This window comes from Pelodiscus sinensis, unplaced genomic scaffold (assembly GCF_049634645.1).
Source record: "Pelodiscus sinensis isolate JC-2024 unplaced genomic scaffold, ASM4963464v1 ctg171, whole genome shotgun sequence".
In the NCBI taxonomy this organism is placed as follows: domain Eukaryota; kingdom Metazoa; phylum Chordata; order Testudines; family Trionychidae; genus Pelodiscus; species Pelodiscus sinensis.
In genome coordinates this window covers 44,199-173,682 of record NW_027465970.1, presented here as the reverse complement: position 1 = coordinate 173,682, position 129,484 = coordinate 44,199, and the positions used below count along the sequence as shown (strand labels likewise).

The following is a 129,484-nucleotide window of genomic DNA, read 5'->3' as shown; positions in this document are numbered from 1 at the left end:
TGCCCCCCCCCCCCCCCCCCCCGACTCTGTCCGTGTCCAGAACTGAATGCCGGCTCCTGATTGTCCAAACGCAATTCTTGTGTCTGCCCCCAAGAATTGAGTGTGGACGTCGTGAGCCGGGGTTTCCTATCGACGCCTGGCGGAGACCGGGGGACCCCCCCAATGCCCCCCAGAGCCTGGCTGGGGGGCCCCCCACAGCACTCCACACAGCCTGGGTAGGGGGTCCCCACACAACCTCCCTCATCCATCAACCCCATGACCTTTGCCCTTTCACCCTTCCCATTAGCTGCATGGAGACCAGGGGTGGCCTTTGTAGGGATTCCCTGCGCCCCACCTTCACCCTGTGAAACCTGATTGGCCGGGATGTGGGGGGGTTTGCACACAGGTGATGCACCTGATTGGCGGACAGGTGGCAGGAAATGTAGACAAAACCCTCTGATTGGTTAATGGGGAAGGTCACAAAACTAATTGGTTACCAGCCCCCCTGTTCTGATTGGACAAGAGGCGGGGGGGTGGGCACTATGGCTCTGGCATGATCTGATTGGCTGCAGGGGTCCAGGCAGCACTCCTTGATTGGCTGACAGGCGGGGGTGCCGAAGGCTCCGGTTTTAGGGCCCCCCAAAGCACCAAGGGACCATTTCCAGGGGGCGGGGCTTGACAGGGGAACCAAGGGGCAGAGGGAGGGGAGGGGAACTCTGGGCTGGGGGGCAGAGACGGGGAGGGGGAGTCCAGGGGGGACAATGGGGGCGGATTGAGAATCCCAGGGCTCCCCTGCCTGTGTGCGGTGTGAGCCCCCCATCCCCCTACAGCTCCCCCCCCATCCTGTGTGCAGTGTGAGCCCCCCCATCCTGTGTGCGGTGTGAGCCGCCCCATCCCCCTACAGCTCCCCCCCCGTCCTGTGTGTGGTGTGAGCCCCCCGCTCCTGTGTGCGGTGTGAGCCGCCCCATCCCCCTACAGCTCCCCCCCCCGTTCCTGTGTGCGGTGTGAGCCGCCCCATCCCCCTACAGCTCCCCCCTCCCCACTCCTGTGTGCGGTGTGAGCCCCCCCATCCTGTGTGCGATGTGAGCCCCCCCATCCCCCTACAGCTCCCCCCCCATCCTGTGTGCGGTGTGAGCCCCCCCATCCTGTGTGCGGTGTGAGCCCCCCCATCCCCCTACAGCTCCCCCCCCATCCTGTGTGCGGTGTGAGCCCCCCCATCCCCCTACAGCTCCCCCCTCCCCACTCCTGTGTGCGGTGTGAGCCCCCCCATCCCCCTACAGCTCCCCCCCCATCCTGTGTGCGGTGTGAGCCCCCCCATCCTGTGTGCGGTGTGAGCCCCCCATCCCCCTACAACTCCCCCCCCATCCTGTGTGCGGTGTGAGCCGCCCCATCCCCCTACAGCTCCCCCCCCATCCTGTGTGCGGTGTGAGCCCCCCCATCCCCCTACAGCTCCCCCCTCCCCACTCCTGTGTGCGGTGTGAGCCCCCCCATCCCCCTACAGCTCCCCCCCCATCCTGTGTGCGGTGTGAGCCCCCCCATCCTGTGTGCGGTGTGAGCCCCCCATCCCCCTACAGCTCCCCCCCCATCCTGTGTGCGGTGTGAGCCGCCCCATCCCCCTACAGCTCCCCCCCCATCCTGTGTGCGGTGTGAGCCCCCCCATCCCCCTACAGCTCCCCCCCCATCCTGTGTGCGGTGTGAGCCCCCCCATCCTGTGTGCGGTGTGAGCCCCCCCATCCCCCTACAGCTCCCCCCTCCCCACTCCTGTGTGCGGTGTGAGCCCCCCATCCCCCTACAGCTCCCCCCTCCCCGCTCCTGTGTGCGGTGTGAGCCCCCCCATCCCGCTACAGCTCCCCCCTCCCCACTCCTGTGTGCGGTGTGAGCCCCCCATCCCCCTACAGCTCCCCCCTCCCCGCTCCTGTGTGCGGTGTGAGCCCCCCCATCCCCCTACAGCTCCCCCCTCCCCACTCCTGTGTGCGGTGTGAGCCCCCCCATCCCCCTACAGCTCCCCCCCATCCTGTGTGCGGTGTGAGCCCCCCCATCCCCCTACAGCTCCCCCCTCCCTGCTCCTGTGTGCGGTGTGAGCCCCCCCATCCCCCTACAGCTCCCCCCCCATCCTGTGTGCGGTGTGAGCCCCCCCATCCCCCTACAGCTCCCCCCTCCCCACTCCTGTGTGCGGTGTGAGCCCCCCCATCCCCCTACAGCTCCCCCCTCCCCACTCCTGTGTGCGGTGTGAGCCCCCCCATCCTGTGTGCGGTGTGAGCCCCCCCATCCCCCTACAGCTCCCCCCTCCCCACTCCTGTGTGCGGTGTGAGCCCCCCCATCCCCCTACAGCTCCCCCCCCATCCTGTGTGCGGTGTGAGCCCCCCCATCCCCCTACAGCTCCCCCCTCCCCACTCCTGTGTGCGGTGTGAGCCCCCCCATCCTGTGTGCGGTGTGAGCCCCCCCATCCCCCTACAGCTCCCCCCTCCCTGCTCCTGTGTGCGGTGTGAGCCCCCCCATCCCCCTACAGCTCCCCCCTCCCCACTCCTGTGTGCGGTGTGAGCCCCCCCATCCCCCTACAGCTCCCCCCTCCCCACTCCTGTGTGCGGTGTGAGCCCCCCCATCCCCCTACAGCTCCCCCCTCCCCGCTCCTGTGTGCGGTGTGAGCCCCCCCATCCCGCTACAGCTCCCCCCTCCCCGCTCCTGTGTGCGGTGTGAGCCCCCCCATCCCCCTACAGCTCCCCCCTCCCCGCTCCTGTGTGCGGTGTGAGCCCCCCCATCCCCCTACAGCTCCCCCCTCCCCACTCCTGTGTGCGGTGTGAGCCCCCCCATCCCCCTACAGCTCCCCCCCCATCCTGTGTGCGGTGTGAGCCCCCCCATCCCCCTACAGCTCCCCCCTCCCTGCTCCTGTGTGCGGTGTGAGCCCCCCCATCCCCCTACAGCTCCCCCCCCATCCTGTGTGCGGTGTGAGCCCCCCCATCCCCCTACAGCTCCCCCCTCCCCACTCCTGTGTGCGGTGTGAGCCCCCCCATCCCCCTACAGCTCCCCCCTCCCCACTCCTGTGTGCGGTGTGAGCCCCCCCATCCCCCTACAGCTCCCCCCCCATCCTGTGTGCGGTGTGAGCCCCCCCATCCCCCTACAGCTCCCCCCTCCCCACTCCTGTGTGCGGTGTGAGCCCCCCCATCCTGTGTGCGGTGTGAGCCCCCCCATCCCCCTACAGCTCCCCCCTCCCTGCTCCTGTGTGCGGTGTGAGCCCCCCCATCCCCCTACAGCTCCCCCCTCCCCACTCCTGTGTGCGGTGTGAGCCCCCCCATCCCCCTACAGCTCCCCCCTCCCCACTCCTGTGTGCGGTGTGAGCCGCCCCATCCCCCTACAGCTCCCCCCCCATCCTGTGTGCGGTGTGAGCCCCCCCATCCCCCTACAGCTCCCCCCTCCCCACTCCTGTGTGCGGTGTGAGCCCCCCCATCCCGCTACAGCTCCCCCCTCCCCGCTCCTGTGTGCGGTGTGAGCCCCCCCATCCCGCTACAGCTCCCCCCTCCCCACTCCTGTGTGCGGTGTGAGCCGCCCCATCCCCCTACAGCTCCCCCCTCCCCACTCCTGTGTGCGGTGTGAGCCCCCCCATCCCCCTACAGCTCCCCCCTCCCCACTCCTGTGTGCGGTGTGAGCCCCCCATCCCGGTACAGCTCCCCCCTCCCCGCTCCTGTGTGCGGTGTGAGCCCCCCCATCCGCCTACAGCTCCCCCCTCCCCGCTCCTGTGTGCGGTGTGAGCCCCCCATCCCGCTACAGCTCCCCCCTCCCTGCTCCTGTGTGCGGTGTGAGCCCCCCCATCCCCCTACAGCTCCCCCCCCATCCTGTGTGCGGTGTGAGCCCCCCCATCCCCCTACAGCTCCCCCCCCATTCTGTGTGCGGTGTGAGCCCCCCCATCCCCCTACAGCTCCCCCCTCCCCACTCCTGTGTGCGGTGTGAGCCCCCCCATCCCCCTACAGCTCCCCACTCCCCACTCCTGAGTGCGGTGTGAGCCCCCCATCCCCCTACAGCTCCCCCCTCCCCGCTCCTGTGTGCGGTGTGAGCCCCCCCATCCTGTGTGCGGTGTGAGCCCCCCCATCCCACTACAGCTCCCCCCCCATCCTGTGTGCGGTGTGAGCCCCCCCATCCCGCTACAGCTCCCCCCTCCCCACTCCTGAGTGCGGTGTGAGCCCCCCCATCCTGTGTGCGGTGTGAGCCCCCCCATCCCCCTACAGCTCCCCCCTCCCCACTCCTGTGTGCGGTGTGAGCCCCCCCATCCCCCTACAGCTCCCCCCTCCCCACTCCTGAGTGCGGTGTGAGCCCCCCCATCCTGTGTGTGGTTTGAGCCCCCCCATCCTGTGTGCGGTGTGAGCCCCCCCATCCCCCTACAGCTCCCCCCTCCCCGCTCCTGTGCGCGGTGTGAGCCCCCCCATCCCCCTACAGCTCCCCCCTCCCCACTCCTGTGTGCGGTGTGAGCCCCCCCATCCCCCTACAGCTCCCCCCTCCCCACTCCTGAGTGCGGTGTGAGCCCCCCCATCCCCCTACAGCTCCCCCCTCCCCACTCCTGAGTGCGGTGTGAGCCCCCCCATCCCCCTACAGCTCCCCCCTCCCCACTCCTGTGTGCGGTGTGAGCCCCCCCATCCCCCTACAGCTCCCCCCTCCCCACTCCTGAGTGCGGTGTGAGCCCCCCCATCCCCCTACAGCTCCCCCCTCCCCACTCCTGTGTGCGGTGTGAGCCCCCCCATCCCCCTACAGCTCCCCCCTCCCCACTCCTGTGTGCGGTGTGAGCCCCCCCATCCCCCTACAGCTCCCCCCTCCCCACTCCTGTGTGCGGTGTGAGCCCCCCCATCCCCCTACAGCTCCCCCCTCCCCACTCCTGAGTGCGGTGTGAGCCCCCCCATCCCCCTACAGCTCCCCCCTCCCCACTCCTGTGTGCGGTGTGAGCCCCCCCATCCTGTGTGTGGTTTGAGCCCCCCCATCCCACTACAGCTTCCTCCTCCCCGCTCCTGCCCCATAATCCTCTGGGCCCTTTCACTGGGGACAATGGGCGGGGGCGAGGGGAGGGGGGCAGCCTGTGTGGTCCCAGCCCCATTCAAACTCCAGCACAGACTCCCAGCCCCCCTCCTTTTCTTAGCTGGGCCTGGGCCCACCCCCGGCCCACCAAGCCCCCCCCCAACTCACCCACCCCAGCCCAGCCTCTCTCCCCAAGGGGCGAACAGAGCGCTGAGACCCAGTTACTGGGCACTGGGAAGGGGCCCTGGCAGGCTCCCCCCAGCTCTGCGCACCACAGACAGCCCCCTGCTCCCCCCAGCTCTGCGCCCCACAGACAGCCCCCTGCTCCCCCCAGCTCTGCGCCCCACAGACAGCCCCCTGCTCCCCCAGCTCTGCGCCCCACAGACAGCCCCCTGCTCCCCCAGCTCTGTGCCCCACAGACAGCCCTCTGCGCCCCACAGACAGCCCCCTGCTCCCCCCAGCTCTGCGCCCCACAGACAGCCCCCTGCTCCCCCCAGCTCTGCGCCCCACAGACAGCCCCCTGCTCCCCCAGCTCTGTGCCCCACAGACAGCCCTCTGCGCCCCACAGACAGCCCCCTGCTCCCCCCAGCTCTGCGCCCCACAGACAGCCCCCTGCTCCCCCAGCTCTGCGCCCCACAGACAGCCCCCTGCTCCCCCAGCTCTGCGCCCCACAGACAGCCCCCTGCTCCCCCCAGCTCTGCGCCCCACAGACAGCCCTCTGCGCCCCACAGACAGCCCCCTGCTCCCCCAGCTCTGCGCCCCACAGACAGCCCCCTGCTCCGGGCTCCCCCAGCTCTGCGCCCCACAGACAGCCCCCTGCTCCCCCCAGCTCTGCGCCCCACAGACAGCCCCCTGCTCCCCCCAGCTCTGCGCCCCACAGACAGCCCCCTGCTCCCCCAGCTCTGCGCCCCACAGACAGCCCCCTGCTCCCCCCAGCTCTGTGCCCCACAGACAGCCCCCTGCTCCCCCAGCTCTGCGCCCCACAGACAGCCCCCTGCTCCCCCCAGCTCTGCGCCCCACAGACAGCCCCCTGCTCCCCCAGCTCTGCGCCCCACAGACAGCCCTCTGCGCCCCACAGACAGCCCCCTGCTCCTCCCAGCTCTGCGCCCCACAGACAGCCCCCTGCTCCCCCCAGCTCTGCGCCCCACAGACAGCCCCCTGCTCCCCCAGCTCTGTGCCCCACAGACAGCCCCCTGCTCCCCCCAGCTCTGCGCCCCACAGACAGCCCCCTGCTCCGGGCTCCCCCAGCTCTGCGCCCCACAGACAGCCCTCTGCGCCCCACAGACAGCCCCCTGCTCCCCCCAGCTCTGCGCCCCACAGACAGCCCCCTGCTCCCCCAGCTCTGAGCCCCACAGACAGCCCCCTGCTCCCCCCAGCTCTGCGCCCCACAGACAGCCCCCTGCTCCCCCAGCTCTGCGCCCCACAGACAGCCCTCTGCGCCCCACAGACAGCCCCCTGCTCCCCCCAGCTCTGCGCCCCACAGACAGCCCCCTGCTCCCCCAGCTCTGCGCCCCACAGACAGCCCTCTGCGCCCCACAGACAGCCCCCTGCTCCCCCCAGCTCTGCGCCCCACAGACAGCCCCCTGCTCCCCCCAGCTCTGCGCCCCACAGACAGCCCTCTGCGCCCCACAGACAGCCCCCTGCTCCCCCAGCTCTGCGCCCCACAGACAGCCCTCTGCTCCCCCAGCTCTGCGCCCCACAGACAGCCCTCTGCGCCCCACAGACAGCCCCCTGCTCCCCCAGCTCTGCGCCCCACAGACAGCCCCCTGCTCCCCCAGCTCTGCGCCTCACAGACAGCCCCCTGCTCCCCCCAGCTCTGTGACCCACAGACAGCCCTCTGCGCCCCACAGACAGCCCCCTGCTCCCCCAGCTCTGCGCCCCACAGACAGCCCCCTGCTCCCCCCAGCTCTGCGACCCACAGACAGCCCCCTGCTCCCCCAGCTCTGCGCCCCACAGACAGCCCTCTGCGCCCCACAGACAGCCCCCTGCTCCCCCAGCTCTGCGCCCCACAGACAGCCCCCTGCTCCCCCAGCTCTGCGCCCCACAGACAGCCCTCTGCGCCCCACAGACAGCCCCCTGCTCCCCCAGCTCTGCGCCCCACAGACAGCCCCCTGCTCCCCCCAGCTCTGCGCCCCACAGACAGCCCCCTGCTCCGGGCTCCCCCAGCTCTGCGCCCCACAGACAGCCCCCTGCTCCCCCCAGCTCTGCGCCCCACAGACAGCTCCCTGCTCCCCCCAGCTCTGTGACCCACAGACAGCCCCCTGCTCCCCCCAGCTCTGCGCCCCACAGACAGCCCCCTGCTCCCCCCAGCTCTGCGCCCCACAGACAGCCCCCTGCTCCGGGCTCCCCCAGCTCTGCGCCCCACAGACAGCCCCCTGCTCCCCCCAGCTCTGCGACCCACAGACAGCCCCCTGCTCCTCCCAGCTCTGCGACCCACAGACAGCCCCCTGCTCCGGGCTCCCCCAGCTCTGCGCCCCACAGACAGGCCCCTGCTCCCCCCAGCTCTGCGACCCACAGACAGCCTCCTGCTCCCCTGCTCCGGGCTCCCCCAGCTCTGCGCCCCACAGACAGGCCCCTGCTCCGGGCTCCCCCAGCTCTGCGCCCCACAGACAGCCTCCTGCTCCCCCCAGCTCTGCGACCCACAGACAGCCTCCTGCTCCCCCCAGCTCTGCGCCCCACAGACAGCCTCCTGCTCCCCTGCTCCCAGCTTCCCCCAGCTCTGCGACCCACAGACAGCCCCCTGCTCCCCCCAGCTCTGCGACCCACAGACAGCCTCCTGCTCCCCTGCTCCCAGCTTCCCCCAGCTCTGCGCCCCTCAGACAGCCCCCTGCTCCCCCCAGCTCTGCGACCCACAGACAGCCCCCTGCTCCCCTGCTCCCAGCTTCCCCCAGCTCTGCGACCCACAGACAGCCCCCTGCTCCCCTGCTCCCAGCTTCCCCCAGCTCTGCGACCCACAGACAGCCCCCTGCTCCCCCCAGCTCTGCGACCCACAGACAGCCTCCTGCTCCCCTGCTCCCAGCTTCCCCCAGCTCTGCGACCCACAGACAGCCCCCTGCTCCGGGCTCCCCCAGCTCTGCGCCCCACAGACAGCCCCCTGCTCCCCCCAGCTCTGCGACCCACAGACAGCCCCCTGCTCCGGGCTCCCCCAGCTCTGCGCCCCACAGACAGCCCCCTGCTCCCCCCAGCTCTGCGCCCCACAGACAGCCTCCTGCTCCCCCCAGCTCTGCGACCCACAGACAGCCTCCTGCTCCCAGCTTCCCCCAGCTCTGCGCCCCACAGACAGCCCCCTGCTCCCCCCAGCTCTGCGACCCACAGACAGCCTCCTGCTCCCCTGCTCCCAGCTTCCCCCAGCTCTGCGCCCCACAGACAGCCCCCTGCTCCCCCCAGCTCTGCGACCCACAGACAGCCTCCTGCTCCCCTGCTCCCAGCTTCCCCCAGCTCTGCGACCCACAGACATCCTCCTGCTCCCCTGCTCCCAGCTTCCCCCAGCTCTGCGACCCACAGACAGCCCCCTGCTCCCCCCAGCTCTGCGACCCACAGACAGGCCCCTGCTCCGGGCTCCCCCCAGCTCTGTGCCCCACAGACAGCCCCCTGCTCCAGGCTCCCCCCAGCTCTGCCAGGTCCCCTCCGACCCAATACATGCCCCCCCCCCCCCCGGCTCTGAAGTTCTGGGATGACCTGCTGGAGATGTGGGGCAGTAGCAGGGAAATCACACTTGGAGGTTTTGGGGGGAGGTTCCTGCAGCTACAGGCAGCAGGCTCTGGGGTCTCTCTTTGGGGACCCCGGTCTAGGGCATTAATTCCCTTGGGGAGCGAGGCTCCGGGCTCTCCCCAGGGGAAGCAAGGGGGGCCTATGGGGCACCTAAACCCCTTCTAGGGTCTCTGTTGGGACCTGGAGCTCCCTGTGAGTGGACTGGGGGGGTCACATTAAGGGGCTGGGGGTCCCTATGGGGAGGCCAGGGGGTCACATTAAGGGGCTGGGGGAGTTGGGGGTCCCTGTGGGGGGGTCGGGGGTCACATTAGACTCATAGACTTTAAGGTCAGAAGGGACCATTATGATCATCTAGTCTGACCCCCTGCACAGTGCAGGCCACAGAATCTCGCCCACCCCTCTTAGAATAATCCTCTCACCTATGTCTCAGATATTGAAGCCTTCCAATACTTTGAAGGCCCCAACATGCAGAGAGTCCTTCAGCTGTGATCTGTGCCCAATGCTACAGAGGAAGGCGAAAAACCTCCAGGGCCTCTGCCAATCCACCCTGGAGGAAAATTCCTTCCTGACCCCAAATATGGCGATCAGCTAAACCCTGAGCATGTGGGCAAGACTCACCAGCCAGACACCCAGAAAGTTCCCTATAGCAACTCCTATCATCCCTCCATTGACCTATTTCCAACTGGAAATGAATGGTCAATTAGTTACCAAGATCATGTTATTTCATCCAACCATCCCCTTATCATAGAATCAGAACTGGAAGAGACCTCAGAAGGTCGTCAAGTCCAGCCCTCCGCTCTAGGCAGGACCAATCCCATCTAAATCAACCCGGCCAGGGCTTTGTCAAGCCGAGACTTAAACACCTCTAGGGATGGAGACTCCACTACTTCCCTAGGTAACCCATTCCAATGCTTCACTACCCTCCTAGTAAAATAGTTTTTCCTAATATCCAATCTGGACCTCTCCCACCACAACTTGAGACCATTGCTCCTTGTTCTGCCATCTGTCACTACTGAGAACAGCCTCTCTCCATCCTCTTTGGAACCTCCCTTCAGGAAGTTGAAGGCTGCTATCAAGTCCCCCCTCACTCTTCGCTTCTGCAGACTAAACAGACCCAAGTCCCTCAGCCTCTCCTCGTAGGTCATATGCTCCAGACCCCTAATCATTTTGGTTGCCCTCCGCTGGACCCTCTCCAATGCGTCCGCATCCTTTTTGTAGTGGGGGGCCCAGAACTGGACACAGTACTCCAGATGTGGCCTCACCAAAGCCGAATAAAGGGGGATAATGACATCTCTGGATCTGCTGGCAATGCTCCTCTTAATGCATCCTAATATGCCATTAGCCTTCTTGGCTACAAGGGCACACTGTTGACTCATATCTAGCTTCTCATCCACTGTAACCCCCAGGTCCTTTTCTGCAGAACTACTACTTAACTGGTTGGTCCCCAGCCTGTAACTATGCTTGGGATTCTTCCGTCCCAAGTGCAGGACTCTACACTTGTCTTTGTTGAATCTCATGAGATTTCTAGTGGCCCAATCCTCCAATTTGTCTAAGTCACTCTGGACCCTATCTCTGCCCTTAAGCGTATCTACCTCTCCCCCCAGCTTAGTGTCATCTGCAAACTTGCTGAGGGTGCAATCTATCCCCTCATCCAGGTCATTAATAAAGATATTGAACAAAACCGGTCCTAGAACCGAACCTTGGGGCACTCCACTAGAAACCGACCGCCATCCTGACATCGAACCGTTGATCACTACCCGCTGGGCCCGGCCTTCTAGCCATCTTTCTATCCATCTTACCGTCCATTTATCCAATCCGCATTCCCTTAACTTGCTGGCAAGAATATCGTGGGAGACCGTATCAAAAGCCTTGCTAAAGTCAAGGTACACAACATCCACTGACTTTCCCATGTCCACTGAGCCAGTTACCTCATCATAGAAGCCAATCAGATTGGTCAAGCACGACTTGCCCTTTGTGAATCCATGCTGACTATTCCTGATCACTTTCCTCTCATTCAAGTGTCTCAAAATGGATTCCTTTAGGATCCCTTCCATGATTTTTCCAGGAACCGAGGTAAGACTGACCGGCCTATAGTTCCCTGGATCGTCCTTCTTCCCTTTTTTGAAGATGGGCACTACATTTGCCCTTTTCCAATCATCCGGGATTTCGCCCGATCTCCACGACTTTTCAAAGATAATGGCCAAAGGCAATGACATTTGCCAACTCCTTCAGTACCCTTGGGTGCATTAAGTCTGGACCATGGATTTGTGTACGTTTAGTTTTTCTAAATAGTTCCTAACCTGTTCTTTACCCACCAAGGGCTGTCCATCTTCTTCCCATCTTGCGTCGCTTAGCACAGAAGTCCAGGAGCCGACCTTGTCCGTGAATACAGAGGCAAAGAAAGCATTGAGCACTTCAGCTTTCCCTACATCCTCTGTCACTAGGTTACCTCCTTCATCCATTAGGGACTGCACACCCTCTCTGATCACCTTCTTTTTGTTGACATGCCTGTAGAAACCTTTCTTGTTATCCTTCACATCCTTAGCCAGTCGCAACTCCATTGCGCTTTCGCCTTCCTGATAACCCCCCGGCATTCTCGAACTATACATTTAAGCTCCTCCCTAGTCATTTGTCCAAGTTTCCACTTTCTGTAAGCTTCCTTTTTGTGCTTAAGTACACCAAGGATTTCCCCTGTAAGCCAATCCGGTCTCCTACCATGTTTGCCTCTCTTGCTACGTGTCGGGATGGTTTCTTTTTGTGCCTTCAATAAGGCTTCTTTAAAATACTGCCAGCTGTCCTGGACTCCTTTCCCCTTCATGTTAACATCCCAGGGGATTCTGCCCATCAGATCTCTGAGGGAGTCAAAATCTGCTTTTTGAAGTCCAAGGTGTGTATTTTACTACTCTCTTTCCTTCCTTTGGTCAGGATCCTGAAATCTACCAGCTCATGATCACTGCTTCCCAGGTTGTCACCCACCTCTACGTCCCCTATTAGTTCCTCCCTGTTTGTGAGGAGAAGGTCAAGCTGTGCACGGCCCCTGGTCGGATCCTTCAGCACTTGTACCAAGAAGTTATCCCCAACATTCTCCAAAAACTTCCTGGATTGCCTGTGTACTGCCGTATTGGTTTCCCAACAGATGTCAGGGTGATTAAAGTCCCCCATGAGAACCAGGGCCTGCGATCTGGAAGCTTCGCTCAGTTGTTCGAAGAAAGCCTCATCTACCTCATCCACCTGGTTCGGTGGCCTGTAGCAGACACCAACCACAACATCACTGCTGTTTGCTCCTTTAAACCTGACCCATAGACTTTCAACAAGTTTTTCTCCCTCTTTATACTGGAGTTCAGAGCAATCATAGTGCTCTCTACATATAGTGCAACTCCTCCTCCTTTTCTCCCCTGCTATTCTTCCTGAACAGTCTATACCCTTCCATGACAGCGCTCCAGTCATGCGAGTCATCCCACCAAGTCTCTGTTATCCCAATTAAATCATATTTCTTGGCCTGGGCCAGGGCCTCCAGTTCTTCCTGCTTGTTGCCCAGGCTTCTCGCATTAGTGTACAAACACTTCAGGTAACCAGTTGATTGCACTATCTTCTCCATTCGAAACTGGGGTCCTCCTTTCTCGCTCCTTGCTCTATGCATTTCTTCCCGGTATCTGACTTTCCCACTCCCCTCAGGGTTTTGGTCACCGTCCCCCGACGAACCTAGTTTAAAGCCCTCCTGACTTTAGGGGGCTGGGGGAGTTGGGGGTCCCTGTGGGGGGGTCGGGGGTCACATTAGGGGGCTGGGGAGTTGGGGGTCCCTGTGGGGGGGTCGGGGGTCACATTAGGGGGCTGGGGAGTTGGGGGGTCCCTGTGGGGGGGGTCGGGGGGTCACATTAGGGGCTGGGGGAGTTGGGGGTCCTGTGGGGGGTCGGGGGGTCACATTAGGGGCTGGGGGAGTTGGGGGTCCCTGTGGGGGGTCGGGGGGTCACATTAGGGGCTGGGGGAGTTGGGGGTCCCTGTGGGGGGGTCGGGGGTCACATTAGGGGGCTGGGGGAGTTGGGGGTCCCTGTGGGGGGGTCGGGGGTCACATTAGGGGGCTGGGGGAGTTGGGGGTCCCTGTGGGGGGGTCGGGGGGTCACATTAGGGGGCTGGGGGAGTTGGGGGTCCCTGTGGGGGGTCGGGGGGTCACATTAGGGGGCTGGGGAGTTGGGGGTCCCTGTGGGGGGGTCGGGGGTCACATTAGGGGGCTGGGGGAGTTGGGGGTCCCTGTGGGGGGGTCGGGGGTCACAGGGGGCTGGGGGAGTTGGGGGTCCCTGTGGGGGGGTCTCTGTCGGGGGGTTCCCCAGGATCCCCGCCCCCCCGTTCCGATTCAGAGGAGGGGGCGTGGCCGTGCAGATGACATCACTGGCTTGGGGCGGGGGGGGTGCCTGACGTCACGGGGAAGGAGGGGAGGAAGTGACGTAGATAGAGGCCCCGCCTCCCCGAAAGTGAAGGAGGAAAAAAAAAACCTTGTTTGTGTCTCGGACCCGGAGAGTCGGTGAGAGGGGGGGGGGAGACTGGGGGCGGGGTGGGGGGGGGCTGCAGGGGGGGAGACCTGGGGCGGGGTGGGGGGGGAGCTGCAGGGGGGGAGACCTGGGGGCGGGGTGGGGGGGGAGCTGCAGGGGGGGAGACCTGGGGGCGGGGTGGGGGGGGGGAGCTGCAGGGGGGGAGACCTGGGGCGGGGTGGGGGGGGGGGCTGCAGCGGGGGAGACCTGGGGGCGGGCGTGGGTGGGGGGGGGGCTGCAGCGGGGGGAGACCTGGGGGCGGGGCGTGGGGGGGGGCTGCAGCGGGGGGAGACCTGGGGGCGGGGCGTGGGGGGGGGGCTGCAGCGGGGGGAGACCTGGGGGCGGGGTGTGGGGGGGGGGCTGCAGCGGGGGGAGACCTGGGGGCGGGGTGTGGGGGGGGGGCTGCAGCGGGGGGAGACTTGGGGGCGGGGTGTGTGGGGGGGGGGCTGCCAGCGGGGGGAGACTTGTGGGGCGGGGTTGTGCGGGGGGGCGCTGCAGCGGGGGGAGACCTTGGGGGCGGGGTGTGGGGGGGGGGCTGCAGCGGGGGGAGACCTGGGGGCGGGGTGTGGGGGGGGGGGCTGCAGCAGGGGGGGAGACCTGGGGGCGGGGTGTGGGGGTGGGGGGGGCTGCAGCGGGGGTGAGACTTGGGGGCGGGGTGTGCGGGGGGGCGCTGCAGCGGGGGGGAGACTTGGGGGCGGGGTGTGTGGGGGGGGCGCTGCAGCGGGGGGACTTGGGGGCAGGGGTGTGGGGGGCTGCAGCTGGGGGAGACCTGAGGCTGGGGGGGGATCCAGACAGGGCTCCAGGGGCTGCCCCGGGGGGCTCCCTGGCTACCCCCATTTCTGGCCGCTGCCCATTCATCTGGCTCACCCCCTTCAGCTTCCCCTAGATCAGCGCCTGGCCCCCCCGCTGCCATGGCGACCCCAGCCAATGGCCCAGAGCGCCAGCAAGACCTGGGAGCTGAGTCTGTACGAGCTGCACCGCACCCCCCAGGTGAGAGACGTGGGGCGACAACGGGCTTGTGGGCAGGGGCCTTGGATGGGCCCCTTGCTTTGATTTGGTGGGGGGGGGGGCACCAGACTGGGGCGGGGGCTGGTGTTGGAGGCAGACACCAGGATGGGAGGGGGACACTGGGCTGAGGCCGGGGGGGGGCTGGCCTGGGAGGGGGACACTGGGGGGCTGGCCTGGAGGTGCCCTGGCTCTCACCCCCCCGGCAGGAGGCCATCATGGACAGCACGGAGATCGCGGTGTCCCCGCGCAGCCTGCACAGCGAGCTGATGTGCCCCATCTGCCTGGACATGCTGAAGAACACCATGACCACCAAGGAGTGTCTGCACCGCTTCTGCGCCGACTGCATCGTCACCGCCCCTGCGCAGCGGGTACCGGGCAAGGGGGGGGCAGGTAGTGGGGTTGGAAGGGCTCCAGGGACTCTGCGGGGACGGGGGGGCCTGCGGGGACGGGGTGGCGGAGACGGGGGGGGCCTGCAGGGATGGGGCGGCGGAGACGGGGGGGCCTGCGGGGACGGGCCGGCGGGGACGGGGGGGCCTGCGGGGACGGGCCGACGGGGACGGGGGGGCCTGCTGGGGACGGGGCGGCGGGGACGGGGGGGCCTGCGGGGACGGGGGGACCTGCGGGGACGGGGCGGCGGAGACGGGGGGGGCCTGCAGGGACGGGACGGGGGGCCTGCGGGGACGGGACGGCGGAGACGGGGGGGGCCTGCGGGGACGGGGGGGGCCTGCGGGGACGGGGGCGGCGGAGACGGGGGGGCCTGCAGGGACGGGCGGCGGGGACGGGGGGGCCTGCGGGGACGGGCCGGCGGGGACGGGGGGGCCTGCGGGGACGGGGCGGCGGGGACGGGGGGGCCTGCGGGGACGGGGCGGCGGGGACGGGGGGGCCTGCAGGGACGGGCAGCGGAGACGGGGGGGCCTGCGGGGATGGGCTGGCGGAGACGGGGGGGCCTGCGGGGACGGGGCGGCGGAGATGGGGGGGGCCTGCGGGGACGGGGGGGCCTGCGGGGACGGGGCGGCGGAGACGGGGGGGCCTGCGGGGACGGGGCGGCGGAGACGGGGGGGCCTGCGGGGACGGGGGGGCCTGCGGGGACAGGCCGGCGGGGACGGGGGGGCCTGCGGGGACGGGGCGGGCGGGGACGGGGGGGCCTGCGGGGACGGGCCGCGGCGGGGGACGGGGGGGCCTGCGGGGACGGGGCGGCGGAGACGGGGGGGCCTGCGGGGACGGGGGGGCCTGCGGGGACGGGGGGGTGGCAGGGACGGGGGCCTGCGGGGACGGGGCGGCAGGGACGGGGGCCTGCGGGGACAGGGCTGGAGCAGGGTCAGACGGGTTGTGGGCTCCGCAGGGCGCATTGGGGGGTTCTGTGGGGTGGGGAGCTGGGGGAAGGTCGGGTAGGCCAGGGGGTGGGGTGGCCCAGCCAGGGTGTGACCCTCCCCGCCCCCCGTGCAGGAACAAGGAGTGCCCCACCTGCCGGAAGAAGCTGGTCTCCAAGCGCTCGCTCCGCCCCGACCCCAATTTCGACGCCCTCATCTCCAAGATCTACCCGAGCCGGGACGAGTACGAGGCCCACCAGGACCGGGTGCTGGCCAAGCTCAGCCGCCTGCACAACCAGCAGGCCCTGAGCAGCAGCATCGAGGAGGGGCTCCGCATGCAGGCCATGCACAGGTGAGGGGGAGGGGCCTCCGCATGCAGGCCATGCGCAGGCGAGGGGGAGGGGCTCCGCGTGCAGGCCATGCGCAGGTGAGGGGGAGGGGCTCCGCATGCAGGCCATGCACAGGTGAGGGGGAGGGGCTCCGCATGCAGGCCATGCACAGGTGAGGGGGAGGGGCTCCGCGTGCGGGCCATGCACAGGTGAGGGGGAGGGGCTCCGCATGCAGGCCATGCACAGGCGAGGGGGAGGGGCTCCGCGTGCGGCCCATGCGCAGGCGAGGGGGAGGGGCTCCGCGTGCAGCCATGCGCAGGTGAGGGGGAGGGGCTCCGCATGCAGGCCATGCACAGGTGAGGGGGAGGGGCTCCGCATGCAGGCCATGCACAGGTGAGGGGGAGGGGCTCCGCGTGCGGGCCATGCACAGGTGAGGGGGAGGGGCTCCGCATGCGGGCCATGCACAGGCGAGGGGGAGGGGCTCCGCATGCAGGCCATGCACAGGTGAGGGGGAGGGGCTCCGCGTGCAGGCCATGCGCAGGTGAGGGGGAGGGGGCTCCGCATGCAGGCCATGCACAGGTGAGGGGGAGGGGCTCCGCATGCAGGCCATGCACAGGTGAGGGGGAGGGGGCTCCGCGTGCGGGCCATGCACAGGTGAGGGGGAGGGGCTCCGCATGCGGGCCATGCACAGGCGAGGGGGAGGGGCTCCGCATGCAGGCCATGCACAGGCGAGGGGGAGGGGCTCCGCGTGCGGGCCATGCACAGGCGAGGGGGGAGGGGCTCCGCGTGCGGGCCATGCACAGGCGAGGGGGAGGGGCTCCGCGTGCGGGCCATGCACAGGCGAGGGGGGAGGGGCTCCGCGTGCGGGCCATGCGCAGGCGAGGGGGAGGGGCTCCGCGTGCGGGCCATGCGCAGGTGAGGGGGGAGGGGCTCCGCGTGCGGGCCATGCGCAGGCGAGGGGGAGGGGCTCCGCATGCAGGCCATGCACAGGCGAGGGGGAGGGGCCTCCGCATGCAGGCCATGCACAGGTGAGGGGGAGGGGCTCCGCATGCAGGCCATGCACAGGCGAGGGGGAGGGGGCTCCGCATGCAGGCCATGCACAGGCGAGGGGGGAGGGGCTCCGCATGCAGGCCATGCACAGGCGAGGGGGAGGGGCTCCGCATGCAGGCCATGCACAGGCGAGGGGGAGGGGCTCCGCATGCAGGCCATGCACAGGCGAGGGGGAGGGGCTCCGCATGCAGGGCCATGCACAGGCTGAGGGGGAGGGGCCTCCGCATGCGGGCCATGCACAGGTGAGGGGGAGGGGCTCCGCGTGCGGGCCATGCACAGGTGAGGGGGAGGGGCTCCGCGTGCAGGCCATGCGCAGGTGAGGGGGAGGGGCTCCGCGTGCGGGCCATGCGCAGGTGAGGGGGAGGGGCTCCGCGTGCGGGCCATGCGCAGGCGAGGGGGAGGGGCTCCGCGTGCGGGCCATGCGCAGGCGAGGGGGAGGGGCTCCGCGTGCGGGCCATGCGCAGGCGAGAGAGGGGAGGGGCTCCGCGTGCGGGCCATTGCGCAGGCGAGGGGGAGGGGCTCCGCGTGCGGGCCATGCGCAGTAGCGAGGAGGGGAGGGGCTCCGCGTGCGGGCCATGCGCAGGCGAGGGGGAGGGGCTCCGCTGTGCGGGCCATGCGCAGGCGAGGGGGAGGGGGCTCCGCGGTGCGGGCCATGCGCAGGCGAGGGGGAGGGGGCTCCGCGTGCGGGCCATGCGCAGGGCGAGGGGGGAGGGCTCCGCGTGCGGGCCATGCGCAGGCGAGGGGGAGGGGCTCCGCGTGCGGGCCATGCGCAGGCGAGGGGGAGGGGGCTCCGCGTGCGGGCCATGCGCAGGCGAGGGGGAGGGGCTCCGCGTGCGGGGCCCCGCGCAGGCGAGGGGGAGGGGCTCCGCGTGCGGGCCCGCGCAGGCGAGGGGGGAGGGCTCCGCGTTGCGGGCCCCGCGCAGGCGAGGGGGAGGGGCTCCGCGTGCGGGCCCCGCGCAGGCGAGGGGGGAGGGGCTCCGCGTGCGGGCCCCGCGCAGGCGAGGGGGAGGGGGCTCCGCGTGCGGGCCCCGCGCAGGCGAGGGGGAGGGGGCTCCGCGTGCGGGGCCCCCGCGCAGGCGAGGGGGAGGGGGCTCCGCGTGCGGGCCCCGCGAGGGGGAGGGGGCTCCGCGTGCGGGCCCCGCGCAGGCGAGGGGGAGGGGCTCCGCGTGCGGGCCCCGCACAGGCGAGTGCTGGGTCCCAGGCTGACTTTGTGGCTGCTGGGAGCTGGGAAATGCCTGGGGGTCTCCCTGGTGCTTTGTGCAGGGGAACCAGGGTGTCACTTTGCTGCCTCTAGTGTAACTGTGGGCCCCCCCCCTCCTGCCAGCGCCCTCCCCCCTCCCCGTGCTGGCGGTGGACGTGGGATAACTAGACACGGTCTCGCAGGATCTTCTCACTAAACTAGGGAAATGCAACCTAGACGGGGCCTCTGTCAGGTGGGTGCAGAGCTGGCGGGAGAACCGTTCTCAGACACTCGTTATTCACGGTTCACAATCCTGCTGCAAGGGCAGAGCAAGGGGGCTCCCAGGGTCTGTTCTGGGCCCGGCTCTGTTCAGTATCTTCACCAGCGATTTCGCTATCGGCACAGCGAGGACACGTGTTAAGTTTGCAGCTGATCCAAGCTGGGAGGGTTGCGGGGGCTTCGGAGGACGGGTCAGAATTCGAACTGATCTGAACAAGCTGGAGAAACGGTCTGAGGCAGTAGGTTGAAGTTGAATAAGGACCAATGCGAAGTGCTCCGTGGAGGAAGGAACAATCCGTCACACACAGAATGGGAAGCGACGGCCAAGGAGGGAGAACTGCAGGACGAGATCGAGGGCTCAGAGTGGACCACTAGCTAAATAGGAGCCAACAGTGCGATGCATGAACGGTCGTGTTGTGAGCCAGACACAAGGGTACGTCTCAACTACATGGATCCGTCGACGGAGCCGTGCAGATTTGTTTGTTCGGCAAAGGGAAATGAAGCCGCAATTTAAATAATCGCGACTTCATTTAAATTTAAATGGCTGCCGTGTTCTGCCCGATCAGCTGCTTGTCGGCAGATCGGCGCAGTCTGGACGCTCCCCTGTTGACCTGAAAGCCCTTTATCGACCTCCCCGGTAAACCTCATCCCACGAGGCATAATGGGGAGGTCGATAAAGGGCTCTCGGGTCGGCGGGAGCGTCCAGACTAGCTGATCAGCTGTTTGTCGGCTCAGTGCAGCAGCCATTTAAATTGAAATGAAGCTGCGATTATTTAAATCACAGGTTCACTTCCCTCTGCCGATCAGCCTCATCTACACGGCTCCATCGACGGAGCCCTGTAGTTTAGACACGCGCAAGGAGTCGTCTGCCGCTCTGCTCTGCACTGGGTAGGTCCTATTGGCGTGTGAGGGGAGGCTGAAGGAATCGGGCTTGTTTAGTTTGGAAAGGAGAAGACTGAGGGGGACATGAGAGCAGTGTCACAAGGAGGCAGGAGAAAAATGGTTCTCCCTGGCCTCTGAGGATAGAACAAGAAGCAATGGGCCTAAACTGCAGCCAGGGAGATTGAGGTTGGACACTGGGGCTGTGTCTAGACTGGCACGTTTTTCTGCAAAATCATCTGATTTTATAGAAAAACTTGCAGCTGTCTGCACTGGCCGCTTGAATTCCGGAAAAGCAACCGACGAGCTCATGGAAAATCGTCAGAGCTTTTCCGGAAATACTGTGCTGCTCCTGTTTGCGCAAAAAGTCTTTTTCCGAAAGACTGTGCGCAAAAGGGCCGGTGTAGACAGCACAGGACTGTTTTCCGCAAAAAAGCCCCTCTCGTGAAAATGGCGATCGGGGCTTTTTTGCGGAAAACCACGTCTAGATTGGCCACGGACGCTTTTCCGCAAAAAGCACTTTTGTCCTGCCAATCTAGACGCGCTTTCTCCAAAAATGCTTTTAACGGAAAACTTTTCCATTAAAAGCATTTCCGGAAAATCCTGCCAGTGTCGACGCAGCCCAGGGGTATGTCTAGACTACATGCCTCTGCCAGCAGACATACCGACATGGTCAGTAAAGCTGGGATTTAAATATCCCCTGCTTATTTAAAATAGAAATGGCCGCCACGTCGTGCCCGCTCCGCTGATCGTGGGTGCAGCGCGCGAGTGAAGACGCGGATCGGTCGGCAGGGAAAGCCTTTGTCGCCTGCTCCTGTAAACCTCGTTCCATGTGTCGGTCTGTCTAGTTCACATGGCTCTGTCTAGAGCCGACACACGTCCTGCCTGTCGGGGTCAGACACTGGAATGAATTGCCCGGGGGGTGTGGAATCCCCATCCCTGGAGATGTTGAGGAGCAGGCTGGACACACCCCGGTCAGGGGTTTTCTTGGTGCTGGGTCCTGCCAGGAGGGCAGGTGTCTGGACTTGGTGCCGCTCGAGGTCCCTGCCCGTCTTAGTGCCCTAGGATTCTAGGATAACCCCCTTCCCCTGGCTTAACCCCCCCTTTTCCTCCCCCCACCAGGGCACAGCGGGTGCGGAAGCTGCACCAGGAGTCAGACAACACCACGTTCAGCGGGGGGGAAGACAACTGCGACAGCCGGTCCCACCTGAGCAACGCCTCCGCCCCCAGCCACCCCGAGGCCGGCCCCAGCCGCAAGCGCTCGCGGGCCTCCGACGACTCGGGCCCCGAGCCCGACCCGGAGACCTCGCACGACGGGGGCGGCCGCGGGACCCCCGAGCCGGGCGCCGAGCCGGGCAGCAGCGAGATCGAGCTGGTCTTCCGCCCCCACCCCGTGCTGGTGGAGAAGGGGGAGTATTCCCAGACCAGGTGAGAGCAGCCCCTGCCCTCTGCGGCCCCCTCCACCCCCAGAGACCCCCTGCGCCCCCAGACAACCCCCTGCCCTCTGCGGCCCCTCCCTTCCTGCGCCCCCAGACAACCCCCTGCCCTCTGCGGCCCCCTCCACCCCCAGAGACCCCCCCTGCGCCCCCAGACAACCCCCTGCCCTCCGCGGCCTCTCCGTTCCTGCGCCCCCAGACAACCCCCTGCCCTCTGCGGCCCCTCCACCCCCAGAGACCCCCTGCGCCCCCCAGACAACCCCCTGCCCTCCGCGGCCTCTCCGTTCCTGCGCCCCCAGACAACCCCCTGCCCTCTGCGGCCCCTCCCTTCCTGCGCCCCCAGACAACCCCCTGCCCTCCGCGGCCCCTCCACCCCCAGAGACCCCCTGCGCCCCCAGACAACCCCCTGCCCTCCGCGGCCCCTCCACCCCCAGAGACCCCCTGCGCCCCCAGACAACCCCCTGCCCTCTGCGGCCCCTCCACCCCCAGAGACCCCCTGCGCCCACAGACAACCCCCTGTCCTCCGCGGCCCCTCCACCCCCAGAGACCCCCTGCGCCCCCAGACAACCCCCTGCCCTCTGCGGCCCCTCCACCCCCAGAGACCCCCTGCGCCTCCAGACAACCCCCTGCCCTCCGCGGCCTCTCCACCCCCAGAGACCCCCTGCGCCTCCAGACAACCCCCTGCCCTCTGCGGCCCCTCCACCCCCAGAGACCCTCTGCGCCCCCAGACAACCCCCTGCCCTCCGCGGCCCCTCCACCCCCAGAGACCCCCTGCGCCTCCAGACAACCCCCTGCCCTCTGCGGCCCCTCCCTTCCTGCGCCCCCAGACAACCCCCTGCCCTCCGCGGCCCCTCCACCCCCAGAGACGCCCTGCGCCCCCAGACAACCCCCTGCCCTCTGCGGCCCCTCCACCCCCAGAGACCCCCTGCGCCCCCAGACAACCCCCTGCCCTCTGCGGCCCCTCCACCCCCAGAGACCCCCTGCGCCCCCAGACAACCCCCTGCCCTCTGCGGCCCCTCCACCCCCAGAGACCCCCTGCGCCCCCAGACAACCCCCTGCCCTCCGCGGCCCCTCCACCCCCAGAGACCCCCTGCGCCCCCAGACAACCCCCTGCCCTCCGCGGCCCCTCCCTTCCTGCGCCCCCAGACAACCCCCTGCCCTCCGCGGCCCCTCCCTTCCTGCGCCCCCAGACAACCCCCTGCCCTCCGCGGCCCCTCCCTTCCTGCGCCCCCAGACAACCCCCTGCCCTCCGCGGCCCCTCCCTTCCTGCGCCCCCAGACAACCCCCTGCCCTCCGCGGCCCCTCCACCCCCAGAGACCCCCTGCGCCTCCAGACAACCCCCTGCCCTCCGCGGCCCCTCCCTTCCTGCGCCCCCAGACAACCCCCTGCCCTCCGCGGCCCCTCCCTTCCTGCGCCCCCAGACAACCCCCTGCCCTCTGCGGCCCCTCCACCCCCAGAGACCCCCTGCGCCCCCAGACAACCCCCTGCCCTCCGCGGCCCCTCCACCCCCAGAGACCCCCTGCGCCCCCAGACAACCCCCTGCACTCTGCGGCCCCTCCACCCCCAGAGACCCCCCTGCGCCCACAGACAACCCCCTGTCCTCCGCGGCCCCTCCACCCCCAGAGACCCCCTGCGCCTCCAGACAACCCCCTGCCCTCTGCGGCCCCTCCCTTCCTGCGCCCCCAGACAACCCCCTGCCCTCCGCGGCCCCTCCCTTCCTGCGCCCCTAGACAACCCCCTGCCCTCTGCGGCCCCTTCACCCCCAGAGACCCCCTGCGCCCCCAGACAACCCCCTGCCCTCCGCGGCCCCTCCCTTCCTGCGCCTCCAGACAACCCCCTGCCCTCCGCGGCCCCTCCCTTCCTGCGCCTCCAGACAACCCCCTGCCCTCCGCGGCCCCTCCCTTCCTGCGCCTCCAGACAACCCCCTGCCCTCCGCGGCCCCTCCACCCCCAGAGACCCCCCCTGCGCCCCCAGACAACCCCCTGCCCTCCGCGGCCCCTCCACCCCCAGAGACCCCCTGCGCCCCCAGACAACCCCCTGCCCTCCGCGGCCTCTCCACCCCCAGAGACCTCCTGCGCCCCCAGACAACCCCCTGCCCTCCGCGGCCCCTCCCTGCGCCCCCAGACAACCCCCTGCCCTCCGCGGCCCCTCCACTCCCAGAGACCCCCTGCGCCCCCAGACAACCCCCTGCCCTCCGCGGCCCCTCCCTTCCTGCGCTTCCAGACAACCCCCTGCCCTCCGCGGCCCCTCCACCCCCAGAGACCCCCTGCGCCCCCAGACAACCCCCTGCCCTCCACGGCCCCTCCACCCCCAGAGACCCCCTGCGCCCCCAGACAACCCCCTGCCCTCCGTGGCCTCTCCACCCCCAGAGACCCCCCCTGCGCCCCCAGACAACCCCCTGCGCCCCCAGACAACCCCCTGCCCTCCGCGGCCCCTCCGTTCCTGCACCTCCCCCCTGCCGTCCGTGGCCCCTCTGTTGCTGCACCTCCTCCCTGCCATCCGCGGCCCCAGACAACCCCCTGCCCTCCGCAGCCCCTCCCTTCCTGCGCCCCCAGACAACCCCCTGCCCTCCGCGGCCCCTCCCTTCCTGCGCCCCCAGACAACCCCCTGCCCTCCGCGGCCCCTCCCTTCCTGCGCCCCCAGACAACCCCCTGCCCTCCGCGGCCCCTCCCTTCCTGCGCCCCCAGACAACCCCCTGCCCTCCGCGGCCCCTCCCTTCCTCCGCCCCCAGACAACCCCCTGCCCTCTGCGGCCCCTCCGTTCCTGCACCTCCCCCCTGCCGTCCGTGGCCCCTCTGTTGCTTCCTCCCTGCCATCCGCGGCCCCAGACAACCCCCTGCCCTCCGCGGCCCCTCCCTTCCCTGCGCCCCCAGACAACCCCCTGCCCTCCGCGGCCCCTCCCTTCCTGCGCCCCCAGACAACCCCCTGCCCTCCGCGGCCCCTCCCTTCCTGCGCCCCCAGACAACCCCCTGCCCTCCGCGGCCCCTCCCTTCCTGCGCCCCCAGACAACCCCCTGCCCTCCGCGGCCCCTCCCTTCCTGCGCCCCCAGACAACCCCCTGCCCTCCGCGGCCCCTCCCTTCCTGCACCCCCAGACAACCCCCTGCCCTCTGCGGCCCCTCTGTTCCTGCATCACCCTCTGCGCCTCCAAACAAGCCCCTTGCGCCTCCGTGGACCCTCCATTCCTCTAGCTCCCCCAGACCAGCCCCCCTGCACCTCCATGAGCCCTTCATTCCTCCATCTCCCCTGCACCGAAACCAGCCCCCCCAAGCCTCTGTGAACCCTCCGAACCCCGCTGTCGTGTGTCCCCTAGAGCTCTGCCCCCCCCCCCACCCATTGCTTCCCTTCCCCGGCCTCTGCAGGGCCATGTCCCCTCCCCTTGCCTGATGGGGGGGCCCCCCAGTGTGAAAACCCAGCCCCACCCCCCTCACCCTGCCCCGTGCCCGCAGGTACGTGAAGACGACAGCCAACGCCACGGTGGATCACCTCTCCAAGTACCTGGCCCTGCGCATCGCGCTGGAAGAGACGCCAGCCCCGGGCCCCGAGGCCCCCGGCCTGGAGGACGTGAGTGAGAAGCAATACACGATCTACATCACCACGGCCGGGGGGCCCTTCACGGTATGGGGCCGGGATGCCGCGCCGGGCGGGGGGGACAGACTGGGATGGCCCCAGGGCGGCGCTAGGGGGTGGGGGCAGTGGGGGCTCTCCCCTCCCACTCGGGGTTGCCCCAGGGCGGCGCTAGGGGGCGGGGCAGTGGGGGCTCTCCCCTCCCACTCGGGGCTGCCCCAGGGCGGCGCTAGGGGGCGGGGGCAGTGGGGGCTCTCCCCTCCCACTCGGGGCTGCCCCAGGGCGGCGCTAGGGGGCGGGGCAGTGGGGGCTGCCCCAGGGCGGCGCCAGGGGGCGGAGGCAGTGGGGGCCCTCCCCTCCCACTCGGGGGCTGCCCCAGGGGCGGCGCTAGGGGGCGGGGGGCAGTGGGGGCCCTCCCCTCCCACTCGGGGCTGCCCCAGGGCGGCGCTAGGGGGCGGGGGCAGTGGGGGCCCTCCCCTCCCACTCGGGGCTGCCCCAGGGCGGCGCTAGGGGGCGGGGCAGTGGGGGCTGCCCCAGGGCGGCGCTAGGGGGCAGGGGCAGTGGGGGCTCTCCCCTCCCACTCGGGGCTGCCTCAGGGCGGCGCTAGGGGGCGGGGCAGTGGGGGCTGCCCCAGGGCGGCGCTAGGGGGCGGGGCAGTGGGGGCTGCCCCAGGGCGGCGCTAGGGGGCGGGGCAGTGGGGGCTGCCCCAGGGCGGCGCTAGGGGGCGGGGCAGTGGGGGCTCTCCCCTCCCACTCGGGGCTGCCCCAGGGCGGCGCTAGGGGGTGGGGCAGTGGGGGCTGCCCCAGGGCGGCGCTAGGGGGCGGGGCAGTGGGGGCTCTCCCCTCCCACTCGGGGCTGCCCCAGGGCGGCGCTAGGGGGCGGGGCAGTGGGGGCTCTCCCCTCCCACTCGGGGCTGCCTCAGGGCGGCGCTAGGGAGCGGGGCAGTGGGGCTCTCCCCTCCCACTCGGGGCTGCCCCAGGGCGGCGCTAGGGGGCGGGGCAGTGGGGGCTGCCCAGGGCGGTGCTAGGGGGCGGGGCAGTGGGGGCTCTCCCCTCCCACTCGGGGCTGCCTCAGGGCGGCGCTAGGGGGCGGGGCAGTGGGGGCTGCCCCAGGGCGGTGCTAGGGGGCGGGGCAGTGGGGGCTGCCTCAGGGCGGTGCTAGGGGGTGGGGCAGTGGGGGCTCTCCCCTCCCACTCGGGGCTGCCTCAGGGCGGCGCTAGGGGGCGGGGCAGTGGGGGCTGCCCCAGGGCGGCGCTAGGGGGCGGGGGCAGTGGGGGCCCTCCCCTCCCACTCGGGGCTGCCCCAGGGCGGCGCTAGGGGGCGGGGCAGTGGGGGCTGCCCCAGGGCGGCGCTAGGGGGCAGGGGCAGTGGGGGCCCTCCCCTCCCACTCGGGGCTGCCCCAGGGCGGCGCTAGGGGGCGGGGGGCAGTGGGGGCTCTCCCCTCCCACTCGGGGCTGCCCCAGGGCGGCGCTAGGGGGCAGGGCAGTGGGGGCTGCCCCAGGGCGGCGCTAGGGGGCGGGGCAGTGGGGGCTCTCCCCTCCCACTCGGGGCTGCCCCAGGGCGGCGCTAGGGGGTGGGGCAGTGGGGGCTGCCCCAGGGCGGCGCTAGGGGGTGGGGCAGTGGGGGCTGCCCCAGGGCGGCGCTAGGGGGCGGGGGCAGTGGGGGCTCTCCCCTCCCACTCGGGGCTGCGCCCAGGGCGGCGCTAGGGGGCGGGGCAGTGGGGGCTGCCCCATGGCGAGGCAGGCCCCCCCACTACGGCGGTCTGTCTCTCCCCGCAGACCCTGAATGGCTCCCTGACGCTAGAGCTGGTGAACGAGAAGTTCTGGAAGGCCAGCAAGCCCCTGGAGCTGTACTACGCCCCCACCAAGGAGCAGAAGTAGGGGGGCTCCGCTGGCTGGGACTGCAGGAGGCCACCCCCCCGCCCTGGAGACGGGCCCCACGGCTGGAGGCTGGAGCCAGCCGGGCCCCTCCTCTGCGATGGAAGCGCCCCCCCACAGGGCGTGCGCCTGCCAGGACAGACACTGGGGGGGCCCCCCCGACTCTGCTCTGGGCCCCACCCCGGGCTGGGGGTCCCGGCTGCTGCGGGGTCTGCGACGCGCATTAAGGCATTTGGGTCTCTTTGCAGTATCGGCTTCTGAGTGTCTTGGGGGTGGGGCCCCCGTCTTCCACAGCTGGGCTGGGGCCCCCAGAGCCAGAACCCGGGGGTGGGGCCCCCGTCTTCCCACAGCTGGGCTGGGGCCCCCAGAGCCAGAACCCGGGGGGTGGGGCCCCCGTCTTCCCACAGCTGGGCTGGGGCCCCAGAGCCAGAACCGAGGGGTGGGGCCCCCCGTCTTCCCACAGCTGGGCTGGGGCCCCCAGAGCCAGAACCCGGGGGTGGGGCCCCCCGTCTTCCCACAGCTGGGCTGGGGCCCCCAGAGCCAGAACCCGGGGGTGGGGCCCCCGTCTTCCCACAGCTGGGCTGGGGCCCCCAGAGCCAGAACCCGGGGGTGGGGCCCCGTCTTCCCACAGCTGGGCTGGCTGCCCCCAGAGCCAGAACCCGGGGGTGGGGCCCCCGTCTTCCCACAGCTGGGCTGGGGCCCCCGTCTTCCCCACAGCTGGGCTGGCTGCCCCCAGAGCCAGAACCCGGGGGGTGGGGCCCCCGTCTTCCCACAGCTGGGCTGGGGCCCCCAGAGCCAGAACCCGGGGGGTGGGGCCCCCGTCTTCCCACAGCTGGGCTGGGGCCCCCAGAGCCAGAACCGAGGGGTGGGGCCCCCGTCTTCCCACAGCTGGGCTGGGGCCCCCAGAGCCAGAACCCGGGGGTGGGGCCCCCGTCTTCCCACAGCTGGGCTGGGGCCCCCAGAGCCAGAACCCGGGGGTGGGGCCCCGTCTTCCCACAGCTGGGCTGGCTGCCCCCAGAGCCAGAACCCGGGGGTGGGGCCCCCGTCTTCCCACAGCTGGGCTGGGGCCCCCGTCTTCCCACAGCTGGGCTGGCTGCCCCCAGAGCCAGAACCCGGGGGGTGGGGCCCCCGTCTTCCCACAGCTGGGCTGGGGCCCCCAGAGCCAGAACCCGGGGGGTGGGGCCCCCGTCTTCCCACAGCTGGGCTGGGGCCCCCAGAGCCAGAACCGAGGGGTGGGGCCCCCGTCTTCCCACAGCTGGGCTGGGGCCCCCAGAGCCAGAACCCGGGGGGTGGGGCCCCCGTCTTCCCACAGCTGGGCTGGGGCCCCCAGAGCCAGAACCGAGGGGTGGGGCCCCCGTCTTCCCACAGCTGGGCTGGGGCCCCCAGAGCCAGAACCCGGGGGGTGGGGCCCCCGTCTTCCCACAGCTGGGCTGGGGCCCCCAGAGCCAGAACCCGGGGGTGGGGCCCCCGTCTTCCCACAGCTGGGCTGGGGCCCCCAGAGCCAGAACCGAGGGGTGGGGCCCCCGTCTTCCCACAGCTGGGCTGGGGCCCCCAGAGCCAGAACCGAGGGGTGGGGCCCCCGTCTTCCCACAGCTGGGCTGGGGCCCCCAGAGCCAGAACCGAGGGGTGGGGCCCCCGTCTTCCCACAGCTGGGCTGGGGCCCCCAGAGCCAGAACCCGGGGGGTGGGGCCCCGTCTTCCCACAGCTGGGCTGGGGCCCCCAGAGCCAGAACCCGGGGGGTGGGGCCCCCGTCTTCCCACAGCTGGGCTGGGGCCCCCAGAGCCAGAACTCGGGGGTGGGGCCCCCATCTTCCCACAGCTGGGCTGGGGCCCCCATCTTCCCACAGCTGGGCTGGCTGCCCCCAGAGCCAGAACCCGGGGGTGGGGCCCCCGTCTTCCCACAGCTGGGCTGGGGCCCCCGTCTTCCCACAGCTGGGCTGGGGCCCCCAGAGCCAGAACGTGGGGGTGGGGCCCCCGTCTTCCCACAGCTGGGCTGGCTGCCCCCAGAGCCAGAACCCGGGGGTGGGGCCCCCGTCTTCCCACAGCTGGGCTGGCTGCCCCCAGAGCCAGAACCCGGGGGGTGGGGCCCCGTCTTCCCACAGCTGGGCTGGGGCCCCCGTCTTCCCACAGCTGGGCTGGGGCCCCCAGAGCCAGAACGTGGGGGTGGGGCCCCCGTCTTCCCACAGCTGGGCTGGCTGCCCCCAGAGCCAGAACCCGGGGGTGGGGCCCCCGTCTTCCCACAGCTGGGCTGGCTGCCCCCAGAGCCAGAACCCGGGGGGTGGGGCCCCGTCTTCCCACAGCTGGGCTGGGGCCCCCGTCTTCCCACAGCTGGGCTGGGGCCCCCAGAGCCAGAACGTGGGGGTGGGGCCCCCGTCTTCCCACAGCTGGGCTGGCTGCCCCCAGAGCCAGAACCCGGGGGTGGGGCCCCCGTCTTCCCACAGCTGGGCTGGCTGCCCCCAGAGCCAGAACTCGGGGGTGGGGCCCCCGTCTTCCCACAGCTGGGCTGGCTGCCCCCAGAGCCAGAACCCGGGGGTGGGACCCCCGTCTTCCCACAGCTGGGCTGGCTGCCCCCAGAGCCAGAACCCGGGGCTGGGGCCCCCGTCTTCCCACAGCTGGGCTGGGGCCCCCAGAGCCAGAACCCGGGGGGTGGGGCCCCCGTCTTCCCACAGCTGGGCTGGCTGCCCCCAGAGCCAGAACCCGGGGGGTGGGGCCCCGTCTTCCCACAGCTGGGCTGGCTGCCCCCAGAGCCAGAACCCGGGGGGTGGGGCCCCGTCTTCCCACAGCTGGGCTGGGGCCCCCAGAGCCAGAACCCGGGGGGTGGGGCCCCCGTCTTCCCACAGCTGGGCTGGCTGCCCCCAGAGCCAGAACCCGGGGGGTGGGGCCCCGTCTTCCCACAGCTGGGCTGGGGCCCCCAGAGCCAGAACCCGGGGGGTGGGGCCCCCGTCTTCCCACAGCTGGGCTGGGGCCCCCGTCTTCCCACAGCTGGGCTGGCTGCCCCCAGAGCCAGAACCCGGGGGTGGGGCCCCCGTCTTCCCACAGCTGGGCTGGCTGCCCCCAGAGCCAGAACCCAGGTGTCCTGCCCCCCCCCCCCTCCCTGAGCAGGGAGAGAACCCAGCTCTATGTCCCCCCACCACTGCCACCGCCACACTGGGCGAGTACCCAGGCTAGGGGCTCCCCCTGGGTTGGGGGCAGGGCACGAGGCCGGGCGGGAGGCAGGGGACTTGCCCCCGGTGCTGGGGCCTCCCTGCTGCTCCCCCAAACACGGGGGGCCCACACAGAGCTGGGGCGCAGCAGCAGTTTATTGTCACTGAACAAAGCCAGACGCACAAACAGCCCCCGGGGTGGAGAGAAAGAACCCAACCCCCCCCCCCCCCCATCGGGGGAGCCAGCGCAGCGGGGGGGGGGGGGGGGGGGCGTCCTCGCAGCCTGAACCACCCCAGCGTGTGGGACTGATCCCAGGGTTCCAGCAGTGCCGGGGGGGGGGGGGGGGGGACCCAAGGAGCTTCCATGCCCCATTGCAGGTAGGGGGATGGGGGGGCAGTGCTGACCCCCCAGCACCCGCTGTATTGGCCTCCCCGTCCATACCAGGGAAGGGGGCCACAGGCTGGTGCAGGTGCCCCAGTGGCGATAGGGGGACAGATACTGGGGGGTCCACGCCAGCCGATCGGGGTGGGACAGGCCGGGCAGACCCCCAGTGTCTCTGGGGGGGGACGGGTGGGTGCAGGTGCCCCAGTGGCGATAGGGGGACAGATACTGGGGGGTCCACGCCAGCCGATGGGGGTGGGACAGGCCGGGCAGACCCCCAGTGTCTCGGGGGGGGGGGGACGGGTGGGTGCAGGTGCCCCAGTGGCGATAGGGGGACAGATACTGGGGGGTCCACGCCAGCCGATGGGGGTGGGACAGGCCGGGCAGACCCCCAGTGTCTCGGGGGGGGACGGACGGGTGGGTGCAGGTGCCCCAGTGGCGATAGGGGGACAGATACTGGGGGGTCCACGCCAGCCGATGGGGGTGGGACAGGCCGGGCAGACCCCCAGTGTCTCTGGGGGGGGGACGGGCGGGCGCAGAGCCCCCAGCCTAGAAGTTGGGCTTGTGTTTCTTCAGCTCCACCATGAGGTGGTGGATGTTGATGAGCTCGGCGCGGGCGGGCAGGGCTCGCAGGGCGGGCTGGGCCAGCACCTTGTGGAAGCGGTGGTAGTACTGGATCAGCTGGGTCAGCGCCCCCTGCGGGCAGAGAGGGCGGTCAGGGGGCTGGACTCCCCTCCCCTGCACGCCAGCCCCTGGCTCCCCAGGCAGCCCCCCTCCTCCCCCCCCCCAATTCCAGGCTGGGCAGCTGCCAGGCCAGTCCCTGGGGAGCTGCTGGGATGTAAGGAAGGGCCCAGCCCCTCCCTCGCTGGGGCCCGGAGCAACTTGCATTCAGTCAGGCATGAGGCCGGGCCAGGCGCCGTGCTCTCGGTAACGGCCGGGGGGTGGGGACGTGCTGGGCTCCAGGCTGCCCCAGGGCTGGAGGAGCGAAAGGCCCGGCTCCCTGCTCTCGGTAACGGCCGGGGGATGGGGACGTGCTGGGCTCCGGGCTGCCCCAGGGCCGGAGGAGCGAAAGGCCCGGCTCCCTGCTCTCGGTAACGGCCGGGGGGAACGTGCTGGGCTCCAGGCTGCCCCAGGGCCGGAGGAGCGAAAGGCCCAGCTCCCTGCTCTCGGTAACGGCCGGGGGATGGGGACGTGCTGGGCTCCGGGCTGCCCCAGGGCCGGAGGAGCGAAAGGCCCGGCTCCCTGCTCTCGGTAACGGCCGGGGGGGAACGTGCTGGGCTCCGGGCTGCCTCAGGGCCGGAGGAGCGAAAGGCCCAGCTCCCTGCTCTCGGTAACGGCCGGGGGGGACGTGCTGGGCTCCGGGCTGCCCCAGGGCTGGAGGAGCGAAAGGCCCAGCTCCCTGCTCTCAGTAACGGCCGGGGGGGACGTGCTGGGCTCCAGGCTGCCCCAGGGCCGGAGGAGCGAAAGGCCCGGCTCCCTGCTCTCGGTAACGGCCGGGGGGGACGTGCTGGGCTCCAGGCTGCCTCAGGGGCCGGAGGAGCGAAAGGCCCAGCTCCCTGCTCTCGGTAACGGCCGGGGGGAACGTGCTGGGCTCCGGGCTGCCCCAGGGCTGGAGGAGCGAAAGGCCCAGCTCCCTGCTCTTGGTAACGGCCGGGGGGGTGGGGACGTGCTGGGCTCCGGGCTGCCCCAGGGCTGGAGGAGCGAAAAGCCCAGCTCCCTGCTCTCGGTAACGGCCGGGGGGGACGTGCTGGGCTCCAGGCTGCCCCAGGGCCGGAGGAGCGAAAGGCCCAGCTCCCTGCTCTCGGTAACGGCCGGGGGGGGTGGGGACGTGCTGGGCTCCAGGCTGCCCCAGGGCTGGAGGAGCGAAAGGCCCGGCTCCCTGCTCTCGGTAACGGCCGGGGGATGGGGACGTGCTGGGCTCCGGGCTGCCCCAGGGCTGGAGGAGCGAAAGGCCCAGCTCCCTGCTCTCGGTAACGGCCGGGGGGGACGTGCTGGGCTCCGGGCTGCCCCAGGGCCGGAGGAGCGAAAGGCCCAGCTCCCTGCTCTCGGTAACGGCCGGGGGGAACGTGCTGGGCTCCAGGCTGCCCCAGGGCTGGAGGAGCGAAAGGCCCAGCTCCCTGCTCTCGGTAACGGCCGGGGGGGACGTGCTGGGCTCCGGGCTGCCCCAGGGCTGGAGGAGCGAAAGGCCCAGCTCCCTGCTCTTGGTAACGGCCGGGGGGGTGGGGACGTGCTGGGCTCCGGGCTGCCCCAGGGCTGGAGGAGCGAAAAGCCCAGCTCCCTGCTCTCGGTAACGGCCGGGGGGGACGTGCTGGGCTCCAGGCTGCCCCAGGGCTGGAGGAGCGAAAGGCCCAGCTCCCTGCTCTCAGTAACGGCCGGGGGGGACGTGCTGGGCTCCAGGCTGCCCCAGGGCCGGAGGAGCGAAAGGCCCAGCTCCCTGCTCTCAGTAACGGCCGGGGGGGGACGTGCTGGGCTCCAGGCTGCCCCAGGGCGGAGGAGCGAAAGGCCCAGCTCCCTGCTCTCAGTAACGGCCGGGGGGGACGTGCTGGGCTCCAGGCTGCCCCAGGGCCGGAGGAGCGAAAGGCCCAGCTCCCTGCTCTCGGTAACGGCCGGGGGGAACGTGCTGGGCTCCGGGCTGCCCCAGGGCTGGAGGAGCGAAAGGCCCAGCTCCCTGCTCTTGGTAACAGCCGGGGGGAACGTGCTGGGCTTCGGGCTGCCCCAGGGCTGGAGGAGCGAAAGGCCCAGCTCCCTGCTCTCGGTAACGGCCGGGGGGAACGTGCTGGGCTCCAGGCTGCTCCAGGGCCGGAGGAGCGAAAGGCCCAGCTCCCTGCTCTCGGTAACGGCCGGGGGGGACGTGCTGGGCTCCAGGCTGCCCCAGGGCTGGAGGAGCGAAAGGCCCAGCTCCCTGCTCTCGGTAACGGCCGGGGGGGAACGTGCTGGGCTCCGGGCTGCCCCAGGGCTGGAGGAGCGAAAGGCCCAGCTCCCTGCTCTCGGTAACGGCCGGGGGGGAACGTGCTGGGCTCCAGGCTGCTCCAGGGCCGGAGGAGCGAAAGGCCCAGCTCCCTGCTCTCGGTAACGGCCGGGGGGGACGTGCTGGGCTCCAGGCTGCCCCAGGGCCGGAGGAGCGAAAGGCCCAGCTCCCTGCTCTCGGTAACGGCCGGGGGGGACGTGCTGGGCTCCGGGCTGCCCCAGGGCTGGAGGAGCGAAAGGCCCGGCTCCCTGCTCTCGGTAACGGCCGGGGGGAACGTGCTGGGCTTCGGGCTGCCCCAGGGCTGGAAGAGCGAAAGGCCCGGCTCCCTGCTCTCGGTAACGGCCGGGGGGAACGTGCTGGGCTCCGGGCTGCCCCAGGGCTGGAGGAGCGAAAGGCCCAGCTCCCTGCTCTCGGTAACGGCCGGGGGGGACGTGCTGGGCTCCAGGCTGCCTCAGGGCCGGAGGAGCGAAAGGCCCGGCTCCCTGCTCTCGGTAACGGCCGGGGGGTGGGGACGTGCTGGGCTCCAGGCTGCCCCAGGGCCGGAGGAGCGAAAGGCCCAGCTCCCTGCTCTCGGTAACGGCCAGGGGGTGGGGACGTGCTGGGCTCCAGGCTGCCCCAGGGCCGGAGGAGCGAAAGGCCCGGCTCCCTGCTCTCGGTAACGGCCGGGGGGGTGGGGACGTGCTGGGCTCCAGGCTGCCCCAGGGCTGGAGGAGCGAAAGGCCCAGCTCCCTGCTCTCGGTAACGGCCGGGGGGGTGGGGACGTGCTGGGCTCCAGGCTGCCCCAGGGCCGGAGGAGCGAAAGGCCCAGCTCCCTGCTCTCGGTAACGGCCGGGGGGGACGTGCTGGGCTCCAGGCTGCCCCAGGGCCGGAGGAGCGAAAGGCCCGGCTCCCTGCTCTCAGTAACGGCCGGGGGGAACGTGCTGGGCTCCAGGCTGCCCCAGGGCCGGAGGAGCGAAAGGCCCGGCTCCCTGCTCTCGGGGTGGGGACGTGCTGGGCTCCAGGCTGCCCCAGGGCCGGAGGAGCGAAAGGCCCAGCTCCGTGCTCTTGGTAACAGCCGGGGGGGACATGCTGGGCTCCAGGCTGCCCCAGGGCCGGAGAAGCGACCCCGGGCCCCGTCTGTGGGGAGGCTGCAGCCAGGCCGGGATCCAGGGCCTGAGGGCAAAAGGGCCCTGGAGGTCTGCACACACCCCGGTGCTGGCTGCAGCGCGTGGCCCGGCCGGGGTCCAGGGCCTGAGGGAAAAGGGCCCTGGAGGTCTGCACACACCCCGGTGCTGGCTGCAGCGCGTGGCCCGGCCGGGGTCCAGGGCCTGAGGGAAAAGGGCCCTGGAGGTCTGCACGCACCCCGGTGCTGGCTGCAGCGCGTGGCCCGGCCGGGGTCCAGGGCCCGAGGGAAAAGGGCCCTGGAGGTCTGCACGCACCCCGGTGCTGGCTGCAGCGCGTGGGCCCTGGAGGTCTGCACGCACCCCGGTGCTGGCTGCAGCGCGTGGGCCCTGGAGGTCTGCACGCACCCCGGTGCTGGCTGCAGCGCGTGGCCCGGCCGGGCCCCTCTCACCTGGATGATGCTGGTCCCGGTTTTGAAGTTGCTGAAGGATCTCATGACGTCCTGGCTCAGCGCCTCCACCGCGGCCTTCCAGGTGGCCGAGAAGCCGCGCACCAGCTGGGTCACCCGGGCTGAGGAGAGACAGGTCAGAGCCCCCTGGAGCCACCCCCAGCGGAGGGCCCCTCCTACCCCATAGCTGGGGGGGCAGGAACGGGGCCTCCATCTCCCTCCTGCTCTAGTGGGGGGCAGGGGCGCCGGGTCTCACCCTCCTCCCCGCGCAGCCGCTCCAGCTGCCCCTTCTCAATCAGCGACTCCGACTCCTTGACGAAGGCGACCATCCCCCCGAAGGGCGGCGACAGGATCTCCTCGATGAACTCCTGGGGGGGAGAGTCAGGGTGGCTCCCCTGCGTGTCCCCTGCCCCCCGGGGCCCCCCCACAGGGCTTCCGGCTTGCCCTGCCCTCAGGGCCCCCCCCACAGGGCTTCCGGCTTGCCCTGCCCCCCGGGCCCCCCCCACAGGGCTTCCGGCTTGCCCTGCCCCCCGGGGTCCCCTGACTCATTCTTGGATTCCAGACCTGAAGGGACAATTGTGACCCCACGTCAGCGGGGGCTCAGCAGATGCCCCCCTGCGCCCCCCGCCTAGGAACTCACCTGGGTGCGCGCTGAGAGCAGCTGCTGGAATCCCTCCACCTCCTTGCTCTCCTCCACCGCCCGCTCCTGGGGAGGCAACCGGCAGCCGGGCTGGTCGGCCCCAACCCTGGGCAGGCAGGGAACGGGGCAGGGGCCTGTCCCCTCTAAGGGCGGCAGCTCCCACCAGCCCCAGGGCAGACACTGGCTGGGGACGGGGACGGGGCCTGTCAGCCCCCACCAGCCCCAGGGCAGACACTGGCTGGGGACGGGGACGGGGCCTGTCAGCTCCCACCAGCCCCAGGGCAGACACTGGCTGGGGACGGGGACGGGGCCTGTCAGCTCCCACCAGCCCCAGGGCAGACACTGGCTGGGGACGGGGACGGGGCCTGTCAGCTCCCACCAGCCCCAGGGCAGACACTGGCTGGGGACGGGGACGGGGCCTGTCAGCTCCCACCAGCCCCAGGGCAGACACTGGCTGGGGACGGGGACGGGGCCTGTCAGCTCCCACCAGCCCCAGGGCAGACACTGGCTGGGGACGGGGACGGGGCCTGTCAGCTCCCACCAGCCCCAGGGCAGACACTGGCTGGGGACGGGGACGGGGCCTGTCAGCTCCCACCAGCCCCAGGGCAGACACTGGCTGGGGACGGGGACGGGGCCTGTCAGCTCCCACCAGCCCCAGGGCAGACACTGGCTGGGGACGGGGACGGGGCCTGTCAGCTCCCACCAGCCCCAGGGCAGACACTGGCTGGGGACGGGGCCTGTCAGCTCCCACCAGCCCCAGGGCAGACACTGGCTGGGGACGGGGCCTGTCAGCTCCCACCAGCCCCAGGGCAGACACTGGCTGGGGACGGGGACGGGGCCTGTCAGCTCCCACCAGCCCCAGGGCAGACACTGGCTGGGGACGGGGACGGGGCCTGTCAGCTCCCACCAGCCCCAGGGCAGACACTGGCTGGGGACGGGGCCTGTCAGCTCCCACCAGCCCCAGGGCAGACACTGGCTGGGGACGGGGACGGGGCCTGTCGGCTCCCACCAGCCCCAGGGCAGACACTGGCTGGGGACGGGGCCTGTCAGCTCCCACCAGCCCCAGGGCAGACACTGGCTGGGGACGGGGACGGGACCTGTCAGCTCCCACCAGCCCCAGGGCAGACACTGGCTGGGGACGGGGACGGGGCCTGTCAGCTCCCACCAGCCCCAGGGCAGACACTGGCTGGGGACGGGGACGGGGCCTGTCGGCTCCCACCAGCCCCAGGGCAGACACTGGCTGGGGACGGGGCCTGTCAGCTCCCACCAGCCCCAGGGCAGACACTGGCTGGGGACGGGGACGGGGCCTGTCAGCTCCCACCAGCCCCAGGGCAGACACTGGCTGGGGACGGGGCCTGTCAGCTCCCACCAGCCACAGGGCAGACACTGGCTGGGGACGGGGACGGGGCCTGTCAGCTCCCACCAGCCCCAGGGCAGACACTGGCTGGGGACGGGGACGGGGCCTGTCAGCTCCAACCGAGCCCCAGGGCAGACACTGGCTGGGGACGGGGACGGGGCCTGTCAGCTCCCACCAGCCCCAGGGCAGACACTGGCTGGGGACGGGGCCTGTCAGCTCCCACCAGCCCCAGGGCAGACACTGGCTCAGGGGACGGGGCCTGTCAGCTCCCACCAGCCCCAGGGCAGACACTGGCTGGGGACGGGGACGGGGCCTGTCAGCTCCCACCAGCCCCAGGGCAGACACTGGCTGGGGACGGGGACGGGGCCTGTCAGCTCCCACCAGCCCTAGGGCAGACACTGGCTGGGGACAGGGACGGGGCCTGTCAGCTCCCACCAGCCCCAGGGCAGACACTGGCTGGGGACGGGGACGGGGCCTGTCAGCTCCCACCAGCCCCAGGGCAGACACTGGCTGGGGACGGGGACGGGGCCTGTCAGCTCCCACCAGCCCCAGGGCAGACACTGGCTGGGGACGGGGACGGGGCCTGTCAGCTCCCACCAGCCCCAGGGCAGACACTGGCTGGGGACGGGGACGGGGCCTGTCAGCTCCCACCAGCCCCAGGGCAGACACTGGCTGGGGACGGGGACGGGGCCTGTCAGCTCCCACCAGCCCCAGGGCAGACACTGGCTGGGGACGGGGACGGGGCCTGTCAGCTCCCACCAGCCCCAGGGCAGACACTGGCTGGGGACGGGGACGGGGCCTGTCAGCCCCCACCAGCCCCAGGGCAGACACTGGCTGGGGACAGGGACGGGGCCTGTCAGCTCCCACCAGCCCCAGGGCAGACACTGGCTGGGGACGGGGACGGGGCCTGTCAGCTCCCTCCAGCCCCAGGGCAGACACTGGCTCAGGGGACGGGGCCTGTCAGCTCCCACCAGCCCCAGGGCAGACACTGGCTGGGGACGGGGACGGGGCCTGTCAGCTCCCTCCAGCCCCAGGGCAGACACTGGCTGGGGACGGGGACGGGGCCTGTCAGCTCCCACCAGCCCCAGGGCAGACACTGGCTGGGGACAGGGACGGGGCCTGTCAGCTCCCTCCAGCCCCAGGGCAGACACTGGCTGGGGACGGGGCCTGTCAGCTCCCTCCAGCCCCAGGGCAGACACTGGCTGGGGACGGGGACGGGGCCTGTCAGCTCCCACCAGCCCCAGGGCAGACACTGGCTGGGGACGGGGACGGGGATGGGGACGGGGCCTGTCAGCTCCCACCAGCCCCAGGGCAGACACTGGCTCAGGGTGACGGGGACGGGGCCTGTCAGCTCCCACCAGCCCCAGGGCAGACACTGGCTGGGGACAGGGCCTGTCAGCTCCCACCAGCCCCAGGGCAGACACTGGCCGGGGACGGGGACGGGGCCTGTCAGCTCCCACCAGCCCCAGGGCAGACACTGGACGGGGACGGGGACGGGGCCTGTCAGCTCCCACCAGCCCCAGGGCAGACACTGGCCGGGGACGGGGACGGGGCCTGTCAGCTCCCACCAGCCCCAGGGCAGACACTGGCCGGGGACGGGGACGGGGCCTGTCAGCTCCCACCAGCCCCAGGGCAGACACTGGCTGGGGACGGGGACGGGGCCTGTCAGCCCCCACCAGCCTCAGGGCAGACACTGGCTGGGGACGGGGACGGGGCCTGTCAGCTCCCACCAGCCCCAGGGCAGACACTGGCTGGGGACGGGGCCTGTCAGCTCCCACCAGCCCCAGGGCAGACACTGGCTCAGGGGACGGGGCCTGTCAGCTCCCACCAGCCCCAGGGCAGACACTGGCTGGGGACGGGGACGGGGCCTGTCAGCTCCCACCAGCCCCAGGGCAGACACTGGCTGGGGACGGGGACGGGGCCTGTCAGCTCCCACCAGCCCTAGGGCAGACACTGGCTGGGGACAGGGACGGGGCCTGTCAGCTCCCACCAGCCCCAGGGCAGACACTGGCTGGGGACGGGGACGGGGCCTGTCAGCTCCCACCAGCCCCAGGGCAGACACTGGCTGGGGACGGGGACGGGGCCTGTCAGCTCCCACCAGCCCCAGGGCAGACACTGGCTGGGGACGGGGACGGGGCCTGTCAGCTCCCACCAGCCCCAGGGCAGACACTGGCTGGGGACGGGGACGGGGCCTGTCAGCTCCCACCAGCCCCAGGGCAGACACTGGCTGGGGACGGGGACGGGGCCTGTCAGCTCCCACCAGCCCCAGGGCAGACACTGGCTGGGGACGGGGACGGGGCCTGTCAGCTCCCACCAGCCCCAGGGCAGACACTGGCTGGGGACGGGGACGGGGCCTGTCAGCCCCCACCAGCCCCAGGGCAGACACTGGCTGGGGACAGGGACGGGGCCTGTCAGCTCCCACCAGCCCCAGGGCAGACACTGGCTGGGGACGGGGACGGGGCCTGTCAGCTCCCTCCAGCCCCAGGGCAGACACTGGCTCAGGGGACGGGGCCTGTCAGCTCCCACCAGCCCCAGGGCAGACACTGGCTGGGGACGGGGACGGGGCCTGTCAGCTCCCTCCAGCCCCAGGGCAGACACTGGCTGGGGACGGGGACGGGGCCTGTCAGCTCCCACCAGCCCCAGGGCAGACACTGGCTGGGGACAGGGACGGGGCCTGTCAGCTCCCTCCAGCCCCAGGGCAGACACTGGCTGGGGACGGGGCCTGTCAGCTCCCTCCAGCCCCAGGGCAGACACTGGCTGGGGACGGGGACGGGGCCTGTCAGCTCCCACCAGCCCCAGGGCAGACACTGGCTGGGGACGGGGACGGGGATGGGGACGGGGCCTGTCAGCTCCCACCAGCCCCAGGGCAGACACTGGCTCAGGGTGACGGGGACGGGGCCTGTCAGCTCCCACCAGCCCCAGGGCAGACACTGGCTGGGGACAGGGCCTGTCAGCTCCCACCAGCCCCAGGGCAGACACTGGCCGGGGACGGGGACGGGGCCTGTCAGCTCCCACCAGCCCCAGGGCAGACACTGGACGGGGACGGGGACGGGGCCTGTCAGCTCCCACCAGCCCCAGGGCAGACACTGGCCGGGGACGGGGACGGGGCCTGTCAGCTCCCACCAGCCCCAGGGCAGACACTGGCCGGGGACGGGGACGGGGCCTGTCAGCTCCCACCAGCCCCAGGGCAGACACTGGCTGGGGACGGGGACGGGGCCTGTCAGCCCCCACCAGCCTCAGGGCAGACACTGGCTGGGGACGGGGCCTGTCAGCTCCCACCAGCCCCAGGGCAGACACTGGCTGGGGACGGGGACGGGGCCTGTCAGCTCCCACCAGCCCCAGGGCAGACACTGGCTGGGGACGGGGCCTGTCAGCTCCCACCAGCCCCAGGGCAGACATTGGCTGGGGACGGGGCCTGTCAGCTCCCACCAACCCCAGGGCAGACACTGGCTGGGGACGGGGACGGGGCCTGTCAGCTCCCACCAGCCCCAGGGCAGACACTGGCTGGGGACGGGGACGGGGCCTGTCAGCTCCCACCAGCCCCAGGGCAGACACTGGCTGGGGACGGGGACGGGGCCTGTCAGCTCCCACCAGCCCCAGGGCAGACACTGGCTCAGGGGACGGGGCCTGTCAGCTCCCACCAGCCCCAGGGCAGACACTGGCTGGGGACGGGGACGGGGCCTGTCAGCTCCCACCAGCCCCAGAGCAGACACTGGCTGGGGACGGGGACGGGGCCTGTCAGCTCCCACCAGCCCCAGAGCAGACACTGGCTGGGGACGGGGACGGGGACGGGGCCTGTCGGCTCCCACCGAGCCCCAGGGCAGACACTGGCTGGGGACGGGGCCTGTCAGCTCCCACCGAGCCCCAGGGCAGACACTGGCTGGGGACGGGGACGGGGCCTGTCAGCTCCCACCAGCCCCAGGGCAGACACTGGCTGGGGACGGGGACGGGGCCTGTCAGCTCCCACCAGCCCCAGGGCAGACACTGGCTGGGGACGGGGCCTGTCAGCTCCCACCAGCCCCAGGGCAGACACTGGCTGGGGACGGGGACGGGGCCTGTCAGCTCCCACCAGCCCCAGGGCAGACACTGGCTGGGGACGGGGACGGGGCCTGTCAGCTCCCTCCAGCCCCAGGGCAGACACTGGCTGGGGACGGGGACGGGGCCTGTCAGCTCCCACCAGCCCCAGGGCAGACACTGGCTGGGGACGGGGACGGGGCCTGTCGGCTCCCACCAGCCCCAGGGCAGACACTGGCTGGGGACGGGGCCTGTCAGCTCCCACCAGCCCCAGGGCAGACACTGGCTGGGGACGGGGACGGGGCCTGTCAGCTCCCACCAGCCCCAGGGCAGACACTGGCTGGGGACGGGGACGGGGCCTGTCAGCTCCCACCAGCCCCAGGGCAGACACTGGCTGGGGACGGGGACGGGGCCTGTCGGCTCCCACCAGCCCCAGGGCAGACACTGGCTGGGGACGGGGCCTGTCAGCTCCCACCAGCCCCAGGGCAGACACTGGCTGGGGACGGGGACGGGGCCTGTCAGCTCCCACCAGCCCCAGGGCAGACACTGGCTGGGGACGGGGCCTGTCAGCTCCCACCAGCCACAGGGCAGACACTGGCTGGGGACGGGGACGGGGCCTGTCAGCTCCCACCAGCCCCAGGGCAGACACTGGCTGGGGACGGGGACGGGGCCTGTCAGCTCCAACCGAGCCCCAGGGCAGACACTGGCTGGGGACGGGGACGGGGCCTGTCAGCTCCCACCAGCCCCAGGGCAGACACTGGCTGGGGACGGGGCCTGTCAGCTCCCACCAGCCCCAGGGCAGACACTGGCTCAGGGGACGGGGCCTGTCAGCTCCCACCAGCCCCAGGGCAGACACTGGCTGGGGACGGGGACGGGGCCTGTCAGCTCCCACCAGCCCCAGGGCAGACACTGGCTGGGGACGGGGACGGGGCCTGTCAGCTCCCACCAGCCCCAGGGCAGACACTGGCTGGGGACGGGGACGGGGCCTGTCAGCTCCCACCAGCCCCAGGGCAGACACTGGCTGGGGACGGGGACGGGGCCTGTCAGCTCCCACCAGCCCCAGGGCAGACACTGGCTGGGGACGGGGACGGGGCCTGTCAGCTCCCACCAGCCCCAGAGCAGACACTGGCTGGGGACGGGGACGGGGCCTGTCAGCTCCCACCAGCCCCAGAGCAGACACTGGCTGGGGACGGGGACGGGGACGGGGCCTGTCGGCTCCCACCGAGCCCCAGGGCAGACACTGGCTGGGGACGGGGCCTGTCAGCTCCCACCGAGCCCCAGGGCAGACACTGGCTGGGGACGGGGCCTGTCAGCTCCCACCAGCCCCAGGGCAGACACTGGCTGGGGACGGGGCCTGTCAGCTCCCACCGAGCCCCAGGGCAGACACTGGCTGGGGACGGGGACGGGGCCTGTCAGCTCCCACCAGCCCCAGGGCAGACACTGGCTGGGGACGGGGCCTGTCAGCTCCCACCGAGCCCCAGGGCAGACACTGGCTGGGGACGGGGACGGGGCCTGTCAGCTCCCACCAGCCCCAGGGCAGACACTGGCTGGGGACGGGGACGGGGCCTGTCAGCTCCCACCAGCCCCAGGGCAGACACTGGCTGGGGACGGGGACGGGGCCTGTCAGCTCCCACCAGCCCCAGGGCAGACACTGGCTCAGGGGACGGGGCCTGTCAGCTCCCACCAGCCCCAGGGCAGACACTGGCTCAGGGGACGGGGCCTGTCAGCTCCCACCAGCCCCAGGGCAGACACTGGCTGGGGACGGGGACGGGGCCTGTCAGCTCCCACCAGCCCCAGGGCAGACACTGGCTGGGGACGGGGACGGGGCCTGTCAGCTCCCACCAGCCCCAGGGCAGACACTGGCTGGGGACGGGGACGGGGCCTGTCAGCCCCCACCAGCCCCAGGGCAGACACTGGCTGGGGACAGGGACGGGGCCTGTCAGCTCCCACCAGCCCCAGGGCAGACACTGGCTGGGGACGGGGACGGGGCCTGTCAGCTCCCTCCAGCCCCAGGGCAGACACTGGCTCAGGGGACGGGGCCTGTCAGCTCCCACCAGCCCCAGGGCAGACACTGGCTGGGGACGGGGACGGGGCCTGTCAGTTCCCTCCAGCCCCAGGGCAGACACTGGCTGGGGACGGGGACGGGGCCTGTCAGCTCCCACCAGCCCCAGGGCAGACACTGGCTGGGGACAGGGACGGGGCCTGTCAGCTCCCTCCAGCCCCAGGGCAGACACTGGCTGGGGACGGGGCCTGTCAGCTCCCTCCAGCCCCAGGGCAGACACTGGCTGGGGACGGGGACGGGGCCTGTCAGCTCCCACCAGCCCCAGGGCAGACACTTGCTGGGGACGGGGACGGGGATGGGGACGGGGCCTGTCAGCTCCCACCAGCCCCAGGGCAGACACTGGCTCAGGGTGACGGGGACGGGGCCTGTCAGCTCCCACCAGCCCCAGGGCAGACACTGGCTGGGGACAGGGCCTGTCAGCTCCCACCAGCCCCAGGGCAGACACTGGCCGGGGACGGGGACGGGGCCTGTCAGCTCCCACCAGCCCCAGGGCAGACACTGGACGGGGACGGGGCCTGTCAGCTCCCACCAGCCCCAGGGCAGACACTGGCCGGGGACGGGGACGGGGCCTGTCAGCTCCCACCAGCCCCAGGGCAGACACTGGCCGGGGACGGGGACGGGGCCTGTCAGCTCCCACCAGCCCCAGGGCAGACACTGGCTGGGGACGGGGACGGGGCCTGTCAGCCCCCACCAGCCTCAGGGCAGACACTGGCTGGGGACGGGGCCTGTCAGCTCCCACCAGCCCCAGGGCAGACACTGGCTGGGGACGGGGACGGGGCCTGTCAGCTCCCACCAGCCCCAGGGCAGACACTGGCTGGGGACGGGGCCTGTCAGCTCCCACCAGCCCCAGGGCAGACATTGGCTGTGGACGGGGCCTGTCAGCTCCCACCAGCCCCAGGGCAGACACTGGCTGGGGACGGGGACGGGGCCTGTCAGCTCCCACCAGCCCCAGGGCAGACACTGGCTGGGGACGGGGACGGGGCCTGTCAGCTCCCACCAGCCCCAGGGCAGACACTGGCTGGGGACGGGGACGGGGCCTGTCAGCTCCCACCAGCCCCAGGGCAGACACTGGCTGGGGACGGGGACGGGGCCTGTCAGCTCCCACCAGCCCCAGAGCAGACACTGGCTGGGGACGGGGACGGGGACGGGGCCTGTCGGCTCCCACCGAGCCCCAGGGCAGACACTGGCTGGGGACGGGGCCTGTCAGCTCCCACCGAGCCCCAGGGCAGACACTGGCTGGGGACGGGGCCTGTCAGCTCCCACCAGCCCCAGGGCAGACACTGGCTGGGGACGGGGCCTGTCAGCTCCCACCGAGCCCCAGGGCAGACACTGGCTGGGGACGGGGACGGGGCCTGTCAGCTCCCACCAGCCCCAGGGCAGACACTGGCTGGGGACGGGGCCTGTCAGCTCCCACCGAGCCCCAGGGCAGACACTGGCTGGGGACGGGGACGGGGCCTGTCAGCTCCCACCAGCCCCAGGGCAGACACTGGCTGGGGACGGGGACGGGGCCTGTCAGCTCCCACCAGCCCCAGGGCAGACACTGGCTGGGGACGGGGACGGGGCCTGTCAGCTCCCACCAGCCCCAGGGCAGACACTGGCTCAGGGGACGGGGCCTGTCAGCTCCCACCAGCCCCAGGGCAGACACTGGCTGGGGACGGGGACGGGGCCTGTCAGCTCCCACCAGCCCCAGGGCAGACACTGGCTGGGGACGGGGACGGGGCCTGTCAGCTCCCACCAGCCCCAGGGCAGACACTGGCTGGGGACGGGGACGGGGCCTGTCAGCTCCCACCAGCCCCAGGGCAGACACTGGCTGGGGACGGGGACGGGGCCTGTCAGCTCCCACCAGCCCCAGGGCAGACACTGGCTGGGGACGGGGACGGGGCCTGTCAGCCCCCACCAGCCCCAGGGCAGACACTGGCTGGGGACGGGGCCTGTCAGCTCCCACCAGCCCCAGGGCAGACACTGGCTGGGGACGGGGACGGGGCCTGTCAGCTCCCACCAGCCCCAGGGCAGACACTGGCTCAGGGGACGGGGCCTGTCAGCTCCCACCAGCCCCAGGGCAGACACTGGCTGGGGACGGGGCCTGTCAGCTCCCACCAGCCCCAGGGCAGACATTGGCTGGGGACGGGGCCTGTCAGCTCCCACCAGCCCCAGGGCAGACACTGGCTGGGGACGGGGACGGGGCCTGTCAGCTCCCACCAGCCCCAGGGCAGACACTGGCTGGGGACGGGGACGGGGCCTGTCAGCTCCCACCAGCCCCAGGGCAGACACTGGCTGGGGACGGGGACGGGGCCTGTCAGCTCCCACCAGCCCCAGGGCAGACACTGGCTGGGGACGGGGACGGGGCCTGTCAGCTCCCACCAGCCCCAGAGCAGACACTGGCTGGGGACGGGGACGGGGACGGGGCCTGTCGGCTCCCACCGAGCCCCAGGGCAGACACTGGCTGGGGACGGGGCCTGTCAGCTCCCACCGAGCCCCAGGGCAGACACTGGCTGGGGACGGGGCCTGTCAGCTCCCACCAGCCCCAGGGCAGACACTGGCTGGGGACGGGGCCTGTCAGCTCCCACCGAGCCCCAGGGCAGACACTGGCTGGGGACGGGGACGGGGCCTGTCAGCTCCCACCAGCCCCAGGGCAGACACTGGCTGGGGACGGGGCCTGTCAGCTCCCACCGAGCCCCAGGGCAGACACTGGCTGGGGACGGGGACGGGGCCTGTCAGCTCCCACCAGCCCCAGGGCAGACACTGGCTGGGGACGGGGACGGGGCCTGTCAGCTCCCACCAGCCCCAGGGCAGACACTGGCTGGGGACGGGGACGGGGCCTGTCAGCTCCCACCAGCCCCAGGGCAGACACTGGCTCAGGGGACGGGGCCTGTCAGCTCCCACCAGCCCCAGGGCAGACACTGGCTGGGGACGGGGACGGGGCCTGTCAGCTCCCACCAGCCCCAGGGCAGACACTGGCTGGGGACGGGGCCTGTCAGCTCCCACCAGCCCCAGGGCAGACACTGGCTGGGGACGGGGACGGGGCCTGTCAGCTCCCACCAGCCCCAGGGCAGACACTGGCTGGGGACGGGGACGGGGCCTGTCAGCTCCCACCAGCCCCAGGGCAGACACTGGCTGGGGACGGGGACGGGGCCTGTCAGCCCCCACCAGCCCCAGGGCAGACACTGGCTGGGGACGGGGACGGGGCCTGTCAGCTCCCACCAGCCCCAGGGCAGACACTGGCTGGGGACGGGGACGGGGCCTGTCAGCTCCCACCAGCCCCAGGGCAGACACTGGCTCAGGGGACGGGGCCTGTCAGCTCCCACCAGCCCCAGGGCAGACACTGGCTGGGGACGGGGACGGGGCCTGTCAGCTCCCACCAGCCCCAGGGCAGACACTGGCCGGGGACGGGGACGGGGCCTGTCAGCTCCCACCAGCCCCAGGGCAGACACTGGCTGGGGACGGGGACGGGGCCTGTCAGCTCCCACCAGCCCCAGGGCAGACACTGGCTGGGGACGGGGCCTGTCAGCTCCCACCAGCCCCAGGGCAGACACTGGCTGGGGACGGGGACGGGGCCTGTCAGCCCCCACCAGCCCCAGGGCAGACACTGGCTGGGGACAGGGACGGGGCCTGTCAGCTCCCACCAGCCCCAGGGCAGACACTGGCTGGGGACGGGGACGGGGCCTGTCAGCTCCCACCAGCCCCAGGGCAGACACTGGCTGGGGACGGGGACGGGGCCTGTCAGCTCCCACCAGCCCCAGGGCAGACACTGGCTGGGGACGGGGACGGGGCCTGTCAGCTCCCACCAGCCCCAGGGCAGACACTGGCTGGGGACGGGGACGGGGCCTGTCAGCTCCCACCAGCCCCAGGGCAGACACTGGCTGGGGACGGGGACGGGGCCTGTCAGCTCCCACCAGCCCCAGGGCAGACACTGGCTGGGGACGGGGACGGGGCCTGTCAGCTCCCACCAGCCCCAGGGCAGACACTGGCTGGGGACGGGGACGGGGCCTGTCAGCTCCCACCAGCCCCAGGGCAGACACTGGCTGGGGACGGGGACGGGGCCTGTCAGCTCCCACCAGCCCCAGGGCAGACACTGGCTGGGGACAGGGACGGGGCCTGTCAGCTCCCACCAGCCCCAGGGCAGACACTGGCTGGGGACGGGGACGGGGCCTGTCAGCCCCCACCAGCCCCAGGGCAGACACTGGCTGGGGACAGGGACGGGGCCTGTCAGCTCCCACCAGCCCCAGGGCAGACACTGGCCGGGGACGGGGACGGGGCCTGTCAGCTCCCACCAGCCCCAGGGCAGACACTGGCCGGGGACAGGGACGGGGCCTGTCAGCTCCCACCAGCCCCAGGGCAGACACTGGCTGTGGACAGGGACGGGGCCTGTCAGCTCCCACCAGCCCCAGGGCAGACACTGGCTGGGGACGGGGACGGGGCCTGTCAGCTCCCACCAGCCCCAGGGCAGACACTGGCTGGGGACGGGGACGGGGCCTGTCAGCTCCCACCAGCCCCAGGGCAGACACTGGCTCAGGGGACGGGGCCTGTCAGCTCCCACCAGCCCCAGGGCAGACACTGGCTGGGGACGGGGACGGGGCCTGTCAGCTCCCACCAGCCCCAGGGCAGACACTGGCTGGGGACGGGGACGGGGCCTGTCAGCTCCCACCAGCCCCAGGGCAGACACTGGCTGGGGACGGGGACGGGGCCTGTCAGCTCCCACCAGCCCCAGGGCAGACACTGGCTGGGGACGGGGCCTGTCAGCTCCCACCAGCCCCAGGGCAGACACTGGCTGGGGACGGGGACGGGGCCTGTCAGCTCCCACCAGCCCCAGGGCAGACACTGGCTGGGGACGGGGACGGGGCCTGTCAGCTCCCACCAGCCCCAGGGCAGACACTGGCTGGGGACGGGGACGGGGCCTGTCAGCCCCCACCAGCCCCAGGGCAGACACTGGCTGGGGACGGGGCCTGTCAGCTCCCACCAGCCCCAGGGCAGACACTGGCTGGGGACGGGGCCTGTCAGCTCCCACCAGCCCCAGGGCAGACACTGGCCGGGGACGGGGACGGGGACGGGGCCTGTCAGCTCCCACCAGCCCCAGGGCAGACACTGGCTGGGGACGGGGCCTGTCAGCCCCCACCAGCCCCAGGGCAGACACTGGCTGGGGACGGGGACGGGGCCTGTCAGCTCCCACCAGCCCCAGGGCAGACACTGGCTGGGGACGGGGACGGGGCCTGTCAGCTCCCACCAGCCCCAGGGCAGACACTGGCTGGGGACGGGGCCTGTCAGCTCCCACCAGCCCCAGGGCAGACACTGGCTGGGGATGGGGATGGGGCCTGTCAGCTCCCACCAGCCCCAGGGCAGACACTGGCTGGGGACGGGGACGGGGCCTGTCAGCTCCCACCGGCCCCAGGGCAGACACTGGCTGGGGACGGGGACGGGGCCTGTCAGCTCCCACCAGCCCCAGGGCAGGCACTGGCTGGGGACGGGGCCTGTCGGCTCCCACCAGCCCCAGGGCAGACACTGGCTGGGGACGGGGCCTGTCAGCTCCCACCAGCCCCAGGGCAGACACTGGCTGGGGACGGGGACGGGGCCTGTCAGCTCCCACCAGCCCCAGGGCAGACACTGGCTGGGGACGGGGACGGGGCCTGTCAGCTCCCACCAGCCCCAGGGCAGACACTGGCTGGGGACGGGGCCTGTCAGCTCCCACCAGCCCCAGGGCAGACACTGGCCGGGGACGGGGACGGGGCCTGTCAGCTCCCACCAGCCCCAGGGCAGACACTGGCCGGGGACGGGGACGGGGCCTGTCAGCTCCCACCAGCCCCAGGGCAGACACTGGCCGGGGACGGGGACGGGGCCTGTCAGCTCCCACCAGCCCCAGGGCAGACACTGGCCGGGGACGGGGACGGGGCCTGTCAGCTCCCACCAGCCCCAGGGCAGACACTGGCTGGGGACGGGGACGGGGCCTGTCAGCTCCCACCAGCCCCAGGGCAGACACTGGCTGGGGACGGGGACGGGGCCTGTCAGCCCCCACCAGCCTCAGGGCAGACACTGGCTGGGGACGGGGCCTGTCAGCTCCCACCAGCCCCAGGGCAGACACTGGCTGGGGACGGGGACAGGGCCTGTCAGCTCCCACCAGCCCCAGGGCAGACACTGGCTGGGGACGGGGACGGGGCCTGTCAGCTCCCACCAGCCCCAGGGCAGACACTGGCTGGGGACGGGGACGGGGCCTGTCAGCTCCCACCAGCCCCAGGGCAGACACTGGCTGGGGACGGGGACGGGGCCTGTCAGCTCCCACCAGCCCCAGGGCAGACACTGGCTCAGGGGACGGGGCCTGTCAGCTCCCACCAGCCCCAGGGCAGACACTGGCTGGGGACGGGGACGGGGCCTGTCAGCTCCCACCAGCCCCAGGGCAGACACTGGCTGGGGACGGGGACGGGGCCTGTCAGCTCCCACCAGCCCCAGGGCAGACACTGGCTGGGGACGGGGACGGGGCCTGTCAGCTCCCACCAGCCCCAGGGCAGACACTGGCTGGGGACGGGGCCTGTCAGCTCCCACCAGCCCCAGGGCAGACACTGGCTGGGGACAGGGACGGGGCCTGTCAGCTCCCACCAGCCCCAGGGCAGACACTGGCTGGGGACGGGGACGGGGCCTGTCAGCCCCCACCAGCCCCAGGGCAGACACTGGCTGGGGACGGGGACGGGGACGGGGCCTGTCAGCTCCCACCAGCCCCAGGGCAGACACTGGCTGGGGACGGGGACGGGGCCTGTCAGCTCCCACCAGCCCCAGGGCAGACACTGGCTCAGGGTGACGGGGACGGGGCCTGTCAGCTCCCGGGGCCCCAGCTCTCATCCGGCCCCAGGGCAGTGAAGGGGACTTGGGACCCAGCCCCATGGCAGAGACCTCCAGGGGCCACTGCTCCCATTCGGACCAGGGCAGGGTCTGGCTGGGGGGGCCGGGACACGGGGGGGGTTACCATGAGGACGCCCAGCATCATGTCGTAGTTGTTGATGAGGAAGACGAGCTGCTCCTTGCGGGAGGAGAACTCGGCCGCCACCCGCAGCACGAAGTTCTCCACCTCCACCTAGGGCAGAGCCGGGCTGAAGGGCTGGGGCGTGCGGCCCCCCGGCCCAGGGACCCCAGGATCCTCTGAGCTGGGACCCTGCCCCCGGGACCCACAGGCCTCCGGCCGCACAGAGCCCCTAGCGCCCCCCTCGCGTGTCTCTCCCGTGCCTGCAGGGTTCCCCCACTCTGCCCCCCACTCCTCACTCTGCCCTCCACTCCTCACTCTGCCTCCCCCGTACCCACAGGCCTCCGGCCGCACAGAGCCCCTAGCGCCCCCCTCGCGTGTCTCTCCCGTGCCTGCAGGGTTCCCCCACTCTGCCCCCCACTCCTCACTCTGCCCCCCACTCCTCACTCTGCCTCCCCCGTACCCACAGGCCTCCGGCCGCACAGAGCCCCTAGCACCCCCCTCGCGTGTCCCTCCCGTGCCTGCCGGGCCCCCCACTCATGGCACTCTGCCCCCCCCGGGACCCACAGGCCTCCGGCCGCACAGAGCCCCTAGTACCCCCCCTCGCGTGTCCCTCCCGTGCCTGCCGGGCCCCCCACTCACGGCACTCTGCCCCCCCCGGGACCCACAGGCCTCCGGCCGCACAGAGCCCCTAGTACCCCCCCTCGCGTGTCCCTCCCGTGCCTGCCGGGCCCCCCACTCACGGCACTCTGCCCCCCCCGGGACCCACAGGCCTCCGGCCGCACAGAGCCCCTAGCGCCCCCCTCGCGTGTCCCTCCCGTGCCTGCTGGGCCCCCACTCGCGGCACTCTGCCCCCCCCGGGACCCACAGGCCTCCGGCCGCACAGAGCCCCTAGTACCCCCCCTCGCGTGTCTCTCCCGTGCCTGCCGGGCCCCCCACTCACGGCACTCTGCCCCCCCCGGGACCCACAGGCCTCCGGCCGCACAGAGCCCCTAGTACCCCCCCTCGCGTGTCCCTCCCGTGCCTGCCGGGCCCCCCACTCACGGCACTCTGCCCCCCCCGGGACCCACAGGCCTCCGGCCGCACAGAGCCCCTAGTACCCCCCCTCGCGTGTCCCTCCCGTGCCTGCCGGGCCCCCCACTCACGGCACTCTGCCCCCCCCGGGACCCACAGGCCTCCGGCCGCACAGAGCCCCTAGCGCCCCCCTCGCGTGTCCCTCCCGTGCCTGCTGGGCCCCCACTCGCGGCACTCTGCCCCCCCGGTACCTGCAGGGCCCCCCACTCTGACCCCCATCCTCTGCACCCCACCCCCCACCCCATACCTGCAGTGCCCCTCCCACTCAAACCCCTGCACTCTGCCCCCTCCCCCCACAGTCCGACCCCCACCCTCTGCCCCCTGCCTGCACAGCCCCTCCCACTCTGACCCCTGCACTCTGCCCCCCCACTACCCCACTCCGACCCCCACTCTCTGCACTCTGCCCCCCCCCGCCCCGTACCTGCAGGGACCCCCCCCACTCCTACCCCCACCTCTGCAGGGTTGGGCCCCCCGCCCCGTACCTGCAGCTGCCCCAGCAGCGCGTGGGTCCGCTCGTTGGGGAAGGTCTGGTTGATGCTGACGATGGCCGAGGAGAACTCTGCGTAGCGCCGCGTGATCTGGGGGCGCGGGGGGGGAGTGAGGGCACCACAGGGTTTCCAAGGACCCCCAAATGCTCCCGAATCCTGGGGGACCCCCATCCTGGCGCCCAGCCCCTGTCCCGGGGCGAACCCCCCCACCCCTCCCCCATGCCCAGCCCCTCCCTGGCGCCCAGCCCCTGTCCCGGGGCGAACCCCCCACCCCTCCCCCATGCCCAGCCCCTCCCTGGCGCCCAGCCCCTGTCCCGGAGCGAACCCCCCCACCCCTCCCCCATGCCCAGCCCCTCCCTGGCGCCCAGCCCGTGTCCCGGGGCGAACCCCCCCCACCCCTCCCCCATGCCCAGCCCCTCCCTGGCGCCCAGCCCCTGTCCCGGGGGCGAACCCCCCCCACCCCTCCCCCATGCCCAGCCCCTCCCTGGCGCCCAGCCCCTGTCCCGGGGCGAACCCCCCCCACCCCTCCCCCATGCCCAGCCCCTCCCTGGCGCCCAGCCCCTGTCCCGGGGCGAACCCCCCACCCCTCCCCCATGCCCAGCCCCTCCCTGGCGCCCAGCCCCTGTCCCGGGGGCGAACCCCCCCACTCCTCCCCTCCCTCCTACGTAGTGGGGGCGGGTGTCCAAGAAGCCCAGCTTCTGGGGGTCCGTGCTCTGGATGCTCTGGATGTTCAGCTCCAGGATGTACTCGAAGCGCGGCCACAGGATCTCCAGCAGCGTGTCCCAGTACCTGGGGGGAGCCGGACGCTGGGTTCTCTCCCGCCTCGGCCGGGCGGGGGCCGGGGCAGTGGGGCCTGGTGGTCGGAGAAGCAGGGAGCCGGACAAGCAGGACCCGGCAGTCAGAGCTGGGGGGGGGCAGGCAGTGGGGCCTGGCTGTAAGCAGGGAAGAGGGCCAGGCAGGGGGGCGGGGGGGCAGGCAGTAGGACCCAGTGATTGAAGTTGGAGTGGAGGCCAGGCAGTGGGGCCCAGCAGTCAGCAGGGAAGGGGGCTGGGCAGGGGCCCACACTCACTTATCGAGGGAGGGCACGCAGCGCTGGGCGGTGAGGCTGGGGGGGGGGGGAGTAGGTGAGGGCAGCATGGGAGGTGGAGAGGGTGGAGTGGTGGGGGCGGTCAGGGTCGAGCGGGGGGGCGGTGAGGGTGCAGTGGGGGGGCGGTGAGGCTGGAGGGGGCGGTGAGGGCACAGTGGGGGGGCGGAGCCCACACTCACTTGTCGAGGGCAGGCACGCGGCACTGGGCGGTCAGGGTCGAGTGGGGGAGGTACAGTGGGGGGGCGGTGAGGCTGGAGGGGGCGGTGAGGGCGCAGTGGGGGGGCGGTGAGGCTGGAGGGGGCGGTGAGGGCGCAGTGGGGGGGCGGTGAGGGCGCAGTGGGGGGGCGGTGAGGCTGGAGGGGGCGGTGAGGGCGCAGTGGGGGGGCGGTGAGGCTGGAGGGGGCGGTGAGGGCGCAGTGGGGGGGCGGTGAGGGCGCAGTGGGGGGGCGGGGCCCACACTCACTTGTCGAGGGCGGGCACGCGGCGCTGGGCGGTCAGGGTGCGGAAGCGCAGCACGATGTGGATGCAGAGGAAGACGGCGATGCTGTCGTAGCAATCGCTCACGTAGGCGTCCATGTGTTTCTGGGGGGTGGGATCAGACGGGGTAACCCCCCAGCGACCGCAGCCTCTAAGCCCCGCCCCGCAGCCGCCCCCCGCTTGCCCCTGCCCCGCCCCTGCCCCCGCCCCCACCTCGTAGCCGCCCCCCGCTCGCCCCCGCCTCGTAGCTGCCCCCCGCCCCGCAGCCGCCCCCCGCCTCGTAGCCGCCCCCCACTCGCCCCCGCCCCACAGCCGCCCTCCGCTCGCCCCCACCTCGTAGCCGCCCCCCGCTCGCCCCCGCCCTGCAGCCGCCCCCGCCCGGCTCACCAGGAACATGGCCAGCGTCTTGCCCATGACGGCGTTGAAGAGGTCCTGGGCGCTGGGCCCGGTCACCAGGAAGAAGTCGCAGAGGAAGAGGAACTCCCGGCAGCTGTTGTCCAGCAGCGCGTACTGCTGGCTGCGGAACAGCGACTCGAAGGGGTACTGCCGGGGGGCGGGGGGGGTGAGCTGGGGGTCACCCACCCTGCCCCCCGCCCCCTCTGGCTGCGGGACAGCGACTCAAAGGGGTACTGCCGGGGGGGGGTGAGCTGGGGGTCACCCACCCTGCCCCCCGCCCCCTCTGGCTGCGGGACAGCGACTCAAAGGGGTACTGCCGGGGGGCGGGGGGGTGAGCTGGGGGTCACCCACCCTGCCCCCCGCCCCCTCTGGCTGCGGGACAGCAACTCAAAGGGGTACTGCCGGGGGGGGGGTGAGCTGGGGGTCACCCACCCTGCCCCCCGCCCCCTCTGGCTGCGGGACAGCGACTCGAAGGGGTACTGCCGGGGGGGGGGTGAGCTGGGGGTCACCCACCCTGCCCCCCGCCCCCTCTGGCTGCGGGACAGCGACTCAAAGGGGTACTGCCGGGGGGGGGGGGGGAGCTGGGGGTCACCCACCCTGCCCCCCGCCCCCTCTGGCTGTGGGACAGCAACTCAAAGGGGTACTGCCGGGGGGGGGGTGAGCTGGGGGTCACCCACCCTGCCCCCCGCCCCCTCTGGCTGTGGGACAGCGACTCAAAGGGGTACTGCCGGGGGGGGGGTGAGCTGGGGGGTCACCCACCCTGCCCCCCGCCCCCTCTGGCTGCGGGACAGCGACTCGAAGGGGTACTGCCGGGGGGGGGGTGAGCTGGGGGTCACCCACCCTGCCCCCCGCCCCCTCTGGCTGCAGAACAGCGACTCAAAGGGGTACTGCCGGGGGGGGGGTGAGCTGGGGGTCACCCACCCTGCCCCCCGCCCCCTCTGGCTGCAGAACAGCGACTCAAAGGGGTACTGCCGGGGGGGTGTGAGCTGGGGGTCACCCACCCTGCCCCCCGCCCCCTCTGGCTGCGGGACAGCGACTCAAAGGGGTACTGCCGGGGGGGGGTGAGCTGGGGGTCACCCACCCTGCCCCCCGCCCCCTCTGGCTGCGGGACAGCGACTCAAAGGGGTACTGCCGGGGGGGGTGAGCTGGGGGTCACCCACCCTGCCCCCCGCCCCCTCTGGCTGCAGGACAGCGACTCGAAGGGGTACTGCCGGGGGGGGTGAGCTGGGGGTCACCCACCCTGCCCCCCGCCCCCTCTGGCTGCGGGACAGCGACTCAAAGGGGTACTGCCGGGGGGGACATTCCCAGCGCCTCCCACCAGCTTCCCCAGTGACCCCCCCCCCCCACACACACACTGCCCCAAGCGGTCACAGCCTCCAGCCCCTCCCCAATCAGGCCAATCCTCCTGCGCCCCCCACTCCGGCCTGACCCCAGCCAGGGTCTCCCCCCCTCGCTCACGCGGACGTCGCTCTTCTGGGCGGCGTGGGGCACAATGATGGGCCCCTCCAGCTCAGCCCCCCCAATCACGCTGCCCCGGTTCCCCAGCGTGAAGATCGTGTTGCGGTTCTTCAGCGACGGCTTCGAGAAAAACCGTTGGGGGGGTGTCAAGGAAAAAGTGGGGAGATGCTGCCCCCCCAACAAACCCCCCTCCAACCTCGCCCTCTGCGCCTTCCCAGCCAGCCCCCCACAGCCCCTCCCAAACAGCCCCCCCTCCAACCTCGCCCTCTGCGCCTTCCCAGCCAGCCCCCCACAGCCCCTCCCAAACAGCCCCCCCCAACCTCGCCCTCTGCGCCTTCCCAGCCAGCCCCCCACAGCCCCTCCCAAACAGCCCCCCCTCCAACCTCGCCCTCTGCGCCTTCCCAGCCAGCCCCCCACAGCCCCTCCCAAACAGCCCCCCCCAACCTCGCCCTCTGCGCCTTCCCAGCCAGCCCCCCACAGCCCCTCCCAAACAGCCCCCCCTCCAACCTCGCCCTCTGCGCCTTCCCAGCCAGCCCCCCACAGCCCCTCCCAAACAGCCCCCCCAACCTCGCCCTCTGCGCCTTCCCAGCCAGCCCCCCACAGCCCCTCCCAAACAGCCCCCCCCAACCTCGCCCTCTGCGCCTTCCCAGCCAGCCCCCCACAGCCCCTCCCAAACAGCCCCCCCTCCAACCTCGCCCTCTGCGCCTTCCCAGCCAGCCCCCCACAGCCCCTCCCAAACAGCCCCCCCAACCTCGCCCTCTGCACCTTCCCAGCCAGCCCCCCACGGCCCCTCCCAAACAGCCCCCCCCAACCTCGCCCTCTGCGCCTTCCCAGCCAGCCCCCCACAGCCCCTCCCAAACAGCCCCCCCAACCTCGCCCTCTGCGCCTTCCCAGCCAGCCCCCCACAGCCCCTCCCAAACAGCCCCCCCCAACCTCGCCCTCTGCGCCTTCCCAGCCAGCCCCCCACGGCCCCTCCCAAACAGCCCCCCCTCCAACCTCGCCCTCTGCGCCTTCCCAGCCAGCCCCCCACAGCCCCTCCCAAACAGCCCCCCCAACCTCGCCCTCTGCACCTTCCCAGCCAGCCCCCCACAGCCCCTCCCAAACAGCCCCCCCTCCAACCTCGCCCTCTGCGCCTTCCCAGCCAGCCCCCCACAGCCCCTCCCAAACAGCCCCCCCAACCTCGCCCTCTGCGCCTTCCCAGCCAGCCCCCCACAGCCCCTCCCAAACAGCCCCCCCAACCTCGCCCTCTGCGCCTTCCCAGCCAGCCCCCCACAGCCCCTCCCAAACAGCCCCCCCTCCAACCTCGCCCTCTGCGCCTTCCCAGCCAGCCCCCCACAACCCCTCCCTCTCCCAGACAATCCCCCACTGCCAGCCCCCCACAGCCCCTCCCTCTCCCAGACAATCCCCCACTGCCAGCCCCCCACAGCCCCAGGAGGCAGGCCAGGCCCAGGGCAGGGTATCTTTCTTGCCCGTGTCCTCCACTCCCATCAGGTCGTCCTTCTCCGCCACCTCCTCGTACTGCCAGACAGACAGATGGGGGTGTCAATGGGGGATCCCCAGTCCTGCCCCCCGGTACTGCCAGGCAGACAGACAGAGTCCCCCATTGGCACCCCAGCATTCACCAGGGGAGGGGGCCAGAGCAGGTGGGTGGGAATCCCCCTGGCTGCTCTCACCTGGATCTTCATGAGGCGGCTGGTGTAGGATTTGAAGTAGGACAGGTAGATCTTGCTCATGGTCTCCACGTACTGCTCCCGCAGCTCCTGCGCCACCGTCCGCTCGTTCCCCAGCAGGAACTGGTAGAAGAACCTGCCACAGAGCGTCAGCCGGGGACCTGCCTGGGGACCTGCCCGCCAATGGGACTGCCCGCCAGCCGGGGACCGGCCTGGGGACCTGCCTGGGGACCTGCCTGGGGACCTGCCCGCGGAACCGCCCGCCAGCCGGGGACCGGCCTGGGGACCTGCCAATGGGACTGCCCGCCAGCCGGGGACCGGCCTGGGGACCTGCCAATGGAACCGCCCGCCAGCCGGGGGCCTGCCTGGGGACCTGCCAATGGAACCGCCCGCCAGCCGGGGACCGGCCTGGGGACCTGCCAATGGAACCGCCCGCCAGCCGGGGGCCTGCCTGGGGACCTGCCAATGGAACCGCCCGCCAGCCGGGGGCCTGCCTGGGGACCTGCCCGCGGAACCGCCCGCCAGCCGGGGACCGGCCTGGGGACCTGCCAATGGAACCGCCCGCCAGCCGGGGACCGGCCTGGGGACCTGCCAATGGAACCGCCCGCCAGCCGGGGACCGGCCTGGGGACCTGCCAATGGAACCGCCCGCCAGCCGGGGACCGGCCTGGGGACCTGCCAATGGAACCGCCCGCCAGCCGGGGGCCTGCCTGGGGACCTGCCAATGGAACCGCCCGCCAGCCGGGGACCTGCCTGGGGACCTGCCAATGGAACCGCCCGCCAGCCAGGGGACCGGCCTGGGGACCTGCCAATGGAACCGCCCGCCAGCCGGGGACCGGCCTGGGGACCTGCCAATGGAACCGCCCGCCAGCCGGGGACCGGCCTGGGGACCTGCCAATGGAACCGCCCGCCAGCCGGGGGCCTGCCTGGGGACCTGCCAATGGAACCGCCCGCCAGCCGGGGACCTGCCTGGGGACCTGCCAATGGAACCGCCCGCCAGCCAGGGGACCGGCCTGGGGACCTGCCAATGGAACCGCCCGCCAGCCGGGGACCTGCCTGGGGACCTGCCAATGGAACCGCCCGCCAGCCGGGGACCGGCCTGGGGACCTGCCTGGGAACCTGCCTGGGGACCTGCCCGCCAGCCGGGGACCGGCCTGGGGACCTGCCTGGGGACCTGCCCGCGGAACCGCCCGCCAGCCGGGGACCTGCCTGGGGACCTGCCTGCCAATGGGACTGCCCGCCAGCCAGGGGACCGGCCTGGGGACCTGCCTGGGGACCTGCCAATGGAACCGCCCGCCAGCCGGGGACCTGCCTGGGGACCTGCCTGCCAATGGGACTGCCCGCCAGCCGGGGACCGGCCTGGGGACCTGCCTGGGGACCGGCCTGGGGACCTGCCAATGGAACCGCCCGCCAGCCAGGGGACCGGCCTGGGGACCTGCCAATGGAACCGCCCGCCAGCCGGGGACCTGCCTGGGGACCTGCCAATGGAACCGCCCGCCAGCCGGGGACCTGCCTGGGGACCTGCCTGGGAACCTGCCTGGGGACCTGCCAATGGAACCGCCCGCCAGCCGGGGACCGGCCTGGGGACCTGCCTGGGAACCTGCCTGGGGACCTGCCAATGGAACCGCCCGCCAGCCGGGGACCTGCCTGGGGACCTGCCAATGGAACCGCCCGCCAGCCGGGGACCTGCCTGGGGACCTGCCAATGGAACCGCCCGCCAGCCGGGGACCGGCCTGGGGACCTGCCTGGGAACCTGCCTGGGGACCTGCCAATGGAACCGCCCGCCAGCCGGGGACCTGCCTGGGGACCTGCCAATGGAACCGCCCGCCAGCCGGGGACCTGCCTGGGGACCTGCCTGGGAACCTGCCTGGGGACCTGCCCGCCTGCCTAGGGACCTGCCGGGGGACCTGCCTGGGGACCTGCCCGCCTGCCTAGGGACCTGCCGGGGGACCTGCCTGGGGACCTGCCCGCCAGCCGGGGACCTGCCGGGGGACCTGCCTGGGGACCTGCCCGCCTGCCTAGGGACCTGCCGGGGGACCTGCCTGGGGACCTGCCCGCCTGCCTAGGGACCTGCCGGGGGACCTGCCGGGGGACCTGCCCGCCAGCCGGGGACCTGCCTGGGGACCTGCCTGGGGACCTGCCAATGGAACCGCCCGCCTGCCGAGGGACCTGCCTGGGGACCTGCCTGGGGACCTGCCCGCCTGCCAGGGAGCAAGAGGCAAGCCTCCCGTTGGTTAACATGACACGGAACAAGGCGTTCTGTGAGATTCCCGGGTACCTCCCAATCCCTCCATATTGCAGCAAGGCATTCTGGGGGATACTTGTCTATCTAGGGTTGCCAATGGTTTCAACAAACATAGCAGACACACTTGACACTACATCACAATCTGCGTGACTTCGAATGTAGAAAATACCCACGTTCTAGTTTCTCTTTTTTTTTTTAATTTTGTTTCCCGAACAGAAAGCTCAAATACTGGACAGTCCGGTTCCAAACTGGACACCTGGCAACCCTATGTCTATCCCCCCAGTCATCCTGTACTGGAGCAAGGCGTTCTGGGGGATCCCTGTCCCCCCCCAGCTGACCTGTACTTAAGCAGGGCGTTCTCGGGGATCCCTGTCTCCCCCCCAGCTGACCTGTACTTAAGCAGGGCGTTCTGGGGGATCCCTGTCCCCCCTCCCCAGCTGACCTGTACTTAAGCAGGGCGTTCTGGGGGATCCCTGTCCTCCCCCAGCTGACCTGTACTTAAGCAGGGCGTTCTGGGGGATCCCTGTCTCCCCCCCAGCTGACCTGTACTTAAGCAGGGCGTTCTGGGGGATCCCTGTCCCCCCCAGCTGACCTGTACTTAAGCAGGGCGTTCTGGGGGATCCCTGTCCCCCCCCCAGCTGACCTGTACTTAAGCAGGGCGTTCTGGGGGATCCCTGTCTCCCCCCCAGCTGACCTGTACTTAAGCAGGGCGTTCTGGGGGATCTGGTAATTGGTCATGGGCTTGCGGAAGGAGTAGATTTTCTGCAGGACGAACTCCCGGATCTTGGTCACAGCCTGCAAGGGTGGAGGGGAGCACAAGGGGGGGGGGGGGGGGTCACAGACCAGAGGGTGGGCAGAGCTCAGTGACCCCCTCCCCCTGGCTGCCCACAACATGCATGTGAGCGCAGACCCTCCCAGCCTCACCTTGACCTTGAGCCGGTCCAGCACGTGGTGCACGTCGGCGCAGGCCATGGTCTCGCGGAAGGCCTGCTCCTTCACATAGTTGATCTTGTTGTTGAGTTCGTGCAGCTGCTCCAGGAACTCCTGCTCCGTCACTGGAGCCTCCAGGATGGTGCTGGAGGGGGGCAGGGAGACGGGCACCCCAGGGTCACACCTCCCCAGCCTGAGTGCTCTGCCCAGAGACACCCCCTCCACGGTTGTGGCCAGCTCTCCAGACCCCCCACATCTGGCCTTCCCCAAGGTGTCCAATCCATGACTCCCATTTCCCCAATAGCTGCAGCTGGCCCCAGCCTGTCCCTTCAAGGAGCCCTCCTCCCACCTGACCAAGCAGCCAGCCCCCAGCCCTGCCCCCACCTGAGCACGACCAACCCCAGCTCCTGCCCCACCTGACCACAGCAGCCGGCTCCCAGCCCCTGCCCCCACCTGAGCATGGTGGCCGGCACCACCAGCTCGTCCACCAGCTGGCTGAGCTGGCTGCGCACAGCCTGGCGGTTCTTGAGCCGCAGGTTCATGGCCACTGACTGCTCCTGCAGCGTCTGGATCTCGCAGCTGATGCTGCTCAGGTCGCACTGGAAGGAGCTCAGCATCTGTTCCATGCGCTGGGGGCGGGAGCGGAGCCGTCAGACTCGCAGCCCCCTCCTCCCAGCAAGGGGGCACAGGGGCCAAGGCTGCAGACGGTGATCGGGGGGGCTGGGGCGAGTCGGGGGGGCATCAGGATGTTGTTGGGGGACCCTGGGGCGGGGGGCTCACCTCTGGAATGGCATCACAGACCTGGGGATGGGGGGATACCTAGGAGCAGGGGGGCTCACCTCCAGGATGGCATCACAGACCTGGGGATGGGGGGATACCTAGGAGCAGGGGGGCTCACCTCCAGGATGGCGTCACAGGCCGAGACCTGGGGGCGGGGCTTCCCAAGAGGAAAGGGGGAACCCGGGGGCGGGGGGCTCACCTCCAGGATGGCGTCACAGGCTGTGATCTGGTTGTGCAGGGAAGTGATGTTCTTGCTTTCCTTGATGTCTGCAGGACACACGGGCGGCTAAGGAAATGGGGGTGCAGGCAGCAGGAAGGCTCTGGGGAGGGGGCTGCCCTTGGACACCCCTCTGCACTGACACGGAGAGAGACACCCCAGCCAATACAGCGGTACAGCTGGAAGTGCGGATGTGGAATCTCTGGGAGAGGTTTGACCCTGGGACTCGCCCCGGCCCGCGCCAGGGTGTTATGAAGTATGGCTATGTGCACACGAGGGCTGCGCGCACATGGGGACTGCGATGCGGGAGGTCACACCCCTGCCCTCCATCATTCCTGCACGTAAACCAGGCCCTGTTTTCTGCCTGGTGCAAGGACCTTCCCCGACATTGGGTCCTCCCTGCCCGGTGCCCGGAGAGCGGGGGGGCAGGATACAGTCCTTGATGGAGGCATGTTCGATGTGTCGCAGCTCGAGCTCCACCTGCTTGGAGTACTGCCGCAGGTCCACGCCCTGGGGAGAGAGGGGTCAGTCACCAGCTGGGGCAGGGCAGCTGGGCCCTGGCCCGGGGGTGGAGGGGGGACTTACAGTCTTCAGCGCCTCCTGAACCAGGGAGTCCTCCAGGTTGGCTTGGATGTGAACTGCGGGAGGGCAGACTGGGTCAGTACCCACAACAGTGCTCCCCAAAACCTGCCTCCCCATAGTGCCCCACCTCCCTGCATTCCCCCACCCTCCTCCAATCCCCTCATAGGCCCAAACTACTCCTGGTGTCCCCCACCTCACGGCTTCCCCCCCACCTCTCAGTGCTCTTCCAACCTCCCCTGTTCCCTCTCAGATCCCCACCTCATGCCTCCCCCCCGCACTTCCACAGATCACTTGCCTGCCCCCCATTGGCTGCGTACGCTCCCTGCCCCAGCACTTACTGTCCACTTCATCCAGGATGAACTCATCAGAGGTGAGGTCCAGGTCCCCCAAGTTCAGCTGCAGCGACTGCTCCTCGCCACACCCCTAGGGAGAGCAGGTCAGGCTGTTACGTAGGGGGCCGGGGGGACTGCGGGGGCATGGGCAGGCACAGCGCAGGCCAGAGGCTGCAATACAGGGCTCCGAGTTACGGGGTGTGGGCTAGGGGTCACACGGTACATCACACCGTCTCTAGGGAGTTGGGGGCCCGGCCAGGCCAGCAGCTCCGCCCCTTGCAGGGGAGCGGCAGGAGCCAGGCTTGGCGCTGCCTCGGCCCCCAGCTCACCGCCGGGTGGGCTGCGCCTGGGAGGGGGCGCGGGACAGTCGCACTCACCAGGGGCCACGGGGGGGGGAGCCGGCAGCCCCCCCCGGGTGAGTCTGCCAGTCCCCGCGTCAGGGCTGGGGGAGCACAGGGAGGGGGGCCAGTGCAAGGGGTGGGGTCAAAGGTCAGGGCACCAGGGGGGTCAGAGGTTACTAGGTCAGGGGTCACACAACAGGGAGGGGAGAGCAGAGTGGGGATGGAGGGGTCATGCTGGGGTCAGGGCGCACCTAGGTCTGGAGGTCACGGGGTCGGGGGTCAAAGTTCACAGAAAAGCGCCCGCAGGCGGGGGGAGCAGTTTGGAGCCCGGGGGGGCGGTTCCCCCCCGGGCCAATTTTGCATGGACCGGAAGTGGGTGCCGGGGGACCGGAAGTCGGGCGGGGGGGCACCTCACCAAGCCCTCCTCGTCTTCCATCTCGGCGGCCCGCAGCCCCAACTCCTCGTCGGGCCCCAGCGCCGTCATCGTCCCCCCCTCCTCACGCTTCCTTCGCTACCGCCGCTTCCGGGTCTCCAAGGGCTCACTTCCGGCCGCACGCCTTGAAAAACTACAACTCCCATGATGCACCGGATGGGGCGGGGTCGTACCGGAAATGGGGTAGCAAAGCCCCCCCCCAGGGCACGGAAGCGGGTGATTACTTATGAAAATCCCCCCTGGAGTTAAAGGGAGTCAGCCCCAGGGGAACGGAGGGACATAACCCCCTAGGAACCATGTGTCATGGGTCAGGTTTCATACCCGGACGGGACTGATTGTTGCACAGCGTGGAAGGGGCTAATTTACTGGCACTCCGTGTGAGGCTGACCGGAAGGACTACGGGGAGGACACGGAAGTCTGGTTTTCTGCCGGAAGCTGTCTTGCCCTGACCGGAAGCTTATCTGCCTCTAGTGGGCGGGAGCTTGTATAAGAGGCTGCACGTCACTTCCGCTCCCTCTTCCGGCTGGGGCGAGACTGGAGCGCGAAGTCTCCGCCATGGTGAGTGCGGGGGGGCTGGGGGAATCTCGGTTCATCCGCCCCGGGGAGGGGCCCCGGCAGGCCGGGGGGGGGCTCGTCCGTGAGGGTGGGGCCGGGGCTCTGTGGGGCGCCCCCCATTTCCCGCGGGGGGGCCGGGGCGGGGGCGCCAGTCGGGGTCCATCCGCCCCGCGAGCGCGCCCCGGGAAGGGCGGGGAGGCCCGAATTGGGGACTCCCGGGGGGCCGGGCCGGGGGCAGTGGATGGGCCCAGCGGGGCAGAGCCTGGTGCCTGCTGGCTCGTCTGGGGGGTGGGGGGGCTGAGGTTTGTCCGTTCTGCTTGCTGGAGGGGCTATGGGGCTCCAGGGGGGCTGGCTGCTGCCGGAGCCGCTTAGAGAGGAGTGGGGTAGGTCTGGGGCCGGGCCATGCACGTGGGGGTGTCAGGGGTAGGTCTGGGGCCGGGCCATGTACGTGGGGGTGTCAGGGGTAGGGGTAGGTCTGGGGCCGGGCCATGCACGTGGGGATGTCGGGGGTAGGTCTGGGGCCGGGCCATGCACGTGGGGGTGTCAGGGGTAGGTCTGGGGCCGGGCCATGCACGTGGGGGTGTCGGGGGTAGGTCTGGGGCCGGGCCATGCACGTGGGGGTGTCAGGGGTAGGTCTGGGGCCGGGCCATGCACGTGGGGGTGTCAGGGGTAGGTCTGGGGCCGGGCCATGCACGTGGGGGTGTCAGGGGTAGGTCTGGGGCCGGGCCATGCACGTGGGGGTGTCAGGGGTAGGTCTGGGGCCGGGCCATGCATGTTGGGATATGGGGGGGCTAGGTCTGGGGCTGGGCCATGTACGTGGGGGTGTCAGGGGTAGGTCTGGGGCTGGGCCATGCACATGGGGGTGTCAGGGGTAGGTCTGGGGCCGGGCCATGCATGTTGGGATATGGGGGGGCTAGGTCTGGGGCTGGGCCATGTACGTGGGGGTGTCAGGGGTGGTTATGGGGCTGGGCCATGCATGTTGGGATATGGGGGGGCTAGGTCTGGGGCTGGGTCATGTACGTGGGGGTAGGTCTGGGACCGGGCTATGCTCGTGGGGATATGGGGGGGTAGGTCTGGGGCCTGGCCCCCTTGTCCGTCCCCATGCACGTGGGGGTATCAGGGGTAGGTCTGGGGCCGGGCTATGCTCGTGGGGATATGGAGGGGTAGGCCTGGGGCCGGGCTATGCTCGTGGGGATATGGAGGGGTAGGCCTGGGGCCGGGCTATGCTCGTGGGGATATGGAGGGGTAGGTCTGGGGCCGGGTTATGCTCGTGGGGATATGGAGGGGTAGGTCTGGGGCTGGGCTAGGCAGGGGGGAGTATGGGGGCTGTGTAGGCCTGGGTTAGGGCAGGTGAGGCTGTGAGGGGGCATTAGGTCTGGGATTGGGCCATGCAGGTGGAGGCATGGGGCTAGGCTGGGTGGGCCTGGGTTCGGGCGAGTGGGGAGGTTGCTGGGGAGGCGGGCCTGGGGCCAGGCAGCAGGACATATTGGGGGGTGCTGTCGGTAGCACCGGGAGGTCTGGGGTTTGTGTGCAGCCTGCCCCCACTGGGAAGGTCGGCCGGGGGTGTTGATGGGGCGTATTGGGGGGGGGGTATTAGAGCGAGCCCAGCTCTCCAGTGCTGACCCCTCTATTCCCCCCCCAGTCTCTTGTGATCCCTGAGAAATTCCAGCACATCCTGCGAGTGCTCAACACAAACATCGATGGGCGACGGAAAATCGCCTTCGCCATCACCGCTATCAAGGTGAGGGGGGCCAGGGTACCGCCGCTGGGGAGCACGGCCGGCTGCCCTGGGAACGTATCCGAGCGCCTCAGCCTGCCCGTGGGGTGCTCTGCTCGGGGAGGTGGGGTTCTGCTGTGAGCCCCTGTCAGGGTGCTTGGGGGTCCAGGGCTGACCCGTCATGGCGGAGCAGGCAGGGTGCTGCACGGCTGAGACGGACAAGGGGGCCAGGGTACCGCCGCTGGGGAGCACGGCCGGCTGCCCTGGGAACGTATCCGAGCGCCTCAGCCTGCCCGTGGGGTGCTCTGCTCGGGGAGGTGGGGTTCTGCTGTGAGCCCCTGTCAGGGTGCTTGGGGGTCCAGGGCTGACCCGTCATGGCGGAGCAGGCAGGGTGCTGCACGGCTGAGACGGACAAGGGGGCCAGGGCCAAAAGCAGCCGTAGACATGGGTGATCCCCACACTGCGTGGGGAACAAAGCCATCTCCTTGCGTGGGGTGCAGGCGAGGCTGGGGGTTCGGGGGGGTTAAACCGGGTCTGTGCTGTCCCCCCTTGTGGCAGCTTCTCCCATGCTGGTGGGGCTTCCGCTCTGTTCGGCGTCTGAGACAGAGCTGCTTTGGGGGGGATGCTGGGCCCCTGCCCTTGGCCCATGCTAACATTTCGCTCCCCCGTTTCCAGGGCGTGGGCCGGCGCTACGCCCATGTGGTGCTGAGGAAAGCCGACATTGACCTGACCAAGAGGGCTGGGGAGCTGACGGAGGACGAGGTGAGGGGGCTCTAAGGGAAGCTGGCATTTCGGGGTGAAAGTGGTATGGAGGGGCTGGGGTTGAGCTCTATCTGGGAGGGAATGGGATAGGGAGGCTGGGTGGGGTGAAGAGCCGTGGGGTAGCTCCGGGGTGACCCCATCTCTGCCCCCCACAGGTGGAGCGTGTCATCACCATCATGCAGAACCCCCGTCAGTACAAGATCCCCGACTGGTTCCTCAACAGGCAGAAGGACGTCAAAGACGGGAAATACAGCCAGGTGAGAGCGGGGGGCTGGGCTTGTTCCAGCCGCAGGGGCTGCTCTGGGGTTCCGTAGGCAGCGGGGGGCTTGGGGTGTGCTGGGCGCACCAGCCCATTGGGTGCGCTAGGAGTCTCGCAAGTCACTGCGTATCCCAGTCCATGAGCGAGGAGACGTCCCCGTGATTGGCTTGCGGCACCCTCTGCCCCGGCTGTGGGTCAGTTCAGTGGCGATCCAGGGCTGATGATCCAGGCTGAACTAGCTCCTGCTGACACCGGCCGGGGATCTCCCATCTCTGCTCTCCAGTGATCATGCTTCAGGGGTTGATTATCCCAAAGCTGCTCCTGCAGGCCCCTGGCTCTGGCCGGCCGGGGCTGCTCCCTGGCATAGGCGGGGAGTTGGGCTCTGATCAGTCTGGCTGTTCCTCACCTGCCCTCCCCCACGTCTCTCACCCTCAGGTTCTGGCCAATGGGCTGGACAACAAACTGCGCGAGGACCTGGAGCGGCTAAAGAAAATCCGGGCACATCGGGGCCTGCGCCACTTCTGGGGGTACGGAGAGGGTGGCGGTAGAGCAGGCTGCTGAGTTGGATAAGGGGACGGGAACTGGGCACAGACTTTGCAAGTGGGCTGTGGGGGTGGGTTATGGGATGATGCGGAGCTGGGGGGCGGATCCATAGCCTGGGGAGTCATGCCTGGAACTGGGAGTGGTGGTTGGGGGGCAGGACAGGCTGGGGTCTGGTCCCATCTCACCCCCTCTCTTTCCAGGCTGCGTGTGCGAGGTCAGCACACCAAGACGACCGGGCGCCGGGGCAGAACCGTCGGAGTCTCCAAGAAGAAGTAGAATTTGCCCCCCTGTCTGCAATAAAGTGCTATTCTCACAGCTGCTGCTTCGCTCTGTGTGGGGGGCTAGGAGTCAGTGACTCCAGCAGGGAGAGATGGGGGGGGGCGTGTCAGGGTCTGAGTGGAAGGGCTGTGGGGAGACGCAGAGGTGGGAAAAGATCACTCTGGCTTGGGTTCTATGCCGCCATGCAGGGGCGCCTGCCCCAGTGCTAGGTCTGGAAGCGTGCCTGAGGGGGCTCTGACAACCCCCCACATTCTTGTGCAAACAGCCCCCCTCTTATGCTTATAAGAAGCACAGGGGATCTTTCTCGGGAGAAGGCAATACGCTGCATTTACTGAGAATACAGTAGGAAACCGTCTCTGCCTCAAACACAAGCCCCCACACCTTGTCATTGCTTAGGGTTACCAGTCTTGTTCGCATTAACTCACTGGCCAGGCAGGTTACGTGCGCGGGGGAGGATCGGGGCCTTTTCTCAGTCTGGGTGGCTGCTCCGATTTTCATGACACCCGGAGATTTGTTCAAAACGCTCCATCTTTGATAGGACTTTCCGTCCATGCAGGTCTATGCGTTTTGCTTCATCAGTGCTTAATCACCATCTGTTCTGCTTAATATCTGTTTATCTGGGAGTTCTTCACTGACATCAGTATGTTGGGGTCTCCCTCCCAGTGCTATTTCAAGGCTGTCTTGTTTGTAACAGCACTTCGTAATGTTCCAAGGCTGTCCACTTGTCCGCCATCTACGTGTTTTGTTGGTCTTTAAGGTGCTAGCAGACTTTGGATTTTTTGTTTGTTTGTTTTTCATGTCCTCCCATCGGTCTGCTTTGTATTGGACCCAATTTATGCTACCTTGATGCCTCTGAGTCTTACAGCCCTGCCCCCCTTCCATGGTCTGGATTTTGGAACTGTTGGGCCTACAAGTTCTCTCTAAATGATTAAATTCCAAACTCTTACTAGCACATCCCCTAGGAGTTGTATCAGCCTAACTCCTAATACAAAGCTCCTAGTATACACTTTTAATTCATTGGTTACATTTTCTATATCGCGCAATCTCTATTCTAATTACGCCTAAGAGCAACAGAGTGCTCATGTTGAGTCACAGGGATCCTGCTGATCTGTCTTGACACCAGATCCAGGCACAAGCAGTTTGCCCGATGAATATTAAGGGCCTACCTGGCAGAGTTACAGTTGGTTGACGTCCATTCTCATACAATTCTTTAAGCTCATTACATAAAACATGATTAAACTCTGGCCTACGCTCTGCCCTGCCTCGTTGCTAGCAGGGGCCTGCACCCAAATTGGGAGGGGGCGGGTAATGTGGGTTGCTGGAGGGTAAGCTGGCCACAGCCGTGTTTTAATTTCTTGAGACCCTGCCCAAACAGGAACAGAGGTGACGTGTTGGCTGTAGGTAGTGTCCTGCCATCCTGGGGCTTTCCAGTCAAGCTGCCCCAATCCGGCAGGCCTCTGCCTGAAGTCCTAGCACCTCGCACACGACCCGAGGGCTATGTCTAGACTGGCATGATTTTACAGAAATACTTTGAATGGAAAAGTTTTTCCATTAAAAGTATTTCCGCAAAAGAGCGTCTAGATTGGCAAGGATGCATTTGCGCAAAAGCATCCGTGGCCAGTTTAGACGCGATTTTGCGCAAGAAAGCCCCGATCACCATTTTAGCCATCGGGGCTTTTTTGCGCAAAACAATTCTTCCCTGTCTACACTGGCCCTCTTGCCCAAGTATTCTTGCACAAGAGGGCTTTTTCCTGAGCAGGAGCATGAAAGTATTTGCACAAGAAGCACTGATTTTGAACATTACAAAGTCATTGCTCGTGCAAATTCAAGCGGCTAATGTAGACAGCTGGCAAGTTTTTGCACAAAAGCAACTGCTTTTGTGCAAAATCTTGCCAGTCTAGATGCACCCAAGGGGTCTGTTTTGAATAGTGAACCATGGGAATACTTTGGGGGGGGAGGACAAGTTCAGCACTAGGGGTTACAGCTGGGCCTGTCTCTGCCCTGAGCTGCCTTAGGGTCAGACTAGCTCAGGGCCCCTTCAGGATGGGAGGTTTCTACATGTGGGGGTGGGGGCTGGGGCTGCAGTGGGGGCTGAGAACTCCCATTCCAAGCCCTGCTCTGACTCACGGTACTGTCTACATGTTTTGTTAGTCTATAAAGTGCTATCAGATCATTGGTTCTTTTTTTCCTGTACAGACTAACTTGGCTACCCCCTGAAGCTAGTGAAAGGAGGGTCAGGCTCAGACATGCGCAAGGCCTCTACCCCATGTGTAAGGGTGTGAATGGTGCACAATAACGTCTCGGGTAGCCGTGTTAGTCTGTCTACAAACGGGTAGCTTTGTGCTACCTTGGAGACTAACCAAAATGTACCGTCAGCTTTTGTGGGCAAAACCCACATCAGCTGAACTGGCACATTAAAGTGCGTTTACAAGGGAAGGTTCAGGTCAGACTGGCCATGCAGAAGGCCACCAGCACCATGTATAATGGTGTGAACAATGCACAATAAAGTGTGTATGGGGGGGGTTGAGCTCTGAGGCTCACTGTGCAAAAGGTCACCAGGCCCCTATGTAATGGTGTGAACAATGCACAATAAAGTGTGTATGGGGGGGGGTTGAGCTCTGAGGCTCACTGTGCAAAAGGTCACCAGGCCCCTATGTAATGGTGTGAAAGATGCACAATAAAGTGTGTTTACAAGGGGAGGGGTCAGTCTCAGATGTTTGCCATGTGTTGGGGACTCGAACCCAGACGGCTTCACTTCGTTGTCTGACCGCAAAGAGACAGGCAACACCAGCAAGGTCTAATCGCATCGCTCTTTATTGAAGAGTGCACACGACAATAGAGAGCGGCCCGTCTCTCCGAGAACCAGCCCCCGATTTCTATAACAAGTAGGTTTACAGAGACAGTTCTGTCGCGTCATAGACTATTCGCTTAAGCAACCCGCCCCTCTTTGTTAGTTGGAAACTTCGAGCATGGGTGCACACCTTGCCAACTGGACAAGGTGGCCTTGATACATCAGCAACTTTCTTATTGAGACAGAAGGCGAGTACCAGCCAAGGAGGAGACGGAGTTTTCTTATCAGTTCCTTAAGCAAGCTGTTCAGCTCAGCAAGTACAAAAATGCAGCTGTTCGCTTATCTCGTTTTTTTGTAGCTTAGGCCGGCATTTGAAGTACGCCCTTGCTCAACTCCTGTCTCAAATTTTGTTCAGGGACGACCCAGAACCCTTTGCTGGAGTCTTCTCGTCTGTCCTAGCATAACCGCCCTAGAGCCAATTTTCTGTGGCCTAACACCATGTGAAAGGCCACGTGTAATGGTGCAAATGGTGCACAATAGAAAGTGCCTATAAGTGGGGTGGGGAGCTCACAGGCTCGCTGTGCAAAAGGCTCCCCGCACCAGTCTGAGGAGCACGGGGCTAGTCGGTCACAATGGTCCCTTGTGTCTCTGGAAGCAGTGAAACCCCCTGGTGAGTCCCTCCTGCCACGTGGGCGCTGGTGACTTCACTAGAGAACAAGCCCTCCCCTGCCCATGACTGTGGATGGTCCAGGCCAAGGCCCTCACCCAAGATGGCCGCCGCTTGGCTTCTCCCTTCCGTCAGGGCCCCGCCCCTCCGCGGCTACACGCTTGCCCTCATCCATGAAGTCCGCTGCACGGCTTCAAAAGCGGGCGGGAGGATGCTTCGCTGATTGGCCGCGGGCTCAGCCGCCTCGCTCCCTGATTGGGTGTCGCGGCTGGGCCCGGAAGGAGTTGGCTCCCAGCTGGCGGGGAGGCCGCACGTGGATCCATTGCAGGCGCTGCGGATGGAGGCGGCGGCCGGGAGCGGGGCGCCGGGGGGGCCGCCCGGGGGGGGCCCGAAGGTGAGTCCCGGCGTAGTGAGCCCCGCCCACTGGGGGCAGGATCTGGGCAGATCCCCCCCCCGTGTCTGTGGGCCAGGGATTCCCGGGGGGGGCTGGGAGGGAGCAGGACCCCCCCCCGTGTCTGTGGGGCAGGGATTCCCGTGGGGGGCTGGGAGGGAGCAGGACCCCCCCCCGTGTCTGTGGGGCAGGGATTCCCGTGGGGGGCTGGGTTGGGACATGTCCCCCGTGTCTGTGGGGCAGGGATTCACGGGGGGGGGGTGCTGGGTTGGTACATGTCCCCCGTGTCTGTGGGGCAGGGATTCACGGGGGGGGGGGGTGCTGGGTTGGTACATGTCCCCCGTGTCTGTGGGGCAGGGATTCCCGGGGGGGGGTGCTGGGTTGGGACATGTCCCCCGTGTCTGTGGGGCAGGGATTCCCGGGGGGGGGGCTGGGTTGGGACATGTCCCCCGTGTCTGTGGGGCAGGGATTCCCGGGGGGGGGGGCTGGGTTGGGACATGTCCCCCGTGTCTGTGGGGCAGGGATTCCCGTGGGGGGCTGGGTTGGGACATGTCCCCCGTGTCTGTGGGGCAGGGATTCCCGGGGGGGGTGCTGGGTTGGGACATGTCCCCCGTGTCTGTGGGCCAGGGATTCCCGTGGGGGGCTGGGTTGGGACATGTCCCCCGTGTCTGTGGGCCAGGGATTCCCGGGGGGGGGTGCTGGGTTGGGACATGTCCCCCGTGTCTGTGGGGCAGGGATTCCCGGGGGGGGTGCTGGGTTGGGACATGTCCCCCGTGTCTGTGGGGCAGGGATTCCCGTGGGGGGCTGGGTTGGGACATGTCCCCCGTGTCTGTGGGGTAGGGATTCACGGGGGGGGGGGTGCTGGGTTGGTACATGTCCCCCGTGTCTGTGGGGCAGGGATTCACGGGGGGGGGGTGCTGGGTTGGGACATGTCCCCCGTGTCTGTGGGCCAGGGATTCCCGGGGGGGGGTGCTGGGTTGGGACATGTCCCCCGTGTCTGTGGGGCAGGGATTCCCGTGGGGGGCTGGGTTGGGACATGTCCCCCGTGTCTGTGGGGCAGGGATTCCCGGGGGGGGGTGCTGGGTTGGGACATGTCCCCCGTGTCTGTGGGGCAGGGATTCCCGGGGGGGGTGCTGGGTTGGGACATGTCCCCCGTGTCTGTGGGGCAGGGATTCCCGTGGGGGGCTGGGTTGGGACATGTCCCCCGTGTCTGTGGGGTAGGGATTCACGGGGGGGGGGGTGCTGGGTTGGTACATGTCCCCCGTGTCTGTGGGGCAGGGATTCACGGGGGGGGGGTGCTGGGTTGGGACATGTCCCCCGTGTCTGTGGGCCAGGGATTCCCGGGGGGGGGTGCTGGGTTGGGACATGTCCCCCGTGTCTGTGGGGCAGGGATTCCCGGGGGGGGGTGCTGGGTTGGGACATGTCCCCCGTGTCTGTGGGGCAGGGATTCCCGTGGGGGGCTGGGTTGGGACATGTCCCCCGTGTCTGTGGGGCAGGGATTCCCGTGGGGGGCTGGGTTGGGACATGTCCCCCGTGTCTGTGGGGCAGGGATTCCCGTGGGGGGCTGGTTTGGGACATGTCCCCCGTGTCTGTGGGCCAGGGATTCCCGTGGGGGGCTGGGTTGGGACATGTCCCCCGTGTCTGTGGGCCAGGGATTCCCGTGGGGGGCTGGGTTGGGACATGTCCCCCGTGTCTGTGGGGCAGGGATTCCCGGGGGGGGGTGCTGGGCTGGGACATGTCCCCCGTGTCTGTGGGCCAGGGATTCCCGGGGGGGGGGGTACTGGGTTGGGACATGTCCCCCGTGTCTGTGGGGCAGGGATTCCCGGGGGGGGGGTACTGGGTTGGGACATGTCCCCCGTGTCTGTGGGGCAGGGATTCCCGTGGGGGGCTGGGTTGGGACATGTCCCCCGTGTCTGTGGGGCAGGGATTCCCGGGGGGGGCCGGGTTGGGACATGTCCCCCGTGTCTGTGGGGCAGGGATTCCCGTGGGGGGCTGGGTTGGGACATGTCCCCCGTGTCTGTGGGGCAGGGATTCCCGGGGGGGGGTGCTGGGTTGGGACATGTCCCCCGTGTCTGTGGGGCAGGGATTCCCGGGGGGGGGTGCTGGGTTGGGACATGTCCCCCGTGTCTGTGGGGCAGGGATTCCCGGGGGGGGGTGCTGGGTTGGGACATGTCCCCCGTGTCTGTGGGGCAGGGATTCCCGGGGGGGGTGCTGGGTTGGGACATGTCCCCCCGTGTCTGTGGGCCGGGGATTCCCGTGGGGGGCTGGGTTGGGACATGTCCCCCGTGTCTGTGGGGCAGGGATTCCCGTGGGGGGCTGGGTTGGGACATGTCCCCCGTGTCTGTGGGGCGGGGATTCCCGTGGGGGGCCGGGTTGGGACATGTCCCCCGTGTCTGTGGGGCAGGGATTCCCGTGGGGGGCTGGGTTGGGACATGTCCCCCGTGTCTGTGGGGCGGGGATTCCCGTGGGGGGCCGGGTTGGGACATGTCCCCCGTGTCTGTGGGGCAGGGATTCCCGTGGGGGGCTGGGTTGGGACATGTCCCCCGTGTCTGTGGGGCAGGGATTCCCGTGGGGGGCTGGGTTGGGACATGTCCCCCGTGTCTGTGGGGCAGGGATTCCCGTGGGGGGCCGGGTTGGGACATGTCCCCCGTGTCTGTGGGGCAGGGATTCCCGTGGGGGGCTGGGTTGGGACATGTCCCCCGTGTCTGTGGCGTTCCCCGTGTCATGGGCAGGGAGGGGGCAGATCCCCCGCGTACGTGGGGGGTTAATCACTACAACGAAGTTGGGTGCATCCAGGGCCCATCCGTTGACGGGGAGTTTATTGCCCCCATGTCTGTGCGGTGGGGGGTGGAGTCTCTGGCTCCTGGGGGCCTGTGGGGTTTTCTGAGGGGTGATCTGGGGGTCAGGGCTGCCCCCTGACCGGGGCTGCAGCAGGGGCAGCTCTGTTCCCGCGGGGTATGTATGGGGCAGCTAGTCCCTGGCTGGCCTAGGGCGATTATTGCTCTGTGGGGGCTGGCAGGCAGCCCCCCCCCCAACTGTGTGGTACCATGAGGAAGGTCCCTCCCCACAAGCTGCTGGGGGGTCAACCCCCTTTTGTGGGGGCACCATAACAGTTCTCACTCTGCAGGGAGAGAGGGGTAAATACCATGCCCGTGCGGACCCCTCCCTTTCCCCTCAGGTGGGGTAAGTGACCCCCCATAACTATCCCTCACCAGCCTGCGCCCCTACCGAGCTGGGGATAACTGACTTGCCCCCTTGCTCCCGCCCAGGCCCCCCAGAAGAAGAGGGAGAAGCGGCTGCAGCGCTATTGGGAAGGGGCCTCCGAGCCGGTCGCACCCGCGGCTGCCGCCCCCCCTAAGGCCAAGAAGCGTCGCAATGAGAAGAGCAGGCCGCGAGCTGGGGCAAAGGGGGGCCTGCAGACCCGGAAGGGGCCACGGCTGTTGGGGGCCAAGGGCCGGATCTCTGGGGTAAGGCTGGGCATGCCAGGGGGCTGGCCCGGGAGGGGAAGTTGGGGGTCGGGAAGGAGCCCGTAGCAGCTCTCTGTCTGTCTGTCTGTGTCTGTCTGTCTGTCTGTCTGTCTCTCCCTGCAGAAGAGGGACCCGTTCCCTGGCGCCGCCCCCCTCCCCCCACACAAGGTGAAGAAATTCCAGCGGGGCCAGAAATCGCGGCCGGTGAGTTGAGGTGGAACTGGGGGTAACCGGGTCCGTGGGAAGGGGTGACCTCAGGGCTGGTCTCCCCTTTTCTCACAGAGCCCCGGAGGCAGGGGCCGGGGCCGTGTGCCGCTCTTACCCCACCTGGTCCCTTTAGGGGGATACAAATCAACGATTTCTTTAAATTAAAAATGGGACTTTTTTTAGTCCTCCGTGAAATCCCACGTGTCTCGTGTTAAAACAGTGGTTCCGGGCGCATCCAGCCCACGCTGCTGGGCCTGTCGTCACTCGGGAAGGGCACAAAGGTTCATCTGGCAGCGTCTCCCCGTCGTTTGTTTTTAACGGTTGCACGTTTGCACGCATGGAGCTGGCTCCCCGCTGGGCTTTAAGCTGGCTCCCCACGTATCCCTGCTCCCATCGGGGCGTGTGACCATTAGGGTCAGCCGCTGCGCCCAGACGTATCGGTTAATGGTGGAAACGGGGACCCTCCGCTTCCCAGTCTGGTGAAAAGGAGCAAATGGCTCTCGTCTGCACTGGCTCTGCTGGGCCTGCCCAGGCCACCCCCACACAAGCACAGAGCAGCAGCGACCCCGCCCAGGCCACCCCCACACAAGCACAGAGCAGCAGCGACCCCGCCCAGGCCACCCCCACACAAGCACAGAGCAGCAGCAACCCTGCCCAGGCCACCCCCACACAAGCACAGAGCAGCAGCGACCCCGCCCAGGCCACCCCCACACAAGCACAGAGCAGCAGCGACCCTGCCCAGGCCACCCCCACACAAGCACAGAGCAGCAGCGACCCCGCCCAGGCCACCCCCACACAAGCACAGAGCAGCAGCGACCCTGCCCAGGCTGGGCCCAGCTGCTGAGCCGCGGACACGGAGGCGCCAGGGATGTCAGGAAGCCGAAGGGCCGGGTTAAGGCCAGATGGCCAGAGCCGCGTGCTCCTTGCACCGGCAGACGTAAACGGGCAGGGCCAGGGCTCGGCTTTGCACCGTGGTTTGAGGAAACGCGCCGAGGGGAAGCGGGTGTAAATCCAGGATTGGGGGGATGTAAACCGACCCCCCCGTCCCTCCCCCGGCCCAGGCAGAGGCGTCCAGCCGGCGGCTCCGGGAGCGTCTGGCCGCGCTGGAGCAGAAAGTGGAGCTGGCGGCGGAGCAGGCTGCGCGCATGGAGCTGCTGCTGCCGGAGGAGCCAGGGTGAGTGCCGTTCCCCCCACCCCCCAAGGGAGCCGGCTCCCTACCGGGCCCCGTCCCCATCGTAGCTGGCTCCCCTCCCCCGCCAGTCTCTCATCCCTCCCCCTTCCCCCGGCAGGTTCCTGGAGGGGGACCCCGGCGAGGACACCTGCACCATCGCCCAGAGCGACATCGCCAGCGCCGTCGACATCGCCAGCGCCGCCAAGGTCAGGCCCCCCCACCCGGCCGGCCCGGGGGGGGTCACTCGGGCAGGATGGGGGGGATCACCCAGGATGGGGGTCCCTGCGCCGTCTCTGACCGGGTCTCTCCCCCCCTCGTAGCACTTTGAGCTGACGCTGAGCCAGTTTGGCCCCTACAGGGTGGATTACACCCGACCCGGCCGGTGAGTGGGGGGCAGGAAGGGGCGGGAGGGGGACTCGTGGGGCAGGTGGGGGGAGCTGGCTCTACCTAGGTGGCAGGTCCTTGCATGGTGCGGCTGGGGGGAGGGAAGACACCTGGGTAGGGGTGGGAATGTGGGTCGGAGTCCGGGACCCCTGACCCTCCAGCTGGTCTGGGGGTCCCCGCGGGGCGGGGCGGGGCAGGACCCTGGATACACGGAGCGGGACATCCCCAGCTGCTCCCCTTCCCCCTTCCTCCCCCCCACAGGCACCTGCTGCTGGGGGGCCGGCGGGGCCACGTGGCAGCCCTGGACTGGCAAACCAAGGCGCTGTTGTGTGAGATCAATGTCATGGAGACCGTCACCGACGTCACGTGAGTGTGCAACAGGGGCGGGTGGTGACCGGGGGGCGTGCGACACGGGGGCTTGCTGGGAGGAGGGGGGGCTGCACTCCTGGCGGGGCATCCACGCTGCCCTGCAGCGGTATGGGTGCATCTGCTGGGCGTGCCCCTCACGTGCATTGCACCGGGGCCATGTCGCCCGTGCATCAGGCAAGTGAGCCCGGGGGGCGTGTTGCACGAGGGGGCGTGTTGCACGTGGGCCGAGCCCTCTCCCCCCTCCCGCCCCAGGTGGCTGCACACGGAGACCATGTTCGCGGTGGCGCAGCGGCGCTGGCTCTACGTCTACGACAACCAGGGCGTGGAGCTGAACTGCCTGAAGCGCTTCAACGGCGTCTTGCGCATGGAGTTCCTGCCCTACCACTTCCTGCTGGCCACCGCCGTGAGCGGGGGAGGGGCGCTGGGGGCGGGGCTTGGCTGGCTGCGGGGGCGGGGGGGGGGCTCCCATGGCAGGTTTTCTGCTGCCCACCCCGGGGAAGGGGGGGCCCGGAGGCTGGGGTCCTCCTGCCGGTGCTGTGAGGGGGGGCTGGTGCCCCACTGACCCTGCGTCCCGCGTGCAGAGCGAGACGGGCTTCCTGCAGTACCTGGACATCTCGGTGGGGAAGGAGGTGGCGACCACCTGCACCCGGGGCGGGCGCCTGGGCGTGATGGGGCAGAACCCGGCCACCGCCATCGTCCACCTGGGCCACAGCAACGGTGAGAGCCCCCCCCCCCCCCCGGTGTCGTCACCTCTGCGCCCCCCCCCCGGCGTCGTCACCTCTGCGCCCCCCCCCGGTGTCGTCACCTCTGCGCCGCCCCCCCCCCCCCCCCCGGTGTCGTCACCTCTGCGCCCCCCCCCCCCGGCGTCGTCACCTCTGCGCCCCTCCCCCCCCCCCCGGTGTCGTCACCTCTGCGCCGCCCCCCCCCCCGGTGTCGTCACCTCTGCGCCCCCCCCCCCCGGCGTCGTCACCTCTGCGCCCCCCCCCCCGGCGTCGTCACCTCCGGGCCCACTCCCCCCCCCCGGCGTCGTCACCTCTGCGCCCCCCCCCCCGGCGTCGTCACCTCTGCGCCCCCCCCCCCCGGCGTCGTCACCTCTGCGCCCCCTCCCCCCCCCGGGGTCGTCACCTCTGCGCCCCCCCACCCGTATCCCTCCCCCGGTCTGCCCTGCCCCCCTCCTCTGTATCCTCCGCCCTGCCCCCGCCCCGGTATGCCCTGCCTACTGCTACCCCCATCCCTGTTTCACCAGCTCACCCCTCTGTACCCGCTGCTGGCCCAGCCCTGACCCCAACCTCCTGGGTTCCTCAGCCCCACTGCGCTGCTGCTCAAGCCCATCCCGACCCCCTCAGTGCCCCCTGGTTCCCGCCCCAGGGCACAGCCCAGCCAGGCACACCCGGCCTGACCCAGCTCTGGCCCAGGGTCCCCCATCCCCACCCCCTCCCTCAGCCTGGAGAGTCGGGCTCCCTGCTGCGCTAGCCCATTTGCCCCGCCCCCAGCGGTGAGTCCAGCCCTTCCCCTGCCCCCCCAGGCACCGTGACCCTGTGGAGCCCCAACGTCAAGGAGCCGCTGGTGCGGATGCTCTGCCACCGCGGCGCGGTCCGGGCCCTGGCTGTGGACAGCTCAGGAACGTGAGTCACCCGGGGGACGTGAGGGAGGGGTCTCCCCTAACCTCCCCATAGCTACGTGGGGCAGGGCTGTGGACAGACGGGGGGGGGGGAGCTTGGGGTATTTATGCTGGGGGGGTCACACTGCGGGTCCCCCCAGGTACATGGTGACGACGGGGGGGTTGGGGTATTTACGCTGGGGGGGTCACACTGCGGGTCCCCCCAGGTACATGGTGACGACGGGGGGGTTGGGGTATTTACGCTGGGGGGGTCACACTGCGGGTCCCCCCAGGTACATGGTGACGACGGGGGGTTTGGGGTATTTATGCTGGGGGGGTCACGCTGCGGGTCCCCCCAGGTACATGGTGACGAGGAGGGGGGGTTGGGGTATTTACGCTGGGGGGGTCACACTGCGGGTCCCCCCAGGTACATGGTGACGACGGGGGGGGGGGGTTGGGGTATTTACGCTGGGGGGGTCACACTGCGGGTCCCCCCAGGTCCATGGTGACGAGGAGGGGGGGTTGGGGTGTTTACGCTGGGGGGGTCACGCTGCGGGTCCCCCCAGGTACATGGTGACGACGGGGGGGTTGGGGTGTTTACGCTGGGGGGGTCACACTGCGGGTCCCCCCAGGTACATGGTGACGACGGGGGGGGTTGGGGTGTTTACGCTGCGGGTCCCCCAGGTACATGGTGACGACGGGGGGGTTGGGGTGTTTACGCTGGGGGGGTCACGCTGCGGGTCCCCCCAGGTACATGGCGACGACGGGGGGGTTGGGGTGTTTACGCTGGGGGGGTCACGCTGCGGGTCCCCCCAGGTACATGGCGACGACGGGGGGGTTGGGGTGTTTACGCTGGGGGGGTCACGCTGCGGGTCCCCCCAGGTACGTGGCGACGACGGGGGGGGGTTGGGGTGTTTACGCTGGGGGGGTCACGCTGCGGGTCCCCCCAGGTACATGGCGACGTCAGGGCTGGACCGGAAGCTGCGTATCTACGACCTCCGGGCGTATCGGCCCCTACACTCGCTGGTGCTGCCCCTGGGCGCCGGGCACCTGGCCTTCAGCCAGCGGGGGCTGCTGGGGGCGGCCTGCGGGGACGTGGTGCAGGTACCGGCCCCCCCTACACAGACACCCGGCCCCCCGCCCCTCCCGGCACCTGGCCTGCAGCCAGCGGGGGCTGCTGGGGGCGCCCCGGCTGCTCCCCTCCCTCACCCGCCGTTGGTTCAGCCCGGCCCCCCCCCCCCGCATTCCCCCCTCTCCCGCCCCCCGCTGGGCATTGCTCAGACCTGCCTCCCTTCCTCCCCCCGTCATTTGGCTCCACCCGGGGGGGCCTGGCCCTTCTCTGCCCCTCGGCCGGGTGCCGCCCATAGTGGGGGCTCTGACAGCCCCTAGGAGCCAGGCCCTGACCCATGCCTGCCCCCAGGTGTACCGGGACGTGGCCCTGCAGCCGCCTGACAAGCCCTACCTGTCGCACACGCTGCCCCGGCCGGCCCACGGCCTGCGCTTCTGCCCCTTCGAGGACGTGCTGGGCACCGGGCACGGCACCGGCTTCACCAGCCTGCTGGTGCCAGGTACGTACCCCCCTGGTGTCCCCCCGTAACCCCCTCCCCGGTGTCCCCCCGTAACCCCTCTTCCCGGTACCACCTGCCTGCTGGTGCCAGGTACGTACCCCCCCCAGTGTCCCCCCGTAGCCCCCTCCCCGGTGTCCCCCCGTAGCCCCTCTTCCCGGTACCACCTGCCTGCTGGTGCCAGGTACGTACCCCCCTGGTGTCCCCCCGTAGCCCCCTCCCCGGTGTCCCCCCGTAACCCCCTCCCCGGTGTCCCCCCGTAGCCCCTCTTCCCGGTACCACCTGCCTGCTGGTGCCAGGTACGTACCCCCCCAGTGTCCCCCCGTAGCCCCCTCCCCGGTGTCCCCCCGTAGCCCCTCTTCCCGGTACCACCTGCCTGCTGGTGCCAGGTACGTACCCCCCTGGTGTCCCCCCGTAGCCCCCTCCCCGGTGTCCCCCCGTAACCCCCTCCCCGGTGTCCCCCCGTAGCCCCTCTTCCCGGTACCACCTGCCTGCTGGTGCCAGGTACGTACCCCCCCAGTGTCCCCCCGTAGCCCCCTCCCCGGTGTCCCCCCGTAGCCCCTCTTCCCGGTACCACCTGCCTGCTGGTGCCAGGTACGTACCCCCCTGGTGTCCCCCCGTAGCCCCCTCCCCGGTGTCCCCCCGTAACCCCCTCCCCGGTGTCCCCCCGTAGCCCCTCTTCCCGGTACCACCTGCCTGCTGGTGCCAGGTACGTACCCCCCCGGTGTCCCCCCGTAGCCCCCTCCCCGGTGTCCCCCCCGTAGCCCCCTCCCCGGTGTCCCCCCCGTAGCCCCCTCCCCGGTGTCCCCCCGTAGCCCCTCTTCCCGGTACCACCTGCCTGCTGGTGCCAGGTACGTACCCCCCCGGTGTCCCCCCGTAGCCCCCTCCCCGGTGTCCCCCCGTAGCCCCCTCCCCGGTACCACCTGCCTGCTGGTGCCAGGTACGTACCCCCCCGGTGTCCCCCCGTAGCCCCCTCCCCGGTGTCCCCCCGTAACCCCCTCCCCGGTGTCCCCCCGTAGCCCCTCTTCCCGGTACCACCTGCCTGCTGGTGCCAGGTACGTACCCCCCCGGTGTCCCCCCGTAGCCCCCTCCCCGGTGTCCCCCCGTAGCCCCCTCCCCGGTACCACCTGCCTGCTGGTGCCAGGTACGTACCCCCCCGGTGTCCCCCCGTAACCCCCTCCCCGGTGTCCCCCCGTAGCCCCTCTTCCCGGTACCACCTGCCTGCTGGTGCCAGGTACGTACCCCCCCGGTGTCTCCCCGTAGCCCCCTCCCCGGTACCACCTGCCTGCTGGTGCCAGGTACGTACCCCCCCGGTGTCCCCCCGTAGCCCCCTCCCCGGTGTCCCCCCGTAACCCCCTCCCCGGTGTCCCCCCGTAGCCCCTCTTCCCGGTACCACCTGCCTGCTGGTGCCAGGTACGTACCCCCCCGGTGTCTCCCCGTAGCCCCCTCCCCGGTACCACCTGCCTGCTGGTGCCAGGTACGTACCCCCCTGGTGTCCCCCCGTAGCCCCCTCCCCGGTGTCCCCCCGTAACCCCCTCCCCGGTGTCCCCCCCGTAGCCCCTCTTCCCGGTACCACCTGCCTGCTGGTGCCAGGTACGTACCCCCCTGGTGTCCCCCCCGTAACCCCCTCCCCGGTGTCCCCCCCCGTAACCCTCCTCCCCGGTACCACCTGCCTGCTGGTGCCAGGTATGTAACCCCCCGTAGCCCCCTCCCCGGTGTCCCCCCATAGCCCCCTCCCCGGTGTCCCCCCGTAGCCCCTCTTCCCGGTACCACCTGCCTGCTGGTGCCAGGTACGTACCCCCCCGGTGTCCCCCCATAGCCCCCTCCCCGGTACCACCTGCCTGCTGGTGCCAGGTTTAGACCCCCCCAGGGACGGGTGGCTGAGGTGCCTGCCTTGTACCCCCATTACAGTCCGTGGGGTCTGGCCCGGTTCTGTGGCTCTGTTGGGGGGGGCCTGCGGTGGGCGTGTCAGAGGGGAGGTGGGACCTGGGCCAGGCCCTCCCCCGCCCCCACTAACACCCCCCCCCCCCCGGCATGGCAGGTGCTGGGCAGGCGAACTTCGACGCCCTGGAGAACAACCCGTTCCGGAGCCGGAAGCAGCGGCAGGAGTGGGAAGTCAAGGCTCTGCTGGAGAAGGTGACTCTCCCTCTCTCTCCCCCCCCTCCCCCCTCCCGTGCAGCCCCGCCTGGATCTCGGGGCAGGTCCCGGGTCAAGGGGGCTGATGCTAAAGGGGGATTCCTTGGGGGGGGGGGGTCCACGGGCACCCTTGGGTAGCGGGGGGGGTCTCTTTGCTGGGGCACCACCCGGAAGGGGGATACCCATGAGAGGGGAGGCGTCGGGGGAAGGGCTGGCCCTGGCCCCCCCTAACGACTTGGCCTGGCAGATCCCTGCGGAGCTGATCACGCTGGACCCGGGGCAGCTGGGCCAGGTGGACGCCATCACCATGGAGCAGAAGCACCGGGAGCGAGTGGACCGGCTGGTGAGCGGCACCGGGGGGGGGCACCACCGTGGTGCATTGTGGGACGTGGGGCGGCACGGTGCAGGCTGGGCAGTGCTGCAGGGTGTGGGGGGGGTCAGGGCTATCGGGGGGGCAGCACCATGGTGCATTGTGGGACGTGGGGGGCGGCACGGTGCAGGCCGGGCAGTGCTGCAGGGTGTGGGGGGGGGGTCAGGGCTATCGGGGGGGCAGCACCATGGTGCATTGTGGGACGTGGGGTGGCACGGTGCAGGCCAGGCAGTGCTGCAGGGTGTGGGGGGGTTCAGGGCTATCGGGGGGGGGGGGCAGCACTGTGGTGCATCATGGGACGTGGGGGCGGCACGGTGCAGGCCGGGCAGTGCTGCGGGGCATGGGGGGGGGTCAGGGCTATCGGGGGGGCACGGAGCAGGCCGGGCAGCACTGCGGGGCATGGGGAGGGGGGGGGGTCAGGACTGGGGGGGGGGCACGGTGCAGGCCGGGCAGCGCTGCGGTCCCAGGGGGGGCCCTTGGCTGTGCTGTGCTCAGGGCGCGGGGAGGGGAGGGGCGTGAGGGCGGCTCCGTGGTGCATTGTGGGACCTGGAGGAGGGGTGGCACAGTGGGGAATTGTGGGATGTGGGGGGCAGAGGGCGCCAGGCAGGTCCCGCGGTGGTGGGGCGGCACCGTGATGCCTTGGGGGGGGACGTGGAGGAGGGGGGTGGCACAGTGGGGAATTGTGGGATGTGGGGGACAGAGGGCGCCAGGCAGGTCCCGCGGTGGTAGGGCGGCACCGTGGTGCATTGTGGGACGTGGAGGAGGGGTGGCACAGTGGGGAATTGTGGGATGTGGGGGGCAGAGGGCGCCAGGCAGGTCCCGCGGTGGTGGGGCGGCACCGTGGTGCCTTGTGGGACGTGGAGGAGGGGGGTGGCACAGTGGGGAATTGTGGGATGTGGGGGGCAGAGGGCGCCAGGCAGGTCCCGCGGTGGTGGGGCGGCACCGTGGTGCATTGTGGGACGTGGAGGAGGGGGGTGGCACAGTGGGGAATTGTGGGATGTGGGGGGCAGAGGGTGCCAGGCAGGTCCCGCGGTGGTGGGGCGGCACCGTGGTGCCTTGGGGGACGTGGAGGAGGGGGTGGCACAGTGGGGAATTGTGGGATGTGGGGGGCAGAGGGTGCCAGGCAGGTCCCGCGGTGGTGGGGCGGCACCGTGGTGCATTGTGGGACGTGGAGGAGGGGGTGGCACAGTGGGGAATTGTGGGATGTGGGGGGCAGAGGGCGCCAGGCAGGTCCCGCGGTGGTGGGGCGGCACCGTGGTGCATTGTGGGACGTGGAGGAGGGGGTGGCACAGTGGGGAATTGTGGGATGTGGGGGGCAGAGGGCGCCAGGCAGGTCCCGCGGTGGTGGGGCGGCACCGTGGTGCATTGTGGGACGTGGAGGAGGGGGTGGCACAGTGGGGAATTGTGGGATGTGGGGGGCAGAGGGCGCCAGGCAGGTCCCGCGGTGGTGGGGCGGCACCGTGGTGCATTGTGGGACGTGGAGGAGGGGTGGCACAGTGGGGAATTGTGGGATGTGGGGGGCAGTACAGAGGGTGCCAGGCAGGTCCCGCGGTGGTGGGGCGGCACCGTGGTGCATTGTGGGACGTGGAGGAGGGGGTGGCACAGTGGGGAATTGTGGGATGTGGGGGGCAGAGGGCGCCAGGCAGGTCCCGCGGTGGTGGGGTGGCACCGTGGTGCCTTGGGGGACGTGGAGGAGGGGGTGGCACAGTGGGGAATTGTGGGATGTGGGGGGCAGAGGGTGCCAGGCAGGTCCCGCGGTGGTGGGGCGGCACCGTGGTGCCTTGGGGGACGTGGAGGAGGGGGTGGCACAGTGGGGAATTGTGGGATGTGGGGGGCAGAGAGCGCCAGGCAGGTCCCGCGGTGGTGGGGCGGCACCGTGGTGCATTGTGGGATAGAGGAGGACTCTTCCTGCCCCCAGGGCTTCGACCCCCAGGCCAAGCCGGCCTTCCAGCCCCGCCGGAAGCTGAAGGGGCGCAGCTCTGCCGGCAGCCTCCTGCGGCGCAAGAAGAAGGTGGCGAACGAGGAGCAGCGGGTACGTCTGTCCCCTCCGCCACTGACCCCGGGGCCAGCCTTTACCCAGGAGGCTTTGCTCCCTGCCCCCCCCCCCCCGCCCCCCCAAAGCCAGCTCCCCACTTCCTGTCTCAAACAGGGACTTCCTGCCCCAGCTCCCCTGGCGTGTCCCCGTGACGCCGGGAATTGGGGCATCCCAGGGTTGCCCCCGTTGGCCCGTTCACTGGGGCGCTCACGCGGCTCCCCCCTTCCCGCAGGCCAAGGTCCGGAAGAGCCTGGAGCAGCAGGCGAAGCGGGAGCCCCCGGCGGCCCCCCGGGCCCGGAAGTCGGCGCTGGATCGGTTCAGGAAATAGCTCGCAGCTCCGGGGCCGGAGGACACTGCCCCCCATGGGGGCCACAGGGCCCACGGGCTTCACCCAGCCCCTCCAAGGGAAGGGGCGGTGGGGGTGGGGCGACCCCCACTCGCCCTGCGCTGGCACCCTGCTATTTTTCTATTAAAGTTGCTGCCAGCTTGGCCGTACCTGGCTGTGGTTCGGGGGGGGGGGTGGCTGGGGCTCAGGTCTCTCCGTGCCGGGGGGAGTTTAGGGGGAGGGGAGACTCCAGGTGGGGGGCTGAGGACTGAGCACAGGCCGGGGCACAGGGGGGTGGTTCTGTCCGTGAAGGGGGCAGGGAGCTGAGCGAGGGGAGCCGCAGGCTGGGAGTGGGAGCTCCAGGGCCAGCCTCCCCCCAGGCCCGAGGGGCTCAGCTACAGGGAGTGCCCTCACTGGGGCCCATGCTCAGCCCCCCCCTCCCCACCCCCACACTTTACCCCTCTGCAGTGGAACAGGCCTGCAGAGCGCCCCCTGGTGAGAGCGGAGAACCCGCCTGGCTGCCCTGCCCTTTCCCTGGGCGTTGGGGGGTCAGTGGTGAACCCCCCGGGCCTTGTGGCTTGAGTAACGCGCAGCCTCTCCTGACCCGCCAGCGGAAACCCGGGCACTGCGACATGCACACGCCTCGGGGGGCGAGCGGCAGCCCCTACCGCCCTGCACGCGACCAGCCTGCGGTGAGCCTCCGTGCAAGGTGGAACCGCACCCATTTCGCACGGAGAGGACGGTGGAGCAGGGATGGGCCGTGCTGGGCTTGGCCAGCCAAGAACCCTCGTGCAGGAAGGCCGACTCCCTGCCCTTTTGCTTCCTATCCGTGTCCTACAGGCCATTGTGCTCTGAGATATGGCCCTTGCACGGCCCTGGTGCCCTTGCACGGCCCTGGTGCCCTTGCACGGCTCAGGCAGTGCCTGGGAGGCCTCCTTCCCTGTGGCAGCCCCCTCAGTGTCTCTCTACCTCGGGCAGGTCTCTTGGCTTCACTGCCTCGGGATTGACACTGGGAGCCTTCAGCACCCACCTCGGTTTCACACTAAGTCCCTCCATGACTCCACCCAAACCGGCCACCTGCCCACGCCTTGCACCCCCAAAGGGAGAACTGCACCCCAGCTCCCTTCATCGCCAGCCAGCCAAAGCAGAGAGGTTTCTTAGAGGGCTGAAAGATGACATAGTTCGGCCTTAGCACAGGATGGAAAGTTACAGTCAGCTCTAGCGGCCTCAGCCTGGAGCCTCTGCCTCCCCTGTCGTCCCAGTCCTGCCTCCAGCAACTGCCCCTCATTAACCCTGCACTACATGGGGGAAACTGAGGCACCCAACTGTATGTTTGAGAGAGTCACCAAATGAACGAGGGGCCACCCAATGAAATGGATAGCAGCGGGTTTAAAACAAACCAAAGGGTGTTTTTCTTCATGCTGCGCACAACGGCTGTGTCTACGCTCTGCTGGTTTTGCACAAAAATACGCAAATGAGGCTAAGCGTGGAATATTGCCCAGCCTCATTTGCATAATTAATGAGCAGATGCTTTTTTGCGCAAGAGGCTTTTGTGCAAAAACCTCCTCTTGTGCAAGAGCCATTTTTCCATTTTTTTTCCTGGAAAAATGCCTCTTGCACAAGAGGGGGGTTTTGCACAAGGAGCCACGTAGACGGCTCCTTTTTGTGCAAAAGCCTCTTGCGCAAAAAGCAGCTGCTCGTTAATTATGCAAATGAGGCGCGGCGATATTCCACACTTATGCAAAGGAGGCTATTTCTTGCACAATACCAGTGCAGTGGAGGCATAGCCAACCTGTGGAACCCCTTGCCAGAGGAGGTTTTGAAGAGCGGGGCTTTATGGAGAACAGGTCCCTCAGTACTTATTAGCCAGGCTAAGCAGGCCTGGTGGCCCTGGCCTCTGTGTGTCAAAGGCTGGGAATGGGCCACAGGAGGTGGACCCCTGTTCTCTTCACTCTTGGGGCACTGGGCGCTGTGGGCAAACAGGGCCCTGGGCTGGTTGCACTGTTGGTCTGACCCCGTCTGGCCGCTCTCGTGTTCTAATCCATGGGACACAGTCACACCAGGATACAAAATCTATCGGAAGGACAGGACAGGTCGTGCTGGTGGGGGAGGGGCACTATACATGAAAGAAAATGTAGAATCAAATGAAGTAAAATTCTTAAATGAGCCAAAATGTTCCGTAGAATTTCACTTCCACGCTCCGATGATAAGATCAGAGCAGTCGGGATCTATTACCGACCACCTGATCAGGACAGTGATAGTGACCATGAAATGCTAAGGGAGATTAGCGAGGCTATCCGCATAAACAACTCAATAATTGTTTATTATGCGGGAATTCAACTATCCCCATACTGACTGGCTACGTCTAGACTGGCAAGGCTTAGCGCAAATACTATCAACGCAAGAGTTTTTGCGTGTTTTAGTAAGAAAGCGTCTATACTGGCATGTGCCTTTGCGCAAAAGCACCCGTGCCAGTGTAGACACTCTCTTGTGCAAGAAAGCTCCGATGGCCATTTTGCCCACAGGGTAACTGATGGTGCCTGTCTACACTGGCCTCTGGCGCAAGAATACTTGCGCACGAGGACTTATCCCTGAGCGGGAGCATCGGAGTATTTGTGCAAGAAGCCCTGATTTCATGCAGTAGAATGTCAGTGTTCTTGTGCAAATACTCGCGGCCAGTGTAGACAGGCGGCAAGAATTTGTGCAAAAGCACTTGCTTTTGCACTAAATATTGCCAATGTAGATGTAGCCACTGGGTACACGGCACCTCAGGCCAGGCTGCAGAGCTAACATTTCTTGGCACCTTAAATGACTGCTTCTTGGAGCAGCTGGTTCTGGAACCCACAGGGGGAGAGGCTATTCTTGATTTAGTCCAAAATTGAGCGCAGTATCTGGTCCAAGAGGTAAATATAACTGGACCATTTGGACGTAGTGACCATAATGTAATAACATTTAGCTTCCCTGTGGTGAGAAAAACACCTCAGCAGCCCAACACTGCCATTTAATTTCACAAAGGGGAACTACACAAAAATGGGGAAGTTAGTTAAACAGAAATCAAACGGTACAATGAGACATGTAACATCCCTGCAAGCTGCATGGAAATGTTTCAAAGACACCATAATAGAGGCCCAACATAAATGTACATCCCGAATGAAAACACACAGGAAGAGAGACCCAAAAAGATGCCACCATAGCTTAACCACCATGAAGCAATGTGTGGGAAAAAGACATTTAAAAAGTGGGAGTTAAAGCCTAGTGAGAAAAATAGAAAGGCACATAAATGCTGTCACATGACGTGCAAACCTGTAATAAGGAAAGCCAAAAAGGAGTTAGCTAAAAACTCAAAGGCTACGTCTACATTGGCACCCGTTTCCAGAAAAGAGATGCTAATGAGATACTTTGGAATTGCAAATGCTGCGGGGGATTTAAATATCCCCCGCGGTATTTGCATGAACATGGCTGCCGCTTTTTTCCGGCTCGGGGTTTTGCCAGAGAAAAGCACCAGTCTAGACGGGATCTTTCGGAAAATAAAGCCTTTTCCGGAAGCTCCCTTATTCCTGATTTTAAGTAGGAATAAGGGATCTTCCGGAAAAGGCTTTATTTTCCGAAAGAGCCCGTCTAGACTGGTGCTTTTCTCTGGCAAAAAGCAGCAGCCATGTTCATGCAATGCCGCGGGGGATATTTAAATCCCCCCGGCATTTGCAATTCCGAAGTGTCTTCTTAGCATCCCTTTTCCAGAAAAGGGGCCAATGTAGACACAGCCAAACAGTAATAGCAAAACTTTTTTTAAGTCCAGCAGAAGCTACACAACCAGTGGGGCCTTTGGACGACTGAGATGCTAAAGGAGCACTCAAAGCTGGTAAGTGGCGATGCTAAATTAATTCTTTGCTTCGGCCTTTACAGCTGAGGATACTGGGGAGAGTCCCAGACTTGAGCCATTCTTTTTAGGTGACAAATCTGGGGACTTATCCCAGATTGAGGTGTCATTAGAGGAGGTTTTGGAACAAACTGAACAGTACACGTCACCAGGCCCTGATGACATTCACCCGAGTTCTGACAGCACTCAAATGTGCAATTGCAGCACTCTTACCTGTGGTGTGTAACCTGTCCTTAAGCCAGCTAATGTGACAGCAATATTTAAAAAGGGCGCTCGAGGTGATCCTGGCACTTACAGACTGGTGAGTCTACCATCGGTACTGGGCAAATTAGTTGAAACTATAGTAAATATAATTGTCAGACACATAGCTGACCGGGATTTGTTGGAGGAACGTCACCAAAGGGAAATCCTGCCTTCAGAGACCTTAATAGGCAGCAGGTTTAAAACAAAAGGAAGTTTTTCATCACTCAGTGCACCCTACTGCCCCCAGGTTACCCCCACATCCCATCTGTCCCCCCTGTGTCCCCACATCATGCCCCCCAATACCACCCTGCTGCCCCCTGGGGCAGGGTCACACTACCTCCACATCCTCACCCTCGTAGCTATTTTACCCCTTCCAATACTTACTGCGACTCCACCCGGGGCCCCTCCTCTGCCTCCTGCCACAGCCACTGCCAACAACGATGCTTGATCCCTTGTATCCTTTTGATTTGCTTTCCTGCTCTCTCTCCCTTCTCTCCTCTCCCGTTGTAAACCCGCGTCGCAACGCTAACTATTTCAGGTAGGCTTTTCCTGGCATACCATTCCCTAAACCTTCTTGCAATATCCTCTGCACGCTCTGCCATAAAAACCATTTTTATCATCTCCCTTCCGTGCTCTGCATCAGGGTCTAAGCTACCATGTTTCCGGATCGCATGCGTTAATCGAGTGCAAATATCAGAAGGATGTTCATTGGGGAACTGAATACGAGCTGTCACTTTGCCCCAGTTAGGGGTTACGTCCCCCACCGCTTTTATTCCATGCAAAATAGCTTGTCGATAACGACTCCGATTTCCCCTTCCCCATCATTATTAGGATCCAGTTAGGTTCAGCACTGGGCAAGGTTCCCCATGTCTGATCTTGGTAATATGCTCTCGCCTTTTCCTTAACCTTCTGCCTCTCGTCTTCAGTGCGGAGTGTCCAGTAACTGATTCACATCCGCCCAAGTTGGTAGGTGGGCAGAGACAATAGTACGGAAAGTTCCCGCTCCCGCCGCCGGGGTATCCCGGAGACGTGGCAGCGAGCGCTGCCAATTTAGTAAATCAGCGGTCGAAAATGGGGCATGAGTATATGCAAATGTAGCTTGCCCATTGTTCTGGGGAATAGGATAAGCCCGAAGCGGATACAGGGAGGACTTTCCAGCCCCCTCCGCCTTTCCCGAAACAGCCCCAGAGGAGGTCTCCCCCTTTTGCCCATCCTCATTTTGTAACCTGGGACTTTGTCTCCGTGGTAGCCCCATGGGGCGATACCAGTCTTCCTCCAGCTGGGTCTCGGGCATACAGCGGAGGGAGCTTGAGAGGTGCCTCCAAACCAATGACCTGCAAGACCACTTCTCTCTCTTTGGGTTATAATTGCACCATACAACTAGATACCGGGTCCAAGGCCAACCAGTATGTCCCTAAGGACACTCATTCTTTCTAGGAAAAGGTTCCGCAATCCGGCCAATCCTTATCCGGGCACAAATGAGCGGTAAGGGAAGGCCACTGAATTCGGCATAAATCTCTCACCCTGGACTTAGCAGGACTGGCTGTTCCAGAGAGACCCTTCCAATCTCTGAGTACCAGGGACAACGGGGCGTCCCCCGGACATGTCAGCCCTTGTTCATTTTCCTTTAGCATAATGACCAAGGCTTGTTTTTCTGGGCCCAACAACAAGAACTTGGGGTCAGCTAATGAAGTTAAGTACAACAGTGGTTAGGCGTAGTCACTGCCGTGGTGTCCTCACAGGTCGCTGCTCCGCGTGCGTGTGTGCGCAGTGATGTGGGCCCAATGACCACAGCTGGCCCTGAGAGGGCCCCCAAAGACCACAAGCCAGATAAGGATCCAAGGTGCCAGGCCAGGTTTATTGTAGGGTGAAGTGCGGTCAGAGTTCTCAGTAGACGCTTCTGAACCACTGCACACGTGTACTTGCCACAATGGAATGACTCAATCAGTGGGAAATGTCCTCCCCCCGTCACACAAAGGCTGTGCCCCACGACACCGCCTTATATACAGGTACAAACAAATCACACCTCACTGCTGTCCTTGTCAGGCTGCCACCCTCTGATGCTACTTAGCTGCCGCCCATCCCCTGTACCTCCTGGTTTGATGAGATCATCTCTAGCCATCATGCTGTCATCCTAGACCCTTTCCTGGACCTGGGTCTGTTTCTGTGACGAGTAGGTACCACGGTCTTTTTTCATGGGCTAGTGATATTGCGCTATCCACTTATGACCAGTACCAATTCTTGTTCTGCAGCTGGCCAGTTAGCGTTTTGCTCGCTCAGCCCTGTGTGTGCCAAGTTCTGTGAGCAGGGGCCTGCCTCTTGTTCACAGCTTAGCTTTGCTTTATGTTCGCCATGTTTTGTCCATTGTTAGCTAGGCCTCAGCTCCTCACACCAGGCCTGTGCTGCGTGGGCTTATGTTTTAGGCCTTCATCGTACTACACCTGTGGAACTCCTTGCCAGAGGATGTTGCAAAGACCAGGACTTCAACAGTGTTCAAAAAAGAACTAGATCAGTTAAGTCCATCAATGGCTACTAGCCAGGATGGGGAGGAATGGTGTCCCTCGCCTCTGTCAGGGACTGGGCGCCGGAGTGAATCACTGAAGGATTCCCGGCTGTGTTCCCTTCCTGCGGGACATCTGGCACCAGCTACTGTTGGCAGACAGGACACTGGGCTGGCTGGACCGTTGGTCGGACCTTTGCTAATCCCATTACAATAGCACTGCGTTTTTCAAGTCCCCAGAGAACCTACACCCGGGACAGCCGGGTGAATGATCCAGTGAAATCTAGTTTGTGAAGGGTGCATCAAAGGTGACTCTAAGCCCGCCTCTTTCTCCTGCTGGGATTAGCACGTTTCCTTTCTGCAGACCTAGACCATTTTCTCCTGAAAACAGCCTTTTACCCTTCCAAAAAGGCTCTGTCCTGCAACACTCTGTCTAGTGGCGTTCAGCACAACACTGCTCCTTTGCACGTGTCACAGCACTAGCCGGGCAGCGTCACGTAACGTGCGGGATGCATCTGCCGCAAGCGACAAGCCACGCCGATGAGCAATCGCATCCAGTCTTTCCCACAGGTCACCGTCCTGGCTCGTCCAGCACTGGCCGCCCCGCTGGGGGGGGGGTGCGGGGAGGTGCACGGCGCCCTTGCTGCGGTTTGGCACAGCACACACAAAGTCCGTGCATTTCAGCGCGGTGGCACACCACAGAGAAAAGCCGCAGGTGCCACGCTCCACTCACGCGCGCGACTTGGTGCATGTCCGGCCCCAGGCGGCGTCCCAAGGCAGCCGCGGCACATGCCCGCAGGAGAACCGAAGCGCCAGGACGTTGCGTATGAAACAAGCCAGGGCAAACATTTTAAAACTGAGCTGCTGACAGAGTCTGTGCACTGGGCATGCGGGCGGCCGCTCAGGAGAGAGTCCCATGCACTCATTAGCAGAGCATCTCCAGCCGGCAGCAGGTGCTTCTATTGGTGGTGCACAGCCCCCCCGCCTTGGTGCACAAAACAACATTTATTCCACGCATGGAATCCATTCACAGCATTTCACCCTGCTTCCCTCCCACTGCCAGGGTGAGAACCCAGAAGTCCTGGCTCCTACCCCCCGACTATGGCTAGCCCAGTGGCTCTCAACCGCTTCCAGGCTACGGCCTCCCTTTCCAAGGTCTCATTTGGCCGGTGTCTCCCTCCCCAAGTTTCGCCTGCAATCAACTTGTGTGCAACCGGAGAGGGAAAACAACCGACGTGTGGCAGCGAAGCCCAGTGTCCTGCAACAGGGCTGCGTGCTGCTTGGCGCCGTCGAGCGCAGCCCACCCTGCCCACACACATTACCTGGAGGGGTCGGGGCGCAGCGCCCCAGCGTGGGCCCTTTTAGCTGGCGGGTGCCTTGCTGGGGCTGCCTCTGTCGCCTGCTGTAGACGAGGCCACATCTGTAGCTGAGTGGCCCCCTGCACCCACCCCGGCCTGGTTGAGAGCCACTAGACTACCCTCCGCTTCCCTTCCCAGGGCTAGGATGGAGCCCAGGCGTCCTGGCTGCCAGCCCCCCAGAGGTCCTCCAGCAGCGCGAGCCCCTTGCACCTCAGCACCCCCAGTGCCCTCTGCAGCAGGGAACAGGCGCCTGGCTCCGCCTCCGTCATGGCCCAGGCCGCCCGCATGGCCCGGGGGCCCACCTGGTGCACGCTGAAGAGCACCTCCCCGTAGCAGCAGGGGTCCAGGGGGTAGTGGGCGGCTCCGGCCACGCGGGCGCTGTGGGTGGGGGCCAGGCCGGCCCAGCGTGCGCACAGCCCCACGTAGACGTCCTCGGGGGCCACGAGGGGCACGTGGGGGGTGGCCCCCAGCACTCGCCAGGCAGCCTCGCGGGACAGCACGTAGGCCGTGCCGCTGCAGTAGAGGGGAAAGGCCCCGGCCGGGTAGACAGAGGCGGGCACGTGGTGCGGGTGGCTGGGCTGGCGGGTGGGGGACACCCACCAGTGCACCCGGCCCAGGTAGAGCGGGCGGGGGCCGGGCCGGGCCGCCAGGTGCCGGGCCAGGGCGGGCAGGTTGAGGAAGACGTCGTCGTCCACCTTGGCCACGAAGGCGGCGTCGGGGCAGTGGGCGGCCGCCCAGCCCAGCAGCAGCAGGGTCTTGAGGGTCAGGTTGGCGTAGGTGTCGGCGAAGCGGCCCTGCACCAGGTCCCCGTGCCGCTGGGCCTCCCGCTCCAGCTGGGCCTGCTCCTCCCCTGAGCCGGGCGCCCCCAGGGCGAAGAGCGTCCGCACGGCCTGGCCCCCCGCCCGGCGGGCGCCCCCCCAGCTGGCCCGCACCGCCTGGCGCTGGGCCACGTGCCCGGGGGCGCTGGCCACCAGCACCAGCAGGAAGGGGGCCCGGGGCCCGCAGGCGCCCGCGTTGGGCAGCAGGAAGGCGCCGGGGCCCGGCAAGGGGAGGTCCGGCGGCAGGGGGGGCCCCTCGCCCCCCAGGAAGGGGCCCAGCGCCCAGGCCAGCAGTTCCTCCCCCGTGCCCCCGGCCAGCAGGCTCACCAGCGCCAGCCCCCCCAGCCCCGCCAGCAGCCAGGCCAGGGGGCGCCGGGGGGGGCAGAGCCGGGGAACCATGGGGGGTCAGCTAGTGGTGGAGGCAGCCTACAAGTGAGAGAGAGAGAGAGAGAGAGAGAGAGAGATGGGGGGAGGGGTCACACACAGAACACCCCCCTTCATCTCAGCCCCCAGCAACCCCCCATCTCAGCCCTCTGCCCCCAGCAGCCCCCCATTTCAGCCCCCAGCAGCCCCCATCTCAGCCCCCAGCAACCCCCCCATCTCAGCCCTCTGCCCCCAGCAACCCCCCATCTCAGCCCTCTGCCCCCAGTAGCCCCCCTCATCTCAGCCCCCAGCAGCCCCCATCTCAGCCCCCAGCAGTCCCCCCATCTCAGCCCTCTGCCCCCAGCACCCCCCCATTTCAGCCCCCAGCAGCCCCCCATCTCAGCCCCCAGCAACCCCCCCATCTCAGCCCTCTGCCCCCAGTAGCCCCCCTCATCTCAGCCCCCAGCAGCCCCCCCATCTCAGCCCTCTGCCCCCAGCAACCCCCCATCTCAGCCCCCAGCAACCCCCCCATCTCAGCCCTCTGCCCCCAGTAGCCCCCCTCATCTCAGCCCCCAGCAGCCCCCCCATCTCAGCCCTCTGCCCCCAGCACCCCCCCATTTCAGCCCCCAGCAGCCCCCCATCTCAGCCCCCAGCAACCCCCCCATCTCAGCCCTCTGCCCCCAGTAGCCCCCCTCATCTCAGCCCCCAGCAACCCCCCCATCTCAGCCCTCTGCCCCAAGTAGCCCCCCTCATCTCAGCCCCCAGCAGCCCCCCATCTCAGCCCTCTGCCCCCAGCAGCCCCCATCTCAGCCCCCAGCAACCCCCCCATCTCAGCCCCGCTGTCCTCTGCAGCCTCCCCCCCCGCCCGCATCTCAGCCCCCTCTCCCCGGGGGGGCGGAGGCGAGGCAGAGTCACGTCGCGGGGGGGGGGCCATCCCGGCCGCGGGGGGATGCGGGGAGCCGATCTCACCTCCCGGCCCCGCCCCGCTCCGCGACCGCTGCGCCTCCCCCCGCCCCTTGTCCCGCCCCCATCCGGTCCCCCCCAGCCTCCCATGCCCCTCCCCGCGGCCCCTCCCCCACCTTCCCTCCCCCGGCCTCCCATGCCCCTCCCCGCGGCCCCTCCCCCACCTTCCCCCCCCTCGGCCTCCCATGGCCCTGCCCCCAGTGGCATCCCCATCTCTCCTCCCCCCGCTATCCAGCCCCCCCCGGCCCCTCCCCCATGCAGCCCCCTGCTACCCAGCCCCCCCACAGGCCCCGTCCACCTGCTACCCAGCCCCCCCATGGCCCCTCCCTCCACTATCCAGCCCCCACCGCCCTCCCTGCTACCCAGGCCCCCCATGGCCCTTTCCCCCAGTACCCAGACCCCCTCTGCCCCCGGCACACCCCGTATCCATCCCTCCTCCCTACGGTACACTCCTGTCCCTCTGTCCCCCCCACAGCCACCCCTCCCCACCACGGACCCCTCCAGTCCCCTATCAATCTCCCCTCTACGGCCCCTCCCACCCGGTACACATCCCCCCTCCAGCCCAGTCTGTTACCCAGGCCTGGCACTCACCCTCCCAGGACACCCCCCATTGCCCACAGATCCCCCTCTCCCCAGCGTCTCTCCCTCCCTGCGCCCCAGACTCCTCGGTCCATCCCGCTGAGTCGCTGCCCCCCCCCCCCAGACCAGTCAGCGACTAGCCAAGACATGGCAGCCCTCCCCCCCACCCCCTTTGTGCTGGGAGGTTTTTCTGAACTATCCACAAGGCGGGTGGGCGTGCCTCAGTTTCCCTGTGCACCATTCATGAGTGCCAAGGCAGACAGCTCCTGCGGGAACAGCGCAGGAGGCAGCTGGCCTGGGCGGCGGGAGCAGGGGACTCAAAAGACCCCAAGTCCCCCGCACCTCTAGCAAGACAGAGCTGCCCCCACTCACCCCTAAGGCCCATCATGGCACCGGCGTGGCCAGGGTGGAGCAGGGCTCGGCAGGGCCAGATTCTGGGCAGGGGACCCTGGGGAGAGCTGGGCCGTGCTGCTGTGGCGCGCTCTGGCCTGGCCAGTGGAGCTGTGCACGTCCCTTGGGTCTAGCCCACAAAAGGAGGCCAGAGACCAGCCCCCCACCCCCTTGGATCCCCAAGCCCCCCAGCTGCATGGGCCGAGGACCCCCCCATGACGGCCTCGTGAGCCATGGGTACCAGTACTGTGTAAGGTACGTACCGTGGAACCCGCGTCTGGCTGCAGGGCAGAAACACCCGTCATGGGGGCAACCAGGCTTCCTGTCTGGCGGAGCCTGCTCGTCACTGGCCTCGCTGGCTGGAAGCAGACACCGCCTGCCCCCTTACACAGCCGAAAACAAGCCTTGGCGGGGGTGCGTAGCCCATTCACTTAGGGGGACCCCCGTCACCAGGCCCGACACCCCCAGCTGCCGCCAGACGCGACTCCCAGCCGGCAGGGCGACCAGGAGGGTCACTAGTTCCCAGGGACCCAGAGTGGGCAGCCCAGCCCAAACTGGGGAGAGGGGGCCTGGAGCCAAGGGCTCCAACCCCCCATCTCCTCCCCCAAGCCAGCGCACAGGGCAGGCCCCTTCCTGCAGTCGGCCCGCCCCCTCCAGCCTTGTCCTGCTACCTGGTCACATGCCCCTCCCTGGCCCGTTGACAGAAGCATCGGCCATTGGAGTGGGGGAGGCTGTCACCCCAGAACGCCCGTCCCCACCTCGCTCTCAGGGCAGTGCCCGAAGCTGAGGCGCACACACGGGGTTACTGCAGTGTCCCATGCAACGTAGCAGAGGGAACGGTGCGAATACAGCCCAGGGCAGGGAACCCTGCTGCCCGCACAGAGGGGCGCTCTGCCGACCCTGCCCCTGCGACTGAGCCAAACCGCGGTGACTGCCCCCCCGGCGGATACGTGTCGGCTCTTGGAGGCCCGGGTTGAAGCCGTCGATGCATACTCACGCTCAGCGGCAGCTTTGCAGAGCCAGCAGCAGGGACGCACCCCACGGAACTGGGTCAATCCTGCTTGCAGGGTGGCACCCACCGGAATGGTTCCACTGTGACTTCGGAAGCGGCTTTTCCACTTGCCGCTGATTCCAGGGACACACCAGGCCCCCCTCCGTTACAGCAGGAGACCCTCACCCCCGTACCAGGGATACCCCCTAGGGTGGTAACACCTGCTTCTCAGGACCCTGGGGCTCATTTGGATACCAGACCCACAGGGCAGCAGCTGCAGAGAGCTTTGTCCCGCAGAAGAGGAAGGGCGGGGAAAGCCTTGGCCTGCCACGCCTCCTGCCCCAAGGCCCTGTGACAGGTTCAGCTTACCTGGCAGATCGGGGAGGGTGTGGCAGCTGCAGGAGAGGAACCTGTCGGGACACAGAGCCAGCTGTGTCTGAGCTGCTCTCCCGGAAGTACCCCGGACAAGACCTTAACCACCCCCTGGGCAGTGCGGCACAGACCAAAACGCCCCCACGTCCAGGACCCACCCTGGCCAGGGGCTGTGCTTGGGGGCGTGGGACCCCCCGGCATCAGGCGGGTTCTAGCAGAATCTGGGCACAGAACCCAGGAGTCCTGGTCTGCTCTGGCCCCCAACTGTGGGGCACGGGCCGTTGGAGCCTCCTCCAGCACAGCCACTGGCAGTTCCTGCTGCTGCATCGTGCCCAGCCCTACCCGGGAGGCTGCCCCCAGCCCGGCCCATGCCAGGGGGTGTTCTGTGCTGCACGGTGCCCCAGGAGCAGTGCCCAGGGTCTAATGACAATGAGTGACGTGGCTCTAGGCCAGGCATGTCCAAAGTCCGGCCCGCGGTCGGATTGAATACGGCCCCCGCTTCTCCCGGCTCACCGGTGCTCCTTTTAACCGGCACGCGCAGCGCGCCGCTTCGGACCGCACCGCCGCCGTGGTCCTAGTCCCTGCCCTGTACGGCACGTCCGCAGCCCCGCTCCCCCGCTTGGCTGCGGGTTCGCCCTGCCCCCGGGCCGCCTGAGGCCGGCATGCCCTGCGCTCTCCGACCCCGCGGGCTTTGGGGCTGAGAGTGCGGGGACAGCCCCCGCTTCCTCCCCCTCTCCTGGCTCCCCGGCGCTCCTCTGAACTGGTGCGCGCAGCGCGCAGCTTCCAGCCACGCCGCCGCCGTCCATGGCAGCCGCTGCGGTCCTAAAGCCTGCCCTGTACGGCACGTCCGCAGCCCCGCTCCCCCGCTTGGCTGCGGGTTCGCCCTGCCCTCGGGCCGCCGTGAGGCCAGCTTCCCCTGCGCTCTCCGCCCGCCTCCGACCCTGCGGGCCCTCTGCCTTGGGGCTGAGAGTGCGGGGACGGACTCCGCAGCTGCTGAGATCAGGAAATCTCAGTATCTGTGACTGGCCCTGCGCACTGTCAGCTTCCTGGCGGGCTCAGGCACGTGGAGCTGCGAACACGCCCGAGCTCATCATTAGACACTTCACCACAAACAGCCACAAAGGCAAGAGAATTCTTGTTGGGCAGTGTATTAGTGCAGTGTATTACTTGGGCAGTGTATTAAACCTCTGGCACTGCGCTCACATGATCCCTTCCCCTTCTGGTCAATTTAAAAAAATGGCGACTGTAAATAAGAGAAGGAAAGTTGACAGTGAGGGCCGCCGCTTCCAGGACAGGTGGAAAGTGGAATATTTCTTCACTGAAATAGAGAATCACTGTGTTTGTCTGATATGCCAAGAGACTGTGGCTGTTTATAAGGAATTTAATGTCAAGAGACACTACCAGTCGAGACATAGCACATACGACAAGCTTACAGGGCACGACTGCAGTGAAAAGTTGAAGCAACTTGAAGCTGGTTTAATGTCACAACAGCAAGTTTTCATAAGAGCCCGTGAGTCAAATGAAAATGCCACAAGGGCGAGCTATGAGGTGGCAACGTTAATTGCTAAAAATTGCAAATCTTTTGCTGAGGGTGACTTTATCAAAGAATGCGTTATGAAAATGGTTGAGAATATCTGTCCCGAGAAGAAGCAAGAGTTTGCCAACATTTGCCTGGCTTGTAACACTGTAGCACGGAGAATTGAAGAGATTTCATCAGATATTAAGAGACAGTTGACATCCAAAGGAGTGGATTTTGACTTCTTTTCAATAGCCTGTGATGAAAGCACGGACCTATCTGACACAGCTCAGTTGCTGATTTTTATGAGAGGGGTGGACGATGAAATTAATGTGACTGAAGAGCTACTTGACCTCCAGAGCCTTACGGACCAAACAAGAGGAAAAGATTTATTTGTTTCTGTTAGTTCCACCATAGATGACATGAAACTGCCTTGGAACAAAGTTACTGGGATTATTACTGATGGGGCACCTGCCATGGCTTGTGAACGAAGTGGATTATCAACCCTAATCTGTAACAAGGTGATCGAAGAAGGAGGCAAAGCTATTTAACTCCATTGTATCATTCATCAACAAGTTCTCTGTGCTAAACATCTCAAATATGATCATGTTATGAAACCGGTGCTAAAGACTATTAATTTTATTCGCTCTAAAGCCCTGTGCCACCGCCAGTTTAAACAGTTTCTACTGGACATCCAGGCTGAATATGAAGATGTTTTATATCACAACGATGTAAGATGGCTCAGTCGGGGGTCTGCACTGCAGCGTTTCTACTCTCTCAGAAAGGAAATCGGAGAATTCTTGGAAACAAAGGGACAACCAATGCGAGAACTATCTGATCCTATTTGGCTGGCTGATTTGGGGTTTCTAGTTGACATAATAAAGCATCTGAATGTACTGAACACGAGTCTTCAGGGGAAAAATGCAGCGGTGAACCAGCTTTATTCACACCTCAAAGCCTTTGGGACAAAGCTGCAACTTTTCATAAGGCAGTTGTCACAAACACAGCCCAATACCATACATTTTTCAGCGTTGCAGGAAATAATGAACAGTTTTCCACAGGACAATATCAGTGCGCAAACGAGCAGGTATGCAGCAGACATCGCATCTCTGGCTGGGGAGTTTAAACGGCGCTTTCAGGATTTTGCAGCTATTGAAAAGGAGATCAGCCTTTTCTCCTCTCCATTCTCTGTTGACCCCGATGATGCTCCAGATCAGCGGCATCTCGAGCTCATTGAGCTGCATTGTGACAGCGAGTTACGCAGTCGTCACCAACAGCTCTCTCTTGTGAACTTTTACCGCCAACTGGATAAGAGCCGGTTTCAAGACATTCGAACATTGGCTAAGAAAATGCTGAGCTTGTTTGGCTCAACATATATGTGTGAGAAGACATTCTCTGCTATGAACTTTAACAAGAACTGCGTGAGGACAAGACTAAGTGACTCTCACCTGCGTGACATTTTGCGCATCAAAACCTCTGCCTTTGTACCAGACCTAGCCTACGTGCTGCAGTCCAGATCTCAGTTTCACCCTTCACATTAGTGTAGGCAAGTTTTTTTTTCAATTGAGATGAATACATTGTAAAATCTCAGTTAATGTCAGTTGGTCTAAATCAGTTATAAATATATTTGGACACAACATGTATAGTTGGTGTTATGTTCCTGTTCATATTTTTTGAACTTAAAAGTTGATAATATGTAATGTACTTTACAATGTTCCTGACATATATTTCAGCTTCCTGGATTTTTTTTTCATCTAGCCTTCAGATATGAAAGGCAGAGTGATTTAACACCTGTTTAGATTTGTCATCCATGTGACGAAATGAAAAGTATGCCGTTTGCAATAAACTTTGCATAAAATAGTTAATTTGCATTTAATTTTAATGGTTCAAAGAATGTCAGGCAAAATGGTCGGCCCTCACGCATGTTCACTTCATCAAATCTGGCCCTCTTTGAAAAAAGTTTGGACACCCCTGCTCTAGGCTGTGGCTGGTGCAAGAGCGATGAGCATAGGGCAGCTCTGAACACTATTAGCACAGGGGGCCAGCGACGGGGCGGGGAGGAAGGAAGGACTAATTAGCCCCCAGGTGATGATGTCATCGCCATGTCAGAGACCCCGTGGTGCCGGGCGTGATGTCCCTAACACCGTGCTGGCAAGGCCCTGATGCTGGGCGTGCTGTGCTGATGTTACTAGCACTGTGCCGGCAACGTGCTGCCACTGTGTGTGATGTCACTAGCCCCGCGCTGGTGATGTGCTCACAACGGGACTGGCAGGGACCTCGAGAGAGTAAGTCCAGTTCCCTGCCCGCACGGCCGGGCCCAGCACTGTCTAGAATCCCTGACCGGTGTCTGTCCAGCCTGCTCTGCAATAGCTCCAGGGATGGGGATTCCACAACCCCCCTGGGCAATTTATTCCAGTGTCTGACCACCCTGGCAGGCAGGACGCCTTTCCTAATGTCCAACCTAAACCTCCCTTGCTGCAGTTTAAGCCCATTGCTGCTTGTGCTGTCCTCAGAGGCTAATGGGCCCATTTCCCCCCCCCTCTTCCCTGTGACACCCTTTTAGATACCTGAAAACGGCTCTCATGTCCCCCCTCAGTCTTCTCCTTTCCAGACGAAACAAGCCCAATTCTTTCAGCCTTCCCTCCTAGCTCCTGTTCTCTGGACCTTTCCTCATTCTTGTTGCTCTTCTCTGGACCCTCTCCAGTTTCTCCACATCTTTCTTCAAATGCGGTGCCCAGAACTGGACACAACACTCCAGCTGAGGCCTAATCAGCGCAGAGAAAGTGGAAGAATGACTTCTCCTGTTTTGCTTATAACACGCCTGTTACTGCCACCCAGAATCATGTTTCCTTATTGTGCAACAGCGTCACACTGTTGACTCATGTTTAGCTTGTGGTGCACTCTGACCCCTCTATCCCTTTCTGCAGGACTCCTTCCTAGCCAGTCACTTCCCATTTTGTGTGTGTGACATGGATTGTTCCTTCCTAAGTGCAGCACTTTGCATTTGTCCTTACAGCCTCTCTCCGAGTAACAAATGAGTTACGGCCCAAACACTTGGCCGTAACTTGATCCGTTTGTAACTCGGACCCCATTCAGTTACATGTGTTGAAGAAAAGTCAAGACGGAGGCTGGAGACCTGATGAACCGAACTTTATTACACAGCGCTGTGGAGAAATCACAAGGGCTGTGTCTAGACTGCATCCCTTTTCCATAAAAGGGATGCAAATTAGACATATCGCAATTGCAAATGAAGCAGGGATTAAATCCCCCCCGCTTCATTAGCATAAAAATGGCTGCCGCTTTTTTCTGGAGTTTTGCCGGAAAAAAGCGCCAGTCTAGACGTGGATCTTTCAGAAAATAAAGCCTTTTTCTTTAAAAAGAAAATTAGGTGCCTTAAAATGAGGGATAAGGGATCTTTCGGAAAAGGCTTTATTTTCTGAAATATCTGCGTCTAGACTGGTGCTTTTTTCTGGCAAAGCTCCGAGCCGGAAAAAAGCGGCAGCCATGTTTATGCAAATGAAGCGGGGGGGGGATTTAAATCCCTGCTTCATTTGCAATTGCGATATGTCTAATTTGCATCCCTTTTACAGAAAAGGGATGCAGTCTAGACACAGCCTAGGGGATTTCTACTGGATGCAGCCAGGTGAACTCTTTTATACAGTCATGCCCAAACTTGTTGCTGGGCAAGATACAGCAGCTACCGTGCTGGACTGAGAGCCGAGCATATTACAGTTACTTTTTCGTTTCCCGCCTAAACATGCTTATCCTGCCACCACTCGGTATTCCCCTTTGACTGCCTGCTTCCACACGTGCAACCGCGCTGTTCGTAAGCGTGGGTACGTTCGTAACTCGGGGACTGCCTTTACAACCGCTCCATGGGGGCTTTGTCGGTTGTAACTCGGGGAGCGGCTGTATTCAGTGCTCCGGGTCACTTTGGATTCTGACCCGCCCTCCGAAGCCCTTGCCACGCTCCCGGCGTGGGCTGAGACGCGTCCACACTGCGCCAGTCGCTAACAGGCTGGTGACGACGCTGAGCAGCCCCGGTCGCAGCACAGAGCCAGGGCCCCTTGTGCGCCCCCCGCGGGGCCGGGAACGGCTCCTCACGCGCCCCCGGCCCCACGTCCCTGGGCCCTGAGGGGCAGGGCCGGGGGGAGGTTTCACTGACGCGAGACGTCACCAGGGACCTCCCCATGGGGGCGCCTACCCCCCCCCCCCCGTGTGGGGAGCTATGGCGCCATGCTGCCCCTCCTCCGCCCTGACACCCCTCCCCCAATTTCAATTCCTGGGGAGGCCACTGGACGTCACCACGCTCGGGGTCACTGCCCCCCCCCAGGCCCGCCATCTTTGAGCGGGGCGGAAGTGGCTTCAGAAGCCGGTGGCGCCATCTTGGCACCGGGCGGAAGTAGGGGCATCGCCCCACCATATTGGAAAACGGCGGAAGTGGCCCCAAAGTCCCGCCTCTGTCGCGGCCCTTACGGCACGGGGCGGAAGTGCGGGCGGGACTACAAATCCCATGGGGCCCCGCGGCCCGGCGGCACTTCCGGGGCGGGGCGGGGCGGGGCGCGCGATGGCGGAGCTGGTGCAGAAGCGGCTGCAGGGCGAGCTGGAGAAATATCAGCAGCTGCAGAAAGGTGCCGGCCCCGCCCCCCCCGGACCCCCCCCCGCGCCCGCCCCCCCGCCGCGTAACCCCCCCCTCGGGCCCGCCCCCCCCGGGCCCCCCCCTCGCGCCCGCCCCCCCGCCGCGTAACCCCCCCGAGACCCCCCCCCCGCCGCGTAACCCCCCCCTCGGGCCCGCGCCCGCCCCCCCGCGCCTGCCCCCCCGCCGCGTAACCCCCCCCCTCGGGCCCCCCCCCGGACCGCCCCCGCCGCGTAACCCCCCCCGCGCCCCCCCCCCCGAGACCCCCCCTCGGGCCCCCCCGCCGCGTAACCCCCCCTCGGGCCCGCCCCCCCGGGACCCCCCCCGCGCCCGCCCCCCGGGACCCCCCCCCGCGCCCGCCCCCCCGTCGCGTAACCCCCCCCCTCGGGCCCGCCCCCCCCCCGGGACCCCTCCGCCGCGTAACCCCCCCCTCGGGCCCGCCCCTCCCCCTCCCGCGCCATCCCCCGCGACCTGCCCGCGGCTCCCCAGGGTCCGTCCCTGCCTCGGCCCCGCCCCCTGCCCCGGTGAGGGGGGGGGAGGAGCGGGGGGGCTCACTCCCAGCAGCTCACTCCCCCCCCCCCCCCCCCAGATCTCAGCAAGTGCCTGTCGGCCCGGCAGAAACTGGAGGCGCAACTGACAGAAAACAACATCGTCAAGGAGGTGAGACCCCCCCCGGCACCCCCCCGCCCCCCCTTCTCCCCCTGCCCCCCCGGCACCCCCCTGCCCCCCCTACCCCCCCGGTACCCCCAACCCCCCTTCTCCCCCTGCCCCCCCGGTACCCCCCTTCGCCCCCTGCCCCCCCCGCTAACCCGATACCCCCGCCTCCCCATTCCCCTGCTAACCCTTCACCCCGATACTCCCCTTCCTCTCCCTGCTCCCCCTCCCCTCCCTTGCCCCCACCTTCCCCTCCTGCCCCCAGTAACAACTGCTCGCCCCCAGTTTTTCACAGACTCCCAGCTCACTCTCCCCTTCCCCCTGTGGCAAGCCACCTCACCAAGGGTGTCTCCCGTCCCTCCATCTGCTCCCTGCCCCCCCCCCCCCCAGGAGCTGGGGCTGCTGGATGCCACCAACACGGTCTACAAGCTGATTGGCCCCGTCTTGGTGAAGCAGGACATGGAGGAGGCGAAAGCCACTGTCAGCAAGAGGCTGGACTACATTTCTGGGGAGATGTGAGTGGGGGTGTCCCGGGAGGGGTCCCAGCCCCCCCCCCGGGGGGAGGGGGAGTGGCACAGGCACAGAGGCCTTCCCTGCTAGGGGCCATTGGCCAAGCTCCACCCCAGGATGGCTCCTGCCCTGGGGCAAGCTCTGGGCCACACTGGCAGGCTGGGGGGGGGGGGGGCACTTTGGGCCCGGCTCACTCCCCCCTTCCCTCCCTCCCCCGCAGCAAGCGCTACGAGCTGCAGCTCCAGGAGAGCGAGAAGAAGGCGGAGGAGCAGCGGGAGGTGCTGGCCCGGCTGCAGCAGGAGTATCAGCGCGCCCAGGGCAAGGCGGTGCCCAAGGCCTGAGATGGCACTGGGGGGGGGGGGGGGGGGTATTTAAGGTTTTTCACTGTTGAGAATAAAAGAGGTGATGCACAAACTGATCCCACGTGGCCCCCACCTGGGTGTGCTCTGCCCTGCTATGGGTGTGGCCCCTCTGGGCCTGGGGGTTCCCTGGCAGGGCTGACCCCCTGGGCCCCCGAAGCACGGCTCACCACCAGCTGCTTAGTGTCTTTATTGCATTAGTGTTTCAGCAAAGGGCTAGGGCCCTGAGACACTCCCCCCGCCCGGGGTCTGGTGCTGGGACCCCTTGGGGACAAGTCCCTGAGACGCTGCCCTCTCCACAGGGGCACCCACAGCCCCCTGGGCCCAGCGGCGGTTAACCCCTTGGCCTCCCCCCGCGTCCTGCTGGGGGCTCACTGCCTGTGCAGCCAGCCCCCAGCTCTCCCTGCTGGGCGGCCGTAGGCAGAGGGGCTGTCAGGCACTCAGGTCATGGCCCGAGGCTGCGGCCAGTGGGCAGGGCCCTGCAGACCATCCCACAGCCCTTTCCTGGAGCGGGGCCGCCCTCAGAAGAGGGCCCGGGCCAGCTTGCGACCCGTCGCCTTGATCTTCGGGAAGGTGGCGCTGAGTTCGGGCCGGCGGGGGGCAGCGCTGGGCGGCGGGGGAGGCTCCCCGGGCCCCTTGGGGCGCAGCACAAAGTCCAGACTGGAGCTGTTCATGGCGTAGAAGACGTTGTCGGTGGCGTGGAAGGTCAGCTCTGCGGGGGGGGGGGGGGGAGGTGAAAGGAGGTGGTGAATGGAGCCCCTCACCCACTCATGGGAGCCAACCCCCCCCAGGGCGCCACTGGAGACCCCTCATCCCCTGGCCTCTGTCCCCCTCACCTTTCCCCTCGGGCAGCAGCTGCACCAGCTGGAATTGGGGGGCAGCCCTTGGCTCCTGGCCGTGTTTCTCCAGCACCTTGGCAACTACGGCCGGGGTCTTGTCCTGGCTGGTCACCTGCAGCAAACAGCGCACAGCTGCCACTGTGTACCCGCTGCACCACAGGGCCCCCCCAGCGCACAGTTCCCACCATGCGCCAGAGCCTCCCCCCCACAGCTCCCACCCTGTGCCAGAGCCCCCACAGCACACAGCTCCCACCCTGTGCCAGAGCCCCCTCGCACACCCCTGCACCACACACAGCTCCCGCCGTGCACCGGCTGCACCACGCATACACCACCTAAGCTAACCAGCACAGAACTGCCAAGTGCCAGCTGCACCGCACACACGCACCGTGCACCAGAGACCCCTTGAACACCCCTGCACTGCACACAGCTCCCGCCGTGCACCGGCTGCACCACGCATACACCACCTAAACTAACCAGCACAGAACTGCCAAGTGCCAGCTGCACCGCACACACGCACCGTGCACCAGAGACCCCTTGAACACCCCTGCACTGCACACAGCTCCCGCCGTGCACCGGCTGCACCACGCATACACCACCTAAGCTAACCAGCACAGAACTGCCAAGTGCCAGCTGCACCGCACACACGCACCGTGCACCAGAGACCCCTTGAACACCCCTGCACTGCACACAGCTCCCGCCGTGCACCGGCTGCACCACGCATACACCACCTAAACTAACCAGCACAGAACTGCCAAGTGCCAGCTGCACCGCACACACGCTTGCACCGTGCACCAGAGACCCCTTGAACACCCCTGCACCACACACAGCTCCCGCCGTGCACCGGCTGCACCACGCATACACCACCTAAGCTAACCAGCACAGAACTGCCAAGTGCCAGCTGCACCGCACACACGCACCGTGCACCAGAGACCCCTTGAACACCCCTGCACTGCACACAGCTCCCGCCGTGCACCGGCTGCACCACGCATACACCACCTAAACTAACCAGCACAGAACTGCCAAGTGCCAGCTGCACCGCGCACACGCTTGCACCGTGCACCAGAGACCCCTCGCACACCCCTGCACCACACACAGCTCCCGCCGTGCACCGGCTGCACCACGCATACACCACCTAACCCCCTCGCACACCCCTGCACCGCACACAGCTCCCACCGTGCACCGGCTGCACCATGCATACACCACCTAACCCCCTCGCACACCCCTGCACCGCACACAGCTCCCACCGTGCACCGGCTGCACCACGCATACACCACCTAACCCCCTCGCACACCCCTGCACCGCACACAGCTCCCACCGTGCACCGGCTGCACCACGCATACACCACCTAACCCCCTTGCACACCCCTGCACCGCACACAGCTCCCACCGTGCACCGGCTGCACCACGCATACACCACCTAACCCCCTCGCACACCTCTGCACCGCACACAGCTCCCACCGTGCACCGGCTGCACCACGCATACACCACCTAACCCCCTCGCACACCCCTGCACCGCACACAGCTCCCACCGTGCACCGGCTGCACCACGCATACACCACCTAACCCCCTCGCACACCTCTGAACCGCACACAGCTCCCACCGTGCACCGGCTGCACCACGCATACACCACCTAACCCCCTCGCACACCCCTGCACCGCGCACAGCTCCCACCGTGCACCGGCTGCACCACGCATACACCACCTAACCCCCTTGCACACCCCTGCACCACACACAGCTCCCGCCATGCACCGGCTGCACCATGCATACACCACCTAACCCCCTCGCACACCCCTGCACCACACACAGCTCCCGCCATGCACCGGCTGCACCACGCATACACCACCTAACCCCCTTGCACACCCCTGCACCGCGCACAGCTCCCGCCATGCACCAGCTGCACCACGCATACACCACCTAACCCCCTTGCACACCCCTGCACCGCATACAGCTCCCGCCATGCACCAGCTGCACCATGCATACACCACCTAACCCCCTCGCACACCCCTGCACCACACACAGCTCCCGCCGTGCACCAGCGCGCCCCCAACCCCGCACACACGGAAGGCAGCATCCCATGGGGATGTCACAAGCACGGCCCCCGCCCACAGCCAGGAGAATGCTGCCCATCTCGGCTGCCATCCCAGAATCCCGCAGGCCCCCCTCAGTGGCCGTGGGACCTACCCAGCCCCCCCCCCCCCGCCGCTCGATGCAGCGGGGGAGCCACCCAGCTAGAGCTCAGGAGTCCTGCCCTGCTGCCCTCCCCCAGCGCAAACAGAACCCAGCCCCGGCTCTAACCACTAGCCCCCACTGCCCTCTCGGAGCTGGGACAGACCCAGGCGTCCGGGCGCTCACCAAGATGCTCTTGTAGAGGCTCCCGTTGTGCAAGTCCATGCGGGCGCGGAGGATGAGGCAGTCGGAGGGGGGGCCCCCAGGCGCCGGCGTGGGAGGGGTGGGGAAGGCTGAGCCGCAGGAGGCTGAGCGCCGGTGCCCCCGGGGCAAGCCCTCCCCGGCAGGAGTGGGGGGGGAGAGGCCCCCAGCCGAGGGAGCCGTGTCCGAGGGAGCCGTGTCCAGCGCCGAGACAGACGGCCACTTCATGTGCTGCAGCGGGGTGGGGCAGGGGAGCCAGGAGGGGTTGCAGGATTGGGGGGTCAGACAACGTGGGGGAAGAATAGCAATGTGGAGGGGTATGCAGGGGAGGGGACAGGATTCGGGGGGATCAGGCAGGGTGGGGGTGGAGGACCCAAGGGGAGGGGGCAGGAATTGCAGGTGGGGGGGTGTCAGGCGGGGGGGATACCCAGGGGGTAGGGAGGGGGCAGGAATTGCGGGAGGGGAGGGGGAGGAAGCAGCAATCAGCGGGGGGGTGTCTCACCTGTGCCAGGCGACACAGCAGCTGTGAGGGGCCGCAGGGGGGCAGCAGCAGGTCGCAGCTGCTGGTGGGGGGCTCGGAGGAGGAGCTGGGCCTGTCCCAGGAGATCAAGGGGCTCCCCACAGAACTCAGCAGCCTGGGGGCAGGGGAGGTGACAGTGAGGGGGGGGCCGCTACATCAGCCCCCTGCCCCTCCAGTTCACTCTCCCCCCCATGCCCCACAGCCCCTCCCCTGCTCACTCTGTGCAGTGGGTGATGACCAGGGTGGGCTTCACGGGCCGCTGGGGGGCTGGGGCCTCGCTGGGGGGCTCGATCTCACAGGAGAGACTGTGACTGTGGGGAGAGGGAGATGAGTGATGCAACCCCGCACCTCGCACTGCACATCCCCCGCATCTCACACTGCCCATCCCCCGCATCCCCGCGTCTCACACTGCACGCATCCCCCACATCCCCGCGTCTCACACTGCACGCATCCCCGCACTGCGCATCCCCCACATCCCCGCACTGCGCATCCCTGCACCTCACACTGCGCATCCCCCGCATCCCCGCACTGCGCATCCCCCGCGTCTCACACTGCGCATCCCCCGCATCCCTGCACCTCACACTGCGCATCCCCCACATCCGCGCATCCCCCACATCCCCACGTCTCACACTGCGCATCCCCCGCATCCCCACGTCTCACACTGCACGCATCCCCGCACCGCGCATCCCCGCACTGCACATCCCCCGCACTGCACATCCCCCGCATCCCCGCGTCTCACACTGCACGCATCCCCGCATCTCACACTGCACACATCCCCTGCATCTCACACTGCACACATCCCCGCACCGCGCATCCCCGCACTGCACATCCCCCGCATCTCACACTGTCCATCCCCGCACTGCGCATCCCCACACCTCGCACTGCACGCATCCCCCACATCCCCGCGTCTCACACTGCACGCATCCCCGCACTGCGCATCCCTCGCATCCCCGCACTGCGCATCCCTCGCATCCCCGCACTGCGCACCCCCGCACCTTGCACTGCACATACCCCGCATCCCTGCACACCCCGCACCTCACATTGTGCATCCCCCGCATCCTCGCACCTCACACTGTGTGCATCCAGCAACTCTGCACCTCACACTGCGCGTCCCCTGCACCCCCGCACCTCACACTGCGTGTCCCCCGCATCCCCGCACCTCACTCTGCACGTCCCCCACATCCCCGCACCTCACTCTGCACGTCCCCCGCACCTCAGTGTGCTTCCCTCGTACTGCGCATACCCTGCATCCCCGCACTGCGCATCCCCCACATCCCCGCACCTCGCCCTGCGCGTACCCCGCACCTCACACTGCGCATCCCCCGCATCCCCGCACCTCACACTGTGCGCATCCAGCACCCCCACACCTCACACTGTGCGCATCCAGCACCCCCACACCTCAGATTGCGCACACCCCACACTCCTGCACCTCACACTGCACATACCCCGCATCCCTGCACCTCACACTGCACCTCACATTGCATGCACACCCTGCACCTCACATTACGCATACCCCACATCCCCGCGTCTCACACTGCACGCATCCCCCGCATCCCCGCACCTCACACTGCGCATCCCCGCACCTCACACTGCACATACCCCGCATCCCTGCACACCCCGCACCTCACACTGTGCATCCCCCGCATCCCCGCACCTCACACTGCACGCATCCTCGCACCTCACACTGCGCGTCCCCTGCACCCCCGCAGTGCGCGTCCCCCGCACCCCCGCACCCCACATCCCCGCGTCTCACACTGCGCGTCCCTCGTACTGCGCATACCCTGCATCCCCGCACTGAGCATCCCCCACATCCCCGCACCTTGCCCTGCACGTACCCCGCAGCTCACACTGTGCGCATCCAGCACCCCCACACCTCACACTGCGCGCATCCAGCACCCCCACACCTCAGATTGCACACACCCCACACTCCCGCACCTCACACTGCACCTCACATTGCATGCACACCCTGCACCTCACATTACGCATACCCCACATCCCCGCACCTCACACTGCACCCCACACTGCGTGCACCCCACACCTCACAGTGTGCGCAGTATGAGCAGTGTGGGGGTTCAGGGTACGTACACCCTGCACCCCTGCGCCTTACACTGTGCACACTGCACCCCACACTGCGCACACCCCGCACTGTGCACACTGCACCACACATTGTGCGTGCCCCACACTTCCGCACCTCATACTATGCGCGCCCCACACCCCTGCACCTCACACTTTGTGTATCTTGCACCCCCGCACCTTAGTGCATGCATCCCACATGCCGCACCTCACACTGCGCACACTGCACCTCACATTGTGTGCGCCCCAACCCCGCACCTCAGACTGCACATGCCCCACATCCCCACTGCATGCACACTGCACCCCTGCCCCACACCCTGCACCTCACTGAGTGCACTCCGCACGTCACACTGTGCGCACCCTCAGACTGTGCATTGTGCACTCCTCACATCCCTGCACCTCACACTGCGCACCCCACACTCCCGCACCTCATACTGCACATGCCCCACACCCCCACTGCATGCACACTGTACCCCTGCGCCACACCCTGCACCTGACTGTGTGCACTCTGCACATCACACTGTGCGCACCCTGCACCTCAGACTGCACGCCATCCCACACTGTACTTCACACTGCATGCGCACTATGCCCCTGCATCTCACACTGCACCTTACACTGTGCACACCACAGCTCCTGAGCATCCAGTACTCACCCCCACACCTTCCACCGTCATCCACACACATCACAACCCCCTTCAAAGGTCCACAACACAGCACACACAGCCCCCTGCACACTCCTATACACCACCACAACCCCCCAAAAGCCCTACACAGATATTTTACAACCACCCCCCCAAAACTGCACACACAGCCCCTACTCAATCCCTCACAACACTCCCTGCACAGCCCCCATGCCACACAACCCCTCCTCCAGCGAACTCACAGCCCCCTGGCACAGCCCCCATGCCACACGACCCCTCCTCCAGCAAACTCTCAGCCCCCTGGCACAGCCCCCATGCCACACGACCCCTCCTCCAGCGAACTCACAGCCCCCTGGCACAGCCCCCATGCCACACGACCCCTCCTCCAGCGAACTCACAGCCCCCTGGCACAGCCCCCATGCCACACGACCCCTCCTCCAGCGAACTCTCAGCCCCCTGGCACAGCCCCCATGCCACACGACCCCTCCTCCAGCGAACTCACAGCCCCCTGGCACAGCCCCCATGCCACACGACCCCTCCTCCAGCGAACTCACAGCCCCCTGGCACAGCCCCCATGCCACACGACCCCTCCTCCAGCGAACTCACAGCCCCCTGGCACAGCCCCCATGCCACACGACCCCTCCTCCAGCGAACTCACAGCCCCCTGGCACAGCCCCCATGCCACACGACCCCTCCTCCAGCAAACTCACAGCCCCCTGGCACAGCCCCCATGCCACACGACCCCTCCTCCACCGAACTCACAGCCCCCTGGCACAGCCCCCATGCCACACGACCCCTCCTCCAGTGAACTCTCAGCCCCCAGCACAGCCCCCTGGCACAGCCCCCATGCCACACGACCCCTCCTCCACCGAACTCACAGCCCCCTGGCACAGCCCCCATGCCACACGACCCCTCCTCCAGTGAACTCTCAGCCCCCAGCACAGCCCCCATGCCACACGACCCCTCCTCCAGCGAACTCACAGCCCCCTGGCACAGCCTCCATGCCACACGACCCCTCCTCCAGCGAACTCACAGCCCCCTGGCACAGCCCCCATGCCACACGACCCCTCCTCCAGCAAACTCACAGCCCCCTGGCACAGCCCCCATGCCACACGACCCCTCCTCCAGCAAACTCACAGCCCCCTGGCACAGCCCCCATGCCACACGACCCCTCCTCCAGCAAACTCACAGCCCCCTGGCACAGCCCCCATGCCACACGACCCCTCCTCCAGCGAACTCACAGCCCCCTGGCACAGCCCCCATGCCACACGACCCCTCCTCCAGCGAACTCACAGCCCCCTGGCACAGCCCCCATGCCACACGACCCCTCCTCCAGCGAACTCTCAGCCCCCTGGCACAGCCCCCATGCCACACGACCCCTCCTCCAGCAAACTCACAGCCCCCTGGCACAGCCCCCATGCCACACGACCCCTCCTCCAGCGAACTCACAGCCCCCTGGCACAGCCCCCATGCCACACGACCCCTCCTCCAGCAAACTCACAGCCCCCTGGCACAGCCCCCATGCCACACGACCCCTCCTCCAGCGAACTCACAGCCCCCTGGCACAGCCCCCATGCCACACGACCCCTCCTCCAGCGAACTCACAGCCCCCTGGCACAGCCCCCATGCCACACGACCCCTCCTCCAGCGAACTCACAGCCCCCTGGCACAGCCCCCATACCACACGACCCCTCCTCCACCGAACTCACAGCCCCCTGGCACAGCCCCCATGCCACACGACCCCTCCTCCAGTGAACTCTCAGCCCCCAGCACAGCCCCCTGGCACAGCCCCCATGCCACACGACCCCTCCTCCACCGAACTCACAGCCCCCTGGCACAGCCCCCATGCCACACGACCCCTCCTCCAGTGAACTCTCAGCCCCCAGCACAGCCCCCATGCCACACGACCCCTCCTCCAGCGAACTCACAGCCCCCTGGCACAGCCTCCATGCCACACGACCCCTCCTCCAGCGAACTCACAGCCCCCTGGCACAGCCCCCATGCCACACGACCCCTCCTCCAGCAAACTCACAGCCCCCTGGCACAGCCCCCATGCCACACGACCCCTCCTCCAGCAAACTCACAGCCCCCTGGCACAGCCCCCATGCCACACGACCCCTCCTCCAGCAAACTCACAGCCCCCTGGCACAGCCCCCATGCCACACGACCCCTCCTCCAGCGAACTCACAGCCCCCTGGCACAGCCCCCATGCCACACGACCCCTCCTCCAGCGAACTCACAGCCCCCTGGCACAGCCCCCATGCCACACGACCCCTCCTCCAGCGAACTCTCAGCCCCCTGGCACAGCCCCCATGCCACACGACCCCTCCTCCAGCAAACTCACAGCCCCCTGGCACAGCCCCCATGCCACACGACCCCTCCTCCACCGAACTCACAGCCCCCAGCACAGCCCCCTGGCACACGACCCCTCCTCCAGCGAACTCTCAGCCCCCTGGCACAGCCCCCATGCCACACGACCCCTCCTCCAGCGAACTCACAGCCCCCTGGCACAGCCCCCATGCCACACGACCCCTCCTCCAGCAAACTCACAGCCCCCTGGCACAGCCCCCATGCCACACGACCCCTCCTCCAGCGAACTCACAGCCCCCTGGCACAGCCCCCATGCCACACGACCCCTCCTCCAGCGAACTCACAGCCCCCTGGCACAGCCCCCATGCCACACGACCCCTCCTCCAGCGAACTCACAGCCCCCTGGCACAGCCCCCATGCCACACGACCCCTCCTCCAGCGAACTCACAGCCCCCTGGCACAGCCCCCATGCCACACGACCCCTCCTCCAGCGAACTCTCAGCCCCCTGGCACAGCCCCCATGCCACACGACCCCTCCTCCAGCAAACTCACAGCCCCCTGCAGCAGCTCCTGCAGCCCCTACCTCTGGGCCTCGGAGAGGGGGGCCAGGGTGCGCAGCCAGTGTGGGAAGCCGGGGCTGGGCGGGATGCGGTAATTGCGGCACACGGACTGCAGGAGCCGCAGCTGGGCCAGCACCTCGAACTCCTGGGGCAGAGAAGGGGGTTGTACCAGGGGAGGAGGGAGGGAGCACAGTGAGCCATGGGGGAGCGCAGAGAGCGGGGGCGGCCACGGGGGAGCGCAGAGAGTGGGGGGGCGGCCACGGGGGAGCGCAGAGAGCGGGGGGGCGCCACGGGGGAGCGCAGAGAGTGGGGGCGGCCACGGGGGAGCGCAGAGAGCGGGGGGCGCCACGGGGGAGCGCAGAGAGCGGGGGGGGCGCCACGGGGGAGCGCAGGGAGCGGGGGGGGCGCCACGGGGGAGCGCAGGGAGCGGGGGGGGGGCTGTACCCGGAATGGGGGACGGAGCAAGGGGGCTGTAGGAGACGGAGGAGGGAGCGCAGGGAGTGGGGGGGGGGCTGTACCCGGCATGGGGGAGGGAGTGCAGGGAGTGGGGGGGGGCTGTACCCGGCATGGGGGAGGGAGCAAGGGGGCTGTAGGAGACGGAGGAGGGAGCGCAGGGAGTGGGGGGGGCTGTACCCGGCATGGGGGAGGGAGCGCAGGGAGTGGGGGGGGCTGTACCCGGCATGGGGGAGGGAGCAAGGGGGCTGTAGGAGACGGAGGAGGGAGCGCAGGGAGTGGGGGGGGCTGTACCCGGCATGGGGGAGGGAGCGCAGGGAGTGGGGGGGGCTGTACCCGGCATGGGGGAGGGAGCAAGGGGGCTGTAGGAGACGGAGGAGGGAGTGCAGGGAGTGGGGGGGGCTGTACCCGGCATGGGAGGGAGCGCAGGGAGCAGGAAGGGGGGGCTGTAACCAGCGTGGGGGGGAGCGCAGGGAGCTACAGAGGGGAGCCCAAGGCCCCAGCACAGCCGGTACCTTGCGCCGCTTCTCGAAGTTGATGTAGCCGTTCTGCCAGAGAAACGAGAGATACCGTGAGCCCCATGGCTGCCCCCCACGAGCCTGGCCCTCTACAGCCCCCCACTGCCTCCATCCCAGCCCCACATCACCCCCGCCAAGCTCCCCGGTGCTCTCTGCCCCCCATGATCCCCTCCTCATGCCTGGCCCTCTACTGCCCCCCACTGCCTCCATCCCAGCCCCACATCACCCCCGCCAAGCTCCCCGGTGCTCTCTGCCCCCCATGATCCCCTCCTCATGCCTGGCCCTCTACTGCCCCCCACTGCCTCCATCCCAGCCCCACATCACCCCCTCCAAGCTCCCCGGTGCTCTCTGCCCCCCATGATCCCCTCCTCATGCCTGGCCCTCTACTGCCCCCCACTGCCTCCAACCCAGCCCCACATCACCCCCTCCAAGCTCCCCGGTGCTCTCTGCCCCCCATGGCCGCCCCCCACGAGCCTGGCCCTCTACAGCCCCCCACTGCCTCCATCCCAGCCCCACATCACCCCCTCCAAGCTCCCCGGTGCTCTCTGCCCCCCCATGATCCCCTCCTCATGCTTGGCCCCTGGCTGCCACCCAAGCTTGGCCCCAAAGGTCTCACCTCCAGCTCGTCCTTCATGGCCGCATCCAGCATCACCAGGTCTCGCAGGAAAGTGCCCAGGTAGGGAACCACGCCCTGGGGACAGGGGGTCAGAGAGCAGCGAGCCCTCTCCCCCACTCCCCACATATCCCTCACCCCCACTGCGCCCCGTCCACCCCCTGCTCTGCCCCCTCTCCAGCCTCCCACATAGCACACTGCAAACCCTGGCTCCAGCGCCCCACTGTGCCCCCTTCCAGACCCCCACTAGACACACCTCCAACTCAAGCCATTCCCCACCCAACCCCCCATATGCCCTGAACAAGGGCACCCACGTTTCACCTCCGCCCCTCCTATCCTGCACCCCCCATCCTCTCCCCTCACCACTGGGCGCTGCTCCGGAGGTCTCCGCGGCTGCCGGCGGGGGGCAGGGTCAGCGCCCGAGGGTCGGGAGGTGCCCTCCTGGGGAGGGGGCAGGGGAGGATGATGTCAGGGAGGGGCGGGAGGCCTGGCGAGACACGGGTGAGGGAGAAGGGGGGAGCAGGATGGGAGAAGGGCACTTTAGGGGGCCATGGGGAGGGGTCTGGGAGCAGGGGGAGGTCGGGTGCTGGGGCAGGCTGAGGGGAACCCCTCACCTGGAAGAGCAGCTGCCGGCACAGGCTGTAGTTATCCTGCTCGGAGCAGATGGCACTCAGCTCCTCGTAGCTCTGCTGCACGTCCCTGGCGTGGGGGACAGGTCGGTGAGTGACCCCCAGACCCCCCTGCCCCACTGCCCCCCCCAGACCCTGCCGGCCCCCACCTGGCGATCTCGTCCCAGGTGCGGCGCAGCCGGTGCACCGGGCTGGACTGCAGGGCAGAGACGATGGCGCAGAGCGACGAAAAATTCCTCAGGGCGCGGCATTCCTGGGGGCAGAGGGGGGCAGGGGGTCACGGGCTCCGCCCCAGGCAGCTGTGGGGCAGGAGGCAAAGCGGTGGGGGTCACAGGGGCCCCCAGGGCCAGCTCCATGGCAGCTGTGGGGCAGGAGGCAGAGCGGTGGGGGTCACAGGGGCCCCCAGGGCCGGCTCCATGGCAGCTGTGGGGCAGGAGGCAAAGCGGTGGGGGTCACAGGGGCCCCCAGGGCCGGCTCCATGGCAGCTGTGGGGCAGGAGGCAAAGCGGTGGGGGTCACAGGGGCCCCCAGGGCCAGCTCCATGGCAGCTGTGGGGCAGGAGGCAAAGCGGTGGGGGTCACAGGGGCCCCCAGGGCCAGCTCCATGGCAGCTGTGGGGCAGGAGGCAGAGCGGTGGGGGTCACAGGGGCCCCCAGGGCCAGCTCCATGGCAGCTGTGGGGCAGGAGGCAGAGCGGTGGGGGTCACAGGGGCCCCCAGGGCCAGCTCCATGGCAGCTGTGGGGCAGGAGGCAGAGGGGTGGGGGTCACAGGGGCCCCCAGGGCCAGCTCCATGGCAGCTGTGGCGCAGGAGGCAGAGCGGTGGGGGTCACAGGGCCCCCCAGGGCCGGCTCCATGGCAGCTGTGGGGCAGGAGGCAGAGCGGTGGGGGTCACAGGGGCCCCCAGGGCCGGCTCCATGGCAGCTGTGGGGCAGGAGGCAGAGCGGTGGGGGTCACAGGGGCCCCCAGGGCCGGCTCCATGGCAGCTGTGGGGCAGGAGGCAGAGCGGTGGGGGTCACAGGGGCCCCCAGGGCCGGCTCCATGGCAGCTGTGGGGCAGGAGGCAGAGCGGTGGGGGTCACAGGGCCCCCAGGGCCAGCTCCATGGCAGCTGTGGGGCAGGAGGCAGAGCGGTGGGGGTCACAGGGGCCCCCAGGGCCGGCTCCATGGCAGCTGTGGGGCAGGAGGCAGAGCGGTGGGGGTCACAGGGGCCCCCAGGGCCAGCTCCATGGCAGCTGTGGGGCAGGAGGCAGAGCGGTGGGGGTCACAGGGGCCCCCAGGGCCAGCTCCATGGCAGCTGTGGGGCAGGAGGCAGAGCGGTGGGGGTCACAGGGGCCCCCAGGGCCGGCTCCATGGCAGCTGTGGGGCAGGAGGCAGAGCGGTGGGGGTCACAGGGGCCCCCAGGGCCAGCTCCATGGCAGCTGTGGGGCAGGAGGCAAAGCGGTGGGGGTCACAGGGCCCCCAGGGCCAGCTCCATGGCAGCTGTGGGGCAGGAGGCAAAGCGGTGGGGGTCACAGGGCCCCCCAGGGTTGGCTCCATGGCAGCCGTGGGGCAGGAGAGGGGGCTGGGGACAGAGCGGTGGGGGTCACAGGGCACCCCAGGGCCGACCCCTGGCAGCTGTGGGGCAGGAGAGGGGGCTGGGGGCAGAGCGGTGGGGATCACAGGGCCCCCCAGGGTTGGCTCCATGGCAGCTGTGGGGCAGGAGAGGGGGCTGGGGACAGAGCGGTGGGGATCACAGGGCACCCCAGGGCCGACCCCTGGCAGCCGTGGGGCAGGAGAGGGGGCTGGGGACAGAGCGGTGGGGATCACAGGGCACCCCAGGGCCGACCCCTGGCAGCCGTGGGGCAGGAGAGGGGGCTGGGGACAGAGCGGTGGGGGTCACAGGGCACCCCAGGGCCGACCCCTGGCAGCCGTGGGGCAGGAGAGGGGGCTGGGGACAGAGCGGTGGGGGTCACAGGGCACCCCAGGGCCGACCCCTGGCAGCCGTGGGGCAGGAGAGGGGGCTGGGGACAGAGCGGTGGGGATCACAGGGCACCCCAGGGCCGACCCCTGGCAGCTGTGGGGCAGGAGAGGGGGCTGGGGGCAGAGCGGTGGGGATCACAGGGCACCCCAGGGCCGACCCCTGGCAGCTGTGGGGCAGGAAAGGGGGCTGGGGACAGAGCGGTGGGGATCACAGGGCACCCCAGGGCTGACCCCTGGCAGCTGTGGGGCAGGAGAGGGGGCTGGGGGCAGAGCGGTGGGGATCACAGGGCACCCCAGGGCCGGCTCCATGGCAGCTGTGGGGCAGGAGGCAAAGCGGTGGGGGTCACAGGGGCCCCCAGGGCCAGCTCCATGGCAGCTGTGGGGCAGGAGGCAGAGCGGTGGGGGTCACAGGGCCCCCAGGGCCAGCTCCATGGCAGCTGTGGGGCAGGAGGCAGAGCGGTGGGGGTCACAGGGCACCCCAGGGCCGACCCCTGGCAGCTGTGGGGCAGGAGAGGGGGCTGGGGACAGAGCGGTGGGGATCACAGGGCACCCCAGGGCCGACCCCTGGCAGCTGTGGGGCAGGAGAGGGGGCTGGGGGCAGAGCGGTGGGGGTCACAGGGCACCCCAGGGCCGACCCCTGGCAGCAGTGGGGCAGGAGAGGGGGCTGGGGGCAGAGCGGTGGGGATCACAGGGCACCCCAGGGCCGACCCCTGGCAGCAGTGGGGCAGGAGAGGGGGCTGGGGGCAGAGCGGTGGGGATCACAGGGCACCCCAGGGCCGACCCCTGGCAGCAGTGGGGCAGGAGAGGGGGCTGGGGGCAGAGCGGTGGGGATCACAGGGCACCCCAGGGCCGACCCCTGGCAGCTGTGGGGCAGGAGAGGGGGCTGGGGGCAGAGCGGTGGGGGTCACAGGGCACCCCAGGGCCGACCCCTGGCAGCTGTGAGGCAGGAGAGGGGGCTGGGGGCAGAGCGGTGGGGGTCACAGGGCACCCCAGGGCCGACCCCTGGCAGCTGTGGGGCAGGAGAGGGGGCTGGGGGCAGAGCGGTGGGGATCACAGGGCACCCCAGGGCCGACCCCTGGCAGCTGTGGGGCAGGAGAGGGGGCTGGGGGCAGAGCGGTGGGGATCACAGGGCACCCCAGGGCCGACCCCTGGCAGCCGTGGGGCAGGAGAGGGGGCTGGGGGCAGAGCGGTGGGGGTCACAGGGCACCCCAGGGCCGACCCCTGGCAGCCGTGGGGCAGGAGAGGGGGCTGGGGGCAGAGCGGTGGGGGTCACAGGGCACCCCAGGGCCGACCCCTGGCAGCCGTGGGGCAGGAGAGGGGGCTGGGGGCAGAGCGGTGGGGGTCACAGGGCACCCCAGGGCCGACCCCTGGCAGCCGCGGGGGGTGGGCTGCAGCGGGAGGTGGCTGGCCGGGGCCCCGTGCTGCGGACGCGCTCACCTGGGCCACGTGGATCCATTTCTCCAGGAGGCGGGCGCGCTGCTGGGGGCGCAGGCCCGGGCGGGCCAGGCAGGAGCGGATCACGGCCCCCGCCAGCCGGTTGAACTGGCGCACGGTGGCGCGGACGCTGGGGCAGGCCCCTTCCCGCCCCTTCTTGTCCCGCTGGGACCAGAGCGAACCCAGGCACTGGTAGGGCACCACCCGCAGGAACAGCGCCTGGGGGCACGAGCCGTCAGGAGCTGCACCCCAACCCCCCACCCCCGGGAACAGCGCCTGGGGGCACGAGCCGTCAGGGGCTGCACCCCAACCCCCCCACCCCTCACCCGCGGGAACAGCGCCTGGGGGCACGAGCCGTCAGGGGCTGCACCCCAACCCCCCACCCCCGGGAACAGCGCCTGGGGACACGAGCCATCAGGGGCTGCACCCCAACCCCCCAACCCCGGGAACAGCGCCTGGGGGCACGAGCCGTCAGGGGCTGCACCCCAACCCCCCACCCGCGGGAACAGCGCCTGGGGGCACGAGCCGTCAGGGGCTGCACCCCAACCCCCCACCCCCCCACCCCCGGGAACAGCGCCTGGGGGCACGAGCCGTCAGGGGCTGCACCCCAACCCCCCACCCCCGGGAACAGCGCCTGGGGGCACGAGCCGTCAGGGGCTGCACCCCAACCCCCCACCCCCCCACCCCCGGGAACAGCGCCTGGGGGCACGAGCCGTCAGGGGCTGCACCCCACCCCCCCACCCCCGGGAACAGCGCCTGGGGGCACGAGCCGTCAGGGGCTGCACCCCAACCCCCCACCCCCGGGAACAGCGCCTGGGGGCACGAGCCGTCAGGGGCTGCACCCCAACCCCCCCACCCCCACCCGCGGGAACAGCGCCTGGGGACACGAGCCGTCAGGGGCTGCACCCCAACCCCCCCACCCCTCACCCGCGGGAACAGCGCCTGGGGGCACGAGCCGTCAGGGGCTGCACCCCAACCCCCCACCCCCGGGAACAGCGCCTGGGGGCACGAGCCGTCAGGGGCTGCACCCCAACCCCCCCACCCCTCACCCGCGGGAACAGCGCCTGGGGGCACGAGCCGTCAGGGGCTGCACCCCAACCCCCCCACCCCTCACCCGCGGGAACAGCGCCTGGGGGCACGAGCCGTCAGGGGCTGCACCCCAACCCCCCACCCCCGGGAACAGCGCCTGGGGGCACGAGCCGTCAGGGGCTGCACCCCAACCCCCCCACCCCTCACCCGCGGGAACAGCGCCTGGGGGCACGAGCCGTCAGGGGCTGCACCCCAACCCCCCCACCCCTCACCCGCAGGAACAGCGCCTGGGGGCACGAGCCGTCAGGGGCTGCACCCCAACCCCCCCACCCCCCACCCGCGGGAACAGCGCCTGGGGACACGAGCCGTCAGGGGCTGCACCCCAACCCCCCCACCCCCCACCCGCGGGAACAGCGCCTGGGGACACGAGCCGTCAGGGGCTGCACCCCAACACCCCCACCCCTCACCCGCGGGAACAGCGCCTGGGGGCACGAGCCGTCAGGGGCTGCACCCCAACCCCCCCACCCCCCACCCGCGGGAACAGCGCCTGGGGACACGAGCCGTCAGGGGCTGCACCCCAACCCCCCACCCCCACCCGCGGGAACAGCGCCTGGGGACACGAGCCGTCAGGGGCTGCACCCCAACCCCCCCACCCCCCACCCGCGGGAACAGCGCCTGGGGGCACGAGCCGTCAGGGGCTGCACCCCAACCCCCCCACCCCCCACCCGCGGGAACAGCGCCTGGGGGCACGAGCCGTCAGGGGCTGCACCCCAACCCCCCACCCCCACCCGCGGGAACAGCGCCTGGGGACACGAGCCGTCAGGGGCTGCACCCCAACCCCCCCACCCCCCACCCGCGGGAACAGCGCCTGGGGGCACGAGCCGTCAGGGGCTGCACCCCAACCCCCCCACCCCCCACCCGCGGGAACAGCGCCTGGGGGCACGAGCCGTCAGGGGCTGCACCCCAACCCCCCCACCCCTCACCCGCAGGAACAGCGCCTGGGGACACGAGCCGTCAGGGGCTGCACCCCAACCCCCCCACCCCCCACCCGCGGGAACAGCGCCTGGGGACACGAGCCGTCAGGGGCTGCACCCCAACACCCCCACCCCTCACCCGCAGGAACAGCGCCTGGGGGCACAGACCATCGGGGCTGCACCCCAACACCCCCACCCCAACCCTCGGGAACTGTGCTGGGGGGGCAGAGAGCCCCATCCTGACTCCCCACTCACTACTAAGGGTTTCCTGGCCCCCCCACGCCTTGGGCACTGGGTCCTCCTCCCCGTTAGCCCGACACAGGCCCCCTGCACACACTCACCGCCTCCACCCGGGTCAGCTGAGCGGCCACGTGGTCAGCCTGGAAGGTCAGGATGTCCAGGGGGTCAGGGCCCCCCATGGGGGTTGCATCTTCCCCCTCCTGCAAATCCTCCTCCTCCGGCTCCCCTGGGGGGGGGTAGCGTTAGACCCAGGGGGGGCCCCTGGAGACACACCCTCCCCGTCTGCCCCCACTTCTCCAGCCAGCCCAGTCTGCAGGCTTCCCCCCCACTCACCTCCAGTGCCGGGCCCCCCCAGCGCCCCCCGGAGGGCAAGCAGACGTCTCTCCGCCTCGGAGTCCTTTCCCAGCGCTCGCTGCAGGCTCCGGAGCAGCCGCTCGGCCAGCTCGGGCTCCAGGGCCTCCCCAAAGTCCTCGGGGTACCCGTCCAGCCAGGAGCACAGCACGGAGGAGAAGGTCCTGGAGGGAAATGAGGGTGAATGGGGGGCACGGCCAGAGGAGCGGGGGGAAGGGAGGGTCACTCACCTCTGCAGCTCAGACGTCTCTGGAGGGACAGGGTTGGGCTCCAGCGCCCCGACCTCCTCCAGCCTGAGGGCGAGAGACAGGTCAGGGGGCAGCCAGGGACACCCCCGGAGCCCTGCCGCACCCCCCCGTCACTCATAGCCCCAACCCCCCCAACGGACACCCCGGAGCCCTGCCGCACCCCTCCCCCGTCACTCATAGCCCCTACCCCACCAACGGACACCCCCGGAGCCCTGCCGCATCCCCCCGTCACACATAGCCCCAACCCCCCCCAACGGACACCCCCGGAGCCCTGCCGCACCCCCGTCACTCATAGCCCCAACCCCCCCAACGGACACCCCGGAGCCCTGCCGCACCCCCCCGTCACTCATAGCCCCAACCCCCCCAACGGACACCCCCGGAGCCCTGCCGCACCCCCGTCACTCATAGCCCCAACCCCCCCAACGCACACCCCGGAGCCCTGCCGCACCCCCCCGTCACTCATAGCCCCTACCCCACCAACGGACACCCCCGGAGCCCTGCCGCATCCCCCCGTCACACATAGCCCCAACCCCCCCCCAACGGACACCCCCGGAGCCCTGCCGCACCCCCGTCACTCATAGCCCCTACCCCACCAATGGACACCCCCGGAGCCCTGCCACACCCCCCCGTCACTCATAGCCCCTACCCCACCAATGGACACCCCCGGAGCCCTGCCGCGTCCCCCCCCGTCACTCATAGCCCCTACCCCACCAATGGACACCCCCGGAGCCCTGCCGCGTCCCCCCCGTCACTCATAGCCCCTACCCCACCAATGGACACCCCCGGAGCCCTGCCACGCCCCCCCCGTCACTCATAGCCCCTACCCCACAAATGGACACCCCCGGAGCCCTGCCGCGCCCCCCCGTCACTCATAGCCCCTCCCACCCCCCCAACGGACACCCCCGGAGCCCTGCCACGCCCCCCCGTCACTCATAGCCCCCAACCCCACCAATGGACACCCCCGGAGCCCTGCCGCACCCCCCCCGTCACTCATAGCCCCTCCCCCCCAACGGACACCCCCCGGAGCCCTGCCGCGCCCCTCCCCCTGTCACTCATAGCCCCCCCGTATACACCCACCATCCAGAGCTCTGCCGCGCCCCTCCCCCTCTCACTCATAGACCCCCCATATACACCCCCTCACCCACAGCCCTGACACACACACCCCGTCGCCCAGGGCCCCAACCCCCCCCCGTATACACCCCCCACCCACAGCCCTGCCATGCCCCACCCCCTGTCACCCAGGGCCCCAACCCCCCCCAAGCACCTCCCACCCACAGCCCTGCCATGCCCCTCCCCCCATCTCCCAGGGCCCCAACCTGCCCCCAGCATGCAGCCCCTCACCTGTGGAGCAGCAGCTGCAGCAGGGCAGGTGGGCGGGCGAAGGTCCGGCAGGTGGCCAGGAAGGCCGGCACGTAGGTGGCATCACCCAGAGCCCGGGCCTCCAGCAGGTGCCGAACCAGCCGTGGCAGCAACCCGGCCTTGAGCGCCCGACATGGGGTGCCCCCCCCAGGGGCCTGCAGGGAGAGTCTGTCAGCCCGGACCCACCCAGCAACCTGCCCCCCCAGCAACCGGGCCGTGAGCGCCCAACACGGAGCGTCCCCCCCAGGGGCCTGCAGGGAGAGTCTGTCAGCCTGGACCCCCCCAGCGACCTGGCCCCCCCCCAGCGACCTGCCCCCCCCAGCGACTGGGCCGTGAGCGCCCGACACGGGGTGCCCCCCCCAGGGGCCTGCAGGGAGAGTCTGTCAGCCCAGACCCACCCAGAGACCTGCCCCCCCAGCGACCGGGCCGTGAGCCCCCGACACGGGGCGTCCCCCCCAGGGGCCTGCAGGGAGAGTCTGTCAGCCCGGACCCCCCCAGCGACCTGCCCCCCCAGCGACTGGGCCTTGAGCGCCTGACACGGGGCGCCCCCCCCCAGGGGCCTGCAGGGAGAGTCTGTCAGCCCGGACCCACCCAGCAACCGGGCCTTGAGCGCCCGACACGGGGCGCCCCCCCCAGGGGCCTACAGGGAGAGTCTGTCAGCCCGGACCCACCCAGCGACCTGCCCCCCCAGCGACCGGGCTGTGAGCCCCTGACACGGGGCGTCCCCCCCAGGGGCCTGCAGGGAGAGTCTGTCAGCCTGGACCCCCCCAGCGACCTGGCCCCCCCCCAGCGACCTGCCCCCCCCAGCGACTGGGCCGTGAGCGCCCGACACGGGGTGCCCCCCCCAGGGGCCTGCAGGGAGAGTCTGTCAGCCCAGACCCACCCAGAGACCTGCCCCCCCAGCGACCGGGCCGTGAGCCCCCGACACGGGGCGTCCCCCCCAGGGGCCTGCAGGGAGAGTCTGTCAGCCCGGACCCCCCCAGCGACCTGCCCCCCCAGCGACCTGCCCCCCCAGCGACTGGGCCTTGAGCGCCTGACACGGGGCGCCCCCCCCAGGGGCCTGCAGGGAGAGTCTGTCAGCCCGGACCCACCCAGCAACCGGGCCTTGAGCGCCCGACACGGGGCGCCCCCCCCAGGGGCCTGCAGGGAGAGTCTGTCAGCCCGGACCCACCCAGCAACCGGGCCGTGAGCGCCCAACACGGAGCGTCCCCCCCAGGGGCCTGCAGGGAGAGTCTGTCAGCCCGGACCCCCCCAGCGACCTGCCCCCCCAGCGACCTGCCCCCCCAGCGACTGGGCCTTGAGCGCCTGACACGGGGCGCCCCCCCCAGGGGCCTGCAGGGAGAGTCTGTCAGCCCGGACCCACCCAGCAACCGGGCCTTGAGCGCCCGACACGGGGCGCCCCCCCCAGGGGCCTGCAGGGAGAGTCTGTCAGCCCGGACCCACCCAGCAACCGGGCCGTGAGCGCCCAACACGGAGCGTCCCCCCCAGGGGCCTGCAGGGAGAGTCTGTCAGCCTGGACCCCCCCAGCGACCTGGCCCCCCCCCAGCGACCTGCCCCCCCCAGCGACTGGGCCGTGAGCGCCCGACACGGGGTGCCCCCCCCAGGGGCCTGCAGGGAGAGTCTGTCAGCCCAGACCCACCCAGAGACCTGCCCCCCCAGCGACCGGGCCGTGAGCCCCCGACACGGGGCGTCCCCCCCAGGGGCCTGCAGGGAGAGTCTGTCAGCCCGGACCCCCCCCAGCGACCTGCCCCCCCAGCGACCTGCCCCCCCAGCGACTGGGCCTTGAGCGCCTGACACGGGGCGCCCCCCCCCAGGGGCCTGCAGGGAGAGTCTGTCAGCCCGGACCCACCCAGCAACCGGGCCTTGAGCGCCCGACACGGGGCGCCCCCCCCAGGGGCCTACAGGGAGAGTCTGTCAGCCCGGACCCACCCAGCGACCTGCCCCCCCAGCGACCGGGCTGTGAGCCCCTGACACGGGGCGTCCCCCCCCAGGGGCCTGCAGGGAGAGTCTGTCAGCCCGGACCCACCCAGCGACCTGCCCCCCCAGCAACCGGGCCTTGAGCGCCCGACACGGGGCGTCCCCCCCAGGGGCCTGCAGGGAGAGTCTGTCAGCCCGGACCCCCCCAGCGACCGGGCCGTGAGCCCCTGACACGGGGCGTCCCCCCCCCCAGGGGCCTGCAGGGAGAGTCTGTCAGCCCGGACCCCCCCAGAACCCAGCGACTTCCCCCAACACCCAGCAACCTGCCCCCCAGCACCCGGTCTTGAGCACCCGGCACAGGGCGTCCCCCCCAGGAGCCTGCGGGGAGTCTGTCAGCCTGGACCCCCCCAGCAACCGGGTCTTGAGCCACCAGCACGGGCACCGCGCCCCCCCTGGGGCCTGCAGGGAATATCCATTAACCTGGCCCCTGCAGACCTCTCAGTGCCTGGCCCGGCCCCACAGCCCCCCAGTCACCCAGCCTGGCCCCCAGCAATCCAGCCCACCCCCCTAATCCTCCACAGCCTGGCCTGGCCGCACCCCACCCCAGGGCCAGCACAGAGTCAGCCAGCCTGCCCCCCGCCTTGTCCCAGCCTGGCTCCCCCCAGAGCTATGGGAGAGAGCACCAGAGCCAGCCTGGGACATCCCCCCAGAGCCAAGCCAAGCCCCCCACTCACCCCTGGCTGGCGCACGGTCACCGTGTAAGTCACCCCCTCCTCAGCCTCCTCCGTCAGGGTCACCGGGGGCTGGAGCAGAGAGGGGGGTTACCCCGGTATCGCTGCCCCCCCACCGCAGCCGATCGTCCCCCGGAAACGCCTGCCCCCACTCACCCTGACAGGCAGGCAGTACCAGCGCGTGCGGGACGGCCCCTCGCCCCCCGGAGCCTCCAGCCCCAGGCACGCCCTCATGGCCCCCCCGCGGGGGTCACTGGGTCCTGCTCATTGGGGCGCCGCGTGGGGGAGGGGCTCCCAGCCAAGACCCCCCAATCTCCACAGCCCTCTGGGACAGGCCTGTGGGGCCTGGCAGGGCGGCTCGGGGGTGTGGGGGGGCACAGACAGGAGGGACAGGGTTAGGGGGCAGCGTGACCCAGTGAGCCTCTCACACACAAGGGCCAGGGCATGCAGACAGACAGACAGACAGCCTCCCCCCCCACCAACACCCCCCAGCCTGCCTGTCTGGCCCTGCTGCCCCCCTTCCCCCCCTTCTCCCTGTCTGGCCCTGCTGCCCCCCTTCCCCCCCTTCCCCCTGTCTGTCTGGCCCAGCTCCGCCCCTTCTGTCTGTCTGTGAGGCCCTGCCCCCCCCCCCCCCCCCCGGTTCTGTCTGTCTGGCCCTGCCCCCCACACTCCCCCCTCCCGGACTCTGTCTGTCTCAGTTTCTCTCTTTCAGTCTCCCTTGCTGCTTCCGCCTTCTGTGTCTGCTCCAGCCCCTCCCACTCCCGCCCTGCCCCCCAGGCACTTCCCCAAACCTGCCCCACCCCATCCCCCAGCGCAGGGCGGATTGCGTCCCCTGGGCAGCCTCCTCTGAGCGGGATGGGGACCAAGGGGGCTGTGGGACAGGAAGTGAAAGTGCCCCACTGGCCGCCCCCGCTTATCACAAATAGCCCCCAACACTGACACCCCCAGAGCACCCTGCACCCTGGCGAGCTGCACGACTATTAGCCAAACCAACACAACCACACGCTGAATCAGCCACACCGTGACAACCAGCGACAGGTCCTGCAGGACAACCCGCTGCTCGCCAAGGTGTGACCCCGCAGCACACTCTTCCCACCACGCAGCCCAGCAAGGCCCCCCCGTCTGACACCACCACACACCCCCGCGTGTCACACGCAGCAAGGGTGTGACCTACAACACAGGTCTGATCTTACACACACACAGTCAAGTTCCTGGTAATGTGTCCCATCCACATGTGGAATAATTTTGTTATGCGCACCAAGGCACATGTGACTGTGCACCACCAGTAGAAACACAAACCCAGCTGTGGGCTAATCAGCTGGGTGGCGCAGGAATTTCCCAGAGGCTGCCCCAGCGCCCAGCTCCCCGGGACTCTCCACGCCAAGGCTGTGACAACCCAACATGCGCCTCCCAGCACTCACAAACCCACACAGGTGTGACCCCCCCACACCTGCGTGACCCACACCACACAGACCCTCACCCCCCCTTCCCCCTGTCCCACACACCCTGACTGCTGCCACAGTGCCTCAGCTAACCACCCCCGGACCACCCCCAGCACACCCCTCCCCTCAGCCCCATCTCACCTGCGGCTGTGGGGGGTCAGGGGACCAGCTCCGGAAGGCGCTCAGAGTGACCCCCTGGTCCCCCTCCAGCTCCAGCCGGGCCCCCTCCAGCAGGTGCCGCAGGGAGCGGGGCAGCATGGGGGGCGTCTCAGGCCCACAGAGGAGTCATGGGAAGGGTGTCAGGCGAGGTCCGGGACTGAGAGAGAGGGAGGGAGGGAGGGAGGGCAGTTCTAGGAATTATCTGGGGTGCCCTGGTCCCCCCTCCCTCCTGCACCCCTCTGCTCCCCACTTCCTCCCACTTCACCCTCCACAGCCACTGTCCCCTCCCTGCACCCCCATATTACAGTCTGCACCCCCACACTCCCTATACCCCTCCCCCTCCCTGCATCCTAATATTACTCTGCACCCCCTCCCTGCATCCCCATATTACACTCTGCCTCCCCGCCCCAACACACTCCCTATACCCCTCCCCCTCCTTGCACCCCCATATTTCACACTGCACCCCTACCCCTCCCTGTACCCCCTGCTCCCCAGCACATTCCTTGTACCCCTTATTCCACTCTCCACCTCCTCCCCCCCCCCGGCACCCTCTGGTGCCCACTTCCTCCCACTTCACCTCTCCCCCTGCTCCCCACTTCCTCCCCCCCACAAACACCCCCTGCTCCCCACTTCCTCCCCCCCACACACCCTCTGCTCCCCACTTCCTCCCCCCACCTCCTGCTCCCCACTTCCTCCCCCCCACTCACCCCCTGCTCCCCACTTCCTCCCCCCCACATACCCCCTGCACCCCGCCCCCGCATCCTCCCTTGCACCCCGCTCGCCGCTGCCCCCGTGCACACCCACCTGGGCACCCGGCTCCCTGCTGCTTAACCCGGGGCAAGGCTGGGAGGGCGGGGCGGAAGCCTCGGAGCTGAACCCAGCCTAGGAACAGAGCCCCGGGCCATGCAGGCAGGAAAGCCCGGAGCTGGAGCCATGGAGAGGAGGGGATGAGGGCTGGCAGGAAAACCCGGAGCTAGAGAGAGACGGAAATGGGGCCAGGAGGAAGGAAATCCTGGAGCTGGGGCGAGGGAAGGGAGGGAATGGGGGCAGAAGGAAGGAAATCCTGGAGCTGGGACGAGGGAAGGGAGGGAATGGGGGCAGAAGGAAGGAAATCCTGGCTCTGGAGCAAGAGAGGTGAGGGAATGGGGGCAGAAGGAAGGAAATCCTGGAGCTGGGACGAGGGAAGGGAGGGAATGGGGGCAGAAGGAAGGAAATCCTGGAGCTGGGGACGAGGGAAGGGAGGGAATGGGGGCAGAAGGAAGGAAATCCTGGAGCTGGGACGAGGGAAGGGAGGGAATGGGGGCAGAAGGAAGGAAATCCTGGAGCTGGGACGAGGGAAGGGAGGGAATGGGGGCAGAAGGAAGGAAATCCTGGAGCTGGGGCGAGGGAAGGGAGGGAATGGGGGCAGAAGGAAGGAAATCCTGGCTCTGGAGCAAGAGAGGTGAGGGAATGGGAGCAGAAGGAAGGAAATCCTGGAGCTGGGATGAGGGAAGGGAGGGAATGGGGGCAGAAGGAAGGAAATCCTGGGGCTGGGGCGAGGGAAGGGACGGAATGGGGGCAGAAGGAAGGAAATCCTGGCTCTGGAGCAAGAGAGGTGAGGGAATGGGGGCAGAAGGAAGGAAATCTTGGAGCTGGGGCGAGGGAAGGGAGGGAATGGGGGCAGAAGGAAGGAAATCCTGGGGCTGGGGCGAGGGAAGGGACGGAATGGGGGCAGAAGGAAGGAAATCCTGGCTCTGGAGCAAGAGAGGTGAGGGAATGGGGGCAGAAGGAAGGAAATCCTGGAGCTGGGGCGAGGGAAGGGAGGGAATGGGGGCAGAAGGAAGGAAATCCTGGCTCTGGAGCAAGAGAGGTGAGGGAATGGGAGCAGAAGGAAGGAAATCCTGGAGCTGGGATGAGGGAAGGGAGGGAATGGGGGCAGAAGGAAGGAAATCCTGGGGCTGGGGCGAGGGAAGGGACGGAATGGGGGCAGAAGGAAGGAAATCCTGGCTCTGGAGCAAGAGAGGTGAGGGAATGGGGGCAGAAGGAAGGAAATCTTGGAGCTGGGGCGAGGGAAGGGAGGGAATGGGGGCAGGAAGGAAATCCTGGAGCTGGGGCGAGGGAAGGGAGGGAATGGGGGCAGAAGGAAGGAAATCCTGGCTCTGGAGCAAGAGAGGTGAGGGAATGGGGGCAGAAGGAAGGAAATCCTGGAGCTGGGGCGAGGGAAGGGACGGAATGGGGGCAGAAGGAAGGAAATCCTGGCTCTGGAGCAAGAGAGGTGAGGGAATGGGGGCAGAAGGAAGGAAATCCTGGGGCTGGGGCGAGGGACGGGAGGGAACGGGGCAGCAGGAAGGAATCCCAGAGCAGGAACCAGCAGGGAGACACAAAACCCGGAGTTCTACCGGCCTGGGAATGGCTCCAGGGGCTGAGGACAGTAAAGCCCAGAGCAGAGCCAGTGGGGAGTCCCAAAGCCTGAGGCGGAGCTGAACGGGAGGGACCTGAACCAGAGACAGACAGCCCGGCCCAGAGCCTACCAGGGAGATGGAAATTCTGGGGTGGAGCTAGTCCAGAAAGGAAGTGACATGAAACCCAGAGCAGAGCGTGACAAAATCCGGACCGGAGGAGACAGAGCCGGGGCCAGAGAGTCCCAGAACCGGGGACCAACCCGCTATGCTGCTCTGTTCCATGCCTGCATGTGTCCCCCTCTCCTGGGATCCGGCTCCATGCTCCCAGTG

At 68.2% G+C, this 129,484-nt stretch overlaps 7 protein-coding genes across 20 annotated transcripts; 4 read left to right on the top strand and 3 right to left on the bottom strand.

The window, feature by feature from the left end:
- The first annotated feature begins 14,125 nt into the window (after positions 1 to 14,125).
- On the top strand, positions 14,126 to 26,372 carry RING1 (ring finger protein 1). Its single transcript, XM_075917429.1, is given in 8 exon segments — positions 14,126 to 14,143; positions 14,145 to 14,204; positions 14,429 to 14,578; positions 14,580 to 14,590; positions 15,669 to 15,884; positions 20,372 to 20,677; positions 24,132 to 24,300; positions 26,027 to 26,372. Coding segments are annotated over 8 exon segments (1,032 nt in total). The 3' UTR covers positions 26,129 to 26,372.
- A 3,150-nt stretch (positions 26,373 to 29,522) lies between these two features.
- Positions 29,523 to 61,828, bottom strand: VPS52 (VPS52 subunit of GARP complex). Of its 2 annotated transcripts, none has more exons than XM_075917450.1 (20): positions 61,674 to 61,828; positions 60,924 to 61,008; positions 60,589 to 60,641; positions 60,438 to 60,513; positions 59,905 to 60,053; positions 59,460 to 59,635; positions 59,001 to 59,151; positions 58,771 to 58,871; positions 55,836 to 55,968; positions 55,623 to 55,680; positions 54,163 to 54,296; positions 52,696 to 52,851; positions 52,295 to 52,413; positions 51,410 to 51,533; positions 50,739 to 50,834; positions 49,189 to 49,296; positions 34,807 to 34,872; positions 34,423 to 34,534; positions 34,170 to 34,288; positions 29,523 to 30,345 (listed from the first exon to the last, which is right to left on the bottom strand). In XM_075917450.1, the coding sequence occupies exons 1-20, from the start codon at positions 61,740 to 61,742 to the stop codon at positions 30,199 to 30,201; spliced, it is 2,232 nt and encodes a 743-aa protein (XP_075773565.1). In that variant the 5' UTR covers positions 61,743 to 61,828; the 3' UTR covers positions 29,523 to 30,198. The 2 variants fall into 2 exon arrangements, with proteins under 2 accessions (XP_075773565.1, XP_075773564.1); XM_075917449.1 differs by having other exon boundaries at positions 29,524 to 30,345; positions 59,986 to 60,053; positions 61,674 to 61,746.
- A 279-nt stretch (positions 61,829 to 62,107) lies between these two features.
- On the top strand, positions 62,108 to 65,842 carry RPS18 (ribosomal protein S18). The gene is made up of 6 exons (XM_006130627.4): positions 62,108 to 62,249; positions 63,889 to 63,987; positions 64,639 to 64,725; positions 64,881 to 64,982; positions 65,420 to 65,511; positions 65,728 to 65,842. The coding sequence occupies exons 1-6, from the start codon at positions 62,247 to 62,249 to the stop codon at positions 65,801 to 65,803; spliced, it is 459 nt and encodes a 152-aa protein (XP_006130689.1). The 5' UTR covers positions 62,108 to 62,246; the 3' UTR covers positions 65,804 to 65,842.
- Positions 65,843 to 69,506: 3,664 nt separating this feature from the next.
- WDR46 (WD repeat domain 46) lies at positions 69,507 to 83,448 on the top strand. Of its 2 annotated transcripts, none has more exons than XM_075917451.1 (16): positions 69,507 to 69,658; positions 72,925 to 73,122; positions 73,246 to 73,326; positions 74,391 to 74,503; positions 74,619 to 74,706; positions 74,821 to 74,882; positions 75,146 to 75,250; positions 75,506 to 75,656; positions 75,835 to 75,970; positions 76,779 to 76,878; positions 77,804 to 77,957; positions 78,274 to 78,421; positions 80,460 to 80,554; positions 80,802 to 80,897; positions 82,843 to 82,956; positions 83,192 to 83,448. In XM_075917451.1, the coding sequence occupies exons 1-16, from the start codon at positions 69,602 to 69,604 to the stop codon at positions 83,285 to 83,287; spliced, it is 1,794 nt and encodes a 597-aa protein (XP_075773566.1). In that variant the 5' UTR covers positions 69,507 to 69,601; the 3' UTR covers positions 83,288 to 83,448. The 2 variants fall into 2 exon arrangements, with proteins under 2 accessions (XP_075773566.1, XP_075773567.1); XM_075917452.1 differs by having other exon boundaries at positions 69,587 to 69,658; positions 72,934 to 73,122.
- A 5,795-nt stretch (positions 83,449 to 89,243) lies between these two features.
- B3GALT4 (beta-1,3-galactosyltransferase 4) lies at positions 89,244 to 96,500 on the bottom strand. 7 transcript variants are annotated; one of them, XM_075917444.1, is made up of 4 exons: positions 96,252 to 96,499; positions 95,736 to 95,776; positions 94,639 to 94,758; positions 89,244 to 92,506 (listed from the first exon to the last, which is right to left on the bottom strand). In XM_075917444.1, exon 4 carries the CDS (start codon positions 92,477 to 92,479, stop codon positions 91,403 to 91,405), a length of 1,077 nt encoding a protein of 358 aa, XP_075773559.1. In that variant the 5' UTR covers positions 92,480 to 92,506; positions 94,639 to 94,758; positions 95,736 to 95,776; positions 96,252 to 96,499; the 3' UTR covers positions 89,244 to 91,402. The 7 variants fall into 7 exon arrangements, with proteins under 7 accessions (XP_075773559.1, XP_075773560.1, XP_075773561.1 ...); XM_075917445.1 differs by having other exon boundaries at positions 94,639 to 94,734; XM_075917446.1 differs by lacking the exon at positions 94,639 to 94,758 and having other exon boundaries at positions 96,252 to 96,500.
- Positions 96,501 to 101,746: 5,246 nt separating this feature from the next.
- Positions 101,747 to 103,472, top strand: PFDN6 (prefoldin subunit 6). Its single transcript, XM_075917448.1, has 4 exons — positions 101,747 to 101,885; positions 102,480 to 102,550; positions 102,935 to 103,059; positions 103,275 to 103,472. Exons 1-4 carry the CDS (start codon positions 101,768 to 101,770, stop codon positions 103,393 to 103,395), a joined length of 435 nt encoding a protein of 144 aa, XP_075773563.1. The 5' UTR covers positions 101,747 to 101,767; the 3' UTR covers positions 103,396 to 103,472.
- A 115-nt stretch (positions 103,473 to 103,587) lies between these two features.
- Positions 103,588 to 127,715, bottom strand: RGL2 (ral guanine nucleotide dissociation stimulator like 2). 6 transcript variants are annotated; one of them, XM_075917430.1, is made up of 19 exons: positions 127,578 to 127,715; positions 126,756 to 126,930; positions 125,176 to 125,244; positions 122,507 to 122,679; positions 121,148 to 121,210; positions 120,900 to 121,081; positions 120,668 to 120,792; positions 118,327 to 118,542; positions 115,084 to 115,187; positions 114,920 to 115,004; positions 114,669 to 114,746; positions 114,309 to 114,383; positions 113,690 to 113,722; positions 112,745 to 112,866; positions 107,357 to 107,449; positions 107,121 to 107,253; positions 106,604 to 106,849; positions 104,250 to 104,364; positions 103,588 to 104,125 (listed from the first exon to the last, which is right to left on the bottom strand). In XM_075917430.1, exons 2-19 carry the CDS (start codon positions 126,870 to 126,872, stop codon positions 103,935 to 103,937), a joined length of 2,220 nt encoding a protein of 739 aa, XP_075773545.1. In that variant the 5' UTR covers positions 126,873 to 126,930; positions 127,578 to 127,715; the 3' UTR covers positions 103,588 to 103,934. The 6 variants fall into 6 exon arrangements, with proteins under 6 accessions (XP_075773545.1, XP_075773548.1, XP_075773549.1 ...); XM_075917433.1 differs by lacking the exon at positions 114,669 to 114,746; XM_075917434.1 differs by lacking the exon at positions 120,668 to 120,792 and having other exon boundaries at positions 114,920 to 114,994.
- Between the last annotated feature and the right edge of the window lie 1,769 nt (positions 127,716 to 129,484).

Excerpts from the sequence above, each read along its gene's own strand:
- VPS52 (XM_075917450.1), bottom strand. The coding sequence starts at position 61,742 with ATGACGGCGCTGGGGCCCGACGAGGAGTTGGGGCTGCGGGCCGCCGAG. Across the intron at positions 59,152-59,459 it reads GTGCCGGCCACCATGCTCAG|CACCATCCTGGAGGCTCCAG; the intron begins GTGGGGGCAGGG and ends GCCCCCCTCCAG. Across the intron at positions 52,852-54,162 it reads CCCAGAAGAGCGACGTCCGC|TACCCCTTCGAGTCGCTGTT; the intron begins GTGAGCGAGGGG and ends GCCCCCCGGCAG.
- RPS18 (XM_006130627.4), top strand. Across the intron at positions 64,983-65,419 it reads AAGACGGGAAATACAGCCAG|GTTCTGGCCAATGGGCTGGA; the intron begins GTGAGAGCGGGG and ends TCTCACCCTCAG. Across the intron at positions 65,512-65,727 it reads GGCCTGCGCCACTTCTGGGG|GCTGCGTGTGCGAGGTCAGC; the intron begins GTACGGAGAGGG and ends CTCTCTTTCCAG.
- WDR46 (XM_075917451.1), top strand. The coding sequence starts at position 69,602 with ATGGAGGCGGCGGCCGGGAGCGGGGCGCCGGGGGGGCCGCCCGGGGGG. Across the intron at positions 75,971-76,778 it reads CCACCTGGGCCACAGCAACG|GCACCGTGACCCTGTGGAGC; the intron begins GTGAGAGCCCCC and ends CTGCCCCCCCAG. Across the intron at positions 80,898-82,842 it reads GGGAGCGAGTGGACCGGCTG|GGCTTCGACCCCCAGGCCAA; the intron begins GTGAGCGGCACC and ends TCCTGCCCCCAG.
- B3GALT4 (XM_075917446.1), bottom strand. The coding sequence starts at position 92,479 with ATGGTTCCCCGGCTCTGCCCCCCCCGGCGCCCCCTGGCCTGGCTGCTG.
- PFDN6 (XM_075917448.1), top strand. The coding sequence starts at position 101,768 with ATGGGGCCCCGCGGCCCGGCGGCACTTCCGGGGCGGGGCGGGGCGGGG. Across the intron at positions 101,886-102,479 it reads ATATCAGCAGCTGCAGAAAG|ATCTCAGCAAGTGCCTGTCG; the intron begins GTGCCGGCCCCG and ends CCCCCCCCCCAG. Across the intron at positions 102,551-102,934 it reads AAAACAACATCGTCAAGGAG|GAGCTGGGGCTGCTGGATGC; the intron begins GTGAGACCCCCC and ends CCCCCCCCCCAG.
- RGL2 (XM_075917430.1), bottom strand. The coding sequence starts at position 126,872 with ATGCTGCCCCGCTCCCTGCGGCACCTGCTGGAGGGGGCCCGGCTGGAG. Across the intron at positions 121,211-122,506 it reads CTGCAGCTGCTGCTCCACAG|GCTGGAGGAGGTCGGGGCGC; the intron begins GTGAGGGGCTGC and ends TCTCGCCCTCAG. Across the intron at positions 121,082-121,147 it reads GAGACGTCTGAGCTGCAGAG|GACCTTCTCCTCCGTGCTGT; the intron begins GTGAGTGACCCT and ends ATTTCCCTCCAG.